General features: G+C 30.0%; 5 protein-coding genes across 6 annotated transcripts; 3 read left to right on the top strand and 2 right to left on the bottom strand.

Moving 5' to 3' along the window:
• Positions 1-22958: 22958 nt before the first annotated feature.
• On the bottom strand, positions 22959-23678 carry LOC119675904. Its single transcript, XM_038087120.1, has one exon. The coding sequence runs from the start codon at positions 23676-23678 to the stop codon at positions 22959-22961; it is 720 nt and encodes a 239-aa protein (XP_037943048.1).
• A 15438-nt stretch (positions 23679-39116) lies between these two features.
• LOC119678235 (probable serine/threonine-protein kinase yakA) lies at positions 39117-103608 on the top strand. 2 transcript variants are annotated; one of them, XM_038089955.1, is made up of 2 exons: positions 39117-39213; positions 100711-103608. In XM_038089955.1, the coding sequence occupies exons 1-2, from the start codon at positions 39196-39198 to the stop codon at positions 103396-103398; spliced, it is 2706 nt and encodes a 901-aa protein (XP_037945883.1). In that variant the 5' UTR covers positions 39117-39195; the 3' UTR covers positions 103399-103608. The 2 variants fall into 2 exon arrangements, with proteins under 2 accessions (XP_037945883.1, XP_037945884.1); XM_038089956.1 differs by lacking the exon at positions 39117-39213 and adding an exon at positions 66933-67174.
• A 5223-nt stretch (positions 103609-108831) lies between these two features.
• On the bottom strand, positions 108832-109767 carry LOC119681005 (metallo-beta-lactamase domain-containing protein 1-like). The gene has a single exon (XM_038094060.1). The coding sequence runs from the start codon at positions 109705-109707 to the stop codon at positions 108970-108972; it is 738 nt and encodes a 245-aa protein (XP_037949988.1). The 5' UTR covers positions 109708-109767; the 3' UTR covers positions 108832-108969.
• A 3339-nt stretch (positions 109768-113106) lies between these two features.
• LOC119675903 (uncharacterized protein K02A2.6-like) lies at positions 113107-115797 on the top strand. Its single transcript, XM_038087119.1, has 2 exons — positions 113107-115392; positions 115447-115797. The coding sequence occupies exons 1-2, from the start codon at positions 113107-113109 to the stop codon at positions 115795-115797; spliced, it is 2637 nt and encodes an 878-aa protein (XP_037943047.1).
• Positions 115798-115865: 68 nt separating this feature from the next.
• Positions 115866-116324, top strand: LOC119675902 (uncharacterized protein K02A2.6-like). Its single transcript, XM_038087118.1, has one exon. The coding sequence runs from the start codon at positions 115866-115868 to the stop codon at positions 116322-116324; it is 459 nt and encodes a 152-aa protein (XP_037943046.1).
• The last annotated feature ends 27855 nt before the right edge of the window (positions 116325-144179 follow it).

Below are 144179 nucleotides of genomic sequence, written 5' to 3'. Positions count from 1 at the left end.
ATAGAAGCGTACAAGCACAACCACATGGACACCGCAAGTACACACAATCACGAACGCACATATCAACTGAGACAAGTGCACGTTAACATGTATGCTTATCGTTCGAAACATATGATTTTGATAATGGCGCACATAGTTTACCAATTGCATGAGGATAATGTTAGCGGCGATGCTGACTATGGCGACGACGACAATACTGCTGTTGCTGTTGCTGATGACGATGACGATGTTGATGACTATGACGATGATGATGGTGATGATGATGATGATGTTGATTATTTTGATGGTCTACATACGCAACGCATGCCGAAATTTTCCTTCAAAAGACTTTTAACGGCGAAAGTTATACGGTTTTATGTCTGAGTTTTTTTTAATCTTATTTGAATTTTTTTCGCTGTGTGCTGTACGTTGTACGTTGTACATTGTTCGTATTTCACAACATAAAAAGGAAAACTTTTCAACCCTTGAGCGCACCGCACCAACTGAGTAAGTTTTCAATTTATGAGTTTTCATTTGGTATATATGTTGACTTGTTGTGTGAGTGTGCGTTTGTGCGTGTATGTAGGTTTTAAGATTGTTTTATTTTTTGATACTTATTTGTTTTTGTTTTTTGTATTTTATGGCAGTGTTGGCTCTCGCAATGAGCATACTTTAAACTAAACAAGCAAGTAGCAGTTGAAATGGCGGCAGCTGCTACCTTGCAGCTATGGTCCCACACACATAGAGCACACTGATAGCACGTCCTGTCCCTTTTCCATTATCCCCATGTGAATTATGACAGTAAGAATATACTCGTACTTTGTTGTGTCGTTTGTTTTGCATTTTTTCTACTTAACTACGATGGCAGCAGCAGACGACCGGCGACCTTGAACAATTTTTCTTCTCATACTTATGTTTTTGGTGTTGTTGCTGTATTTGTTTTTTTTTTTTTGTAATGTATGCAACCATCCATCATTAGTCAATGAGTCGCGGCGTACACACAAGTAAATAAAATGAGAAAGTGTTTTGGTTTTTTAACATTTTAATGTTGTACTCCTTCTTATTCTTCCCGGCCGTCGCTACCAAAAATGCACGATTAACAAGTGGTTTTTGCGGTTAAAGCCAATGCTGTGGTGTGGCCATGTTCCTTTGGTGCCGTTTTTAATTAAGCGTGAAAATATTTCAATGTGGACAATTATTTTATGAATGAGAACAGGTACAAAAGTAAAAAAAAAAAAAATTTATGTGGAAAACCATTTAAATGAAAAAATGTATGACGAATAAAAGACAAAGCAAAAGTAAAAATTAATGTAGGTTAAAGCTTTAAGCTTTTGGTGTGTATTAAAATGTTATTAATAAAATGATAAACTGATTACTTAAAAATGATATAGAATATATAAATATGTATATAAATATATGCTTTCTGTCAATGAAATGTTTTCAATTTTCTATTAAGAAAGAAGTAAATTAAATTTTTTTAAAAATATCGATTTTTTTGTAAATAAATATTGTTAAAATATTATTGGACAAAAGGAAAAATATAACTAATTATGTTTGGTCCCGAAAAGTGAGATTGGTGTAACGAATACGGTCAAAACTGCTTTTTTTTATTGAGAAACTTTGCTCCTTGTGATATTATAAAAAAAACTATGTATTGGCTATTTAAAATTGAAAAATTTAATATTTTTATTTAATTTTAAATTATTATTACCAATTCAATAAGTACAAAAATATCACGATCCAGTATAAAAATGCATTTTACAGAAAGTGTAGTGATAAGAATAAAATAATTAACAATTCTCAAACAATTCTCATGTAAATCAATTTTTATTTTAAAATTTCTGAAATAAATATTTTAAGTGAATTATTTTAATACTTTTATTGAAACACAATCAACTTAATAAACACTACCGCAACTGCTTAGTTTTCAATTATGACAAGGTCACCCAAATAGATGAGTAACTAATTTTATTTGCAAGGAATTATTTCAGACTAGGTCAGATCCCTCCCAACATAGAGAATGTTGTTTGCTTACCGCATTCTTTATGGTTACAAGAATGTTGTAAAATGCCTTGTATTCCTCCAAGTAAACCCCCTGCCAATGCTTAAGACCATACGACAAAAGCCCAATCAATTCATTGATTTCTATCTGGAGAAGGATCTTACCTACCTTCCACACATTCTGCTCTGCAATCTGGATCGCAATCTGGATCGCCGCCGATCCTAACGTAGAGTTTAATCCTAGCTTAGTCTTCATGCAAGTTTGAGCCAACAACACTTTTCCCAATAAATTCTGTAGTTTTAATCTTTCATATATCAATTTCTACGCAGTGATTTTAGTGAGCTAAAGTCTCATACGAACCACTAAATTGTAATTGCACTATTTGTTTTTATATTAATCTTTAACTCTTAAAGTTTGTTTTAAAATACATAAAACATTATTTTAAATGTTAACAAAATAATTTTATTTTCTCACAAAAGAAGTACAGGAGCAATGTGCTCATATAACAGTTATATTGAAATGTAAACTGATCGACTCTTAACACATACCTTTTGCTCAAAAAGTACCCGGATTTTGTTGTTTGTTAACTACTCCTTAAGTAATAGACCTTTTTCAAAAATTTGTATGTTGGTACACCCTTTCTTGACATATGGTACAAATTTGAGCGCCATCTGTCAATTAGTTTGTTTACAGCAGCTGTTAATGTGAAACTACCTCAAGTGAATTTAGCGATTTTTACTATAAAAATTCTTGTTGCTCGCGATTTTTTGACCAAACACGGCATCACTGTCATCGCTCAAGCACCATATTTGCCTGATCTGGATCCGTGCGACTTTTTCCTGTGCCCGAAACTCAAATTGTCAATTCGTGGTAAGCGTATTGAGGCGATTGAATCGGTAAAAGAGAATTCGCTGAAGAAACTAAAAGCCATACCTTCACGGGCCTACGAAAAGTGTATGGAAGATTGGGTTAAGCGTTGGCATATGTGTATCGCTTCAGAAGGAGCATATTTTGAAGGAGATAAAATAAATTTGGAATAAAATTTAAATTTGTGTGTTTTATTTACAAAATCCGAGTAATTTTTGAGCAGAAGGTACATGGTAATACATGATAAAATTTATATTATATCTTCAAATACTTGTTATGGAAGTATGTAAAACAACCAGATTGTATGACAGTTATGTCCAAATATTTGTGTAATTGTAATACCACTAAAGATGATCTACGAAGTAAACCGAAATATCTGTTATTAAAATATATTACATATATTAAAATATATTAAGTTAACAACTGTAATATTTTTATTTAATCTTAAGTTTATTTTTTGTTAATATAAGTTATTATATAAAAAAAATAAATTTAAAAACACGACCCAAAGCCTGGCAAAATTTAAAACACGTAAGTATTGAGGTCGACACTAATACAAATATTCTATATAGAATTGTATATAGAATCATCATCCGTTTTTACTAAAATTTTAATTCAAAACGATTGTATCATTATAATCAATAATCATTTTTTAATTTTCAGTCTAATTATCAATATTATATATTTTTTGATTATCAATTATGTTAATATAAAAATAATTCATTGCGAATTACAGTTTGATTAAATGAAACTTTAATCATGGAATAAGTTGGAAAGTAGCCAACGAAATGTCGGGTTTTAAAATAATGTAAAAATAATCAATAACCAAGACCAATTCAGTACAATATTAAATCAATAAAGTAATACTAATAAATGCATAAAAATTGATCTTTAAGTAATTTATAATATTCAATATTATCGTAACAAATGCTAAGCTCAATCAATTATTTTTGTGAATAAAAAAAAAATACAATTCGACTATTTATATATTACTTCGGCACTACTAATCTACTAATTTTGTTTATACCAACAACTTTTCAACGTTCGTTTTCTGAAATTTAATATATGATTTATGATATGTGTATTTAAAAATCTGTCTGATAAAATAGTTAGGAGATAATGTAGATAGAGAGACGATTATGCCTATATCAAATTACTCTATCGAGTTAATATACTCTATTGTTAAAGCAATGATCTATGCATAAATGATATAAACGACTGAAACTGTTGAGTCTTTTCGTTAATATAAGAACATGTCTTTAGAAGCATATGTCTTTTACAATTTTGCTATAATAAATCTGAGTCGTTTGCAAGAGGTCTCAATCATAAGTAAAGATTTTTATAATTACATGTATATTAACTCTCAATACAAACATTCCAAGTTTTTTAATAGATAGATTTTCAAAATTATACAATTAATTCATCGTGTAATGTGAAGATTTTATAGCCAGAAAATTATTTATAAAATACAAAGCGTCAAAGCTAATCAATATTTATGAAAATTGCTTAAAAATCATCAAGCAATTCTTTTTTAATTTAGTTTTACAATTGTGAGAAAAATAAATACAAAGTTATGGTTTTCACGAATCTCATGCGCTCTATTTTAACAAAATCGATCACTCCTCCTATACAATTCCGTTGTTTAATATAGTAATTCACCCTTCTTAAATACTCATCATTGCCTATAATTATCACATACTACTTTCTCACTCCTACCTTAGATAAATTTGGAAATTCAAATACTATTTTTCCTATGTTTCACCGCTTGATTACTGGAAAGCTATGTCACCTGAAAATTTTTCGCTTGTTGAGATCGTATCTGCTTCTTTCTATGATGTAGTTTTGATTGATTCTGACACAGATTTCTGACACTGTGCCTGTCGATGGTTTTCACCTTTGTTTTAATTAACAACAGTGCTCTTCCACGTTAAAACAATTTTCACTAATAAATTTTGCATCTAACCATTATTATAAATTATACTTCTTTTTAGGGATTTTTCAGATTAAAGAGATCTATAAAATAATAAAATGCTTGTTAATACTAAATACATACAATGTAAAATGTTTTTTGTTAAATAAACAATTTTCACCAGGTTTGATATACAGTAGTCCCTTTCAAGTAGTCCCAAACACATTATAGATGCACAACACCTATCACATAAAATGGTGGGTATTCATATGCAATTGTTCATGAAAAATTCTTTCGTTTCCATCTTATATAAAGTCAGTGGTTTGATTCACTGTTACATACATAGTCGTATATAAGAAAGCACAACGTCAGTGTTATAAAAAAACACTCTTCTGACATAAAGTCTAAGGTAGGTCAAACTTTAATGTCAAACATTCGTACGGAAACATTAGATGAAGCCTGATAACAATCAGTGTTGCCAAGGCAAAAAATATAAATAGTGACCCTCGTATATCAGGGCAGTAGTAATTGTATTACTTTGGAATGGTGCTATTTTTATATTTTGATAAATTTTTATGATTATGGTCTAATATTCTACTAATATACTATTTAAAACCACTATTCTTATGAGCTTCCTATTTTGGATAATAAAACTGAAGGGTAGACGTATATCTATGTAAAATTTGATTATATTACTTTCCAGATTTCTTTTTCAATTGAAAGTGTCTGCGATTTTTTGACAATATCTTCACACTTTCGTCTGTATTACATTCTTAAGACTATATCATATCTTATCTGCTAAACAACTGCTCTAATAGCTTTAAGAATAATTTTTAAAAGTTATCTGAATGCATTATTATACTCCTCGGAATCTGAATCTATTAAATTCAAACGAATTAATACTAGTACAATGCTTAAAGTGCACCTACAGATTGGCGTTTTAATATTGGTCAAATTCAAAACTAAGCAGGAGGAAAAAAACAAAAGTTAACAAAAATTCAGTCAAAACAAAAAGAAATCACATGTTACCATACATTAACGGTGCCGTAAACTTCCAATCTTTACGTGCATGTAGGCGCGTACAATTGACGTTTCACTTGCTATTGCCGCCAAGCACGACCGCCATGTAACAACAGTGCCAACGATAACTGGGTTCATGTCGACGAAGAAACACTAAACTCAAGCGCTTTGCTGTTGTAATTGCCCAAGTGGTAAAACGGCAAAGCTGCAATGTAGCAAAGCGGCGATAGGGCGATGGGGCGATGGGGCGAAGTGGCTAACGTATTGGTGGCATGTGTACTCTCGTCACGTTGAAATAAGCGCCTCTATATTATACATATTATGAATTGTTGTCGCTGCAAATGAGACCCATTTGCATTTTATTGGCGAAATAGAGCGCATGGTGTGCTGTTTTTTTGTGTAAGTGTGTTTGCGCTTGTTTATGTAGCTTTTAAATTAGTTCGAGTTCAAAATGAGCGCGAGTTGCACGCACACCAGCGCCATCTATTGTTTATGTCTAACTGTTACCGGTGCATCAATGCGGTTAATGACTAGTTTCATATATTTTACCTCACAACATAAAATTTATATTTTAAAAAATATTTTTTTAGATTCAATCTTTACAAAAAAAAATTAAATATATATTACCCTTACATAATAACTTCATAGATTATAACCCGAGAAGATTTTGATTTATAGAAATAATAATCATTTATGACCGAGAGCTGCATAATTAACACGTACTAGTATTTAATAATGTCGCATTAAAATAATATATGTAATATTCACTAATAATAACATGTGAATAATAATTTTTGTAATAAGGGCTCTAAACCTTAAACCTAAGCCTTAAACCTTAAAACACTTCTTTTATCAACTGGTTCACTAACACTATTATTAAAAAAACTTCAGTTCCCACTCATTATGTATTGTGTTAAGTATTATGTGCGTCAGATATATAAAGTACTGCGATCAAGAAATTTATTGTACTCCCTAGGATAACCCTATACAATCCTATATTGTCTTTATATAGACATCCACAAGAACTCAAGAGTGTCTGCTGAATTTTTCATTGAAAGTTCATTATCTAGTTTTGAGTGTCTTCCTAGTTACTCTTATCTTTTTTGAATGAGAGCTTCGCATTTTTATATTATTTACTTTAATAACTCAGAATCTTCCTGACAACATCCGCACGTAAGATTGTATGTAATACCTATACTGCTGATGTGATTTTCAGCCTAGTTTGGATAAACTAATAAAAAGTTTAAGTCTTTTGATTTAATACTTCACTAATACCATTTTAGAGTTTCAAAGAATTATTGCATTTTATACTTTTCTTGATCTCTCCAATACTCTATTACATGTGCTAGAATACGGTTGAAGCCATACGACTGGCAAGTTCAATAATAGTTCACTGCTTAGGATCCTTCCGTCTTCAGGAATCCGGTGAACAGAACCGTCCCGTACTATCATGAAGTCAACTTTGTACGAACTTAGTGCTCGAATGGCAGTTTAAAAAATGCTAAACTATTTTCTCATGGGATTTTATCCCAAACTGTGTGCTTATATATGACTGTGCACTCTATATAAGAATAAATATCATTTATACTGATTTATTTCTTTTTTGTACTTCATTTTATTTTATACTTCATATTTCCGTTTGTAAATATCACCTTGGCTCGTGCTACGAGCACTACGAGCAAATTTTATGGTATTCCGACTCGTGAAACTATTAAACAAATAAAGAAATCCTAGGAATGAGTGTTCACTTAACATTGTTACAGAGACACAGTAACGCAACAGTAATTTTTTGTAAAAAATATATTAACAAATTAAAAATATCAATTACATTAAGTGATATTTTGATTTATACGAGGGCTGCTATATATATTTCTGGCCTAGGCAACACTTAGTGTTGCCAGGTGCAATCATTTCCATTGGAAAGGTTCACATTTTTAAGCATAACATCACTCCGAACGTGTTGTCATTTAATTGTGAATTGTTTTATTTACGAAGACTTGAAAAATTCATCTCGGCCAAAAAATGAAATTAACACGTGAACATTTTCGTACGATCATTTTTCACAATTTTCGACGTGGATTATCACGACAAGAGTGCATTAATGAACTGAAATCTTTGTATGACGATGAAACACCATCCTATAGCACTGTACAATTCGTCTATAACGACGAATTCCGTGAAGGTCGTCCAAAAACGGCCGTTGTGCCAGAGAACATTGATACCGTGCATGAACTGATAATGCAAGATCGCAATGTGACACACCGTGAGATAGAGGCATCCTTGGGCATTTGTCCCACCAGCATACATTCGATATTGCATGAACACCTCGCCGTAAAAAAGGTTTGTTCTCGTTGGATCCTGCACAATTTGACAATCGCTCAAAAAAAAAGCCCGTGTCGATTGGTGCAAAGAAATGTTGAAAAAATACGATTTCGGTGCTTCAAAAGACGTTTATAAGATCGTTACAGGTGACGAATCATGGATCTATGCGTATGAGCCCGAAACAAAACAACAATCGACCGTGTGAGTCTTCGAAGACGAGCCAAATCCAACGAAAGTTTTTCATAGAAGAAGCACTTCGAAGCAAATGGTCGCCTGTTTCTTTGGCAAAACTGGTCATGTAGCGACTGTTCCGCTTGAGCAACCAAGGACAGTCACTTTTGAATGGTACATCACAATTTGTTTGCCTGAAGTCTTTGGAGAAATTCTTAAAACGAACAAGAGAAGACGAATCATTGTTCACCATGACAACGCAAGATCTCACTCATCGGATCAAACCAGCGCCTTTTTGACTGGCTAAAACGTCGAATTGATGGGTCATCCGCCATATAGCCCTGACTTGGCACCCAATGACTTCCTTTTATTTCCGCACATCAAGAAGAAAATGCGTGGTCAACGATTTTCGTCGCTAGAAGACGCTGTTGAAGCGTCCAAAAACCATGTTTTGGAGGTGTCTCAATCGGAGTGAAAAAGTGCTTTGGCAATTGATTTGAGCGCAAGCAAAAGTGTATAAATCAAACTGGAGAATACTTTGAAAAACAATAAAACAATTTTTGATGATAAATATTCGCATTTTGATTATTATGCCAGAAATATATATAGCAGCCCTCGTAGCACTTGCATTTATATTTCTATATTTTTGTTATTTGGGTTTATTGTGCCTCCTTCTGGGTTTAGAGTAGGTCCCTAAGCCCTGATGCATCAATGAAATGTAGTGTAGAACCTACTTTACAGAGTCTTATTGCGTCTTCCGTGGCAATGTCCATTCTAACATCACATGTGTGGCTGACTCCTCATTTTCTTCTAAACTAAAATGTTTCAATTTACAGTGCCCTGTTAGGGTTCCTGTGATGATTCTAAGTTTTTTCTTCGATAAGAGTACACACTCCTAGCATCTCTTATTGTTATAGGTACCAATAAGTGATTTTGGTTGTCTTAATCCTGGTATATTATCCCAGTTATTCTTCTTGTTCTGATTCTCTTTTATCTTTATGAGAGAAAGAAGGGAACTATATCCTAATCCACAGAAAGGTTCCAGCCTCATCGTCGGTGTGGCTGCTTCTTTCCTGGCTAGTTTATCTGCACGTTCATTTCCACGTACTCCAGTATGTCCCGGTATCCAGAAAATCTAAACCTGATTCACCTAGCATATTTAGCTTATCAGGGCGTTCTTGTACCAATCTTGAAGTCACATGATGCGAGTTTACTGATGAGAAGTGCCATCCGTCTTTTGGCAAAGCCATCTTGTGTATATAATGACACGAACCAGTGAAAATCTACTTTGATTGATTTTAACAATGAGATTTATATCTGAATATTTATAGTATCGCTCGATATTTTTAACTACGTCCTTTATATACAAAATTTTTCCACTAAGTTAGATTAGATTATTGCAAATATATATTTTGAAAGGTGCGTTCAGCTTATCCTATCAGATATGTTGTTAAGGAACATTTTTATTTTTTTTTTTTACTACAGTAATAGGTATTTGATCTGTGGCTTTATTTTATGCTATTATTATATTGTACGTACACAACAAGTTTGAAAAAACAATATATCTTTCATGCGCGACGATAAGGGCAGCCCTTTATAATATGATATTAATCATCAATCGAAGGATATGATTTGACCATTTTATTAAAGAAATCTTTGCTCAGCTGGACTAAACTGAAGCTTCTAACAGGTTGTTTTTGACATCACTTCAGTTTGTGCCATTACATAAACAAGATGGGTTTGCGAACAGACAGATGGAACTTCTCATCGCTTTCTACATAGTTGTGCAATTTCGATACACCCTGGGGAACAATACATTGATGTTTGTGTACACATAAATGTGAAACAGCTGATAAAAGAATATAGTGCTATTTAGTAAGCCAATAGAAAATATAATAATTATATTTATTCAGTAATATATTTTCAGCACAAAACATTATAGTAATGTTACATCCATTTCTAGTCCTTATTTGTAGATTTTGATTTGATTTTAATTTGATTTTGATTTATAAAATTAAAAACATATCTATCACTTTTTTATGCTGTAATCTTAGTGTAAAAACAGATCACTATTCTGTTTCTTATACAATGGAGATAGTACTAAATACGCAGCTATATATGGTTATTCTTCCACAGACTTTGAATATTTTAATGCAACTGTTTTTAGGAACTAACATATATTACCTTTATGAGTAAGAGGTTATTGCAATGTTCTACTCTACACCCTCGGCAATTAGATAAGTAATGATATGTATGTACCATGAGATTTATATTTTTCACCTTTCTATTCTTCTTCTTCTATTTTCTTATATTTTCTACTCTATTGATCTTGATTTGTTTAAAGTTAAAAAAATTATTAGGGTTTGACTTTGGGTTTAAAATGAAGAACTTATAATCAATACTTAAGAAATGTTATTCTCCATTATAAAACGTATAGTAGGTATTTTAACAAAATTTAACTTAGACCACTTTTAAATGGTGCTAGATGATTGCATCACATTGAATCTTAACATCTTCAAAATTTGTCGATAATCAAGATAAAGAGTTGAAACGGAGTGGATTAAATACTTTTCGAAAAAGAACAGTTATTAGTTATTTTGGCATCTAGTAATACATACAATCTCTATAGAAGTGCTTTATTTCAAGTGCTTCAAATATTATATACTTTAGTTCTTCTCTAATCTAATACATGTCAGACAAAACCAACGAATGTAAAATATATGCAATTTATAACGTTTAATATTTAGGGTTTTTCATTAAAATTATTATTCGAAATAGTACATGGTCTCTTTGTATTTTAAATGTTCAAATATTATATACTTTAGTTCTTCTCTAATCTAATACATGTCAGACAAAACCAACGAATGTAAAATATATGCAATTTATAACGTTTAATATTTAGGGTTTTTCATTAAAATTATTATTCGAAATAGTACATGGTCTCTTTGTATTTTAAATGTATTCTCTGAACCAGAACTCCTGATGTATTTGATATCGATGCATCTGATCTTCAAACATCTTCGTTCTTTTAAATAGTCCCGTCAATTGGGACTGCAATGTTCCGTTGATTTTAAAAGTTGGTAACATCTTCAGTATCAGATTTTTAGGGTTTTGAAGAAAACTACACGACGTCTCCACAATATGTAGAGATGTTCTTCATTTTATTTATATGTATAATTTATGCCAATTGCTTGTCATTTTTATTCAAGTTAGTGAAATTGGTCTATGTATTACGTGTCGTAGTGGTAAGCCAGTACTTTTAGTCAGTATAATGCACGTCTCCCAATTGCTTCAAAATCGTTCACCTCTTCTACAAGCATCAAGAGCTTCCGTTAATATACCATTAAGTACAATCAGAAATAAAATTTTGGGTAACATACAACTATGTCTCACCATTAACGTTGGTCAAAGTTTTTGATTTTCGGTAACTGTGAACCTAATTTAGGTACGATAAACTACAATAATTCAAAGCATTTTAAATATCCGATCAAAATATGCTGTTAGAGATAATCTTACGAATGCTATATGAAAAAGTTTATAGCCCTATATCAAACAGCAGCTTCATGACGAAAATATTATTTCGAACTTTTAAACAATGCTTGATTGTTTAATATAATTGAATGTGATCAAATATTTTTACTGCAAAAATTATTTGTAATAATATTTTTTACCGTCTGATTACATGTTGACACTTTTATGATTTTTATAATTTTCGGATTTAATATCCGAATTACATACGAGGACTTGGAACCATCCCAAAAGGTAGTTAAAACGCAGTCGTATTTGCCGGTGTGGATGGCTGTTAACTGTCACTCAACCTGCTTAACTTGAACCATCTATTCTCTTAGACAAAATTAGAATAAATAAGAAAGACATTTCTCAAAGATTTAAAACTATTAATGAAGCGTGGATCCTTTACTGCAATTGAAGATGAAATAGCTACAAATACAATGCTAGCCGAAAATTTTATTATTTTGGGATTGCCTACTAAATGACATGTGTAGGATCGCTTAAAAAATGCAACATTACTGGATTAATTCGATATTATAAAAAAAATCTTGTCTTTAACTGTCCTAGTTAATAAAATGATGCAGTTGACCATATTATAAATTTATTAATGTGTGTTAAATTCTTAAATTATTACCTTCATTCACCAGATTTTTTTTTTTATTTTTGAGGTTGAATAATTTTTTGTTATATTGAGTGATATAAAAAGTATCCACATTTTTATGGTTTCTTTTATTGGAAATCAAAGTTTTTATCAAGTATATATTAGAGATTATTATTTATTAACTCTTGCAAATTTTAGAGCAGTTTGTAGGCAAAAAAATCAATTGGGTTTCACTGGTTTATTAGTCGATCAGTTTTTATTTTCAAAAAAATTTTGCAGAGACTGAAAAAATGTTAGTCAAAGGGTGTAGCTAAGTTCCGTCAATTTGTTCCGAGTTATCGAAGATGTGCGTGGCCTAGCATTGTCATGATCAAATGCAACTCCTTTTCTGTTCGCCAATTCTGCTTGCTTCATTCAAGCTGTCAGGTTGTGATCAACAGTGGACCGTATTAACCGACGCGCAAGCTCTAACAATTTATAAGAGATCTCATCCCACAAAACACTCAACATAACCTTGTTTTCCGTCAATTCAATATTTCGTATATGGAGGGTCAAAATCTATTTTTCATTGCCTCTACCATCTCCTCTGCCTGCTCCACCAGTTACAAAATTTCATCGACTTTTTTAATAACTGACTGAACAGAGCGAGGTGTATTTTTGACATCGAAATTTCGGGAACGGAACTAAGTAAACCTCTTTTGAGTTCTGTGTTCACTTTCAGCGCCTACCCATAAACTGCATAGCTTTTTCAGCATGTTTTTGCATCAGTTTCACCTTTGTTTTCGTAATAAAGCATCACATATATTATTCTTTTTAGATAGTTCACTTATTTTCAAATTAATATAACTTTTTACACGAATAACGAATTATATAACTGCTTTCACAAAAAATATAGCTTGAAATGTAAATTTTCAAATACATGTTCGTTAAACAAACACCATCTAGAATAGTAAAAAAATAATGGATACATTTTATATAACCTAATATGTTGTTAAATTCTAAAACAAAATTTGCTTCTTATAAAATGTGAATTTTAACACTTTCCTTTTGATAATTTACGTTTTAATTTGTTTTAAAAGATAATTCTAAGATTTTAAATAGAACTTCACATAGCGTAAATTATTAACATCTGGTTTTTTCCTTAATCATTTTTCAAAGATGTTTTAAAAATATATTTTATCTATGAAATGTGTTACACCTTAAATATATTTCGCAAATACTTGAACGTAGTTTAAAAATCATAATAGCCCTTAAAAATTATAATAGCCCTTAACATCTGTTTTGGGTGTGAATTTTTACAATTTCCAGAACAGCTTTCTGATTAATAATAGAGCAGGAGTATTGTATCCGGAACTGCATTTTCTTCAAATTAAATAATTGCTTAATATTTTTATAGTATAATTGATCATGATTGAAAATTTCATTCTTTTGTTCCTTATTCGTCACTGGTAACTCTTATAATCCCTCTTTTACTAACGCTTACTAACGTAAATATTTAAAAAGATATCTACGCATTTTAATAATATTAACCATATGGTTCTTATAAAAATCTTCTGCACACTACTTATCAAATTCACCGAAGAAATTCAAAACTATGCAAATTTAGTGGAACATAATAACAGTTGTATGTACTCGTATGACATAGAGTAATCCATTTGATTTCCTTTCAGCTTTTCATCTTTCCCAACGATATTATAAAATACCTTGAAAACATAAAAAGCTTCTAATACTATTGTTAACTTTAATGAATTCCGCTAACAGAGTGAATGCATGCTGGTCGAGATACATTGATTTCGGGTCCATAGTGTAGGCACTTCAAAGTCAGATAGAGTTTTTTACCAATCTATCTGCTCGCGTCATACTGTTATTATTTATAATTTTATTGCTTGGTTGGTATTTTTTGTTGTAATTGAAGTTGTTGCTACATAGTATTTTAAAGCTACTGATGTTGGAGTCAATATTTTTGTTGTTGTTGTTGTTGTTGTTGTCGGTGCTACGCTTCATTGTCATTGTATCGCACAAAGCAAATAACAATAATACACACACATGGACATACACACAACTTTAGTTCGCATACTAAATGTGAATTTCATATAAATATTCCACAATGTACACTACATATACACATATAGCATATATACTAGTATACAAACATATTACTGACGTTATAAACATACCTTACTTATAGTACAATATAACCACGCAGGTCGTATACGTAACATGCAACTATCAACCTTATATATACAAATAGCATACCCGTATACAATTGTACACCACACTACTGCTACTATTTATATATGCATATATACATAATCATACATATGCTATACAAACATATACACAAAATTACATAGAGCAAAATGTGAAACGAATTTCAGACTGTCAACTACTTCTCAACTCACACTCGCAATGCAAAGTGTTCGAGCTGCCATAGAAACTATTTCTGTTGCACTGCAAGAAAAACATTAAAAAATTTATTCGCAATAAATACATTTAAGCTCAGCTTATGATGATGACGGCTCCAAGTTACTAAAGTCACTACTGAGTAAGTATAGCCAGAAACTGTTTAGAAATTGCACTACACCATTTACTAATACTTTGAATTAAACGAGATAAATTCAACATAGATTTTTCAATAAACAGAGCTAGAGTTTAAAACTGTATTAACGTTAAGAAAACGGCAATATGAAAAAAGTGCTATGAATTCAAATAACCACACAAATCTCGAATAAAATCTCGAAAATATAAAATTTTTATATGTAACAGATCTACAGCAATGTAATCAGTACATTTCTTTAGAACCTGGAATAAATGATTGCATTTTTCAAGTGAAAAAAAAATTATTAGTATTTTATTAGAATGTAAATATAGACTGTAGACTCTGCGAATAGAATGAAAAGTCTGTCACACATATATTGAAATAGAGTCCTGGGAATGTATATCCTTACAGAAGAGGCAAGAGAACTTAGAGACATAGTCTAAGCTCAGAAGGCGAAACAAAGGATCGATGGTCTCAGTGCCACATCTCAATAATACTATTTATATTAGAATATGCGATCCGGTAATAGTTAATTATCAAACTTTGGCGCTGTATATACCGTAATAATTTTTAGAGTCAAAAATTATTACAGTGACATTTGTGATATTTTATTATATATACTCAAACACACTATGATTATCAACAATTCAAAATATAATATCATATGTAAAAAAAAATCTATAATCAAATAAAATAAAATTTTTATGCATACGAAACATACCAGAAACATCATGTAAACAATTTCAGATTTCTCTTATATAGAAAGATCAAATATGAAAAAAACAATGATATGCAGACCTCTATGAGCAAATTTAATCTTTCTAAATTTAAAAATATATAGCGATCGTAGGGATATGAGTCTAATAGTAGTATTGCAGATAGATCATTATCCATTTGGAAAACGTGCTAGAAGACTGGATATTTAGAAGGAACTGCATAAGTTACCCTAACAGAATTGAAATCATGTGGGATCCTGAGCACTCAGAAATCAAAGAAAATAAACTAGCAGACCAAACAGCCTCTGTAACCACTCGATATATCTTGAATAAGAACAAGAGAGGTTTTTATTCAATACGTATTAAAAATGACATGTTCAAGATTATAAACTAATATATAGAAAATAAAATAGCAACAGAATGATCAGCGTAAAGTGATCGCAACAAGTTGAAAAATACCAGTGGATTAAAAGCAATCATGCACCCGTCAAAAATATCAAATTGCACGCAGTCCACCATCTACAGATCATACACTCAACAATTGTTCTACTTTTAATATTATTCAAAATAACTTTTCAACTATTTTACCTACCAAAAACATATTTCTGATATATGATTATATTAAAGTCTGTAATTTAGATAATAAGATTCAATCTGTGATGTTCCAGTTGCAAGTCCTGACAGCTAGAGCACGTTTTCTTATTTAAGTTATATAACTTATTATTTTGTAATTTATTAATAATATAAATTATTTATTATAAAAAGTAAATAAATAATTCCTTTCAATGACAATTACTGCTGCTGTGGTATAGATAAGAAAAAATTCATTGGCACTTTTTAGCAAAATAAGGAGAATCTTAGTCAACTGAGGATTTTTCGATTGAATAGCACTATATGCATCGTTCAAGGATCATAATTAATTTTTGTGCAGCAGATATAAACATAACCATAGAGTGATCGTAGTAACCTAATAAAAACATGAATTTATTTTATAAAAAATAAGTTTCATAAATGTTTTATATCTGTCTACAAAAGCTCAATGAAGAAAAGTTATTGTAACAATTATAATAAACATAAATTCTAAATCCACTAAATTTAAAAGAGCAGAAATACTTTCCTTGAATTTAAGTATTTGTAGTTATTAATTAATATCGACTTATACCAAAATCCCAACCAATAAATATAATATATAGTTTTGATATATATTTTTGCAACAATATATAGCAAAATAATAGTTGGCTGCAAAAAAATTATCAAACATAATTTCATTCATATTTTATTTTCCCAATACAATTTTCATTATTTTCCGTATATTTTTGAATCCACCTCAGAAAACAATACTCAAAATTAAAATTTTTAAGTTCAGCATATTCGAGATTAACTGCACTCGATTAAGGTTATATAAAAATAATAGGGTACTCGGTACGGGGCTTATAACAAACATAATCCTGATGGCAATGCCGAATTCAAATAGTCCAAGAGTTATCGTGATACGGACAATATTGACGTAGTTCTTTTCTTCTCCTGGTTTCGAATTAACGAAAACGCATACTACTTATATGTCTATCAATGTTGCATATATAATAGTAATCTTGTCATTAATGACTACATTAAAAGTAATGACTATATGAGAATTATAATAACGAAAAATCCTGTTAATAACACAAATTAGTACCTTTCTCTACTTTCTGCAATTTGCCAATAACAGATGGAAAGTACTTAGGTCATGTGCAATTTCCAGGTTAACATGGCCCACCTATAATAAAAACAAATCCTCGGAACTCATCAAAAGGGATCGCGTGAACATTGCAAGACTTACTGCAGTTCTTACTGGTCATTGGTGTGTAGGAAATCATGCAGAGAAACTGACTATTCCCTATCACCCTCATTGCAGAAGTTGTGGAAACTCGCAGGAAAAAGAAACAATAATACATTTTCTCTGTGAATGTCCGGCTTTGGCGTCTAGAAGATATAGATTCTTAGGAAAATACTTTTGTGATAGTTTATCAGACTGCTCAACGGTGAAGATGAAAGACCTATTAAATTACCTAAATTCAGCGGGATAGATTTAGTCTCTGCTCTTCTATACTAGGATTCTTGAGAGAAATGTGGTAACAAAACATCGAAAATCGCTAATTGAGGTACATTCGAAGTTACAAAATGGTCTGCCACTGCAACCAACCAACACAATTTATTAACTGATATGGTAGATGTATTAAAACGTTTGAGAAATAAATAACTAAATATTCATAGTTTTATATAGTTTTACTAGCTGACCCGGCGAACGTTGTTTCCCCTTGCAATTAATTTTCCTGGCTCAGCTGAGTTATAATATTTGTTGTTATTCAACTTAACCTTTAGCATTTTAATGCGAAAATTATTTTAAATTGATTTTTTCTTTTGAACTACGAAAAGTCCAAATGCATTACAAATATTTTCATGTTACTTCAAATCCTTATAAGCAGTACATTTTAAATGAAAAAAAAATATCAAAGCCCATCTGGGCCCGCGTGCTACCCAGATGGTACTTTGATGACGATTGTATAGTCGTCGTTTAGCAGTCTGTTTGAAACGGTAGTGAACAACTGGACCAACTGGTTGTGATTTTTTAAAAACGGTTCTAAAATACCCAGAATTTCTTGCTCCTCCATCTGCTCGATATGGTTATAGTGGCAACGTGCGTTTATTTGCTGTTTCTCATCACCCATGAAGTAGATTTGCAGAAATTTGGGATCATTATTGGGCATCAGCATTAAAGAACCAATTTGGTGATACACTTAGCCCCGAATCTTAAGCGTTGATTGAAAATTACGATCATTCTCATTCTGAACGATTTTTGTTGTTCCAAATGATGTCACTTGAAAGCACGAATTGAATTTGCGAATTTTACGAAAAAACAATTTAGATTGAGATGTAGGTCCAGCCAATAGTGCTTTCAATGGTTCTGGCGGCGAATTCAATGGTTGCAATACAACTTTTCCAGATGCGCCGCAGAAATCGGCCGATTCACCTTTGTATTTGAGTGCATGACAGTGTTGGCACTGTTTGTTCATAGCACCGATTACAATTCGTGAATGTGACGAATAGTCGATATTCAACTCATATTTAAACGCAAGGCGATGAAATGATGCACGTGTCAATGCGCGATACACTTGCAAACGCTGTTTTTCACGTGTTCTGAATGTGTCGGTCACTCGTTGACGGGCCAGTCTTTGTCTCAATGCATTAGCTCGAAGGCGTTCGTTGTTTTGCTCTTGACTTTCATTAGCACGTGTGATTGTATCCTGGTTTCTTACATTTTCATTGTTTTCTGCCAATCTATTTAACCGACGGTTCTGGAGTAATTGTGAATTCCGAGTCCGTCGACCAATATTTCCTCCTCGTCCACAAAGACGTGGCATTGTTTTTTGTACGTTATTTATATCTTTATATATATAATTCTTCTTTTTTGTGTGTGTTCAAGTCAATTCAAGGATGGTTTAGATTCACAATTTGGTCCACTGGATAACGTTTTTTTAATTATTATACAGTTTTTTGGTATCCATATACATTTATATTAAACCTTTAAAAGTTATTCATGCTTACTTTGATTTGTTTAAAAAGTTTAAACTCTAAAATGAATCGTTCAGCTACCCTGTTGAATTTTTGAATTCGCTGGAATACCAGGAATACCAACACATAACTTAAGATTAAAAATTGGCTCACCTATAATTATACTGCGGAATTAAAATGCACTTAAGCTATGCAACGGCAATTTTACGGTTCATTTTAGAGATTTTAAACTTTATAAACAAATCAAAGTAAGCATGGATAAATTTTAAATTTCTAATATAAATGTTTAGCAATGATCTGTTCACCTTGCTAATTAATAAAACTCTAAAAATTTTCAATGTTAATAAACTTTTATTCAACTTTTTACAGAGAGAAAAATCGGAACGTTCTCCTCAATCAAAACAAAAAACTTAAAAATATTTGAAATTGAATTTTACTTTTTAAATTCAATAAATGCACAGCCAACTGGGTCGCCACAGTACCCCCTCCTAGCGATGGAGTACTAGCAACAACGCGACACCACAACTAAGTCGACAACACCACTCTTAATCCCGAAATTCCGCTAACCTTGCTGGGAAACGCACTACTCTACCAGCTCGTGTCACTTTCGGAATCGGCAACAGGGATTCACGCCTACAATCACCAGAAGTCACTAACTGATCACCATTCAACAACGCTGAAGGCTGACGCGTTTCTGGAACAACCTGTTCAAGATCATCACACGTTAAGTACGCCGCCTTCAACCTATCATTCGAAACAGTCACCTCTCTCCCACGGCAAACAATAACAGACGTCTTCTCATTACGACTCAGCACCTCAAATGGACCTTCGTAAGGCTGCTCAAGTGGAGCTCGAGCACGATCCACTCGAAGAAAAACGTGCTTACAATTAATAACGTCACGCGGAACATACACAGATGGATGACAATGTCTTGTTGATTCAACGGATTTAACCTTAGCTAAAGCCCTTCGCAACGCCGACACAAAATCAGTCTCGGACGACTTCTGCTTGAAATCCGAAAGCATCTGCCCTGGAACACAAAGAGGATTTCCAAACAACATCTCTGAAGGACTAGCATTTAGGTCTAATTTCGGTGTCGTTCGCAATCCCAACAACACAAGCGGAAGAGACTGCGTCCAATTACTTGAGGAATGACATCGAATGGCTGCCTTCAATGTTCTATGGAAACGTTCAACCATACCATTTGCTTGAGGATGATAAGCCGTGGTATGAAAGTGTTTCACTCCAAGCAATCTCGTCAGTTCCCGAAATACAGCAGACTCAAACTGCCGACCCAAATCAGTGGTAATAGCCTGCGGAGAACCAAAACTTGCCACCCAACCGTCGATAAAAGCCGCTGCAACTTCTTCTGCCGTAATGCCCGACAGAGGCACAGCAACAGGCCACCGAGAAAAACGATCGACGCAAGTCAAACAATAACGCTTCCCCTGAGACAAAGGCAATGGACCCACAATGTCAACATGAACATGCTGGAACCGACTATCAATATCAGCAAACGAACCAATTGGTGTTTTAGTATGCCGCTGAATCTTGGACTTCTGACACGCAATGCAACTACGCACAAACACAGCTACATCCTTAACCAAACCAAGCCAAACATACCTAGCCTGCACCAATTTCCGCGTTGCTCGAATACCAGGATGAGCCAAACCATGGAGTTTTGAGAGTACCAGCTGCCGACAGTTTGCGGGAACAAAAGGACGAACACGACTGCCTGACACATCACAGTACAGTTCAATACTCGAATCCGGCAATCTCAACTTCTTCAACCCAACACCATCTTCAGACTGGCTCTTCAGCTGAGCGAGCAACTCTGCATCAGTCTTCTGCCCCTCAGCAATTAACTCAATAACATTTGCCTCCAACTGAACCGTAGCAACCCGAGACAAAGAGTCAGCCACCGTATTATCTGCACCAGCCAGATGACGAATATCAGTGCAATACTGACTAATAAACTCCAGCTGTCTTGCACGACGAGGAGATGCCTTCTCACTTATTTGCCTGAACGCAAACGTTAAAGGTTTGTGATCCGTAAAAATGACGAAATCACGTCCCTCTAATGCATACTTAAAATGCTGGACAGCTTGATAGATAGCAGTCAACTCACGATCATAAGCACTATACTTAGTCTGCGCTGGACTCAAACCTTTTGAATAAAATGCCAATGGCTGAGTCACACCTTTCACTACTTGTTGGAGAACAGCACCCACCGCAACGTCTGAAGCATCAGTCGTGAGCGTCAATTGTGCATCCAGAGCCATGAAGTTAAGCAACGTAGCTTGGGCAAGATCATTCTTGCAAGCCTCAAAAACCTCTACATCTTCTGGAGTCCAAGAAATCACCGACTTATCATTCTTGCGGTTACCTGGTGTAAGATGAAACAACCGCTGCTGATTCTGCACAGCGTTACGCAGAAACGGCCGATAAAAGTTCACCATGCCTAAGAATTGTCTAAGCTGTTTCACCGTTGCTGGCAGAGGAAAATCACGAACAGCTTGAACTTTACTCTCCGGAGGACGTAAACCCTTTGCACTAATAACGTGCCCAAGGAACTCGATCTCGGAACAGCCGAACTTACACTTGGCAAAATTCACGGTCAAACCAGTTTCTCTAAGTCGATCTAAAACCAGTCGCAAATGCATTCTGTGTTCTGCTTCATCTTTTGACGCAATTAAAATATCGTCGATGTACGCAAAAACGAAATTAAGATCACCTAGAGTCTCATTCATAAAACGCTGAAACGTCTGGGCAGCATTACGGAGACCGAAAGTCATAAAGCGAAACTCGAACAGGCCAAACGGAGTTGTAATAGCTGTCTTCGGAATGTCTGCCAGTGCAAGCGGTATCTGATGATACGCTTTCTGCAAATCTATCTTCGAAAACATAGTTTTACCATAAAGAATACTCGTCACATCATGAATGAACGGAATCGGATACCGATCAGGTTTAGTTTGCGCGTTGAGCATGCGATAATCGCCACACGGTCTCCAACTTCCATCGCCTTTGCGAACCATGTGAAGTGGACTTGCCCAACAGCTTTTCGAAGGTTGACAAATCCCTGTCTGGACTAAAAATTGGAATTCCTTCTTGGCTTCTTCAAGTTTGGCTCCAACTAAACGTCGGGGACGAGCAAATGACGGCGCACCAAATGTCTCGATGCAATGTTCAACCTTAGTAACTAAACCCATCCGATTTGCACTCATAATGCCTAAATCACGGTATTCATTAACCAGCTCAGCATAAGCTGAAACTGAACCACACACACGCACAGTATCTTCTTGAGACACAGCAGCCTTACCCTTCATCATCAAAGTCGTCTTCGAATCAACTAACCGCTTCCTTTTCAAATCCACTAACAAGTCATAGTGATTAAGGAAGTCGGCTCCAACAATAGGACAGCTAACATCCGCAATCACGAACGTCCACGGGAAATCTCTACGCAAACCCAAAGACAAAAGCAGTCGACGCTCGCCAAATGTTTGAATAGGCGTACCATTAGCGGCATATAAATTAACTGATGCAACACTGTTAGCCCTTTGCTTCCAACGACAGAACGACTTCGGTAAAACTGATATGTCCGCACCAGTATCAATGAGAAAAACGGTCGACGTGGCGGGATCTTTAATACTAAGTCGAGCTATACGAACACTAACCCCTTCTCGGCTCGACGACGTAGAAGGAGTGCCTAGTTTTTTGACTGATGAGAGCTTGCCACAAAACTACAGGGCTGCCGACAAGCATTAGCTCTATCACCAAACCTTTCGTGATACCAGCACCAATCTGGATGGACTTCCTGGTCGGGAACGAGTTCGCCTACGTCTCCTCGATGACGATCGACTTTGCACCGACTCACTACGACGTAAATCCAAACGACTCAGACGCTGTTCGATTTGCTCAAGCCTTCGTAAAATCACAGCATTCTCAGAATAGGCTGGACAATCAAAGGCTGACGCTACAGCTATCTGTTGAAAATCACCCGCCTCGCAAATACGATCTGCTAATTTCGCCAGTTCTGCTAGTGCCACGTTCGATGCCTGCAGAATAGCGCGCACTTGTGGTGGCAAACGCTTCAGCCAAAGAGACTTAAGGAACTCATCGCTCACCTTGTCTTTAGCTAACGCTGTCAACTCCGTTAGCAACTGTGTTGGGCGTCTATCACCAAGTTCAACTTCTGACAACAACCGTTGAATCTTCCGCTGCTCGCTCTCACTGTACCGCTCTATGATGCAAGCCTTTAAATTAGCGTGTCTTCCAGTTTCAGGAGGATGAAGCACTGCATCACTTACATCGGCGATAACACTTGACTCAATCGCTGCTACTACCGTGTTGAACTGTGTGATGTCACTCGTAATGGCAGCTACTGCGAATTGCGCCTCGATCTGAGCAAACCAAATCTCCGGTCGCTCGTGCCAAAACGGTGGCACCCTCACTGCTACACGGTTTACGACACTTCCACTATCAGAAGCCATTACTACACCTTCGTCTGCAACTGACATCACAGCTCGATAATTAGATATTTAGCTCAGAAGTTAATATTTCTAAATTTAAACTTTTTCGAAATCACGTCGGGGTCACCAATTTAGCAATGATCTGTTCACCTTGCTAATTAATAAAACTCTAAAAATTTTCAATGTTAATAAACTTTTATTCAACTTTTTACAGAGAGAAAAATCGGAACGTTCTCCTCAATCAAAACAAAAAACTTAAAAATATTTGAAATTGAATTTTACTTTTTAAATTCAATAAATGCACAGCCAACTGGGTCGCCACAAATGTATATGGATACCAAAAAATAAAAAATTAATTAAAAAGACATTATCCAGTGGGCCAAATTGTGAATCTAAACCTTCCTTGAATCCACTTGAACACACACAAAAAATTTCATCAAAATCGGTTTAGCCGTTTAGGAGAAGTTCACTGTCAACACACGTACAGAAGAATTATATATATAAGATATATCAGTTTCGACATTTTTATCTGTATTCTTGTTATTTACCCATTTATTCAGGGTGCCAATAATTTTGGCACTCTTGTATTACATTGTCAAATATTTTCTTCTCCCCTTGCTCTACATTGCATCAACACCACGTTTCATTCCTGTTACATTCATTATATTAGTAGAACACTATCTTAGGCTTTTATGGCTTACCAATTCAATTTCTATTCTAAAAAATATTGAGATTCTTTTTAAATTTTGGTTTAAAATTTTGTTCAATTTCAAAAAATATATTAAATAATTTATTTTCTTCTTTAATTGGTTTCGAAAGTAATTTTCACAACAACCTAGTTTAAACCTATCCCATATCAACACCTGCAGATTTTGTTCACTGGTGTCCGAATAGGTGTCGGAATAGTGCTTAAGTACTTATTATTCTAATGTCCAGACTAATTTAGATACAAATTCATGAATATAAGCACCTAATTTTACACCTCACCTCACAATATCTCCAGTATACCTATACCTCACAATCAGTCAAGTACCTATATTTATCATTGCGTCGGAGTAGTTATGAAAAACCTAATCTTCACCCCAAAATTATAAACAAAATGGAATCAAAAAATTTCTAGCAAATTAAAAAGGCTTGGGCTGCTTTTTCTTCACATACCTAGTTATCAGTTTTTTAGATAACTTATAGTCTTTTATATTCACCCCTTAAATACTTGAAGTAGCTCCTATCTGCAGCTTTTATATGAATACGCATAGTTTGACAGCAGTCTTACTGATGACTAAGTTCCTAAGAATTTTTTGGATCTCAGTAATTTGTTTTATTTAATATAAATAAAAGCTTTTATTTTCAGTTCAGTGCTTCATTTACTGTGAAACAATTGAACAGATAAAAGACGACATGATGCATAGAAATATACTTTGGTCATGCGCCACGAAAAAATGGAATATATAATAAATAACTGTTTAGCACGTTTCTATAAACTGACGTCAGTTATGCTAGTCTTCCTGTGCAAGGAATTTATTGTTCTTCTTAGAGACATAACGCGAAAAACTGTTGATATCCGAATTTTATTGCATACGGGATCTTGAAGAAGATTCTATCTAGATATTAGGAGCTAGTGATAATTTCATTGGTATTTAGAATACAAATGAGATGGTTTTCTAGAGAGCACATGTTGTATTCATTAATAAGAAGTACTTATAACATATATTACCCTTATTTTAGTTCTAACATTTGTGATGTATTTAACCCACTTAAAAAATTGATATCCTTATATATACTCAATATATATGGATCTTTAAAATTTTATTTATTACTCTTATTTTTATACTAATATTTGTAATGAATTTAAACCACTTAAAAAATTAATATCCATATATGTACTCAATATATATGGATCCTGATAAATCTGTGATATTCATGCAATGTAGATAATTGTGCTATATGAATGGTTACATTTAAATAATACAAAGTTACTGTAAACATTGAGTGACGTTGAATCAACTAAAACTATAATTTTTCAATTACCAAAATGTAGTTTTTCAATGCTCAACTGTTCCACTTTTTTTCTAACAAATGTAATACAGACCATCATTTAGCTATATTAAAATTATACATTAAAGCAATATTAATGAAAAATATAGTCATTCATATCAAGTGAAATTTTTTACTACCTAGACAGCGAATCAGGGAAACCTTATGAAAATAAAAGGATAATGAAACAAATAAGTAAATAAGACTACAACCCTATCAGTTACGTTTCTAACTGCTATCTCTAATGATTATTGGGTTTATATGTAAAATATAGATGCCAACCAGTTTTCACATAACCTAACTTGATCTGCATTATCTTATAAACGTACTAGAATAAAGTATTCATCATACTTTTGTTATTTATCGCATAATTGTTAACCTAACAACTGTAAAACCTTACTTTAAATAAGCCCATATAAAAATTTCAACAAATATGTAGTATAGTTTTAAAATTTTTATTTTTAAAATTTAAAAACAATATAAATCACATCCGTGTATTATTTTGCTTAATCTTGACAGTAGTCTTCTTAGCTAGTCTTCTTAAAAGACAAATGTCACACTCAGAAAAATAATTTGGTTGACTTAACCAATTTTTAACTAAATCTTCGGTCAAAATATTCTTACTCGACGCATCACGTTGATTCGATATCTTTTTTACCACATGAACTGAAATTTCTCTAATATGATCAGTCAATTTAACTAGTATGTGATTAGAGCATATTTTTCTGGGTGCACCAACGTTAACAAAAAATTGTAAATAAATTTTTTTTAATGAAACTAAAAAGTGTGCAGGGTTTTTCATCATGTAGTGTCTAAAGAAAACGCACACAAAACCCACTTTTGATGGAAATTTCAATCAAGATTTCAATAATGGGTTTGGACCTAGCCACTAAGAATGAAGGACGGGATTTCCTACAGTATTGAATCCTTTTGAGATAGTAATCGACTACTTGTTGGTATATAGTTAACAGTAACTCGACCATTACATGACTGATATTTCAAATCAGAAGGACAGAGAGTTCTTGATAGGGATCTTGGCGATCTCTGTAATGGGGATCTTGTCAGAGATCGTGATGGCAAATCACGAATACGTAATATTACATGTTCAGATAACTTCTCGCGTAACATATTTCATACAAGATGTGTTATATAACTTGCGACATTGTCCTTTTGAAATTACATATCTTTTACAATATCTTCAAATACCAAAAAAAAAGTGAAATTCTGTGGCTATAATGACCAAATTGACTGCTAGTGTCACATCTACATCTTCTAAAAAATGTATGGGCCTATCACACTTCCAGATTAAAAGCCATATTGTACAGTGACTTTATATTGATGCAATGGTGCAACAACTGCCTTAAATGCAACAATTTAGTTTATTGACTTATAAACCAAGCGAAAAATAAGACTTATTACTCAAAAAAAATTAACCGAAAAATCTCCAGTTTTCATAAATTTTATATATTCAGTCGTTGTTACATGATCCAAATTATAAACTAGCAAACACATAATGCTTCAGATGATAGTTCTATTCAGTATATGTTACTACAAACAGTTCTCCCAAATCAGTACCACTAAACGAATAAATTTTTTTATATATGATATATATTCTTATATATGCCTACTAAATTATTTATTATATATATGTTATATATTGGCTTATCAGATAAAAAAAAGAAGAGGCTTCTTTTTCTTATTTTTATAGTCAACCCAGCTACAAATTATATTTACCTTCTGAGAAAAGTATTCAAACTTCAAATAAATTAATTTTATCAAAGTATAACTGATACTTATAGATACTTATGGCACTTATAGATTGTTTTCTTGTTGTAAAATCTTATTCACATATCCATAATAGTAAGTTTCATGAATGTTTCGCCGATTGATTTTTAGGATATAAAAAATAAGCAGTAGCTGTATTCATTACACACTGAAATGCATACAAACCAATTCCCAAATCCCGTTAAAAGTTGACATATTGTTGTTGGGAAAATTTGTTTTAAGATCTTGTCAGTCATTAAAAAGTATTTCCTAGCTTCTCTTTTACACACCTTAATTAGTAAAAATTTTTAATTTGTATGCAGAATGGCAATAATATTCGTAATTTTAATTAAATTCATTTTTTTTTTAATTTATTAATAATTATATTCTTCATTCTTGTGTTTTTAATTGTTACTAAATTTGTTAACCATATATTAACAATTTTAATTTAACTTTCTTTTATAAATTTAAATTAACTGTGCTATATTAATTAAAAAAGCCGGCCCTAAGAAAGAGATCGAAGAAAATTCGGAAAGTTACATAAATGACATTAAAATGTTATTTTTATTTTTTAATCTGCATTTATATTGTTTATAGTTCACAGAAGCCTTTGCGAATTATATTTAAATAAACAAAAACTGTAAACTTCAAAACAATAAAAATATTTTACTCTAGAACCCCATATCCTATTACATATAATATTTTTTTAATTTAAAATATCTAAAATATTTATAACAAAAAAAAATTAAATTATATTTATATTTGTTTTTAAATTATTTAAAAATAGTTTTAACAGGAAACTCTACATTGATGAATACCCCGTACTAATCTTTATGTCAGGTGAAACCCATTTCTCAATTCTTAAATTGTACAAATAGTTTTATACGGATTTCACCCATTAAAGTTTGTAAAAGTGTTGTAAAACAGCAAATAAAAATTTTGTTAAATTATTTTCGTATTCCAGTAACTCAACGAGCTATATGTATATGTCTTACTAAATTAAACTCTCCAAGTTAGATTCAAAAATAGTTCAAACGATATTTAGTTAAATTTATAATTTATTATTGTAGATCATTAAATTAGCTTCAAATAAATAAAAATCGTTTCTAAAATGCGTTTTTCATGACTGTACTCATATGTTCCTTTCTGTAAAAATTCATTTATTGTTATATCAACACTAATTTCAACAATTTTCAGTCTTCCAATAGTTTTCATTTGTCGGCTCAAACCAACCTTCGAAGAGCAGTAGCAGAATTATTCCAGCAACAAAAAACATACTAGCATAAAAGTATCTTGCAGCAACTATAGTATTTAAACGAACAAGAAATTTACTCGTACTAGTCGCTATAATCAAGGCCACAGTGGCACAAATCGTTATGTTGACTTGTTAAAAAATTAATAATATATTTAAGTGATGATTACAAACCAGTCAGAATGGGCTTAAGAGGGACTTGTGTCCTCTGACACAAGTTTCCTTATATCAGAGAACGAGACTTTTATGATATATCATCAAAACCAATACTGTCATTAACGAAATATAAAAAAATCTGTAAAGTATTTGTATTGTATACACGGTTATGTTAAAATTAAGATCCAAGCATAAAATTAAGATCCGAGCATGAAAATGCATTAAAAAAGTAATTTGTTTTCTTTGTTTTTGACGCGTAAAAAAAAATCTATAATTATTATATTATAAAAATTATAATTTTTACATGTGAAGTAAATTCTCCATAGTTAAAATATTATGGACAATAAATACAATGAATTTTTCTGGTGTCAGAACATATTTCCAGAGTTTTTTTATTTTTAAAAGAGTAATTTAACTATGTTTATTTATTTTATAACGATTTCTAATGGTACAACACATACTATAAAAACATTTTTGAAACTACTCTCTACAATATGTATCGCATATATTATCGAAAATAATCAAAGCTGTTAAAAGTGATTGTCAATTGTGCAGTAATCTCCCAAAAAACACATTTATTCAGACATTAAATATCTCGAAGATAAGAAATTTCTTAATAACCTTTATTACACAATTTAAAACTTGAAAACTATTCATTCAGATGTAGAAAGGATGTTTCCTTCAAATTCTTTCACACGTTTGTTATAATCGGAAACAAAAGTAGCAAAGATTAAAAACCTACGAGTACTAGGCCCAACATCGAACATATTTTATGTAGTAAGAAAAAAAATATAATAAACTAATTTATATTATATACTTATGAAGTATTATTCAAAGTGAATCTGATTAATTTGGCGGAAACGGAAATATAAGTGTAAATGTTATAAATATAAGTGTAATGTTTTATAATTTCTAGAATTTGTTCCCCTCATTAAAAATTATCTACACATAAAAATTTAGTTATGTTTGACATATTTTTCTAAATATTTATTTAATAAATATAAATTTTATAAATTATTATATATAAAATTTATACAAATTCATCCATAGTACATTGCAAACCCATTTTATCGTACCGTTTTGACTCGTTCCATTTTCACTCTTTGTTGATATATTCGTCGGTCGGTTTGTTTGCTTGGTATATTTTAGTCAGATAGATTAAATCGATGAAAATATAGGACTGAATTGCACACACAAACGCATACACATAAAAATAAACCAACACATACACAAACACTACTGGCACATGAACGAGCTAGGGAATGAACGAATGTTAAACCGAAAGCTGTTGTGGCAAAATACAAAAACAAAAGAATTAAAAAAAAAATATATAATAATAACCATCACTGCATAACAGCAACAAAAATACAACAAAAATAATAATGGCAACAACAACAATAACTACAGTAGTAGCAAAATGTACAGGGACAGTAATTAAAAGGGGATAAGAATAATTACCACTTACGTATAGGTAAATGGAAGAATTTTATTATAAAAATAGTTTGGAAGTCTAGCAAAGCTTTTACATAATATACATAATATATTGAACTGAGAAAAATTTTTGTTAGGAAAAATTGCAACTTAAAAGCTCTGTATTGATAAAAAGAATTTGAACCAAATAGAAAAGTTAATTTATAAAATTTCAGAAAAATCCAATTATTTGATTAGAGAACTTAGCTTTTATTACAAAACTTATATATACTAACTTAAGCTTAATAATGTCAAGCTTATCTTAGAAAATATAAATAGAATATAATTATAAAACCGTAATCAAACCGATTACTGTAAACTTACTTTGACGTTTAATAATATAGACTTAACAATAATCATGATATGAATAAAGAAACTTTTTAAACGCTTTTTGTGTGACGGTCTTTAATACATATTGGAACCATTCATGTCATATTTGCATTCAAGCCAGTTTTACTGTAGAAAACTATATAAATTATATATATATGTATATAAATATATAATTTTATTTATATGTACATAATAAATGTATTTAAAATAAAATGAAATGCATTTAGTTTTAAGATTTCATTAAAATATTGTCTAAAAAAGAACGTTATATTAACAAGACATTCTATTTTTATTACCGTCATAGTCTACAAAATAATAGCAATTTACATAACTCATTTATTTTTAGAGCAATGATTTATATTATTTATTAAAATTATTGTAATATATTTAACATAATCAACCATAAAAAGCGACATTTTGATTTGCAATTTTGAGTATCATTGACAAAAATTTTATAATTGCAATAAATAATAATTTATTGTTTTAATCACCAAAGTTTATGCATATATTTTTAAACGGGCTAAATAGTTTTTAAAAATTAATTTTAAAAAATATATTCTATTTAATTAGTGTAAATACAAAAATTTTTGGCTATGATCTATAGTCATCTGAAGAGTACTCTGAAGAGTACCACCTGAATGTGACCACCTGAATTATATAGTGTAGAACAAACATATGGAAACACTTGAAAATTCGTTATTCAACGAATACTAGAAATCGAAATTCTATATTTAGTATATCAAAACATTTTACTAGCAATTTCTATATATTGCATCTGGATTACTTTTGTTTCGATATTTTTTGTTCTATATTCTATACTTTAATCCATTTCAAACTACGAGATTTGGTTTTTTAAAATAATTTTAAAGTGTTAAGATAATTTATTAAATTCTTTTGAAAAAAATTTACAATTTACAAATGATTAAAAAAGAAATCGTTTAATTCAAAGATATTTACTAAAGTAATTGTCATACACTGAAGTATTCAAATTGCATATAAATTATCTATTCATTACACTTACAAACCTTACCTTATCCATATATAATAAAATATGTTAGTCAAAGTGCTAACTATATAAACAAGATTAAAATAACGATTTTACAAAAATAGTAGCAAAAACACTATAAGTAGGAAACTAATTGGCGAAGGAAAATGCTGTTATATTCAAAGATTTCTAAAGATACTCTGTATGTAAATATTTTCAACGTTATAAGAGATGAGATGAAGATTATTATTAAGCTAAATTTAAGCTAACAAAGTGTATATAACATTTTTATTTCATTCTGATAATAAATTTAATATACTTAGTAAAACTTTAATTTGATCAATAAAATAAAAAATTTGTATTGATACATTTAATATCAATACAATTATTTCGATTATATTTTTTTACATATTCACATTTTAGAAAATAATATATTTTTTTTTGAAAAAAAATTTGAAATTTCTCTAATTTTAATAATATTTCCTTCAATATATTAAAATTATGAAATACTTAAAAATACTTTTCAAAAGAATTCGTTAGGAGTTATTTAACTACGGCACTGGTTTACCGCATTTCGAGGTTTTTGCTCACACTCAACTTTTGTTGGAACAATTATACGGACACAGATATACGTGCACTTATATCTATATATAAAAAATTGACATACAAACAAAAACACAAAGTTACACACTGAATCTAAAACACACAGAGATATATAGTTTATTTCTACATACCAAATTACATATTTATTCGGATATATGCACGTAAGTTTATATAAATAAAAGCATACTACACAGTATAACTGTAGCTGCAGAATGTACAGGGTGTAAAAAGTTTTATGCTAAAATTAAAATGAGAGTTAAGATTATACAATTAATTTTAAAATGATAGGCCTTATTTCACTTATTCCTTTTATTTTGGAAAAGTTTATATTAAACTAAAAAATCATAAATATCTTCTTCTTCTTTGTTTGTGAAATGCGAGTTAGTATCTAAAACACTTTTACTTAATATAAAATTATAAATATATTTTATATTAATATTCGTGTTACAATAGTAATACTCGGTGCTTAAATTAATTTAAGCCTCAATAAAATATAGCAATATATCACAGTTATTTAGGAGATACCACACAAGGAAAATCGATTTAAATAGGACAAAGCTAGAAAAAAAATTATTAATTACATTATATTATTTACCTAATTCGTCAAAAGTCATGGAAAGTTTTTTCGAATCTATATTAAAAACATATGTATAGATTAATCTAAGTATATTACACATTTCCCACGAAGTTCGATAATTAGGAAATAGACCTTGCAAAAACTCCAAATCAATCTCAGTATTATATGTAATAACAAACTTGGTTAGTACATAATTAAATTAATTTAGCGAAATTGAATAAAGTTCTTTCTTTAAAAACTGTCAAGCAGAGGAATTTCCTTACCAAATCTATTTTTACTGAAATATACTTTCAGCTAAAATAATGTCGTATTATTAGATACCCGCTCTTAGATCCATATCAGTCAGCTACTTCAACTAAGATGTGACCTACTTAGCACTACAATATCGGTACTAATAATTCACTGCCTACTACGAAGACATTCAAATATTCATTCTTATTTGAATAATCAAAATATTTTTAATATATCCAGAGTATAGCATTAATCGCCGGACTTAAATTACATACCACATGTATTTGTCTGCACTTTTCGTAAGTATTTCTCACTCAACCCGGAGTTGTGATGTACCCAGTAACGGTTATACTCGTACACGTACGGACACATTTTGTTTGTGCAGCTTTTGGCTGGCAAAGCAATCCGCCTGTATGTGCTTGTATATGTGCATAAATATATTTTGGTACTCAAATATGTAAGCTCATGTGTGTGTACGCCTGCAGATGCATCTATAGCGATGTAATATTGTACTCTTTATAACGAGTATAAAACTCTTTACAAACGTACACTATAGTATGCTCGTGTAGTATGAATAATATAATATAATTTTATTTATTTTTGCCCCCTACGCCCTAAGTATGAGGGTATATGAATTCTTTGTAAATAACTAATATTAAATATATTGCACTATATCATATAATATATATATATATATATATATATATATATATATATATATATATATATATATATGTATATCTGTATATACATGTAATACTATATATTTAAATGGGAATATGCTTAGTTGGAGTAATTTGATGTATATTAAAAAACAACAAATATATGCCTCATGATGTTTTGTTGTTATTACTAAATTCCGATAAGAAATTTAAATTGAATTCTAATAAGACAAAATACTTTGTTCTGTTTTTCTATAAAAGCTTAAGAAAATATCTTCAATATTCATCTTATTTGGTTTTGGGCATAAAATTCAAATAATTATTATTTCACATGTGAGCAATTAATAATATATTAAAGAAAATCAAACAATACAAAGAAAGTCTAAAATTTAATATTTATTAAATTCTAAGGTAAATTTTATATATACATTTTATTTAGCATACGCCATGTGGTACCAAAAAATGTAGGGTATACATAGTAGCCAGACTGACAAAGGTTAATGCATATATTTTTTTTCTGGTCGCACACAATTTTTTATCTTTTATTTTTTTTCATTGCACCTCTCTTGCGCTCTGTTTCATTTCTTTACTGGTTATAATGGATAAAAAGCTGTATAAAGCAGAGTTCGTAAAATCCGCATTTACCAGCGCCAGTAGTGCCAGCAACTGGCACCAACAAACAGCACTGGCACCAGCAATAGAAACGGCAACAGCAACAGTAACATCAATAAAATAAAAACAACAAAAGCAACACCAAGACCAACAACAAAAACAGCAGCTATAACGCAAAAACCTGCTTCATACAATAACGTTGCTTGAATGTTGCCGCTGAAACTGCTTTAGCTGTTACTATTGTTGTTGTCATAGTCGTGTTTTTGTTGCTGTTGCTGTTGCTGTTGCTGTTGCTGTTGCCTCTACACAATGTTATAAAAGTTTTGCGCACAACTAACCAATACATACAGTAAATGGTGTCACATATACAATATCAACAATATTTGTTGCTAAGTATTCGTGCTGGCATACCAAAACGAAGTGTGTGAGTCAAGTTGGAAAAAGCAACAACAAAACGATATGAAACAGCAAAAAAATTATAAACAAAAATATAAATTTTCGCTTCTTAAGCTCAAAGGCGAACACAGCGTACGACAGGGAAGTCGGTTTGCTGTTTGTTGGCTTACTTGCCTGCCGCCTGCCAACTGTCGCCTGCCCACCAGTGTTGGCCGTTATGATGCTTTAACTTACATATTTTGAAGTTTTACAAAATTCAGAGCTTCAAAAGCTCTAAACATTTTGAAAAAGAATCGTTGTTGTTAGTTGGTAAACGTTCGCCGTCATCGTCGTTGATATTTGCTGCAGCTCGTAACCAATTTTGTATGCTCCTTCCTTTGTTACGTTGGTTCACTCATTATTTAAAATAAATAAAATACAAAAAGAAAAAATATTTAAAGCAATATAACAGCAACATTTTATTGTACATCGAAATGTACTAACATTTTGTAGCAACAAATATCCAACCAACCCGGTCAGCAGCCCAATCAACCGTATATCGTCTATATATCTGTCAGTCAAAAGAACCAACCAAGTCACCCAAACAACAGACGACAACAGCAGTAACAACAATAATGTTAAATACTCTAAGTTACAAACCGACCCTGAGCTACACCCCACAACTGAATACACATAGTGTATGGCTGTTAGCATTAAGGCTAAGCCCTACTTTCGGCATTTTTGTAAATTAGAAACATAAAATATGTTTAATATACAATCTGTTTATGTATATCAGCAAATTTACATTTAGTTTATTATAAAGAAAAAGTTTAAGTTAAAAATGAATCATTTCCCACAACATCATAAAATTGATCACATAACGAAATTACAAAAAAACACATTACAAAATTGATCAACATTATTTACTAAAGTAATCAAGCCATCTATTGAAAATATCAAAATTCATATAAATTTCTCTACTGTATTAAATTCATATGAATCAGTAAATAAACTTTGGCGCTTCTCTGACTCAAGCGATCAATGCCCAACTTAGCTGACATAAAGAGATTAAAATAAGAAAAAATCAACATATTATCAAAACAGAGAAAACAACATAGTTTATTAGAAAAAAATGCTAAAGTTCTAGTTTTACAATTTCAATTTTGAATAAAAAAATTAAAAAAAAAATGATTTAGAAAACGTCCATATGTAATATAAATGACTTCACCTAGATAGGTAGATATGCAACACCGTCTGTCTTCAGTGGACTGTGCAAACACCTATGGTTTCAAGAGATGTGAGGTGCACTCTTTCATATAAGATATTGAAATAATTATCATACTTCGGAATTTTTGAGTACCTATTAAATATCTGGTACATTAAAACTCCAAAGGACTTAGTCTTCAGTTAAGAACATGCGTGAAGGGCATTAGTATGTAAAGTGTTAGGTAAAAGATTAACAGCATTATCATATTGGAAAAAGCATGTTCATCATTGTTTCATTATGTGACTGTCTAAAAAGTTTTCGTGATATTAATATATAAACATATTCAAAAGAAACACTACTTTAAAATACTATGGAGACAAATTAAATTAAATTAAATTATTAATTAATTAATAATTATATGTTTAATTCTAAAAATATATTCTAAAGCCTTTAATGTCATTAAAATTTTAAACTATTTACATCCCACTATCTTGGTTTAGACAAAGAGTATTTATATAGCTGTTTGAATAATTGAAAACTTTCTCGATCAGTCTTACCTGAAGACCTTTTTCATAAGTTTATAATTAGATTATTATCATAAAAATGATAATGGCCATTTCTCTAACACTTACCAAATTTTTATTGTATGTATCTCTATTCTAAGTATTATTTTGCTATAGTCTATTTATATTTTTCTTTTAAACTAAAAAAAATTTTATTTTATCTTTTTGCCAGTATTGATTAAAATTATCTTAAATGTCCTTCACAATTTATGTCTTAAGTTTTGTTTAATTTCTATATCAGATGGGATTTGATCGAGAAATAGACAAGATTAGAAATAGAAATACATTGAATTACTAATTTAAAAAAAATTATACTATGCAGTTTTCATTTGGAATGAAAAATTAATTTGTTTCTAGAAAACTATTCAAAGATAAATCATATCATGTGTAACTTATTTTAATATGTTAAATTTATTTTATTGATATATTTTCCATGCTTACCTAAAAAGTCAAAAAAACGTTAAAATACAAAGAAAGAATCAGTTCATATTAAAATTGTACTACCTGCTAAACTATAACTTTGTTTACATAAAAATTTTAGATACATATTCTGACTTTTAGATAAACAATTATTTATACTATTGAAACGTACTTAAACCATCTCTAAAAATGTGATATTCAGTAAAGACATTTATTCTAGTGAAAAAACTTCAGAAAATTAGTTAAATGTATAGCTCAAAGTTAATATAATCAGCCAGTCTGAAATATGGCATATTTAATAAAAAAAAATCAATATCATTTGTGTGCATCAATTACTATTCTCAACTTAAACTTTATAAATTATTTTTATATATTTTCTGTATATACTATTCTATAAATATTTAAAAATTTACTAATAGCACAATTTTTTTCATATTCGTTAAAAGATACCATTTCCATCTCTGCTATTTGAATCACATTATCACTATTGATGTTTTCTATTGGCGAATCTGGATTTAACCCAGATTTACTCTTCATCTGTTCAATTTTGTTGTCCAATCGAACATTTTTAGAGTAATATAACAATTTATATCTTTCACAAATAGTTATATTATTCTTTCTTCCATTCTTTCCGTCAGCACAGAGAGAATTTAGTTTTAGGAATTTAATCTAGTCATAGTATCCATCACATTTAATTTGAACGATATTATCTTCATCAATATGGTCTCTATATTAAAATTATATAATCACTATAGATGTAGCTGAATACATTTTTTAATTTTATAAAAATTCTAACAAGAATTTCAATTTTGTAAAGAGTCCAACTAAGAAATTTTTAATACTATAGATTTTATCTTCTCGGCAGTACAGTTTTGGGAGCAACAAAATGTTTATGTCTGGTTCGCAATAGTTCTTGAAGAATATACCTGTGCTACTTTTAAACTTTTCAAATTTATCTATCAGTCGACATTGTCAATATGTAAGTTTTATGTAAGCCGTAAGTTTACTTTTAAATATACACGATTTGTATTTTAGAATATATTTATATTTTATATATATTTTAAAACAATTGAATTTGTAAACTGTACACCGAATACTAATTTTTTAAATAATTTATTTTATTTAAAGGGAAAAAACCAGCCAAAGCACCGGCTAATAGCACTAAAACAACAGAAGCATAACTTTACAAAACTTTTTTTGTTTCGAAACTAGTTTGCATACAAAAAAAACCTTTACATATCTTTTTTATATCAAGCTTAATCCGTACAAAAACTACCATCAGAACCATCATACTAACTTACTTAAATGACCACAATAACCCATTATCAAGTAACGACGTGACACACGTTCTTCAGTAACGACGTGACACACGTTCTTCAGTAACGACAAATTTTACGACGCGTGCACTACCAAAGAACTTAAAGTCAACCCCAATCAGAGCCATCAGGGTGGTCTTTTTACAGACCCAGTCTTTCATAGTGTACTAGAACTACAACACACAATGTCTAAGTTGAAACCCCATATTAGGTCTAGGGTATAAAAAAAGGTAAAAAATTAAAATTGGCTTTATAGCTTAAAGCTTACTTTAGATTCGTAAAAATACTTGCTACAAAAAATCTACATAAAGATTTAACTTTACCAGGTTTCGCTTAGGACCAATAGCACTACGCTTAGCTTATAGTAGGCATTGTCAATGTTAGACGCTTCTAATCAGAATAACATTTATAACACAAACAAATATTTTTATCAGCGTCCACCTGTTCAACGACCAACTGTAGGGCTATTATAGCTGAAATTTGTATGCGCTCGTACACTTTCGTTGGTTTTCGTATTTGCAGCATGAATCGTACGCTAAAAAGTCAGCAAGAAATATTTCAATACAAAATCCAAATCCAGTATGAACTCTGCACTTCAAGCTAAAAGATGAAATGCGGCAATATTTTGAGATTATAACGACATAAATAAATCGTACGTAAATACGAAATTTGCTCGCTTTACTACATTAAATCAGAATATTTCGCGGCATTATTTGAGAACATAAAAGTATTTTTTAAAAAGTATTATCTGAAAATTATAAAATTAAATTGATGCAGCTTACTTGATGTGTTAATTGATTATGAATTATGTATGAAAATTATAAAAATACGTGAATTGAAACATTTAAAAAACTGATTGAACAATTTTTCAAAAATATTTAAAAAAATTCGGTTTTATATAAAAATCTTTAACTATTTTAAAAATGAAGTGCATACAGCAAATTGACATCGCCAACGGAGATCTGTGAAATAAACACAAAAATGTGGACAGACCCAAATGTAAGTGTTTTAGAATATAAAATTTTATGAAAATAAAATTTGCTTAATAATATTAATATAATTTTTTTAATAAGAATTTTTCGAATATATTTTTATTAATCGTAGAATTTGTAAAAAATTTACGCGCCAAAAATTTCAAACTACCAAATTCGCAGCAGCCAAAGATTTGCTTTTGCTTAACACAAGCAAACGCACAAATTTTCTTGCCATCAATGCGAATTTGAATTCCAATTGATTTACGAGATTTTCCATTTTCATGCACACATTTTTCACACATTTTTCAGTTGCGGCATATGCCGTGCAATTTACATTTTTTCCTTCTCTTCATGTTTGTTTTGATTCTCGACATTTAGCAGCGTTTTCATTTTACGCTGCTACTACACAACTGCCCAAAAACAAAAAAAACACAAACCCAAAAGACGATTTAAAAAGTTTTTCATTATCAGCTGTGATAGAGCAGCCACCAGTAATAACAGCTTTAGCAACGACAAATCATAAAAGAATTTTCAAAAAACTGGCAAAAAAACCAAAACAATTAAAAAGCAATAAAAAAACACACACAAACTACATTCACGAAACAGACCAAAACAAAAAGAAACCATAAATTTTAATGAAATTAAGTGGTCGCAAAGACCCAGTGGTGAATGTCAAAGAGACTCACTTACTTGCCAGCTTACAGAGTCGCGCAGCAGCGCTTTTATGTGATGGCTTACCGCTATGTTGTTAGGCACGGCATTGCTGTTAGTCAAAAATCGTTTTATGATGATTAAAGCCAGCCAGGCCTGCATTTCTAAGTCGTTTCTAGTGCAACTTAATCATGCATGCATTTGCAGTTATTCGGTTATTGCCTAAGATTAAAGGCAGCACAAATGAAATGATAATAAAAATTGTGCCCATGTGCCGTTGCCAATAATTAAACTGACTACTTGGGGCGATACAAGAGTGTTGAAATACAACGAAAAGGATTTTATTTCAAAAATATGACTAAATACATTTGAACACTTTAATATATTTTTTAATAAGTTAACCAAGCTAATATTAGCAATAGTAAAACTATAGTTCAGGCAGTAGATATGAGCATGAGTTGTGAAAATGGTTACACATTTCTTAATAAAGCAAAAGCTATATTTATTACAACGAAATAAACTTACTTGTTTATTTTCCCAAAACTGTTACAACACTACCGAAATTTTTACAACGCCACTGCTAAAATGGTTTTACAACACTATTAAAATGGTCTTCAAAAGTCAACATTAGACATTAAAGAGACTTAGAGTACTACTCTATTACTGTACCATAGTACAGTAATCCTACTATAATTCAGACAATTTTTACAGTCCACTGCTACACAACTGCCCAAAAACAAAAAAAAACACAAACGCAAAACAGTCTACATATATATTATAAGCATGCTCTAAATATTAATAAATTACATCACATTATATTATTTACGACTTAAAAAAACTAGATCTTTTGGTACACTAGATGCCAATAGTATTTACTACATACTCTAGTTTAATCAAGTAAATTCGTGGGTTGACCCTGCAGTTGTTTCGGATATAGACAAATATCCTTCATCTATGATCTTTCGAAAATTCTCTTGATTTAATTGTCTGTATATAATTGCTGTACTGGAAATGTCATAAATTGAGGCTTCTCATTTTTAAAACCATGTAGCCCTGTGTTAACTTATAAAACTGAAGTACACTTAAAATTAAAATAAGATTTCCAAATGAATATATGGTATACGTTATTATCGCCAAAAAGTGACTGATTGTTTATCTTAGATATTATTTCAAAATTCTACCTTTACAATTAGAAGTTTAGACCTGAAAAATGCGGTGTGAAGTATTCTCTGTTTCACTACTCTTGTAACCTTTTACCAGAGTATGATCTCTTCTAGTTCCAAAAATGTTTTGAAATTGTTAAAAATAGGCAACCTTATTTTCTTTCAACCAATATTTTACGCTGATGATGGCTAGTAAAAAATGTTGCATCCACATTTATATAACATCATAATTATCATTTTATTTGTATAACACTTCCTCAAACTCACATATTATTGACAGAATATTTATATGGTATATAACATACCCTCCAAAAAAACGTACAACATTCACTATTTGTTTCTGTGAATTAAATTTAGAAACTAAATTATATACATTCCTTAAATCTCCCGCCTTTGGCAGAATACGTGATATTAATTTTGCATTTACTTTAATTAAAACTCGAAAGCCAAACTTAGATAAACTCTAAACTTAATCAGACCTGATCGAATTCATCATGTTTGTGACCAAAGAAATGAATCAGTTATTTCATTGGATTTTAAGCCTATTTATAATGAAGTAGATGTAAATTTGACTTTGATTGCTGTTATATATAACTATATAATGAAATTTAATATAATGAAATATAATAATCAGATAAGATATTTTAATGAAGTAAATATACCAAAAATAAATTTGGTATATACATAATACCATATTATAGTTATAGAAAATAGTCTTTGCTCATAATTAAAAGAAATCCTATCTTTAAAATACCACAAAAAGATTTCCACTTCCTGAAAATCATAACAACATTAAATAATGAGTATATTAGAAATATCTTAACAAAATTTGTCATTTTTGTGACGACTCAAGACATCGTCTTGACATTTTGCAGTTCACACTATATAAAGAAAGATTTATTTATCTCTTCGTAATTATAGTAAGGATTATCCAATGTAGTTATATCAACTAAGTTCTTATTAATTACATTAACATAAAATTGAATTCTAACAAAAATTTAAAGAGCGTTCTTCACTTATTAATTCAAAAGCTTATATTTACTAGTGCAATAATAATCTGTTTTTTTAAATCTTCGATGATATTACTCTTATTGAATTTTATTAATTTTGATGTTATTTCAAAAACTTGTAATTTAATGAGACTTATTCCCACATACCACCACATTCTTTTAACTCCTATAAATTCATTCATATGACTTCATATCATATCACAATTTCTTACATTGTTAACTTTGTCATTCCGTGTCTTTAAATCTATAGAACTCCATTTTAAACAAAAATGTTGCTATAGTGGTAAATGAATTTTTCCAACATTTCTCTACACTTAGCTCCATTAAAGAAAGTATTTCGATTTCGTTATAGGAATTCTCCATATATGTTCTGCTATGTTCGTGTTAAATTTACTTTAACACTATTTTGACAACTTTGCTAAAATTTATTTCATTGTTTTCCTAAATGAATTATTTGATATATATTAAATTTCAGGGTTTTTCGGTTTTTTTTTCGACGTCTTGATTTCAAACTAAAAATAAAAATTAACCAAAATATTTTCCCATATAATTTTTCCTAATTCACGTACTAATAAATAATAAACTATTCAATTCGTAGTATTTCGAATGGGAAAAGCTGGTATATGGTTGTCATATTTTAAATGATTTTGCCAAAATCTTTATAATTCTTAACTACAACATCTCTAAAAGTGCTATCCTTAATAAAAACAACTACTCCATGTAGTATTTTGACCTTATGCAAACATTACAAACTAGATTAATTTAAATGTAAAAAAACTAGGTACACGTATTAGTTTATAGATCAATTCTTAAAATTATAATCTACACATAATAACAACTATACAAATTTTTTTAAAATTCATACTAATTTAAACAAGCAAGTTAAATGAATAAAACTTCAGACTCTGAAAGAACTTATCAACTATGGAAATGATAAAATAAAAGAAAAAAATGATAGATGAGTTAGTTCTACTTTTTGAGCAACGTATGTGTTCAGATAGATTTTAAAAGTAACACCAATAACATAATCTACATATACGTTCGGGCATATACGCAAAATATTATTTTGAACTACTACTTAATATTACTTTAATTTCCCTTCTTGACAATCCTAGCTCATCGCTAATATTTAAAAAATATATATTACGAAATATTCAACAGATTAGTTATAAACATTATATTTCTTATGCAGAATATATTATATATGTTATATGATATATATATATATATATATTATATAGTATATACTATATATGCATGTAAATTATGTTTCAACGGAAAGAATTTTTTTATTTGCATTTACAATCAAATCTACTTTTAAATCTTCTATTTTAAACTATTTACAGATCTATAATATTTAAAATAGTGAATAAAATAAATTCAGAATTCTTTTATATATGGTAGTGCATATTATACACTCTCAGCTCTATTTGAAAACAAATTATCATATATTTTGAAATATATTAGGACGAATATAAAATATATAGGACGAAATAAAAGAGTAATGACAATATATGTATAAATATATATATTTACATATACATGCACTTAAAAAGCAATATAAATACATAATTTTCACTTAAGTTGATAGTCGTACGATTATATATTTCACTCAAGTAATATCAGCTATAAAAATAACCTAACTGATAATTTCAAATTACGCTAAACTCGTAGCTTTTATCTCATACAGTTCTGTTGTACAATTTAAAAAGAAAACAACATTTATATTTGAGATTGGTGAGGTGTGTATTTCCAAGCTGACTAACTCAGTTATATGAATGAGTAATATTTTAAAAAAGAATTTTTATTCTAAGAACATTGCTTTTTGCTGCTATAAATTGTAAAGATACTTGTTTATGCGCATTCACATTAAGTATTCGGCAGTACTAAACCTATGGATGTTATGTGATAGTGATGGATTCAGATACAAATTGTTAAGATTATGGTTTTAGTTTAAGATCATACATAGTTTAATGGGATATATTGTTAATAATAAAATACTAAAAATATTTTGAAATAAAATAAAGATCATGTTGACTGATTATTTAGTGTTATTAAGAAACTTTATTCCATAGGAAATTCTGAATGGAAGATGTATTGGTTTAGATGTTATAATGTGTTATTCCATGACATTTCATATTATATTTGCTAATGTTATCACAGTATACAATGGTCTTTTTTTGGGATCCAATATAATAAATAAAGAATGTTATTTTAAAAATTGTTTATTATGAAGTTTACATTTCACAAGATGTGCACAATATCCAACCATACATTTATTATTTGATTTAGAACTATTCACTGCTATAAGTTTTTAAGATCTCAGATAATTAAAAAGTCATGTGGAACGAAATCCTACTGTAGTTTGTTTATGCTTGCCATCAACAAAACATGATACTTTACTTAAATCATTTAATTAAAATGTTTGAAATAGTATTTAAAATAATTATTATTTATATATTTATTTGCTAGAAGTGAGTTCGTCAAAAAGACACTAATTATGAAACCATTCACTGGTTTAAATCTATTTTTTGATTAAGAAATTATCAACAAAAGATGAAGAGTATTTAGCAATTAACTTCTATTGAACCTGAGTTAATTTCCAGGAAGACCTTAAGAACTTAACCATTGTAAAATAGACCATTCAATATTACAACCACACTTTTACGTTATGTGTATGTATAAAAATTTGAATTGCATTCCAGCAAATCACAATGCACGAGTGTAAACTTACATAATCTGCAATCATTCGCTAAGAAAGGCTTTCTTAGCATATCAACATTGTGATATTTAAAGCCATATTGTAAAATGTTGAGAGAATTTCTATGTGGAGAAATCAGTTGGTCTCAAATTTGTATGTACATTGAATGAAGAAAACAGTTGGGTGACATTATGGGGAATAGAGCTACAATTGGGGCACACGTTGAAAATTGTCACACATTTTCGCTTAAAAAGTGACAGTTCAGCTATTTGAGATTCTATGTTCCACTAGGAAAGAAGAAAAGCAGTAAGTAAGTAAGTTTAGCATATGGTTATATCCTGATCAATTAAGCTAGAGCAGTTTTTGATCCAAATCCAAATTTATATTAGACCTCATTCTTGTTAGCTCCATTGAAATAGATGCCCCCCTCCTTAAAGAGAGAGCTGGATAGGAATTGGTTATGTTTTTTTACGAAAAGCATTTCAGATTTTGCATAAAGATGGTCAACACGCGACTTATGATTGCAGCTGGACACAATCCATGAAACGTAATAGTTGTCAACGGGTTTACCAACTTCATACAATCCTCAGGTAATGATTTTCGTTATATTAATTCATTCCAAAGAAAAGCTTTCTGCACTCAATATTTTTTATAAAAATATTAAGAAATTTTTAAACTTATATAAATAAATCCATCACATTATTTTAAGATGAAAATATTAATATCGTATAAACGTTATGAAATAGTGCGATCACAATCTAAGTTTCTCAGATAAAAATATATATTGCAAATTTTCTAAGTTGTGAGTAAAGCAATTATATATTATTACATAATAAATATTAAGATGGTCATGAAAAATCTTTTTTGTGATCAGATTAGTTATAACATTTTCTAGTATGTTAGTAAAAAGCAAAAAGTTTCGAAAAAAATTGATTTATATATTTATTTTAATTTATATATATTTACATATTTATATATGAATATTTTAAATATAAATATGTAAAAGGGGTTTATATGTATATTTATACAAAATCTTGCACATTTTCTCTAAATTTACATCAGATACTATGCTAGCAGCAAGACGCGTGCCACAATCATTAATTATAAAAATTTCAAGTTCACAATTTCATTCATACATTCTGGCTGACTGAATATTATTAATATAATTTATAACCATTTTTTGTCTTTTCATTAATAAAAAGTACACTCGGATACACACACAAACACACACAATCCAATAAAGAAGAGTAGCTATAAAAACGCCGCCAAACATCAAGCAATTATGGCAATTTAAAATGCAAATATTCATTGCTCTTTTTCTCTTAAAAACAAAATAAATATGTAATAAAAAATTAACGAAAACAAGAAAAAAAATAAAAACAAACCCTTTTTCGTTTTTGTTTTGCTTTGCATTTTCTAATCAAAAAGCATTTTTTATAGCATTTCCATCGCATGCCTTTGCACACATAAATCTATATGCAAACATACATACAAACACACTACAAATAAATAAACAGACGTATCATTTCATTTCCCTAAAGCTAAAACCGTACGAATTTCGACAAGCAACACTTGTGTCACCATAAAATAAAATTATAACAGCCAAGTACAGCAACAGCAGCAGCAATAGCAGCACCACCACCAACAACAACAACAGCAACCAAATAAGCCAAATAATACAATATAACAGCAACGGCAAAACACAGAGTAAGCGCCCCATAATAAATAAATTCATTTGGTATTATAGTGAAGAAATATGTAAGGCAAGCACTGCAGGCGCACACACACAACTATATTCTAAATACTGTAACAAATATGTACCTAGCTAGTTGACTGCCTTATTGGTGCTGCTACTGCTGCGACTGCATCATGTCGATATGTAATTAAACTAACCAAATTCATTCATAATCAAAATAATAATCACTTGATACAATCGTGCTGTCTATTTTGCTTAAGCCGGTAAACAGCACTGTCGCTGCTGCTATATCTGTAGCAGTAATACTCTTAGTTTTATATGTTTTTGTTTTTGTATTTGTTTTGAAACATCTAATAAAAACAAAATCGAACTATTAATACAATTAAAAAGATACAAAAAAAAAAACAAAATTATGAAGAAAAAACCAAAATATGAAGAAAGAAACACGACAGCACCCAATCAAATTAATTGAAATAAAGTTGAGTACACCAAAATTGTACAATATATATGTATATATAAGTAGCAGAGCAAAAAGCACAAAACACAGCACAGCGCACAGGTCGTATAAGTTACTTTCAAACAGGCAGGCAATAAGCCGCAACAACAAAGAAATTGTTGATCTTTTTGAGAGTACGTAGACAAAATGTTTAATAATAAAGATTTGCAGTCTAAATTATGAATGAAAGTACACTAAACGAAGGAAAAAACTATAAAATTTTAACAAACATTCATGCACACTTACATATATACATACACACATTTATATCAAAAAACTAAACAATGTAGTAGGCTATCAAAATATAATAATAATAACAACAACAACAGCCACATTAACTTGCAATAGTACGTATAGGCTGTCGCGTGGTTGTCTAAAGAATTTGCCGACTATTAATGCTAATCCGAAAATGTTTGTATGTACATTTGTACACAAAACAAAAAACAAAAAAGAATAATATACAATCAAAATAAAACAAAAACAAGTCGAAAGGCAATAATAGCAATAACAACAAGTAAAAAGTGTATTTTTTTAAAGAAAATGGGAAGTGAAAAATGAAAATGTAAACAAATTGTAAATCATTGTCTGGCAGCATTAAAATTTATATTATGGGCAAGAGTAATAATGGCAATGAACCTCTAAGTATAAGTTTTTATTTATTTATATATTTGTATGTACGTTTGTTTGTTTGTATGTATGCATTGAAGTGTATTGTGCTTTGTTTTTATGTGCATTGTTATTATTATAAAAATGTTTATTTTAATTTTTATTTTGACATTTTTCACTCTCACTCGCAATGACATAATTTATATATTTATATACATATATACTTTTTTTTATTTGTTTGTCACTTCTCTGTAGAAAGTCAGTTTTCACATAAAAGTCTAAATAGGCGCAAGTGCCATAACAAAAAACCGCAACAACAAACAACAATTAAACTTGTTATAAGTGTGACTGACATTTAGATCTTTCATTCATCCATTCATTCATCATCATCATCATCAACTTCAAATTTTCATCATCATTGTTCATTCATTCATTAAACTTTTAACAAATGTAGTGTGTCAAAAGTGTTTCTTACCTGGCGCCGCTTGTGTGTAAATATTCTTAATGACAACTCATTAAACCAAATTAAGTAAATAGTGATATTTTCATTTAAAAATATTTTATATGTACTGTGCCATTATATTCTTTTTTTTTAATATTCAAAATATTCAAAAATATTACAAATTCTTAAAACAGTAATTTCAATTTTTTGGAGATTGAACACATCTTCAACGACACTAAACTGCAAAAATTTAATTGTTCATTGTTGATACCCTTTTTACTTTTTATATATTTAAGTCCTATATTTTTTTTGTATGGTAAGTGAGAAGTATCGGCGCCACAATGTAAAACTCTAACCCACTAAAACCACCCCTTAGAAACGAATTAAGAAGATTTTCACTACCGACCCGGAGGGCACTTTGGGAAACTTCAATCAATTTATAACGGGAGAGAGCTGAGATAAAGATGATTAATACTTAGAAGTCTAGGTTTATCTTAGGCAAAATGCATGGGTGTAGGAGGTAGAGGGTAGGCTAGTTGTAAACTTTGTGATCAGTGTCACGAAAGCCACGGTTATAGAAGAGGGTGCTGGAGGTCTCTGAATACCTCTCAACGAAATATAAATTGGAGTAATGGGAGAACCTATGGCACATGGTTAGCTAGAAATTAAAGGAAAGTGTGCCAAGAGTTGAAACGTCCGAGTGTGGACGTTTCATGCCAAATAAATTTTATAGATCGTTGCCTGTAATTTCCTTGAGAATTCATCTTACAAGACTTTTCCACCTTTACGAAAAGTGTTCCTTTTATCGGCAAATAAATCTCTAGGAAGTTAAAGTTTTATGAATAGTAGAACTGGTCATAAATGTGGATACATAAGATGGCGCATTATTTGACAACAATTAAAAAAAATGATAAATTGGTAAAAATTATATCAATCCTATTTCTAAATGTGTAGCTTTAATAAGACTTAACTTTAAGTCTTATGTAACACAATTCTTTTAGTTGTTGCTATCTTATTATGTCAATATTATTTCAATATTCAATATTATTATTATGTGGATTTTTTAATATCAACATTGTAATACTTTTCATCTTAATGACAAAACAATGTTAGTTTTGATAGTAGGTTAAGAATTGTTTAAAATCTATTTTTTTTTATTATTAAATTTGGATTTTCAGGCTAGATTTCAGTCCAGTTTTTATATTCATTGAAATGAGCCCCTACAAATGAAAGTATTGCTTAATGTAGAGAAAACTTTTGTATTCAGAATTGCTGAAGTAACAAAAATTGAATGGTTTTAAAATTGCAACTTCAATACTTCTATTTTATTGTATTCAAGTTTTTTTTTTTGTATTCGCATTACAGACGCTAACTATGAGATAGGATCATATGACAACCTATGATCCCTATGTAGACATAGTTTCATCATATTCTTTCTCATATGATTCTACATATTAAGAATGTAAAACGGGAAGAAGATTTCTATCTTTATGATTATTTTAATTGTTTGTATAATATGAAGGTTTTTTCGAAAAAATCTTGCGCCTAACATAAAATAACACAATTCTGAATTTTTTTATATATTTTTGAAACGGGTTAACTGGTCAATGTAATCTTATTACTTAATAAACATTTTTGCAATCCAATCCAAACTTGCAACTTTAAAAACAAAAAATGAGCACTGTTGGCCAGATCTGATAAACAAAGGTTGATAAATAAATAATCAAACAATTGGTAATGCTATTATTGAATATTAGTCATTACGAATATCGAATAATGAATAACAAATCTACACAAAAAATAAACGCCTATTTCCTTCCCACTTACATTTTCAATCTAGCGTAAAAGCGGTAGCGATCTTTAGCCCCAAAAATCTGTCCAATTTTTTCTAAGACGCAAAACGGTTCTTACTAACTAAACTGAGTCAACCATGCTTGAAGTCAGCAACCCATATTATTACTATTACTTATTACAGTGCAAGTCCTTACAAACTTAGCATATTTTTCTTCTTAAATAACTATAACAAGACATTACCGGATTTCGGCCTAAAGGAACATCTCGTACATCAAGTCTGGTCAGTGCTCTCTCAACTTGATCACTTCTGAAATATCGTTTTCTATTCTTACGACATGACTAAGCCAGCGAAGCCGCTAGATGGTAATTTGCTTATATTATTTGCATGTGGTAGTCGTCGCCAACTCGTTTTCTCTCGAAAACCCCTAATGCTGCTCTATCATTCTGAGATAGCATCCATGCTTCAGATACCGCCATACAGAAGCACAGGTAGGATGAGCGACCTATAAACCGTAAGATTTGTTTGTAAACAATATAATATACAACTAGTTGGATTAAGTTTGCAAAGATATATGATTTTTTAAATACAAAAATTCAGTCAGTTCATGTTTCTCCACATTTTCACAAACGCTTGAAACCAATTAAAAAATATATTACAAATAACTTCGAAAGTTCAAACACTGATATTTACTGAATTATATTCTAAAGCAATGTTCATAAAATCAAGAAAACTATTTTTACTATTAAGAATCCGCTTTATCAGGTTCAAAACTTTTCAAATACCCTACGTATTTTTGTTTTTGTTTATTTAATTATTTAAAATATATTAAATTTTACTACATATTTATATACATATATACAGATATGTATTATATTATTTTTTGCTATTTCAAACTTCGAACAATAAGTTAAGTTTTTGTTTTATTAAACAATAAACATTAAATAACAAAAATAACTTATAAGGTTTGATCATAAAATTGATATTAAAATGAAATAAACTCAAACATTAAATTCTCTAATTTTAAAATTTTTATTTAAAAACAGTTATAATAATAATTATTTATGGCAATACAAAATAACATGTCTAATTTGTATTATTACCAATACATATTAAAAGCAACGGATTCCCCATGAGGTGGCAATAATAAATCACAACGATCGCAGTTAATAAAACGTCACAGACGCTCAACTAATTATAATTAACATACTACAACAAAACGAAAAAAAGATGAAAAAATAAAATGTAAACAAACCAAAAACCGAACGACCTTTACGCCCCTTTCGCACCACCATCGTAATATCTTATAAAATACAATAATAATAATAACAACAACAAGGCAGCAAAGCCTGTACTCGTATAACGTAAGCCAACACGTTTTTATTAGATTGTTTTATTACTACTGTTTTACTTTTTTTTCTGTATTAATAACGATAATTATAATGCCGCTTATAATGCTGATGATACTCGTATCGTTTGCATGGATTTATAAGTTTATGTATGTTTTTTTTATTTATTTATTTATTTGTTTTTGTTTTCGTTTAAGCAACATGAATAAACCTACGCAACAACAATGCTTCTTAACACATTTCGGCAAAAAGAAAAAAGTATTCAACCAAATCGTATCAAACATGATCTGTTAACATCTACGTCATCATACATCTTCATTTATGATTGCTGTATAGTGCTTTACAGCCAACTTCCTTATAAGAACTTTTGCTTGCAAATATAAACATATGCGGACGTTGTGTGTTAACACACTATTTCGTATGCATTTGTTTGTTTGTATGCAATTGATTTAAGCAGCATTTAAAAGCAAAAATTGTTTACTTTACTTTTACAACAAAAACAGCCGGCAAATCGCAGCTATTTCCTTTTCTGTTCAACTGCTTTTGTTGTTGGTTTTTTCTTTCCATTTTTGTTGTTATGTCGTCACTACTTCCCTGAACTACATATTAATACAAACATTTCTTATATATGTTTGTATGTGCATGTACTTACACTTATATGTATGAGTTAGTTGGTGTGCTTCTTTTTTTCCGATTAATTTCCTTTACTTTGCTTTACACAGTGAACCCATCGCTTTAGTTGTACCTTTTATGAGTAGCAATGGATGTGCAGTGCTTCATCGTTTCCGCATGCGAATATACTCATTTGTTTACGTTTGCTTGCGTCTTAATTGTTTAAAATGTTGTAACGCAAGAAGACTGATGCTGGGACCAAAGGAAAGCTCCAGCCGAATATCCACATGTTCGAGTGCTTATGTTCGAATGCTAAATAATTTGATAAGACAGTTTAGTGCTCGTAAAATGGTAAAAATTTTTGTTTGGTTCGATACTTGTATAGGAATATTTTTGTGTTGGATTTCATTAATTTGTTTAATTTACTAAGGAATTTGCTTTGCTAGTATCAGTTAACCTCAATATAAATTGATATATGTATTTGTAATTATAGTAATTGCAAGAATAATAATTTAACTAATATCAGTTTTAAATGCATAGATAAAATCATATAAAAAATTTTAGCGAAATTAACTAAATTTTGCCAAAACTGTTATGATAAATTATTAAAAAAAAATTATTATTATTTCATATTGAACGTAAAACAACCGAACATGTTAATTAAGATGTACAATCTTGTGATATGAAAAATTTTTATATTGTTTTATATTGCGTAAGGACACTATTATAAAACTATACAGCTATTAAAAAACTATAGCTGTTATAGTTTAAAACTTGATAGAGGAACTCCACATAACTCGATGATAACCTAATTGTACATCAACTCTTCAAAGCGTTATATATTTTATATATTTAAAAATTCAAGTTCGAATTTTCCATACTACTTGCATCACTGTTAACCTGCGGAATCTTTTTTTCAGCATTTGTCCTAAACCACCTGCTAACCAATTTTGGTACAAGCAACAATGCAATCCTAATAAACGGTTGGGGTTTTAACTATTAATATCTCGATTATGTTGAAACGATCATCAAAACTTTTAGCTTTTAGCATAACAAGTTTAGAGCACCTAAAAACTTAGAATCACAATTCCAAAACACCAAAGCGAAACGATCATCTACTATCACAGCTGCCAAGATATCATAAACGTTAGTACTTGAGTAGCTATTCAAATGTCTAAATTTCCATATGCCCTCTATATAATTAAATTCGATCATTTTTCATCATCAGAAAGACAATTAGCTATTCTAATGTTTTGCTGCAGTTTTTTTTAACTTTAAATTTTTTCCCTTCTCTATGTAAGGCTTTCAGTTCATTAATTTTCATTTTAAAAATCCTATTCACATAGCACATGTGATCATAATTTAGATTGTAACTTTGCTCGTTTCATGGTTGTATTTGTTGCATAGTTGTCAAGAAAACATTTGGTTTTCGCTACAACACGGATTATGTTAAATTGAAACCTTAACTTTTCGAATTACTTCAGGTACAGATGCAGTTTTTTTTCAAATCCTACTAAATGATGTGCAGCAATATCAGCTTTATTAATATTGTTCGGAACTGAATTCAGGCTGTTACAATAGCCATTTGTACTTTACAGCTCAAATTTAGTCCTATCACACTCAGGCCCGTAGCCAGAAATTTGCTGGGGTGAGGTAGGTCAAGATAATTTCAATAATTTATGAAAAATATTGATATTATCAAACAGCTAAGATCCATGAATATAGATAGCACATATATATAATTTCAGTCCTGTGGTTCACTTTGGAGGACCTTCCTGGCCCTAGGAGTTGATCAAATCCCTCCTCTGGCTTCGTATCTAATTACTCTACACTATATACTTGAATTCCATCGTAGAAAAGTTTTTCAAAAAAATTGAGACGTTAATATTTCTGCATACTTGTAAGTAATAAAATTAACTACTTTTAGGCAACATCCAACAGTTACCACTATTGCAATGGCTATAGCAATATTATATATAATTTATATATAATATTTAAATACATACAAAACCTTTCAAGCATGAAATATGACTGTGTCCATGTGCTTATTGAAAGCATTTTTCTTTAGCTATAGGTATTTCTAATGATATTACTTAACTATTACGACTAGCTTTTTAAGATAAGTTTATGTAATAGGACTAAATAAGATACTTAACTGCTCAAAGTATGTGAAGGTTGCGAAAAATGTAAACTACAATTTTACAAGAAGTAAAAGTTTCAAGATGGACTTAGCAGAAACCATAGCAGCTATCGGCCACCTGTGCCTAAAAAGTATACATTCCTTTCGAACAGAAATAGAAGCGCTTTAGAAAACAAGAGAAAAATCGGAAACACACAATTTATTGAAGGGGCCCCCTTTTAGTCAGAGCGAATATTAAACGCTAGCTATTGCGCACCTGTGTTAAAAAATTGAGTATCCCTCTCGCTAAATATACGGGGAGTAAGATCTCTTATGAAATAACTTAACTTTTCTTTGTTTATGCCCAGGTGTAGCAAGATTAATATACCCCACTAAGGAACTAATGGGTTTAGTTGACATCCCAAACATATGTTTTATTAACCATAAAAGTAAAACAATATCTGTTTAAATATTGACATTTTTATTTTCACGCGTTTATGGTGTGAAAACGTAACCTATGCGTTACTTCGACAGAGAAGTATGCTCTGCCGCCACTAAAACCAACCAACCCAAAATATGAAGAGAATACCTCTAGTCAAATTCTTTATAATATCTGTCCAATGACCTTGCAATACCACTATAAAAAACTTTTTATGAAATTTTTAATATCACCATAAAAACTAAATTCTGGTTTTGTTCGTATTTTATTTGCATTAAATAATTTCGTTTGCATTCATTGCCATCGAAAGGTTCCATCATAACTGTGACAATTTCCTATTACAATTTCTTAAACGCTCTATATTTCTATAATTGTTTATATTTTAATTATGAAACGCGTTTAAATGTGAACATAAACACTTGCTAAATAAAAGTACTTATTGAAATTACGAAAAATCTGCAAAATATTTTCTCTACTATGGCATTTAATTCTAAAAAATTTATATCCATGAAGAACAAATAGTTTTGGTTTGATGAAGTTATAAAGCACAATGCACTACACAGCACTAAATTTACGTCGCAGCAACAGCTTTTTGATATGATTTTTTTTTGCAAACTAATCAAACTTGCATATTTGCTGTGTTGTTTACTGCCAGAGAGGAAGTAACACACTACGAATGAGTATCATCACATCATCAAACGTAGTCGTTGTCAAACGTACAAAATCCTAAATGAATTACAATTTACAAAAACAAAAATAAAATAAATAAATAAATATTTAGAAGCAACAAAAATGAAAATAAAACTTTTATGTAAAAGATAGATAGGTATGAACTCAACTAGCCAAATACTAACGAAGCTAACAGCAACAGCAACAGCAGCAACAACAACTTCAATTACAGCGGCGGCAACTATGGGAGTAGCAACAGCAAAAAGAAAGCCAACATGCAACTACAGCACTAACCAAAGTAATAAAATTTACAAATAAAATTATTAACAACAAGAAAAGAGAGCAGAAGTAATAGACGTTGAGCGACGTCGTCAAACGTTGAGTACTCAACGCAACCAAACCAACCAACGTATAACGACGACGACGAATTGCAACAAAACAGGAAGAACTGTCAAAGTCCATTATAGCCAACCTCAATCGCATTTTTGCCTTTGAGTGGTGCACAACACATAAAAAGTCGGGTCGGAGCTTTAAAATTTGCGTTTCACTAGATGCGTTTTTAGCGCAAAAACTTTATGCCAACACAACACTAAGTACCACATAGCCCCCATCTAACCTAACTGCCCCAAACACAAACAAAGCAGCAGTACATCGTACATAGATTGTGCACTATTGACAGTCAAGAACTTTTGTGCACCAAACTACACACTTCAAAAAAAAATACTATTTGCTATTGCAATAGCAATTTATGTTTAAACCTTTTCTCTAAAAAAATAATAAAATATAATAAAAAAATTAACTTATTTAATTGCTATATTTAATTTTTATTTTATAAAATATATTTTATTTTTTATCATAAACAAATACAGTGCATACATAAACCCACTTCATATATCAAAAAAAAAGAAATATATAGCAAAAAATTTACAAAAAAATTGACTTAATTTTTTGCTGTGTATTTGGTAGAAAATTTTTTGTTGTTACGTTTCTTTCAACGTTCAGTTTCTATAATTTTTATGCTAGTTTATTTTATTTTTCAATTTTTTCGTTTTTCTATACATAAAAAAACCAATTTTTTTTTAAAGACGAAATATGTCAGAGATACAACGTAGCGATAATAATGCTGGTATGGCACGTTGGTTGCTTCATACGCTCGCTGCCTCATTTCTGTTTGCCAGTCAACTTGCACACAACTACAAATACCACAATGTGAATGTGTGTGTTTATATATATATATGCATGTATTATTCAGTATTTGCTGTGGCGTTCGTTGGAAATAGTGAGTGAAGGGGATTTTGCTTTTTACTTTATTTTTCATTTTCCTTTTTTTTTGTATTCCATTTAATTTTATTATTTTTTGTACGGCTATGACATTCGTGTCGGACCGTTTTATACTCTGTGAGCTCTCTACATTTGATCACTCATTCCACTGTACCCCATGTTCGTTGCGCTGTACTCTGCTGTGTTGCGTTGTTGCTATTCTGCACAAATAAGCGCACGTGAAGCAAATAACAACTGAGTTTTGAACAGGGTAAAATATTTCATTTCTAACATTTTTCTTCTTCTTGCCTTGCTAGCTTGCTTAATATGAGCTCGCAATACAGGGCCGTAGTTATACGAAAGTAAAATATTTATTGGTCAGGAAAAGAAGTTAGATTTTGTTGTTTTTAAAATGAAAGCAATGATGTTTATTTTATTATTTGATTTAATAATAATATTTGATATTAATATTATTTATTTTAAATAAATAGTATATATTTATACATATGTATGTATATTTTATATAATTAATAAGAAATATTTTCGTTTATTAGTATTTTATTCTGTTGCAAATCTTTAAGATCTTTCTATTCAAATTTATTTGATTATTTTTAATTGAAGAACAAAACAGTTTATACTGTTAGGAATACAGTATACGTAGAAATGTCAATAACTTGTTACATTTTTAAATATCATTAAAAACAATTACAAAACATACGTATGTGCAGGTATTGTTTTTATATACAACTTTGTTTGAATTGATATTAAAAAAGGGCAAAATTAAATCAAAATTTTTGTAGTTACTCTCACCAAAAACATCTTCAGTACAGAATAAAACTATGAACTTTTAATTATATACATAGTTTAAATGAAAAATATTGTTATATGTCACAAAAATATTTTTTGATTTTATAGAAACTAAACGTGCTATAGAGTTAATCTTACTGTACATTAACAAAAAAATTTTTAATTGTAAGTATGCATTTTTAAATGCTATCATACAATATGCATACATATATTTTTGCTTTAAATCTATATCTTCAATATGACCTATTTTGAAGATATACTCAGTACAACTATTTTAACTACTATGAAGTAACTTGGCTGGCCCCATGGCCTTGCTTAATAGCATTACCCCCATGAATACGTGCACGTACACTTCAACCAATGACTTGAACAGTCAGTCGTATTCAAGTAGATATGCATGCGGCAAATATACCACTCATCTAAGTTGCTGTTATATTGTTGTTGCTGACGTTGTTGCCGTTGCCTTGTTTTAAAATCATTGTATCTAAATACAAAAATTTGGTGGAAAATCTGCTATTGCCCAAATATCTTTTCTGCTTTTATATTCGTTCATTTTTCTGTTAGCTTTATTTTTAAAAATCAACATTTCTTATAAGTATTTTGCCTGCCACTTCTTATAAAACTCTGCATACCCCATCAAATTACATTTCTCTACCGAAAATCTTAAGATACACTTCGTATCTATGCTATGCTTTAGCCATGCTGCCAAGCACGTAAAATGTAATTCTCTTTTTTCAAAGTGTTTTTTTCTGTTTATTTCATTTTTTTTTATTTTATCAATTTAGTTTTTAGCTGCTACACAACCCACAAGTCTTTCTCTTTTTAAAAATAAAAAAATAAATGAAAAAACAGACATCGAAAAATATACAAATAAAGTATATATATTTATAAATGTGTGTATATACTTTACACCCTGCATATATATTTTCTTTTTGTTTAATTTTGTTGAATTTCATTCCCACATTTCCAACCATTTACAACAAAAGTCTGATGCTGATGTATAATAACAGCAACAATGCTCAATGTACACTCAATGTATATAAACATTTTTGTAGGTTATGTGTATATAAGAAAATAATGTGTACGCATATACATATACATATAAAAGCAGTGTTATATATTCGCAATGTAGAGAATGAGTCAGTTGGTGAGTAAGCAGCATGAGCATACGAGAGCAAGAGAAAGAGATTGTAGTTGTGCGGTTATTTGAAATTTTATTCCAATGATAAGACAAAGAAAACAGAGTTGCCATACTTGCACGTTTCTGTTAGTATTACATATAATAAAATCAATTAATATTATTAGTGGATTTTCGTAAAGTACACTATTTATAATTATTTAATACATATAAAATCGTTTAAATATTTAAACATTAAACATACAATATTAAGGAAAACTCCGGTAATGAAGTTATTGTTTTTTGAAACTAGATTTACTTAACATTCAATGTATTCTTTACGAATCTTTGTTCAAGATTCGTACTATAAGTAACTTTGCTTTCGGTGTTTCACTTGTAATTGTGTATGTAGGCTAATGTTTAGAAATCTTACTTCCCGGAGCACTTACAGCTTTAGACTTTTGTGAAGGGGATGATAATGTTTGAATCACTGTAAATATTGGTGATGATATTGCAGTTGATGTTGTATTGCTATTTTCAAACATTTGTATTGGAACTTTAGCGTTATGCTGTTGCATATTATCGGCTGTACGAGTTCCGCATCCTATAGAGTTTAAAATTTTAATTTGCGCTTCAAGCATTTTATTTTGAGGAACCAATTTTATTTTCGGAACTAAAGATAAAAAAATTGATGTCTTCATCTATACTATTTTTTTCATTTTCTTTGCTTGGGTCTACAACACAATTTTTGGCAAACTTGAAGAATGTGTAAGTTGAAGTTCATCAAAAAACGTATTCTTTCTACGTTTTCCTGTAGATTATAACCCAGATTTTAATATATACTTTTGCAGTCAAAGTTCTCTAGCGGCACAGCTTCGTATAAGGAAACAAACCGACTAAAGTAATTAAAATATATTTATTAAATATTATAATTAAATTATTATTTAATGAAGTTCGAAACTGTCATCATCAGAGGTAAGATAACTTGAATTGGAACTTCCGAGATATTTTAACATTATTACAATTACGTTTTTATTTCCAAATTATTTTCAAGACAATTGCTGCTACGTCTTTCCACAAACCGATCTTTTAATTCTGGTCGAAATAGCTTTTTTATAAAGTGGTGGTCTTAATTTGACTTCTTTAAATAGCAATTCAGTCGAAAAATCCTTTTCTGTTAAACCCATTTATGTTCGTCAAAAATATCTAATGTATCTATTTGATAGAGTAAAACTATATACACTGTTTTGTAGCTTTGTTGCACTAAATTCGCTAAAATTACGCATGCAACTAAACAGTTTCGCACTGTCGCCAAGTAGCTTATTAGTCGCATACTTGTGCTGACTCTACTTCTAACAAAAGAAAACCTACTTGCATAGAATGATAAAATGCATAAGGATGGCAACTCTATGCGCATTAAAATAGAAATTGAGTTGACACCACACAGTGCTGCCTTGTTGTTTTGTGCTCGTTTTTGCTAGTGTGTTGGTAAAAATAATGTGTTCGCTTGTATGTACATTTGTTGTGTGTTTATGTATATTTTGTGTTGCTATGTACGGATATGTGTAAAAGTTTTTATTTCTCCGTTTTACTTCAGTGTAGCATAAAAACTTTTTAAACCTTTTGTTGTAATGAGAAAAATATCATAAAATACGAAAAAAAAACGGCAATTTTACTGAAACTAAAGTTTCAAATGGAAATTTTGAATTAATGAACGAAACGAAACTCAACAAAATGAACTGGTTTTTGTGTGTTGGCAACTTTTGTTGTTGCTATTGCTGTTGGTTGCTGTTACTCATTTGAAAGGTCTGTGAAATTTTTCTCCTTCGAAAGAGGCTAATTAAAGTCAATGGAGGAATTTTTGTTGGTTGTTTGTTACAGCAACAATTTCGCTATGAAATCTTATAAACTTGAGATTAAATTTTGAAAATATTCTTTTATATGTGTTTAATTTTGGTAAAAGAGAATTTTTGTTTGATATTTTAGGGGAACATAAATTGAATTGCTAACGAACTAAGTTGCGACTGTGAACAGCCAACACAACGCAACATAGCCAGCCGCCAGCCAGCATTCAAGGCGATCGACATTTTCAAACAATAATAAACAATGATTTTGTTTTCGATCGAACAGTGAATACAAGCCAAAAGCGGAAATGAGCATTCAAACATGTTGCACAATGTGCGAAATAAAAAAATTGAGTTCCTCTGAAAATTGCCGATAAGCAATTTTTAATAGGAAAATTTTCGCAGTCTTGTGAGTTTAATTGTAAACAACGATCTCTTGTCAAATGATCGTTCATTTGTACTGATAAGAAAATTATGATTGAAATCGGTGAGATATTCAAACATGTGAGTATACTCAGAAGTTCCCATTGGAATATTATTTCTTTATGGAAGCACCTTGAATTTTAATTATAAACAACGACAAATGCATGTAGATTAGTAATTCATGAGTAACTTTATCGACTTCCCTATAAATTAAAATTGCTCCCAGCTTGAATAGTAAGCTCTTCCATATCTAAATTTAAGCATGAAAGTTATTACAAAAATGTTAAGGGTGCAGATTAGAGTATTATATAAAATATGGTTTTAATCTCTTAGGAGACCAAAATAATGGAACAATAGTAGATTTTTTGTACTTATAACTGACACTTGATCTTATACTACTACATACTACATAAATGACAAAATCATTTGTTCTAAAACTCAAAATGGAAGTTTAGTGACTACGGTCACGGACCATTCCAATTGCACTCCAAAAAATATTGCCTACATCTCTCTTTTCAATTTTGACAGGAAATTTATTCTAGCAGAGATCGTACTATTTTCTATTACGACGCAAAAATAGGTAGTAGTGTTGGAATAATTCTATTTATTGTGGACTTTCTAGAAAAGTAAACTATAGTTTGATGGGAAATAAAAAATATATTTAATAATAATATATATATACATACTATCAAATAATCAAGCTGCTTTTAAATTCCTTTAGTTCAAGGAAATTTACATCCAGAATCTAGGTATATCGTTGACATTATGCGAACATTTGTTGAATTTTTTTGCGAGGATAATTTAGTCAAAATGGAAAGACTTATGCAGGTATGTGTATGCAAAAAAACGTGGTCAGTTCTTTTAAGAAAAAATGCAATTTCATTAAGATGTCTTGTGAAGTTATCAGTCTTGTCCTTTATTAATGTGTCACAGCTGATTAGGGAACCATACTAGGAGATTGAATCACTCGTTTAATTAGACGATAAAGGGACTTTCATCTGCATTGTTAAGTAATTTAGACTTTAACAAATGTTTAAGTTTTTAAGTAGTTTTCAAGCCTCTAGCTTTTTTTTAAGGTAACACAATAGGCTAATAGGCCTAAGCGGATATTTAGGATCGCCGACTTAAACTAATGCAATTGACTCTAACCAAGCAGAAAACATTTAGTCTTTCGAACTAAGACTAGAATAACTCGCACAGATGATTTTTTTATCAGATGGAGGCTACCAGAACATAATTATCCATATGACTTAGATCTAAACCAGGCAGTGACAATCCATGACTTGTCTTGCTAAAATTTCACAAGTCTGCCTGTCGATTGAATTGCTTAGCTAAACCAATTCTTTAGATTATTTGCGTGTTCATTGCCTTCGATTGTAACATACAATCCATAGAAACGATCAGTAAAAAAAATAAAACTCGCAAATATATTTTACACAAATATCCTTTAAATATATGATATTGAGCAAAACATCTATATGTTTTAGGTCGCAGTGCACAATCCCTTCTTTTAATAATAATATTATATTGATACTTTGACAGATATGATATTGTGCTTGTTTGATAAATGTTATTGTTTGATCCTTGAATTCAATTCCTAAGTGCTACGATCTCTGTTACGATCTCTGGATATATAAATATACAAATTTAAAACTTAACAATTATTTTCATTGCTGTAATGTAAGAAAGTAAATGGCAGGTAGTGGATTTCAGACTAGCTGACATCTCAAAGGAGAGGCTACTAGTAATCTTAACACGAAAACCCATTGTGCAACAACTCTTGAAAGCACCATAAGAAACTTTAGGCAATGATAGCTCTATTATGTATAGATGATATACAGATATATACAGTATCTGTATGTATAGTACAGATACGATACATTTCATTACTTAATTACTTACTTAATGTAATATAATATAATCTTTCAGACCTCGGTTTCTGTTTGGGGGGAGAAGTGCAATCTTCAGACTTTTTACAATTGTCTACAATATCAGTAACTAAAAAGTTGTCAGTCGGGACGGGGGCTCTTATCCAATAATAATTGTATATTGCGGTATAATTTTTTTCTTCCTCTTTACTTTCAATTTCCAATATTTTAGAGATGTTCACATTTCTAAAACAAAATTATATAATACATCGTCACATCATGTGCTTTATATTTAACTTTCGTATAATAATATTTATTTTTAACCAGAAATTAAAATCAAAATTTTATTTGCTAACCAATGTTTAACCTTCTATGGATAAAACTTTTCAGTTTTTTTAACTGCACGCACAATCATTTTTGTGGCCATTCTACAAACTATGGTTAACAGTCATCTCCTTTCTGTAACTGGTAGAATCGATAAACCTGGTGCAACGAAAATCCAAAAATGCTAAAAATAATTAAAAAACTATAAATTATAAAGTATCAACCAATAATCATTGCACAAAATCTAAGACTTTCAATGATAAACCTTGTTTTATTACTTGTGAAAATATATAATGTCAATACAGCCTACGTATAAAACTGGATACAAAATAATATAATTCAATACATAAAATTGACGTATTTCATACTTTTTTTTTTGAATATATTTTAACATATAAAAATACAATTTCAGTAGGAAATTGGGTGTAAAGTACCTAATAAAAAATACTAACTTTTCTTACATGTTTTCCAGAATTATCTTATAAACATATAATATTAATTTTCTAATATTAATTAAATTTAAATCTAACATATATGAAAATATTATTTGTACAATTATCAACTATGAAAAAAAAAATTAGAATATTAAATATTGAAAATAAAAGCCCTGCAATAAAACACTGAACGCAGGTTTAAAAACATTTTTAAAACACTTATGCTTTATACAGATATATAGTATTCGATTGATTCAACACACTTAATATTTTAAGTTTTACTAACGTCATCAAAGGTTCAAGCATATTATCACTTCAACGCTTTATCATTCATTCAATTACTAATCTCATTAGAAAAGCGCTGCAATAAAGCAATTAATCGCAACCTTATAGCACTTTTAAAATATAATGTTCACTATGGTATATTTTATTGCTTGTTTATTCTTACTTTTGACTACGATTGTCTGCTGCTTTAATTCCTCATGCATTTTATTGCACTTTATCACCTTAATTCTTTACTCTGCATTTTTTTACAATTTATTTGCATAAATTTTTTTATGGTGAACTCAGTCAAACATTTGAATAAACTCCGTCACCACAGTGAACAGTGCACATGCTCGCAATTATCAATTCTTATCAGAGATAAAAGCTGCATGCATACATTTCACAACTCAAGTTGAAATGTGAAGAAATTGAACTGAACTGAACTGAATCAACAGTTTAATGTTGTCTACCTTGCTTTTGTTAAGACTTCCTTCGCCTCCTGCTGTTGCTGTTGTTGCTGTTATTGCCACTTACGACGTCGCTTCATACGCAAATTTAAATATTTCACAAAATTTCTGCGCTACTCCGCGACGCAGTACAGTTTAGTGCAGTGCAGCGAATTACAGTGTATGTCGGCAGCATACACTTGCACTTGTGCACGCAGAACTCTCACCAGCTATGAAATACACAATGCAAGGAAAGCCGCAAAGGCACAAAATTACAAGAATGAAAAAAGGAAAACATTTAATGGGGAATACCGTTTCAAACTGCAACAAAAACAAAAACAACAAGAACAAGAAGAAAAAAGGTAAAAACAAAAACACCCTCTTATCAATGCGATTTGCAATAAATATTCGTACAACAGCGACGACGGCGACGACGACAACAGACTCGCGCGCTCTCGCCAATAATTTTCTCAAATTCTTAGCATCTTTTATGCTTTTTGGTTGGGTTTTTGCTTTTGACTGTTACTTTATAGCTTAGCCGCACACATTACTAAAACGGCAAACTAAAACCCCTTTTTTTGTACTGTACTATGCTGTGCTGTGCTGTGCTGTGTTTAAATAATGACATCATGAGCCAGCTAACAACAGAAACAACGCGTCATCCCAATTCAGTCGTTTTATGCCCATAGCCTACGTAAGACCAAAGCATGGAGCCGACAGACCGAGCATATAAAATACCAATTCGGCACATTTTCACATAGTCCAAACCAAATTTGTGCATTTACTCAATATGCAGCAATGTAATCACAACGAATAATGTATTCATGCATGAATCTATGTGTGTATGTGTGTGTGTGTGGGTATGCAAACAAAATATTGGTGCCAACATTTTGGTTGCATGCAAGCAACATTTACGGTCAAAAATCTATTCTTATAAGGGACGACATACATACATATGTATGTATGTACTATGTACTCTTGTTCTAATAGCAAATCGCAAACGAATTTAATAACAGCAACGAATTAGTTATTTTACAAAAATAAAAATTTCTCTTCATATCATAAACAGTATTAGTAAATTCAAACAACTAAAATGTTAACATAAAAAAATTGTATTTGTTGTTGTAGTTCGACTGCGTAAATAAATTGAAAATGTTTCAAGGCAAAATATACATATGTTGAACGTACACTGGCCAACGTCTATCGAGCAGTGTTTGCCATCATCAATACCCAAAGCAACAACAATAGCAAGTCAGTTTAGCGAAAATATCATAGCCTAAACAACAGAGTCATCATACAAAATAGTACACAACATTTCTGATATTTAAAATATCTGCCAGGTACTTTATACTTTATACACCGTACACAAAAGCAAATTTCAAAAAAAAAAAAAATTGGAAAAAATTCAATTTTTTCTCTGAAATATACAGAAATAATATTTTAGATATAGTACTAGTACAAACAGCAGTCAGTAGCAACGGTAGAGGTAAGCGTTGTAGTCGTTGTTGCCGTCCAGTCGTCAGGGTAAAAGCAACGTACACAATAAAAAATGTGCACAACGAACGAATGTTGAACAAATCAACAAACGGACGTACAATGACGACAACAGCGTACCAACGAACCGAACCAATTCCTATATTCCAATACGAGTAGTATTAAATTTATTTGTTGTTTTTACTCTGTCCATATAAAATGATGTACCCTACACTACACTTACTAGTACCGTATACAACCTACATGATATGAACAAAAAATTCCCAATTGACAATGCATAGTATAAATTTATATTTGAGTGTGTTTGTGTGAAAGTGTGTTGTGCCATATAACAGATAAATACTAGTATAAGTATGTACAAACATATAAACTTAAATGTAGTGTAAAGCCAAGTCTATATTGTCGACATATAGCCAAAGCAAAAATAATATAATCATACAGCAAGCAGTATATGCTATAGTATATCCCCTAACCACCACCAACCAACTAACTCAAAGTATACATATAAACTATTTACAGCTTGCTTGCAACTACATAGCAAAAAATACAAAATACACTACTGACTATACGAAACCAATCCAAAAAAAAGGTCTGGTAACACTACAAACTGTGCATGCAGTGTGGCAACCCAACATATAATAAATACACCATGCTCTTTGAGCTCTCAAAATACTCTGGCTTATATAAGGCATATTCATTTTTGTTGCTATTTTCAATATAAATATTCAAGCAGATACGCAAGCAGCACTTACACATATAACAAAAACCATGTACTTCTATATTCCTCAACTCTTCACACAAGTTGCTGCTTATGCATGCTCTCACTCAATAAGAAAACACATATTCATACATTTGAAACTATATTTTTTTTGTGTTCTGCTCTTATTATGAACGCTGCTGCTCTGTGCACATAACATAACAGCGTAATGGTAAGTGAAACAAACAAACAGCCAAGCAAGCAACCAGGCAGGCAGGCAAGTAATGCTGTCAAAGTTGCCTCGTATCATTTCGTTTCGTTTCGTTTGAATTTTGCGGTGCGACAGGGTGTTTCTTTTCATATTTTTCTGCTATACAACTGCTTTCGTAGCATTTTTCGGTTTTCGAGACTGCTGTGCCAGTATCTTGCACTTTGTTAACTTATTTGTGATTTTAGCATGGTAGACAAAGTACATGCTGGTCTGTGTTACTGTCCGCCGCGCATTATATTTTTTCGTAATTTCGTATTTTGATAATAGCTAACAGGCGTAGTCATCGCATGACAAAATGTATAAGATTATATTCTTTAAAATATATATGCGTTAAAATAATTAATGACGATTTTTTTCAAAAAAATAACTGTTTTAATAATAATAAAAAATTTAAAATAAAAAATTATTTCACATTTTTGAAATACGCGCCTAAACACGTTAAACACTACGGCAGCATCAATCTACAATATCAGCAGCTATAATAATAAGAGCAGAGCCAAGCACTATAAATCTTAATACAATTCAATACAATTAAAGTGCGTGAGAGAAAATACAATGCTTATAATTATCATTACCTGAAAGTTTGTTGACAGTTCATATTTTGTTTTGATATTGTTTTTGCCTTGTGTATGAATTTTTGAACGTGCATAAAGAGTTTGATAATTACTATGCAATATAATAACAATAATCATGATGATTAAGTTGTTAATAATGATGATGATGTTGAACGTAAATAAAGATCAAAACTGATTTAAATATAAACAAAAACAAAACATAAATCTTCTGCGAATTATTCGAAAAAAATATTAGAATGCAAAATATGTGCTTCATTTGTGTGAAGGAAAAATTACACTAAACTAACTTAAAGGAAGAAGATTTGTGGAGAAAGAAAGTTTTGTTTCTAAAAGGAGACAAGGATATAAAAAATTAAAATAAAATATTATTTTAGTTTTTGGATAAATATTTACTGTTGAAAAATAATGTGCACAGAGGTAAGTTTAAATAAAATATTAAGAATTTAAAAAAAATAAAATTATTCTAAGACATCTATTAAAAAAAAAAACAATAAATTAATTATAATAGCAGTGATATGTAATAATAGTTAAATGACATAAAATAATATCATAGTAAAATTAAAATTGGCAAACATTTCATTAGTGTAATTTGACAGTGTCCAGTTTTGGATACTATTAACTCTCCATCATCATCCATTCAAAGCCACAAGCTAAATCCTATCTACTAAATTAGACTCTAAACTAACATTGAATAATCTAGCACTAGGTTTTTGTAGAAGTTTTATTATGTTTATAAGATTGATGATACTAACTAGTGAATAATTACAACTGAAAGATATGCACTTCAATAAGTCTAAAGAAATTATGAATTCCCGGAAAGATAGTTTCACGCTTAATCTTTACAATTTAAACAATAATTATAACAACAACTAGTAACTTCCTATTATGAAATAATAAATACATATTTAATATATACTAATATATTAATCCTTTAAAAATATATAGAATAATACTATATTTGCAGCAATAATAAAAACATTTTTTTAAAATAATCTACAAAATAATACTATTACTATTATTACTAGAATTTTAAATATTTTAAAATAATTATTTTTATGTAATAATATTTCATATATGGAAAAGTACTATAACACATTTTTATCCAATACATACATAATAAATAAACTTGAAAAATTGAATTTTTAAATAAATTATCTATATACTTAAAAAATTATACTTAAAAAATGACTAAATAAAACCAATTTTCTCAATTCGTACACTAATATAATCAAGTCGTACACTATCGCACCGCTTTGAATCGCTCTACTAATTTAAAATTATAATAATTACTTAGTAAACTTTTTCACTTTACTTAGTCAAACAGTCATTCATATACATATATGTATGTGTATACCAAATGTAGAAAAATGAGCAAGAAATGCTACTTGACAGCACTAAAATCATTAAAAAAAGAATTAAATATAGAGTATTTGTTTTGAGCGAAACCCCCAAATTTAAAATAGGTGATGCTGAATTTGGAGATCCTTATATACAAACTTTTTTATTGAACATATACTATTGTTTATTTAGTTTAAATCTACCTCTAATTAAAAAAAATAATTCGCATCTATTTTTGTATTACATATCACTTCACGCAAAATACAATTTCTTGCAAATAAATATTTAAAATAAGTTAAAAAAACTAAAACATATTGTTTTCCTTAAAAATTAAAATTGTTATGAACAAAAAATTCCTTTTGATTTGCAAATATTTTCTTGACACGCTCTACAATATACCAACAATATAAAAAATTAATCTCTTAGCCAGAAAACATCGAAATATTATGGACAAAACTCTCACGCTTAAAAAGATTTGATCACTCGGCTATAATGTTAATTAAATCTAGTAAAAAAAAATTACTAAGATTCTTATTTAAATATATTATATATAATTAATATAATATAATAATTAATATAATATATAAATATAATAATTATTATTATATTATAGATAACTTAATGTTGTATACTTATGCTGTTATATATAACACTAATCTTTATCTCTGTGATAAACAGTTTTAAAATAAAAATCAAAACTGATTAACTTCAATGATTATGATAACGTATTTTATAATATAGTGAGGAACTAATAACTGAGTTTAATGTATCTAGAACTAATGACCCATTTGGTTATATGTTGTATGATTGTGCAACGTACTTGTCTCTACTTTAGTTATTGTTTTGTTTATTACAAAAAAACTATACTTAACAAGTCTTAGTTCATGTTCCAAAACCTCATGCCCCAACGCATACACTTCTTCCACTTAAAGTTAGAATTGTATTGACCATCAATATTATATATTATATTAATTTTTATATTAATTTTTATATTAATTTGTGTTTAATAGTTTTCAAACAAGTCTATTGAGAGAGGTATTATTTCATAAAAACTTATACTAGTTTTTCTTTTTAGACTTTTTAAAATGCTATGATATTCATTACCCAATCTTTCTTCCGTTATGACATTGTGGTACTGTTTATGATCAGTCACATTGTACACTTAATGCTTTCATTGTCATCTATGGTTCATATCTCTACTATGGTCACACCTTATTTTATACACTTATCCAGACTCTTTGATTTCCCATGAAACTTTTTTTTAAATACTGGAGTAAAGAAGTAGTGAAAGTAAAGAAGTTACGATAAATTGACAGTACATTAATTTATATTCTAAATTGAGATTTTAAGGTTTATATATATTAAACTTATGGTGTATCCCTAAAATAACTATATATATAATATTAATAAAAAATTTTAATACTGTTGGGGCATAATTATAATTATTATAAAATATCAACAAAGTCATATAAAGTTGAAAATGAGATGATCTTATTCTATGGACATAAGTTTTCTTTTTATAAAAAATTCTATAACAGATAGAGAGATATTTTTGGTAAACCTTTTGTAACAAAAGAAAGGTAAATCTGTTATATATTATTCATGAAATATTATCTATATTAGTATTATATGCGCTATAATTTTATTATATTTCGAAAAAAATCTATTTTTCTCATTTTAATTATGCCATTATTTTTGTTAATTTATTGTTGAATTTTTTTTGTTGAATTTTTATTAATTATTTAAATCTAACAAAATTTAAATTTAGAATAAAATAATTAAAAAATTTTGTATTAAATTCAATAATTTAATTATTTATATTACACTGACTAGAAGTATTTTTTTTTGTTCTTTCACTTAAATTTAACCAATGCGGACACTCCAACATGTGGTTTTTCCGATTTGAGTCCTTATCAAAAGTTTTCTATGTCAGATGTGCACATGTAAGCATGTGAGATTTTATTTATTTATTTTTTTCCCGTACATTCCGTGTTCTAACAACTTTATAGGCTAAGAATACGCACATACAAACTCACATCAATATAAAAAAAATAAATGCTTAGTTTACATATATGCAAAAAGTAGCATAACAAATATCGTAGTCATCATCATCATCATCATCAAGAACAACAACATCAACAACAACAACATTATTATAAGTAGCAGTAGCAGCATCAACCAGTCAACGCAGCAGAGTTTTTCGCTAATACATGTACGACAATGTTAAAAAGCGTCTCTTTATATCACGCAGTAAGTTTACTCCTTGTCCTACAACAAAACATAAAACTGCTGCTAAAATGCATGCAAATAAAAAAATATATGAAGTACTTTTCCTACATATGAATGTGGTATAAATAACGACAACAACGTAGCACGTGGTGTATTTGCGAATATGATGCTGTTGTTGTTGCTTTGTATTTGCTATACTCACGAAAATAAAACACTCTAAAATTTGCAAAAAAAAAAAAACAAAAAACAAAAACAATGCAACCAAGTTGTCAACAAATATAATTTTTGGATGTCTATAACTTTATATGCTTTTTAAACTTTAAAACTAACGACGAAGCAACACCATTCACTAGCATAACAACAATAACATAATAATAAACCAACTAAACAGTAGCAAGTAGCGCACTTGCTATGTAGCATGTGTATGAAGTGTCTTTTCGCAACCCTAAAGCAAAAAAAATAAACACAAACGGTTGCATATGTGCACAATGACAAAAAAAAAATACAATATTATTTGTTAGACAACTGTCTCTTAATACACAACGTGAATGTTTTTTACTAGCATTTGTTTTGCATTTACTGAAAAAGCTTTTTATTTTCTTTGTTGTTGTGTTCGTAGGCATAGCAAATTTTAATGGTGTCTAAACTTTGGTTGTTAGTGTTCTTGTTGTTGATATTGCGATTGCTATTGTGACCATTTAGCACGCAATTTTTGGTTTGCATCGTCTTCTTAGCCGTACTTCATAAAAGTAACGTGTGAGCGTGTGTGTATTTAAATATTGAAATGCAACAGTTTACAGTTTAGTTGATTTAACTTTTTCAACAACTGTCGAACTGTATGATTGACTGCATCATATTGAAATTATTTGACATTCGAACTTATGTCTACGCTCTTTGGTTTGTTGTGTGTGCTCTTTTTGTTTTTTTTTTTGTTTGATTTGTAAGATTCTACAATTTTGCTTGCAATGCAAAGAACATTTTTGTTTTTTATATTATTTTTTTGTTTTTTTTTTTATATACAATTGCCGAAATTTAATTGATTACGCATACGGCATGTTGAAAGTGAAGTTGTGTGTCTATTTTGTTTGTTGTGAAAAAAGTAATACAGTTGGCAATTGATTTTCATGCAACATGTTCCAAGGAAAAGCATAAAATAAATTGTTTTTATATTTATCTTGTTTTTTAATTTTTTTTATTCAATTTTTTTTAAGAATATTTAAACAATTTAGTTATTTTAAAATTATTTAAAAAATTTAAATAAATTTCTTTTGTAATGTCTTCGGTTGTTAAATTTTTCATTTTCATGAACACAACAAATGCTATAATGAATAGTTATATTAATATTGTTATTCCTTTACCAATACAAAATATTTTATTATGAAACCAAAAATAAACTAAAAACCATAAAATTATTTTTAATCTCAGTGTTTATATATTTGCCTTAGAACCTGAGTCCCTGATATGTGTAAATACATATAATTATTACAAGTAAACTATGAACACTACTACCAAAATTATGAGTTTTTCACAATGGTATTTTATACTGTAATTAATTAGTTTATTTAAATTAATACATTTTTATAAATGTTTTTATATTATTGTCAATATATTTAATTTCCTTACTTCTTTCTTTCTTTCTTAATAACTTTCTATTATTTATTAATTTTATAATAAATGAATTCTTTACGTTTGAAAAAAATCAACAGTAATTGCTAATTTTCCCATCGCATTTTGTTTAATTTTCATTCATAAAATTTTAAACACTATTTTATGCACATTCATTAAACGCATTGTTGTTGTTTTTGTTGTTGCAATCACTTATCGAACTAATAATGAGTTCATTAAGTTGCACGCGCCTTTTTGGCAAATTGTGCGTCTTATCAGCCAACATCCAATTTTCATATTCCTTTTGTTTTTACTTTCTGTCTTAACTGTGCACTGTGCTCATTTATAACAATTAAACGAGTCTGATCAAGTCTTTTTTTACACAACCAACAAGTAGTTAACAAATTGTTTGAACGACTATACAGCACCCTCAATTACAACAAAACTGACTAAATGAAAGCAAAAACAAAAAAGCCACAATAACAGCAACAAGCAGAATAGCATCAAACAAATTAACTGACCAAGGGTACTGTTGTGCCGTACTTGCGACGTTTGCAACTCTTTTGCAACGTTGATTTGTGAGATAATAACACACGTAAATAAATTGGTTATACTTCAAGTTGTTGAAGTTTGCTATTAATAACATAGGCAGAGCAGTTATATTGGCGAAACGACTTCTGTTATTAAAAACCAAAACATTGCTCTCTTTTTTTCTCCAAATGCTGCAACATTATTATGTTTGTGTCAAAGTCGTCGGCATTTAACCAACTTCGCTATTACCAGTCAATATTGTCTGCGCTATATACGACGTTAGCGTCTTCGAATATGCGTTGCTATCCGACATTCTTATTTATTCCTACGATTTTGCACATTATTCATAAAAACCGTTTAATGGCACCGTATTGGTTTTAGTTCAATACGAGACAGGCTAGCGCATGGTTTAAATTTCCTCTTACTTTCGTTACACTTCATGCTTTGGCTGACTCTGTGTTCTGCTATACATATATACATACATATATAAGTTTGTTCATATGTTTTTTGGGTAGATTTATGTACATAGCTTTGTACTCTTTGGTTTGCTTACTGACTAAAGAGGAACACACAGAAGGGTATTTCATCGTTGTCGTTTCGTTGTTGTCGAGTAACTCTTCTGCTATGCTATACATTGCTGCTGAATTTTATGAATGGAATTGAACGTATCCGTATTTGCCAACGGCTTTCAAAACAAAAAACAGAAAAACCAACAACAAACTGAAACTAAATAATATAAGAGGAAAACCCTTTTCATTGCGCTTGTTCCTTGCATGTTTTCTCTGTTAAAATAAGTTTGTATGTATATATGCCTGCCTGCTTAAATTAACGTTCTTTCAACTTCCTTCCTCCTTTAATATTTCTTTTCACTACGACTATTTTTTTTTTGTTGCTCTTCATTGCTAACAACCAACATGCTTTACTAGCACCACGAGCATGTCTTTACTATGGATTCGTTCGTTGGTAACTTGCTGCTTCGTTGATTTTATTACTCCACACAACTTTGTTTCCTTATCATTATCGTTTTCAACGTGCTGTTGTTGTAATCGCTTTTATTTCATTTAGTACATATTATTTTATTATTATGTCGCTCTCGTTGTGCGTCTATATTTTGGTTAAAGATGCAGGCACTTGTTTTATTGTGTATAGTAAATCCTTGCATCAGCTGATTTCGAATTGTAAATTATGTTTTGTACTCCTCTTTTATGTTTTTAGCACATTTTACATTTTACGACAAAAAAAAAATAAAATAAATGAAAACAAATTTTAACTTGTTGATTTTATTAGTGTCTTAATACATTCTTTAGTGTTTAAGATGGTCAGAAAGTAGTTGATTATTTATGTTACTGGGTATGGTATAGAATAAAATCTTGGATTTCATTTGCTTAAGATTTTAAATATTTAATTTGATTTGCTATTTGCTGATTTTTTGTTTAAAATGAGTGTGTATATTTATGGTATTAAATAATAAATTTTACAAATTATAGTAAATGAAAGAATAAAAGCTTCGAAAAATCTATCGAAGAGAACAAAATCAAAATTTTCAAGTCATTTCGTCCTCACCGTATCAAATTGAAATAGTACTAGTATAATTATTAATTACTACGGTTCGGGATATTAAAGATGTATTCACATTGAAATGTTCGCCAGCCTATGTCTATTTAATAATAGACAGTAGACAGTAGTAGTTTTACGCACTAATATAGCGGTATGACATTACTAAGTTTGTTGTAATGCGTAAAGTTTTTAAAAAACATGCAAATGTCTCCACTAGTTTTAAATCAAGATATCATCAAAATATGGCCAAAGTGTTGCCACCAGTTCGAAACTTATAACAGTTGGTAACAGTTCAATAGGATCGATCTTTATCATACGTGTTGAATTTTCGAAAAAAAGCCAATATCTTCACAATTTTTATTAATTGATATTGAAATATGGGCAAAGTCCTGCCAAAAATGCAAAAGTTATAATAGTCAGTTGCAGTTCGATTAAATCATCATACTAAGCTATCTCTATCATTTATGTTAATGTTTATTTTATTTTTTTGACTAATTATTTGTATCAGTCATTCTGACGTATACAAATTTGAATTGACCTTCAATACCACTTTCGATATAAATTTTCAACAGTTACCATTGTTTTTATTCCTTCGATTGTTAATAAAAATAACAAAGTAATATTATAAAAATTTTATGTAAAAAAAAATTGAAAAATTGACTTGCATTCATTTGTTTCACACATGAGTAATTGTCTTGAGTCACGTAAAATTTTTCGTAAATTTTTGCAGTCATTGTGCCTTTGTCTGTCAGCAAAATTTTTATTTTTAAACGGTTCGACATTCACCAGATTTGAGAGAAGACACTCATAAGTTGCAAGCATTCACTCACAACACAGACAGACAGCAAGTGTGCAAGACTCTGTGCAATTATTACTTTCAGTTAAATTTAGCAGATGAAAATTAACTTACTGGATGCAGTATTGGCATGAGTTGTTCAGTACAAAGTCATCAAATGATGTTAATACGAACAGCCAGACAGACGAATTGATGACACATAAACACTTATTGAAAATAATATAACAATTGTTAGAATGCTAATAACAATAAGTCCAAAAGGTTGGTTTGTAAGGCAGCCCAAAAAAAAAACAGTTGCTAAAACACAAACTATAAATTGTCTGATGCCAGTGTAAGATTGTTCTTTTACTCCAACTTTTTTTATAAAATATTTTTCAAATCCAACATGAATGAATTCAGTAATGCTCATGTGTTATGTATGTATGTGTGTATAGTAAAGCGAAACAATAGAATAGCAACAAGCAACAACAAACGTTTTATTATCAATGGCCACGTATCACTTGCACTTGCACTTGTCGACTTAACCACGTAAGGAACTGAAGTTGCACGATATAGCAATGTACAGCACTCGCACATTGAATAACAACAACAATAGGAACAGCAATAGCTAATATACAATAAGGAATAGAATATTTATGTTGTTAATGGTGATGCTCTTGTTGCGCTATACGATGAATGCGCAGGCCAAAAATGCAGTTATTATGCGTTTGTGTGTTTACAATAAATTTGCAGTTTAATTGTTTTAAAAGGTACACACGAGACACAAATATTATTTGTATGTAATTTTTGATGTACTTTATCTTTAAATTGCTGGTTTATTGCAAATACAATAGAATGAGGATGCCGTGGGCATTAAAAGAATTAATAATTAGCGAACATTTATTAATAATATTACAATATAATTTAATATTTTATTTAATATTTGTAGTATATATTACTACATCACTGTAAAGTAACTTAGAATCAACAACATGCAGTGCTGTATAATATGAAAGAATTTAAAAAAAATTATTTTAATCATGCAACCTGCATGCAACCCTGTGAATCGCCTACTTACTAACTATGACAGCTTGGCATTTACTATGCTCTATACGCGAACATATACTTATAATCTTAAATTCCACCCACGTACAATATTATACATCGAGCATTGCTTTTTCTTTTTTTTGAGTTGTTGGTTTTTGTTATAAATAACCCCCCTACAAATTTCATCCCTTGGCCGGCATTATTATGTCAGGCAGCCAAAATAATATTCCAAACGTTTATTTCACCCAATTTCATTATATTTGCGTACATTTTTAGTTTTTCTACGTCATACTACATACACTATGCAGCAAACTCACCACAATAAAGTTGAAATGTTTGTATGAATGTATACGTAGAGTAAAATATAAGCAAATAAAAGCAACAAAAACAACAGTTATCAAAATACAACGTATCCTGCAAAAACAAGTAGCAAACTTACACAACCAACCCACCCATTTCCCATTGCCCAATACCTTACGAACGAACTCAAGTCATTGCAAATGCTGTGCTTGCCTGACATCCCTGACTTTTTGTGAAATCAACAAACAGTGAGTACGTACGACAGTCGTACATACAGTATAAAATATAATAACAACAACACTACGTATATATGTATGTATGTATACATCAAACTGTATTTATAATACATACTCGTATAATGATTTTATACTACACTTTTCACTCCTCTTCAGCACTGAGTACGCACACTTACATTTCTACTAGTGGGCGCTACTGTAACAAAATGCGTTGTAAATTCCACCCAAAAACACATCCAGCCATTCAGTCATTGCTTCAAACACTTCAAATGTATGTATGTATACATTACACAATTACACAACTACACAGCTAAAGCACATCATACTCTCACACAAGTATACAAGCGCTGACATTTACTAGTAATGAAAAACGTCAAATTATATCCTTGCATTTACCATAACGTTGAGGTTCTATTTTATATCAAAAAACTCAAACCGTAGCAGTACCAAGCCATGCCAACAAAGTCAAGCCAAACCGAACCAAGCCAAACCAAAGCGAACTCAACCGAACCAAGGCAAGGAAATGTAAGCAGCACAAACTGTGTTAAATGTGTTTATATGTATAAGAAAAATTTATACAGTTATATGTGTACATTTATACATGCTTCATACTCAAGTGAAGCTTTTTTTAAAGCTACGCAAAGCTATATACTGTAGCCAACCCATTATTATAACAGATATAATTTTATTACAAAAAAAATACTTTTATGTATAAAAAAAATAAATATATATAAAATATTATAATAATATAATAATGCCACACAACGACATAAAATATCAAAGTGGGAGCCTTTAAGAGGAGCTATACATTCGGAGGAGCATAGTTACCAACCAACCAACCGCTTGCCACTGTGTTTTGTGCATAAAGATTCAAACAAACAGTTACTAGGCTGACTGACAGACGTAGTGTAGGGTTGGGGACGCAACACACAACACAGCAACTAACTGTTATTTTATACGAGTATATGCACATAAGGCGACAGCGTAGTTGAGAACCCTACAGTAGGTGTTCGTGTTGTGTAATACTAGTTAGCAGCAATTTTGTAGGAGGGAATGTCAAGTATTATAACAAAGATTTAAAGCATTGCTTGGTGCGGCAAGTTTGTATGATGTGGTGCGTTGAGGTATGGTATGGTGTAATTTGGTATGGGTTACTCTATGGTGGGTGTTAAGGGTAAAAGGTTCAGACTTGAGTTAATGTATAGTATAGTTGTAAGCAACATTAAATTGGTAAGCGTATCATTAAAACATTTGAGTGTGATATGTTAGTAAGTTGGGTATTGAACTCTCACTACATACTTATGCATATTTGTGCAAAATACATATTTACACACATAAATATATATTATGCAGTTGCATATATGTACATGCACCTACAAGTATCACTAGGTATGGTAAATAAATATGTATGTATGTATGTATCTCATATGAGCCATCAATTGATGGTTCATATATGCTTACATATATATGTATGTGTAAATGTAGTTGTATATAAATTTACATACATATATGTATATAAAATCAACCGAATTTTTACTATAAGTACACTGAAAAATGTTGTGGCTTAAAAGTTTTAATCTTTTGCTTTCTCATATTAAATAAGCTTTAATGATAGCAATTTGAAACAATTTTGTTTAGTGTACACTTTTTGGGGGGACAAAATCCTAACTCAGGGGTCTGTCTCTGACTATGAATCTACTACTTCAATTTGTTCACATTATATATGCATACATATTTATGCATATATATTTATACACGCATTCTAGGCATATATAAAGCATCATGCATATGTCGAGTATTGTTTGCTCTACATATTTGTATGCACACAACGCAACAAAAAGAAAAACGAATATGCAATAACAATAGGAAAGAATGTAATGACATTTGCATGTATGAGTGATCGACACTTGGACTAAGCACTCTCAACAACGTTGGTCAAACGATTGGTCAGTCGGTTGTTGGTTTTGTGCAAATTAAAGTTATTAAATTACATGTATATTTTAATTTTACAGTAAATTTAATAAATCCTTGTATGTAAAACTTTCGTTCGAAGCTTAAAAGCTTCAAATAAAAAATTTTTATGTACTTAAAAATTAGGGTATAAAATATTCGATATGCATTTGTTAAAAATACAAATTATATATCACAAATTCTATATATTTATAATATAAATTTTTTTAATTTATGAAGTTCTTAATTATATTAAAGACACGCTAATTATAGTTCCCATATTCATATTTAGCTTAAAACATATAAAATATTAAATTAATTTTTAATAATTTCATTTAATTTGTGTATACAATCTAAAATCAAAATTTTAAATTTATTTTATCGCATAGGATTTCAATTTTATTTAATTAAAAATTAAATATATAAAAACTCAACTCAAAGTAAAAACAATCTTATACCCCACGAAGTGTGGTGAGAATATACATATGTATTTCAGACAGTGCATCAACTGGTGAGCTTAGTTATACTCTTGGTAAACTCAAACTTATACACTAAATTACTATTTTTTTAAATATCATATCTGTTTTAGAAAGACATGTGTAAAATGAAAGCAGTGCGCAAATTTAACTAAAATGCGCAACAAACTCGACCTGCTCCCGCGGTAATGACTGCCTGCTTCATGTGAATTCAGTGATAACAAATATGAATGAGTGAAAATTTTCTCAAGCTATGTATTTTTGCTACAAGTTAGTGTACAGTGGAAAATGTTAAATATGTTAATTTGTTATTTAGTCGAATTTTTCAAATTACCTATTGTGTTCCCAAGAAAAATACACATTTTTTTAGTGAGAAATTAAAAAATTTAAATGATCTTTTTTACATTTAACCAAATTATGATAGCATAATGCTATATTATTATTAATATTATTATTATAAAATTTAGTTTTTTGCATTAGGTTTTTACAAACAGCATTCATTGTTCATTTATTGATCATTTTCGAACTCTTGACTGTTTATTCGTCAAAAACAGGTACTAATCTCTAACTATTTGTTAGAGGTACATTTCCATATGAATTATTTAATTTTTTTATTTTGTGATCAAGGAACTGACTCTCAAAATTATAATGACTGATCTTGTAATCTTTCAGTAACTTTCAAAAAATAAAAAAAAGAACAGCAGCATAAATGCATTAATAATTATATTTTAAAATATATTATGCATTATATATTAATTAATTAATTAAATTCTTGGCTGTTTTTTTTTATTTTTAATTATTTTGTTATATTTTGTGTTGTTTAGAAAAATATATTTATTATACATAATTCAAATTATTACATTAGATATTTTTAAAAGCAATTATTTTTTTTTTGTTTTAAAAATTATTTTCTACTATTTATAATTATTTTAAATAAATAAAAAAATAAAATAAAAATTTGTAACTTGTTTATAACTTTTGTATACATATGCATATAATTTATTATTATTATTAGTATGAAATATTCTAATCAAATTATTAATATATATATGTTTTTATATATATTATATCTTTTCTCTTTATAATTCCATTTTTCTTAGTTCCTTCTAGATTTTTCGTAAACGACTTTTACCCACAAAGGAACATTCTAACAAAAATAACTTTAATGACAGCGGTAATTTTTCTTATAACGGCCCCTTAAATTCAAATAATATTTTTGCTTTTATTTGAAATCTTAAATGGGAACGACGACTGTGCTTGTATCAGTACCAGTGCCAGTGCCAGTGCAAGCGCTAAAGTCAGAGCACACCAAACAAACAACCAACATAAACGTCGTCCCCATCATTATTTTTTCTTATTTTTATAATTCTGCTTTAGCTACAAAATTAAAAACTTGGATCGTTACGATACCAAAACTATAGAGCGTTCAGCTGAAATATTGAAATATACTATACACACACAGTCAGTGTATAGTCAGCAGTCAGTCCAATGCCTGCCTGTTTCTTTGCATTTCGTACAATTCGTTGGTTGTATGATATGTTCTCGTTCGCCTTTCATATGAATTTTATACACAAAATCCTACTAAAGTATACTTTGCATTGCTCTGTTGTTCGTATTTTAGCTGTAGCTGCTGCTGCTGCTGTTATATTGAATATTTTCACAATATTCACAACATACGGTTCCCTCGTTCCCTTCTTATTATTATTATTATTTTTATACTGTATGTCGGCTCATATTGTTGTTGTTATTATTATTTTTGTATATCAACTTTTGTTCAGTTCAGTTCAGTTGTTCAGTTTTTAGTAGAGAGTCACAAGTCTGCTTTGAGTTATGCTGTATGTGTTGAATTCGTTCGTTCGTTCGTTCGTTCGTTCGTTCACTGCTTGACTCTGCTGTGCTGTATTTTGTGCACCCTCTTTGCACCAATTCATGTCTCTGAAACCCATACTTTATTTTTATCTATGGAACTTGACTGTACTTCGTCGTGTGCATTTCGTCGTTCGTTGTGCTCGTTAATGGCATTCCATACTGGCGGCAACAGCAGTCAGCAGAGTGCTTACTTGCTTGTTGTGTTGCTTTTGCTTACTCGTTTTGCTTTGGCTATTGTGTATGAATATTGTATTCAGGCACATGATGAACAAAATGCGAGTCAGCAACATTCGTTGTGATGTGGAAATACAACTACGTAAGAGTTTTATAAATTTTTGTTGTTGTTGGTGTTTTTGTTTTTGTATTTATTTATTTGCTTATTTTTGTAGCTGTACGTTTTTAGCATTTTTGTTGTTGTTATTGTTGCTGCTTTTGTTACTGTTGGATTTTCTTTTTAATAATATTGCTTGTGTGCTGCTTGTGCTTGTTTATTTGAAACGGGAAGGGAAGTGGGTATATTTCAAAATGAATGCCTTGATAGCTGACATGGCGGCAGCAATGGCGACGGCGAATATAACAAAAATAATAACAACACTGTCGGCAACTACACACACTATACGTATTCAGTACTTGCATATGGGTTCTTTTTGTACTATGAGTATAATGTTGTCGCCGTATTACACTGCCAGAAATTTCTTACATGTATGTTTTTAGAAAATAAAATGCATTGATATATTAAATTTAATAAAATTTAATAAAAATTTGGTTAATATAAATTAATAAATGTAATATGTAGAAATTTATCCGTTTTCCAAATATATGAATTGTGAACCCGTCCATAAACGGATGAAATGTTAAAATTCCATTTCTTAGACTTCGTAAGGTGGCACTAGGAAGAGCTATCTAATCAAAGAGCCAATGGAATTAGTTTAATTTCAGTTTTAATTCGTTCTATTAGTTTCCAACTGATGAAATAGTTTTCTGTGAGAAAATTATTAAATTTACCACAATGTTTTCAGATTAAGTTACAGTTTTTAAAAAATTGTGGTTCAAAACTCCACTTTAAACAAATTAATTTATATACACATAAACTAAAAAACAAAAATCTCCATGAAAATCAAAAAAAATATCTATGATTAAATTTAATAATCAGTTAGGTTAGAGTGACAGTCTTGTGCTCAGAGCCCGCTTGAACTCAAATAATATCCTGTTGTGATAATGATCAGTTAAAATAAAAAACTTCTACATTGTTGTAGAATTTTAAAAAATTTGAAAGAACATCTATAATACAAAAGATAGTTTAATATACATACATATTTAAATCGTAAGTGATGTCGGAAACAACTGTATTAATTGACAGAAATACTGTACTTCTCAACAGTAATAAACGATTTATATATTAAACATTACGAATAAAAGAAGAAAGATCAGCTAGATTATGTTGAATTGATATCCTTAAACAAACCCTATGAATATTAATATAAACAATTTCTGATCAATATTACTTTCATGCATTTATGTACTTTGTTGAAATTATCTGTACAAATTTCTTCTTTTCAGTGTAGTAGCACTGGGATGACTGCTGTGTATTGTAAAGTTTTAAGTTTTTACTGTTTCAGTGCCTTTTCGTTTTAATGCTTTGGGAATGAGATATACAAACTAAAAAAGCAAAAACAAAAATTGTTGAAAAAATGTGAAAATGCTTTCCAGCAATAGTACAACGCAGCCAGTACACAGCAAAGCTGTATCGAATGTTTAAAGTTGACTGCTGCTTGGTTGAGGTACTGACTAAGTGACGGGCGTACTGACTAAATAACTCAATGGCAACGTTCGTTCGTTTGTTCGTTAGTTGCTGTTGGTAGATAGATAGTAGAAAATGTTGCTACTTATGCATTTGTACAATTTTATTTCAGTCAAATTGTTTTTGATTTAGCTTGCTCGTGCGCTCGTTGGGAAAATACTTGGGAAGATATTTCTGTGCAGATTGTTTGAAGTTTGTTACACTGCTTTAATGCATGAAGCACAGTTACTTTGATAGTAACTCATTTGTATATTAGAAGAAAAGAAGAAAAAAAATGTATCTAGTCAGTTTAGTTGCTGCTATAGATATGCAGCTTAATGTTGCTAGTTTTTAACTGCTTGAGATCACTTCGTTTATATATGTATGTATACATAACATATATGTATGTATAGATAAAGATATAACTAGGTATGTAAATAGGTACAAAAAGTAAATTTCAAAAAGGATGTTTTAGAAATAATATTTATAAAAAAGATTGTCTTTATTATCATTTTATATGATACATTTTGCAAACAATATCTTGACAAACAGCATATTAGAAAAATATGCAGTTAAATAAAACTTGTAACCATGACTAGTTTTGCTAACTCTGTATAACTAATACTTAAGGTATTGACGTCATACGTATACTAGCATTTCTCAGTAGCACCATGTTATCTGTATTGATTGATAACAATTTGTTCGAAATTCAACGCAAAACAATATGTGATGGTCTACCTACCACCTTCCTTATCACTAACGAAACATTACGACACTTGCCTGTTCCTAACAAGAACTAGCAAAAATATTATTAAATTTTATACTTTCTTATAAGTACAATCTTACTGACTATATAAACCATTTATTCAATAAGATCCTATAGATACGTAATTGTTTAATCGATCACTTAAATAATTTAAAATCCTTTAAAAACAATTGCCAAATTTAGTGTCAGTTTTTATGATCGATTATAACTAAATGTTCAAATCATTCAGCTAACAGGTAATATATTTTTAAAAATACCTAAGATCCTTAATGCAACGTTCGTTTTTCATTATTAATACAATCGAGTCCTTTTTCAGGATTAAAAACAAGACAAAACCAAATATCTATGAAAAAAAGGTGACCGATTTTCTTCAAACAATTTTTGAAAATAGTTTTTAATGAGAATTTTCCTTGTGCATGCCATTTCTGCACTCCGTGTGCTGTAGGTTTTGATATTTTTTGAAATTTCTATCTGACTTATAAGTAGGTAGCAGTAACAACAGTACCAAACTCAAAGATACTTTACGATGTACATTCAGTTACACAAAAAAAAAACAAAAATTAAAATTGAAATATTGAATGCATGAAAATTTTCTACCTAAGATTTAATTTCGATTATCCAAACATGCAAAGGCATGAAAATGGTAATTTTTAAAGGAAATGCAATGCTTTGTATATGTTGTGTTTAAGAAAAATACTGAAATACTGCACAAGAAGTTTATTTAAGGAAAAATGAAAATCTTTAAAATACAAAAAGGTTAAATATTCCTGTAACCGAATTTTAAGGTTTAAGCAATAAGTTTCAAAATTAGATGTTCATACTATATTTGCACAATATACATATGCACATATATGAACGTAATATATATGTTTGTTTGAAACAATTAATATTAGATAGAGAGATAGATAGATCTTTAAGTTTCAGTAGTTGGACGTTAAAAGAATGATGACTGCACCAGCATTAATTTTTTTTTCTTTATGTAGAGTACAACTTGTTTGCATGAGCCCATGGCAATAACTTTATTAAATGTTATTATTTATTAAATGTTATTAAACATAATGCGTTATTCTTGATAAATGTTAAAATATATTTCATTTGAAAGTCTATGGTTTGCGTGGAAATTAAAAGGTACTGTTTGCGTATATGGAAGAATATATATATTTATTTGCATTAAACAAGATCAAGAACATTTACTGAAATTATCTTCAGTGAAAAAAAATGTTCAAAAACTTTAGAAATAAAATCTGTCGAAGACAGGATTACATAAAATTAAAAATTAATTTTCTATTAATTTTAATAAAACTCATCACAGTTATTTATATTTAAATCCTTTTAAATCTTTAAAATAATAGATTAGATTAATAATTAATAATAAATAGAAAATAGATTATTTGGAAAACATTTGCTTAATCTGTATGAGAGGTTGTTATTAGTTCAGCAAGTTTGGTGAGTTTGGTGGATAACTGATTGTTATGATATCTAAGAGTCACACTTAGATTATAATAAAGTATTCTATTGCTAATAAACCGTAACGTGTTTCTTCACAATCGCATTGTTTTAACAATAAGCTCTGTCAGATTTGTAAGTCGGTTCTGATATTTTAATTCCCTATTACCTCATTGATTACAATTTACATAGCTTTTTGGATGACAATTTTACTGATAGTGCTGATTTATGCTATATATATATTTATGCTATAGTAGATTTAAGAAAGTTACTCCTGCTTTAAAAATATATTAGAGACATTTACATCTATGTAGTTATTATTTTATGTTTGTTAGAAATATTTCAAAAAATCTTTAATGAAAAAACACAACTTCATGTTTTAAACAAATCATAAAGTTCACCAACGAAATGCAGAATTTTGCAAGTATTATTTTTTGACTAATTGTAATTTCATTTAAAAAAAACGAATAAATACACTTTACCACCGCACGTGTGATCAATTATTTAGACTAAATGCAATACTATCACCGTCAACTTGTCTAATTCTTACCTTATATTAAACACTAAAAATGCAAAAACAAAAAAAAAACAATACACGAATTATGATAAATGCCTGCGAAAACAAATCAAAAAGTTCACTGACATTGACCAGATTTTTTTTTCTTATAATTAAATTTTTTTAAATTGAGATTTGGTTTTACAAACGTCAACAAACTTGTTCCGCATAACTTATTCCTGTACATGTGCTGTGCTACAACAAAAACAACTAAAACATAAAGGGTCACGATTTGTTCCTTTTTTAATTTGTATTATTCGTTTAGAATTCGACGTTGTTGACGTTCGTTGTTTCTTTTTTAATTTTCTCGTTTTTTTTGCGCAAATTTTCAATGTCACCACCATCAATTTTAATTCCTACACCACCATGACTACCACCATAACGCCATAACGGCACAACGAGTGGCGACAACAACAAAAACACAGCCAAAATAGCAATAAAACAGTTCAAAGCGAATCTAATGCTACCAAACAAAGTTAATATGTAAGTACACACGCTAATGCATGAGCATAAGCATAGTCATTGACAGTGGCAAGCAAGCAAACAAGCATGTAACAACATAAGGTGACGCATATACATACATATATACTCGTATTATACGACATATACATTGCTTAATGCATGGCACTGCGCACTTATAAATCTTCCAAAAAACCACCATTAAAATTGCTCTAATTTAAGTCAGCTGTTCGCTGTGGTAGATACTGAAGTTTAATGTAAGTGTTGTTGCTTTGTTTTTGTTACAATGTGTGCTATGCTTGCATATTTATGCTTTTGTAAACAAACTAAGTATACTAGCATAACCTAGTAGTGCAATAAACTAAGTGTCGATAATAACAACAACAAAAAAGACGCCATTAGACAAATTTTGAATATTTCGTCGTCATTTACCAATGCAGACTATCCACAATATTTTCATTTAGTGTTGTTGTTACTGTGCTTGTACATAAATTTCTACATATCAAAACGTTATCAAAGCACTACTATAAATAAACCATAACTGCAATATTAAAATAAATATGAATGAAGAAAAAAAACATTTAAAATTGTATTTTCACATACCGTAGATGAAAGGCATTCAATCTGCACAATCAGACAGACGATGTCTGTGGGTGTACTTAAGCTATTTCCATCCATCTAATAATGCAACAGAACGGTGTCTGCTGCATTTAAGCACAGACTTAACTACGCGCATTTTATTATCTACACGTGTAGCAGAAATTGAGTTTCGGTGACCAAAACGACTGCACGCTAAAGTCACTATCCAATTGCACTCAACACCAAGGGCACATTGTAAGCAAATAAGGAAGCAGACAAACGCTGCTGTCAGCAAAATGAAGCAACAGTTTTATTCGCATTTTTTGTGTTTTTTTTCCTTCTAGTTTTTTTTCACCACCAACAAAAGCATCAGAATATTGCAAGAATGTTAATGCCTTAAAATCTCATGAATGTGTGACGTATGGAATACAGTACATTCCGTACACTTGAAGAAAAGAGTTATTTACTTACTAGTAAAAAAATATTTTTGTTACTAGAAGCATCAAATATAAAATATGTACCTAATTGCTTAATATCAAGTTGAGATGATGGTCACTAAGGTGTAAGTTAGGAGCTCACAGAAAAAAAATTATAGATCGAAAAAAATGGAATTGTTTTAAAATTGTTTTAAAGAATTCAAATCAGTCAAAAGTTTGGTAAGTTTAAGAGTTACCAAACTAAGTAAGTAGAGTTATACTAGAAATATATCGAAATACATGGGTGGGTGAATTATGCCTTATAGTAAAAACCTCAATGATGTACTTTAATAAGATAAAGTTCTTTTATTTAAAAGATATAAGAACAAAAAATTAAAAGAAATAAGAAAAAAAAAATTTAATAATTTTTTAAAATTATTTAAAAAATATAAAATAAATTATTTAAAAGAAATAAGAAAATAATATTAAAAAGAAATAAAAAAAAATTTATATTTAAATGAAACAAGAGAAAAATTTTAAATTAAATGAAAAAAAATAAAGGGAAGTGAAAATAAATAAAGTAAAGGTTAAGAAAGGAAAAAATAAATGAAAACGAAAGAAAGGAAATAATATATCAAATATAAATAAATGAAGAATAACTATAAACACCATGATTATAGAAATTTTGATTCTGTAATTCTGAATAGTATGACTATACTTTTGTGAAGATTTATTGTAGAACTACGCATATAGGTAAAGATTCGATATTTAATAATACCTAAATTTCACATTTATAGAACAGAACTAAGTGAATAATAATTCAGTTTACTTGCCATATTAATATTACCGGATTCCAAGAGTTTCAATAAGTTTGAGGTAAACCACATGTTTGCCAAAAAAAATCATTTCCAGATACCTAAATTGTAGTACTCTTTCAAAATTATATTGTCTTACTTGAGAGTAACTCCAACAGTGTCCTACTCTTGATTTGATCATAAAATTAAACTTAGTCTTCTTCTCCTTATTATAAGATCCAACCACTAGATTAATTTATGTACATAGTTCTAGGATTGTTAAGCTGCAGTTGTGTTTCGCTACTATAGCTGTAGTATATCATCCATATAAGCATAGATTTGTGTTGGTTAGCAAAATATGTTTTTGATCATCTACTTGTTTTACGCCTATTATTGTTTCAAATTCTAATGTTTTTTTTTTGTTATACTAACAGCTTAACCATTGTAATATAGATGCATAGTTTCTTAGGAACAATGAAAACACGGAAAACTTTAACTATTATGTTAACAGAGTTAAAAGTTTACTAAAATTGTTGGAATTATTCGACATATGTACATATGTCATTTGCATGTAAAAAAAATGAGATCTGCAAAATGCAAGGATTTAAAAACTATAGAAAGTCGGGATATTAAAACAATAAATCAACAAATAATTGGGCAAAAGTTAATTTAAACGTTATAATGTAATGAAAAATGCTATAATTTTCAATTACCAATTTTTACAAATATATTAGAACTTCTTAGATCCGTAGTTTTTAAAGAAAAGACTCTTTTCAAAAGAAATTTTTAAATAATACTTTAAAAGTATTTCAGTTCTTAGAATAGTATCACCCTATAAGTTAATGATAGTATAACATCTTTTTTTATCATAACATCATAAGATAATACAAATGCATCAGTGCTTACTTTTGAACCCTAGTCTAACCTTAATGCCTTGACTTTTGCTTTTGAGGCGCACCCACATTATGGAACAAACTTCAACGTTGAGCTGCTTATAAGTATCATAAAATAAATACATTATTTTTTTGTTGCTGTACAGATCTGACAAAACTGCAACTTCAAACTTTATTATGCATATGAAATGATTTCGTATGCTTGGTATTTATTGTAGTTGCAATTGTTGCTGTTTAAGCGGCAGATACGCATGCGTGCAGCGCATGTATATTCTTGAAGTTGTTGTTGGTTACTTGACTGCTTAGCAGTTGCTGGTTCGTTCGTTGGTCATCATGTGAGCAATAGCAATAAGTGCAACATTTTAAATTTAAAAAAATGTTTTTTTCTTTTTTTATCTCTTCAATGGCATATGTTTGTTGCCCGCATTCATTGTGTGCTACTTGGCCGGCTGTAAAATAAATTGCTCATATACGAGTACATTGCCAGGCAAGGCTCTGCTGTCGGAATGCTTATAGTTAAGAGTTGAATTGCTGGTTGTACAGCACATATTGTATTTATACATCCAACTTTTGAAATATAATTTTTATTTCTTTGATATATCTCATATGAGCTGCTTTATTTGAGATGGAGTTGTGCGCACAACCTCACAAAAGACTTGAAAGGCTTATGAGACGAACTGTAGTTGTGCTGTTGTGGTGCCTTCAGATACGAAATGTTGGCAGATTGGTAAATCGTTTCTTGGTTGTTGCCTGTGCTTTTAAGACCGTTTTAAAGTTACGCCGTTTGTTGCTTATAAAATACAAAAAGAGCAGGTTTTTATTTATTTTTTTTTTTTAAATTGCTGCTGCTCGCAGAAGTTGACGATTGAGTTTTGTTGTTGGTTTGAATTGATTTTAACTTGCCTGTGAAAGATATTTTTGTTGCTGCTGTTGCTGCTCATGCGAGTTGGAACGGTAAGCAAAATACATTTGTAAAGCAGTAAAGCCGCACTTTAAAGTTAACCAAGCAACCAAGTTAACCAGCGGCATTATCAAGTCGTCGCCGACAAGCCATATACGCAAAATCAACGCAATTCACAGACCGACCAACGGACTAACGAAATATACATATATTGTTATTGAGTTGAGCTCTCGATATGAATTCAAGTGGTGCGGGCCGTGCGCATTTTACCTTATACGAACGAGTGTCTTAGCTTTAAGCTGTGTTGTTATTATTTTTACTGCCTGCTGTTGTTATTGTTATTGGCTGTTTATTATTTTTTGTTGTTGTTTTCTTTATTGTATTTTATGAAACTCGTATTGTGGTATTTGAAGGTAGAGTCAGTCTCCGTTGCGATTTGATGCGGCTTGAGTCGACTCTGAAGCCAAGCCAAATCAAGCTAAAGCTAAACCAAGCCAAGTCGAGTCGCGTCGCATCACATCGTCGCATGGAGCCCAGTCATTCAGTCACATATACTGTATTTTCAAGCTGCTTGCAAGCCAAGCGTAAAATACTGACTAACATTTTTTATTTTTTGTTATTTTTGTTGTTTTCATTATATTTTTTTCTTTCGTTGTATGTAAAATGTACACTACAGTGCGTTCATATTTTTGTTTTCTCATACATTTTTGTAGATCGTACATTATTTTTTTGTTGAATTTATTTTTTTAATGCCGATATTATGAGACCCGATCTCATAGAGGAAGCCGACTTTCGCATACGTATGAGTTGCCTTAAGTTTGTTATTTTTCTGCTGCAAATAAAATACAAAAAAAAACAAATTGTTAAAGAAAAATTTTAAAATGTTGAGTTAAGGCTGATGCTGAGTTTGCGGCTCGTTAAGCTCCAACCATAGTTTAGTGTTGAGGACTGGTAGTAGAAACGCAATGTCCAAGCACAATAACATCAATAGTAATACCAATGAACAGTAACAGCAAGTTTTCAGACCGCTGTAATTTAGCTGTAGCTGGTTTCACCGTGTCGCCGTCGCCGTCGTCAATGCTGTTGGTTGAATTTATCATTTTTTAGTCTATTTACAGTGTATATATGCGACTATATGTTGCTGAGACTGACTGACTTGTCTTGGCTCGGTGTCTAAGCTATTGTCGTTGCTATTTGTTACTGCAGCTTATAATAAATTTTTGTCTATTAAATATTTTTTCCTTTTTTTTTTTAATTCAATTATTTCTATGACTTGCTGTTGTCTTGCTATCGCTGTTGTTGACTTTTAAACATATACTCAACGCATAAGAAAAGTATCTTAGATACAAAAGTTTATATTAAAAACAGTGCTAAAACAGCACAAAATATATGATATTTGAAAATATCAGAAAATAACAGTTGATCTTTAAAACTATACAAACTCAAAGTTGTTTTGAGCTGCTTTAAGATTTTTTAAACACAAATTTTTTATTTTTCTTTTTTTGTCTTTTTGAAGTAATCAATGACTCGAGCACAACTTAGCAGTGCTCTGTAATGCGTAGTTTTTATAGCAATTTTCTTTAAGAGAACAACTGAGTTTTGTTTTTCAGTTTTGCAAGGTTATTTTATTGCTTTAAAGACAATTTGTTTTCAAGTAGACGGAAATATGTATTTGTTGTTGTTATTGTTGTTAATAAAGTTGGTCATATTGTTGTTAAGCTTGAAATGCTGTTGCTTCCTTTAACCTTGCTTATCGTCGATTCTTTTTAAATAACCAAATAAAAACTGTTGTTTCCTTTAATGCTTTTAACAGGTTTTTCTCTAAATGTTAGCTGCTCATGTTAAACTGCTGATTTAAATATGTTTTATAAAATGTTAATATGCATGATAAAATATTTTTGCTATGTAACTGTTAAGTAAAATTAGTTAACCTGTTAAAATATAAAAATAAATATACATATGTATGTAAGGAGTTTGGATGGATGATTATTACAATAAAAATTTATTTAAATGTTTTTAAAATGTGTAAGGAACTTAAGATATTTTGGAACTAATTTCATAATAATGTGTTTTATGCTCCTTTAGGAACCTTTGTCATTGTTGTTCATAACAACTCGGCTGCTAAGTCGGTAGGATAACCAATAAAACAACAACTTTTTGGCTAAATTCGACTTTATCAAAATATATGTATTTTTCATAAGTTGTTCTCAGTGTGTTATTCTACAAATTTATTAGCCATTGTATTATGTTCGAAAAATTTTGCTTCTGAACCTGTATAACTGTTAAAATAGTTTTTCGATTTCGTGAAAAATATTTAGAATGCGATAACAAGAAATATCAGCGTTTTTTATTGTCAAAATTATTTAAAATAATTTTTTTCGTTGATCAACTTTTGGTGTTTTTGAAAATAAATTATTTCGCCAATTTAATTCAAATTCAATTTCTGGAACTAGTTGCTATATTTCGAAACAATAAAATTGTAGGTGGCTAAATTCCAACATGTTCATATCAGCTTATTTACTGGAAAACTAAGTTAAAACTAACTTAAAATTTTGCAAACACTTACAAAAATGTCGAAAAAGTACAAAAATTGATATTATTGATTGATGGTCAAAAAAAATTTAGGGATGAAGAAGTCTTTAGCACTTTTGGTGCCGTGTTTGCCAAACTCGGTATAAACATGCTATCCATTAAACATACTTAAGAATCTGTTAGGATTTAAAAATGCTTAAAGATTTGTAGACACGAATCAGTTGATGAAATATGAATCTTGTACATGCTCCGAGAATCAAAGAACAAACAAAATCATAGACTGAAGAGAAAGAAAACAGTGATACATTAAGACTGAAAAGTTTTCGGAAATTCTCATTTAAAATTCGCGCGCTGTATATTTTTCGATATTTTAAGTTTATGTAGTTTGGCAGCACTGTCCTTAATTACTATGCCAAAAATGAGCGCGATCTGTCAGACAGTTCGTTTACGGCAGCTGTTGAAACCAGTTCCCCTCAGTAGTGCGTTGCGAAATGTCTTCGACGGTCGTACGACCGTCCTGAAAGGCTTTGTACCACTCATAAACTTGAGTTTTCGATAAAACTGATTCCCCATAAGCCTTTTGTAGCATTCGCAACGATTCTGCACACGAAATTTCGTTCGAAACACAAAATTTGATGCAAACTCTTTGTCCAATATTTTTTTCCATTGTTTTTTTCGCAACGCACTACTGAGGTGAACTGGTTTCAACAGCTGCCGTAAACGAACTGTCTGACAGATCGCGCTCATTTTTGGCATAGTAATTTTCCTTAATTGCTGCCAAACTACATAAACTTAAAATATCGAAAAATATACAGCGCGCGAATTTTAAATGAGAATTTCCGAAAACTTTTCGGTCTTAATGTATTAACCGGAATTGGCACGGTTATTTGTTTTGAGATGGTTTGATGCATGTTGTTGATTGACTGTTGATGATTTTTATAATACCTGTAGCATATATTAAGCAGCATTACTGCTTAAACTTATGAGTATCATTAAAAATACTAAAATTCTTGAATTATGTTTCGAATTAGACTCATATTAGGTCTCGATCTTAGTGTCTATACTTTAGATCTTAAAAGTTACAGATTTGTACAATAGGATAACAATGTTTATCGAGTGAAGAGCTTATATCCGCCATAAATGCGTATTTCAAGTATCTTTATGCAATATATTATTTAGAGGAGTTAAAGAAGTGGGAGCATTAACAATAACAAAAATTGAAAAATGTTTTTTTTATGCTAGACCCAAAAAATTTTCAACATTTCTTGTATATTAAATATTATTAATAAATTTAGAAATATCATTCTTTACCTACTATTAGTGGGAGAGTAGTATCTATTGAAGAGGTTTGAAGACAAATAATTTAATTTAATTTACATATTTAAATTTTATTTTGGAGTATCACTTCAGATATGTCAAATTCCCACACTTTTCAATTAAGTCCATTTAACTATTCAACGCATTTAAATAAGATAGTAATGACTATAATAATGATAATTATTCATTATATAAATACTTGTTGATAGTTCGTTGACAGCTTTGGCATATTTAGCTGCATACATTTTGTTGCTATGCTGTTAACTGCAACAAATACTTGAACGTGTCATGTTTGTTTTCATTTTCCGCACAAAGTAGTTTTTGCTATTGCTGTTGTTGTTGTTGTTTTCATTTTTATGGTGTCTTTGTTGTTGCTATTATATTTTCTTTTTGTTTTAATTAATGCAACGACCTTCAGAAACATTGAAAATTGTCTGGCAATTCATAAAATTTTTCTTATTGTTTTGGTCTTACAATAAAAGCAATTCTTTTTTATATGCGTTTGGTCTGGTTTTTGCCACTTAAATTGCTTTTTCTTTAATTACACTCTATGTTTTACTCATACATATTGTTTTTTTTTTCTTTTTGATTTTTCTTTTTCATTAAAATTTGTTTTTCGTTTTGGTACGGTTATTGACTCAGCATCCATGCTAACCACCCACAACATCTTCAGAGGGGGTCGAGCAGCAAGCAAGGAATGTATTACCAATAAGCAGCATAGCATAGCGCACAATGCTGACATTATAATTCATTCATATTTCTTATGCTTGCATTTTTTTTTTGTTATCAAGGAAATTCATTCACCCTTTCTTGCGACATCCAAAATACTTTGATTATACACACAATGTTACATACACACCATTGCTGTTGGTATTATAACCATGTACAAAAATACAAGACAATAACAACAATACTGCCATAGCGTACACACCAGTAACATTGTTGCAAAAACAAAAAAAATATCAAAAAAGTTAAGTCCAAAGAAATGAAATAAATATAAATAAGCATCGTTCGTTGTGCAAAGAAAAGTAAGTAAGAAACACGTGCATTTTGCGCACAGCGCAGATTTCCATTATTGTGTTTTGTGTTGTCTTCTGCACCGGCCAAGTAAATATAAAATTCACCACTACACCACTACATTCGCTCTTTTGGTCAATGAAATCATTGACAATTTTTCGTAAATAAATGAGATCTTGTGCCCCACAATGCGTATGAGTAAATTTTAATTTCATTTACGTTATCCTTAGCCTTAGCAATAAGCACTTGATGATTTGTCAGTTAATTTCTAAAACAAAGCTTAAAAAAAAACTAATTGGAATAAATAATAAAAAACAAACGAATAAACAATTAAAATGACTCAGAGACTTACTGACGCATACCTTAGCTGAGAAAAAGGAAAAGCATGCGCAAGCATATTACCAACAAATTTATTAATAAAACGACAGCAAAGTTGCGTGGCAGGCAAGCAGGCGTATAACTCCTAAGCATCGCAATGCTATTTTTTTTTTGTATAATACAATGAAATAGAAACCTCGACCTAAAAGCCAAACACCGTAGTGACATGTTCTGCTCTCGGCTACAACAGAAGAAAGTTTAGCGAAACGCTACATTCTTCTTATCTTGCTGTTGCTAAAAACAACAACAACAACAATCACAATAAAACTAAGAATAACATTGAGTTAAGAACAAATGAAAATAAGAAATGCGGACACAAAAAATAAAAACAAAATAGAGCATTGTAGATTTAAATTAAAATAAGTAAAGATTTGCAGTAACATGGAGCAGCACAGAATGAAATAAAGTAGAATCAAGAAAACAAGTCCAGACAAGAAAAAATAAAATAGATGAAATAAAAGAAATAAAATAAAAAGAATATAGCAGATATCGCATCAAAAATAATTTTTGAGTAAATAACGGTAGAAAGCTACAAAACCAAATTAAGTTTGAAATAAGAATAAAGTGAGTCTGCATAGTTTGTCAAGTATATGTTTGCAATGTTGATGTAATATATTTTTGTACGAAAAAATAATTAATTAAAATAAATATGTTTTTTTTTTATTATTAATATATGAATAATATACATACAAATTAAAAAATTTGAAAATTAACAAATATTTAAAATTGATATGTTTATTTATTAAATTCCAACACATTATTGTAAGGAAATAAAATCATATGATTGATCTTGATCTTATAACTAATAGACAAAAATCGATAGCGATGAATATTAAATCGGCATTCACACGACATTTTTACTGATAACAAACGCTAATCTGCATAGAATAGAAACGTGGATGATGGAATCTTTTAATTTTAAAGGATAAAGCGGTATTAAAGATCTAGCCCAATTAAGCATTACTAATTTAAAATTAATAGCTTACAATTCTGGTTAATAGTCTATCAAAGTATTTTAATGCATGATAAAATAAAAAGCACAGAAGGTTATTTTTTATTTATAAATGTATAGTTTTGGGAATTGATCTCAAGGAAAATGAATAAATAAAATGTATTTTATATTCCGCCTTGCGAGTGTTAAGCGTCGTTTGGTATTCGTACTTTAGAAGTGACCCTTGGATAAACTCCAATAATTTCATTTCAATAAATGAATTATTCTTATTCATATCTTGCTATGTATTTTTTAAGTATATTGTAGAAAATATGTAAAGATGTTAATTTAATACAGTTAACACATACAGGAGATAGAGAATAGTATTAATATAAACTTATTTTTTAAGATCATCATTTTTTAAGCTAATAATCAAAAATAGAACTTACAGTCAATACATTAAATATACAAGGTGAGATGAAAAAACTGCAACAAAGTAAAACGCCATAATTTTTTCATTTTTTTTAAATTTTATTGAATGAAAGCAAAAAATGTCGGAAATAACATCAAATTTGAGAATCGGTTTAGAATTGTTCGAATTGGCCACCTTTGGCACGAACTATGGCCTTCAAACGGCCAATGAAACCATCACACGCTGCCCGAAAGTGGCTCTGTGGTATTTTGTCCCATTCTCGGCGAAGCGCTTGCTTGAGATGATCGACACTTTGGTATTTTTTAGTGCCAACCTTGCTTTCCAAAATACCCCAGGCACAATAGTCCAACGGATTGGCATCCGGAGATTTTGGTGGCCATTGTGCGGTGGAAATGAAGCGAGGAACCTCATTTCTTAACCATTCTTGGGTGGCGCGTGCTGAGTGCGATAGTGCTGAGTCCTGTTGGAATGTTCAAGGTCTGCGGCCGAAATGTTTGCGTGCCCAGGGCTTCAGAACTCCCTCCAAAATATTTTCGCGATAGATTTGCGCATTGATTTTGACCCCACGGTCGATGAATACGAGCGGCGAGCGACCATCGGCTGTTATGGCGGCCCACACCATCACCATGGCCGGCTTTTGAGTTGTGGTGGCCAACAGAAGTTGCAAATTTTCAGCTGACCTCTCTGGCAAGTAAACACGATCATTTTGTTTGTTTACAAACTGCTGGATAACGAATGGTTTCTCATCGGAGAAAACCAAATTCGGCAGTTCACCACTTTCGGCCAAGCGAAGCAACTCTTTAGCTTTTTCGAGTCTAACTTTTTTTTGCGCATCAGTAAGAACTTGCACTTTTTGGAACTTCAATGGCTTTAGTCCAAGCTCATTTTTCAATATTTGCCGAATGGCATATTGCGATATGTACAGCTCACGAGCCATTTTTCGTCCACTGCGACGCGGATTTCGTTCGATTCGCTTCTTCACTTTTCGAACCATTTCTGCCGATGTTGCTGTTTTTTTTCGTCCACTTCCTTGACGTCGGGCTACGCTACCAGTACCATGGTAACGAGCGATGATACGAGACACAAAAGATTTATTCACTTTTAAATGCTGGAGGGCTCTAACGATAGCCACTTGTGGTTTTCCAGCCAAATGCAAAGCAATCACACTATCACGCTTGAATTCCATCACAAATAACTTTTTTTCTGAAAAATTCCCACCAAAATGCTTTTGTGCGCTTGTAAACAATATAATGAGCTGTCACTAGAATAAATCTGACAGCTGTGGGACGAGCGGTTTAGAAATGACAGCAGTCTGAAGTTGGTTGCAGTTTTTTCATCTCACCTTGTACATTTCTTTCATAACAGACAAAGCGTGTCATTGACACTAGCCGCATCAAGGTTTATTCCAATCACACTTTGTTATGCCATATCTTCATATGCTTTTTTTCTATTTCTATATATCCAGAAAGTAGATCCCTTAATATATTCAATACTTTACTAAATTCACTTTCAATAAATCTTTAAAATAAAGGTTTTTTAATAACAAATTATTGAGTTAGAATTTTATTTTCAATAATTTTTAGTCACCCAAATTAACCCTTAAACTAGCTACTTTTCAAAAACTTTTCCTAATTTTACATTTCAACTTTAAAGCAAAACCTTCAGTAAAAAAAGGGCATGTAATATGACACATCACATGTCAGCTAAACAGACGAATGTCGTACGGACTACCAACGCCATCATCGGTGTCGGCATAAATTTCTAAAAATATACGGATGGAGTCTTCCTGCATGCAAACGTACCTAAACCGTACGCATCGGCATATGCAGCAGGGTTTGTTGATTGAGAAAACTTCTACTGCTTGCACATTGCAAGCGTTTGTGTTTTTTGTTGTTGTTTTAATACATTATTTTGTAAAGCAGCAGCTTTACTTGGTTTAATTTGGAACCGGCATTCGCTTGCATGACACACCAAACAATTTAGCTGCATTATTTTTTGGTATTTACATAAAATATACAAGGGGATGAAATACGTTCCGAAGATTGGCAGTACTACGTTATGTCTGTTTTTGTTCATCAGCTGAAAAACACATGCAATGTGTACGAAAACTGAAGTAAAATGTGCAACCGCCCTTGTTAGTTTCCGACTCACCCCAAGAGAACAGCAACTGCTCTTACTTATAACCCATACACACATACTATATAGCCTGATACCTAACAAATACTACACATTTTTTGGTACGTTTGCTTCGGTAAGTCTATGTGGCCTACGAGTAGACGGCACACTACTCAAACATATGGCAACCCTCTTTTGTGTTTTCGTTCAGTATTTGAAAATTACTCATGGTAAATGGAAAAAGGAAATAATAAAGAAAAAAAATTATATTAAATTTTCATTGTTCTCACACACTGGTAACGTCGTTACTTTCTTACGACCCAAAACCAAGTTACGAGCTACGAGCTACGAGGTACGAGCTGCGAGCAAATGTCTATTTGACATTTGAGTTTCGTATTTTTCGTTTCGTATATTTCTTCGTATACAACAGTCAAGTTGAAAATTTATAATGAAATTTTCTACGTTCTACATAAAATGTTAGCAGTAGTAGATGTGAACAATTTTAGCTCAAAGCTGAAGGAACAAAAGCAACGTTGTGAAGCTGTTGTACGTCAAAGACGGCATTATGGGCGAGCAAGGAAGATGTTGTCTCTTGAGCTGTAAATGTTGGTTGGTCGTGGCTGTTGTTTTGCCAGTACCATAGCACATAATATTACAACGACGTTGTCTTTAATAAATATTTAAGCAATAAAGTTATAAGCCAGCGCTACCCAAACAACTACGAACTGGTTTTGCTGCACTAGAAACAACTAGTGAAACGTTTGCAACTCGCTATTTATTGCTCGTTAGTTGGTGCTTGTCGAGGGCATTAGTTTGCTTCAACAATTTTCCTACACTGTTGTGCTGATATCACAAAAAGTTGTAAATTCTTTTGATTTTGTAGCAAACGTTTTCTACTTCTACTACTGCTTCAGTTTCTGCTTCATATTGTTGCAAGTGGCATTAATGCTGTTGGTGTTGCTGTTGTTGCTATTCAAAGCTTTGGCAATATCTTGGCTAGATTTAGAACGAGTTTACATTTTGTAAAGGAAACTTTATTGCTTAACTGTTAGTGCTTCCCATGCCGCTGCTGCTGCCTGCCATGTTGTTGCTTCCAAGTGCTGTGGTAAAATACGGGTACATCAATTCTTTCCAGCAACAACAACGACGCACAACAACAAAAACAGCAACACACAAGCTCTCATTTGATATTAGTTGAATGTAATTTTTTTTCTTCTTTCATTTTGTTTGTGTATTTTAACGTGGAAGGAAAATTAAATATGAAAAAAGAAAAAATCAAAAAAATTGTTCAAAGAAAATGTAAATGTTCCCTCATAGCATTTCATTTGAGGAAGACACCAAACCTACTCAAATTCTACAACGTCTTCATGGTCTACATCGCCTTCACCATCGTCAACGCCGTCATCATTTCTTTAGTGTTACACTGCTATTACGCGGCGGCATTGACTAAGTTGCTACTATGCGGCTCTTGTCTACAAATGCTCCACATCAGTGAAATATGCACGGGTGCGTGGTAAGGCTACAATGAGGGTTAGGATAGATAGCAGCAGAAACACTAGTATTTTCGTTTCATTTTCATTCAGGGTGAACTTTATGTCGGTCTCGACATTAAGGCAGCTTCACTTGGTTGCTTTTGTGCACATCAGAAAATTGGTTTGGTTTTATTTTTTCGGTGTATTCCATATACCAACACACTTACAACTAAGATACATTTCCCTGATTACGTTTAGAGAGGGGTAGGGGGAATGAAATACAATTTCTTGATAAAAATATTTTGCTTTGTGAGTTTAAGGAACGTTGAATGTGGAGGTTTACACAATAAGTCTGTCTGTGGTAACTACACACAACTGTTTTGTGTGGGTGTAAACCGTTTGAACTTTACACATAGCAACTTATTTCGTATGGTAGTCTTTGAGGTATGTGGCACATTAATTTTTATATGACGTCCTCTTATATCCTACGTCTTACAGTTAAAGCTGTAAATGCTAGTAAGTTTGCATGGCAATTTTCTCTTTTATAAAACAACGGTAGAACGTTGAATGTCTACTTTGATTTTGGCGCCAAAAATGTTAGAGACATACGGTGCGACTAAACTTTTTCACAAGGTACATTATAAGGTTCTCTTGATATGTCATTTGTGTTAAAAGTAATATAAATTCGTATTTATGTGTAATAATAAATTTTTAATTCCAAAAATTTATCGATATACAAATTAAAGCAGTATACAAATTAAATCTTTACCATTATGTTATGACACTATCTCAAAGAATCATATTATATAACATGTCGTCTTTCATATACTATTACTATAACATGATACATTAAAAAGTAGAAACATATTAGTTCAAATTATATTATACTTCTTAAGTTAGGATCTCTAGTTGTAAATAATGAAAGGTAATAAAAATATTTAATGAAGATTAATGTAACATAACTATTTAAAAAAAGAAATTAATTACAGTTTAAGCCATATAAGAAATCTTAAGTCAGGATCTTTAGTTAAAATAATAAAAGATAAACTAACATGCACAAAAGTTTTGAAATATCTTAGAAAAAACCACTCTTTCAAACTGTCATATCTCTAAGTATAATGTGCTTTAAATAATAATAATAATATGTGTTAGGATATGAGTTATTAATAATAAACCATAAATATTAAAACATTAATAAAAATATATTTATCATATTTTGATAATCTTAACTTATAATTATTTTTCTTATTTTCAGGTTAATTCTGCAATGGGTCTTCAAGCTACTGCCGCTAATAAGCGGAAGCATGATATTACGTTTGAAGGCAAGGATGCAAATACATATACAAACTGTCCGCCACCAAACAAGACCAGCAAATGGTCACTTAACAACAATAATTACATTGAAGCAATTGAAGAACAATTAACAGGCCATAAGCTTACCATTAACGATAGTAAACCAACAGCAACACTTGTAGAGTGCACAAAAGACACTATAAATTTAAACAACAACAATAATGAAAGTAAAAGTTGCAGCAATGACTGCAGCAATAATACCACATTAACGAGTATTAACGGTAAAGAAGTTACTAAAGTTACTGAACATATAACAACAACATCACCTTTAGTCAGCACATTGGTAACAAGTTTAATTCCTACAGCAGCCGAAGTTTCAGCAACAACGCCGCTGCCTCCCACATCAACTACACCCGTCCCTGAAGACAGTATTGCTAAATTAGAAGTTGTGGCAGCTGTACCCTGTGAACCATGGGCGACAAGCACCGAACCAGTTGATTGTATATCAAAACTGCAAGCAGTTGCAGTACCTAGCGATCCATGGGGTAGCATATCAACTCGTTCAACACTCGCTACAACGCTACTCAGCGCTGATGAGTTAGACGATGACGACGATGATTTTGAAGATGATTATGAGGAAGAAGAGAGCATCATACCAACCTATTGTCCATTACGGTATCATTCATTTCCACCAACTTCAACGCCGCCACATCAGTCACCTCAACGTTTAGGTGGCTATTCTCCCGCACATGGTTATGTTTCAAGGCCTAATTTCTATTCAGAACCTTTTCCACAACAAAATTGCTCACGCACTGGCAGTCCACAACATGTTCGTATAGTGAATGGTTTTACACAATGGCAAGCTAGCAATAATGGTGCACAACAGTTTTATGTACCACCTGAAGCGGCTTATCCGCCGCCGCAGCAACAGCAGACAATACGTTGTGCTGAAAATGGCAAATCTTATCTGGAACTTGGTTGTAGTAGTCCAACACCAAATGTGAATAATAATACACCTGTTCCTCCACCGCCATTCAACAGTTTACACGTAGCTGCAGCTAACTTAGATGCTAGACATCCATTGAAACGTTGCTGTGATGGGCGCAGTACTTGGTGCAATACGAACAAAAACTGCTACAAAGATATACGATTAAAAATACGAAACATCTCCATGTTTAAGTTATCGCGTTTCCGTCAAGTTTCAGAACAATCCTTATACCGATCAGTACTAATATGTAATACGTTAAAGCGCATAGATCGTGAAATTGAAGCCGAAGCAAAAGAATTACATCAGGTGGCAGCGCATATAGCACAACAACATCACCATCAACATGCACAATATCATCAACACCATCATCCGCACCATTTGCAGCATCATTCGCATCATAATCACCATCATAGTCAGCAGCAGCAAATTAGTCAGCCACAACAGCAACCGCCACAAGCACTGTTGCATCAACAACAACAGCATTTAGAATATGCACCAGTAATGAATTGTGCAAGACTAGCCAACATGGAGTATCAAGTGCAGCAGCAGCATCAAACGCAACAACATCAACTGCATCAACAACAACAGCAGCAGCAGCAGCAACAACAGCAACATTTTCAACAACAGCAGCACACGCAAATGTATCACAATCAACACGACCGTTTAGATACGCCACCGCCATATTTAACAACGCCACAACCGCAACTACAAAAACCTTTAACCAATTTCAACCTGAACAATACCAACTGTGATTCAAATGTAACAACTTCGGCGACACTACATCCATACGATCATTATCCTTTCCGGGACGCACAATCAGGCCGAGCAACACCTTTTCCATGCCAAACTGTGATCTCAACACCATTGGCCTCAGTGCCACAAACACAAGCACCCACGGCAGTGAGTCCAACAGCTACTGTAGTTGCACCACCAACAGCACCCTTAGCAACACAGGTAGCCAACACAGCAATGCCAGTAGCAACCAACCTAACGAGTGCCACCAGCTGTTTGAATGATAGTGATAGCGGGTATGCGGACGATGATTCAACGAGATCAATTAATTGGAGTTCTGTGCTGAGTCTTTCCTCACAATCAGCACTAGATCCATTAAATAATAATGATTTATTTTCAATATTACCACCAGTTACATCAGTAACAAATCCTGCCACAGCTGTGCCTGTACCAATAGCAACAGCCAACTCAACATTAACTGCACAAAGTGAATCCTCACAACAAAGTACAGCAGTATCGATTAGCGGTTCCTTTACAACGGTGCAAAGTTCAACCACAACAGCAACGGCTTGTTCAAGTGCCAGTACAAGTACAACAGCCAACAGTAGTGCAGCAATATCACCAACATCGCCCAGCTCATCTACAACGGCCACATTCACTACACTCTCCACTATTTCTTCTGCAACACACTCGCTCACCTCATCGTTTGTAAGCACGAATATAACATCAAGTTCTGCCTCAACATGGGAATATGGTTTTCTAGATATGGAATTTGGATTGGGTACCGAATTTACAGAACTAGTACCCAGCTGTAAACTTTCCTCCGATGAACTCTTTAAAAATGGTTTGACACCTGTATCGACCTCACGTTATTCCACCGTGCATGATAACGATCTAGAACAACCGGCACATATCATGGTCGGAAGTTAGTATCAATTGTAAGCACTATAGGCCAGTGCGATAGGCCAGTGATATTTTATTATGGCATATAGCCAAGCTTGTGATGTACGCACTAAGAAGAAGCAGGTTCCTTCTACTTCAACTACAATTTTACGAGTATAATCTTCAGTTTTATATTTGATATTTATTTTTTGTACACAAAAGTATTTGTCTTCACTCTCGTTTAAGCCTCGTTTTGCAATTGCAAAGATTATTATTATTATTATTTTAATTATAATTATAATTATTAATATTTTTACGTTTTGTTTTTGGTAATTGTAAATATTATATAGAATTTTTGGTTGGGTAATTGTCAGTTTTTTGCAATTATAAACGATTTTATATATTAAGTTCAATAGTGCTCAGGTTGTGAACTTTTCAAAACTTTGTGTGTGAATTGTTAAGATAATTTTCAGAACTAAAGAAAATTTGTGAAAAATTGTAATAACTAGTTAGATTGGAATTCGGAGAGAATATTTAGACTCACATTTTTAAGATACATTCGTTTAAAGTTCGTTATAATTATCATAAATTCTAATATTCTATACTATATACTATGTTTCTAGTACATATATATTATGTTCAATTCGAAAATTTAAAAATGTTAATTTTAATTATTTTAAATTGTCATTGAAACAATTAATTTTTTTAATCAACAATAGAATAATAATTAAACTTAAATTTAAATTTAAATTAAAATTAAAATTATTCTTAATTGCACACATTTTATTTTTCTGGACGAGTGAATATAGTACTACAGAAAGAAAAATGTTTGTAGTTGAATGATTTAAATAAAAAAAAAAAGTTTTTCTAAATATATTCTTTAGAATTCCGATTCATTATATATATAAAAAATCATTAATGTGCTTAGTAAAAAGGAATGAAAGTTATAAACTAAAATAAGAATTGCAATTTTCTGTGTAAATAACGAAAATTTCTTTGAGATATTTGAATGTATTACTAATGTTTAAATGAAATAAACTTTAGCTAAAATTTAAAAAATGTAAATATATAAGCGAAAATTAGAAATTATTAAAATATGAGTAAATGATTTTAACTATAAGGAAATTCAACAAAATTGAAAAAAAAATTATTAATTGTAAAAAATAAAATTTAATTTAATATTTAATGTTAAATATTTAAAGACAAAATTATATATTATTGAGTAAACTGAAAATTAGTTGCGTTATTTGTAAATCGAGTGATTAGCAAAAAGAAGTCTATAATATATATAAGATCTATATATATTATATTCAATTGTATTTTAGCTATAAGTATTAGTATTTTATTTATAAAACAAAATTTAGAACAACTTAAAACAAAGTTTTATAATTTAATTGTAAGTAAAAATATTAAAAACAAAAAAAAAAACAAGAAAAAGAGAATATATAAAAAATTTAAGCAAATAAAAGAAAGATTTGTTTTTAAAATTTAAATCAAACATTTTTTCATTTTTATGATCACATTAAGTCAATGAGTGCAGGAGCGTAAACAGAGACTCAAATCAGGGAGCCCTTTTGAAAACTAATTCAAAGTTCATACCGAAACATTAAATTTAAATAAATCAGTTATATGTGGTTCGACATATTATAAGAGGTTATTAAAGGTTCTGGATGGTTTTAGCCCATGGGTTCTAAATAATACGGTATCACAATGGGCCTATAGGCCTAAGTGGATCCCCCTGGGATCGCCGGTATAATCTAACCTAACCTAACCTAACCTATTATAAGAGGTTTGAACCTTACAACTCCGTTTTTTAAGCCAATTTACAGAGTAATACAAAATTAGTTAACTGCACCGAATAAAATTATTCCTTAAACTTAGGTTTCGTTTAATTAATATATATTTTTCGTCTTTCATAATACTTTACTATATATAATTCTTTATTAATAAGAATGGTTTTTGTAGTACTCTGGAGAAATCAACCTTAGATCTTCATTTTTGCTATATCAGTATGTTCTGTTCCTAATTACAAATTTTCTATTTACGAAGAATGAATGATTAGTTTTTGGATCAACCTAGATTGCTTCACAAAATTTGGAGAATAAAAAATTTTTCTCCTTTTATTCTAAACTATTAAAAATATATATTTCGTAGGTTAAACCTCTTAATGGGATACTTATACTATTCATAGAACACATCAAATGTAAGAAAAGGAGTAGATAAAATTAATTTGTTTATATGGTACTATATATGTGGTATATTTACAATATATAAAACAGCGTTTAAACATATTACTGCACATTTTAATTCTTGTTAGCATTTTTTTCTTTAACTTGAGTCGAAGCACCTATAATATCTCTTTAGCAAAAATGGTTTTTAGATAGTTCATCAAAGTTTGATGAACGTTATTGTGATTTCCTTGGCATATCGAATTGACAATAATATTCAGTATTTTTTAATATTTTGAGCAACTTTTTCTATCACGGTATTATTCGGATATAGCTTACTTTTCCAGTTTTCGAAGCTTAATATTATAAACTTTACACTTAGAATAAACTGCATATACCATCTATCGCCAACTAGTGTAAGTAATTTTTATATTGTTTACAAAAGCGACATAGAAAAAAAATTGTCTACTATAGCTGATTCTTCTAAAATCGGTAGTCAAACAAGCATGCCTAGGATATCAAAATCGTGCTTCTAGATATTTTAAAGCACTTCCGTTTTACAAATAATTGAGTTTAGATACCGCCCAGCGTTTTTACGATGATAGAAATGTGTGTGTGTGTGTGGGATTCGTATTGCTTCTACTATATGTATAGCGCTACGTTTTTATAATGTTTGGCAATAATTGGTTCGATATATACATTGCTATATCAGGCATTGATTGCTATATCAAATATTAAATTTGATATCTTAAAATCTTGCTTATTTATTTAACTACCAGTTCTATGTGTTCATTGTCCGTTTAGAAAGAATTTTGACTACATAGTAAAACTTTCGGGGATTTTGACGTTTTTAGTCTGACTTTATTGTTTTAGAGTAGATGGGTTATTCATTTACTTTCTGTAAGCTTTAAAACTAAAAGGTGATTTATAATCTGCTGATGTCATGGTCTATAGTAAATCAACAGATCTGCTTTTACTTTTAATAACTACCATTAAATCTATTTAGTTTTTTTCTGCACTTTTTCTTCACGGCAAGTCCTTTTAATTACTTCATTTGTTATTAAATATTATATATCACAAGTAGACTAGATGAGAATATATTATATTAAATGCGGTTATTTTTGTTTTTTAAAAATATACTAACTTTTATTTCGAAAGTTTTTTTGTGTATCTCTACACGTGTTTCGGCATTCTCCTAATATATTAGGAATTCTCCTGATGAAGGCAAAAGCGAATTTGCCGAAACACGTGTAGAGATACACAAAAAAACTTTCGAAATAAAAGTTAGTATATTTTTAAAAAACAAAAATAACCGCATTTAAACATTTTCGAAGTAACGACTCAAAAATTAAAACAAAAATAAATATATTATATTGTTAGAGGGACTTTATTGTTAAGCATCGACAGCAATCTTTGTAGAAAATCAACTGTCGTATTGGATCAATTTATATTCGTCTTGAAATGATTTAAACTAAAACAATATACAATAAATTACTTTCAATTTACTGCATTTTTAATAATAACAGACTTAGTGATTCATTAAATGCCGCGTGTTCTGATAGTTAATAAATAATACTTAAACTAAAAGGTACTTTTCAACGGAAGTTTAAAAAAGTTCCTTCTTTTTTAATTTTAACATTCAAATATTTCCGATTTGAAGAGGATCTTATAATTTGTTCTAACTGTTTTTTTTGGTAAGTAACGGGTATGTGCTTTTAACAAAAGATGGGAAGACTCATCGATAAGTAGACATCTGTATGCAATCTGGACACTTTTCAATAAAATGAAATCGAAAACTCTAATTGAGATGTCCCGCAAAGACATTGGTCTTCTGGGAGGGTTGACTACAGCACACTGTAAACTAGGGAGCCATGCTAGAAGACTAGGTCTTCTTTTCAATCAAATCTGTCGAAGCTGTGGGGAGGACGATGAGAGTGCGCTCTCATCTTTTGTGTTTTTGCCCAGCTCATGTACGTCGGCGACTTAGCACTTTAGGAGCCCCCTTCCTTGAGAACCTGGACCAGTTACAGGATCTGACTTTAAATAGCATTCTATGCTTCGCAAAAGATTCTAGGTGGTTTTAAACCCTGAGGTTACATTATTTATATACGGCATCACAATGGGCCAATAGGCCTAAGTGGATCCACTGGGGATCACCGGTATAACCTAACGGGTATGTAACTCAATGTTCTCTGTTAAATTGAATATATTTAATTAGAATAGAGTAATTTCGAATGTAGTCGAATGTCAACATCACGGAAGCCAGAGATTGTTGAAAAGTGGGTAAAATATTAAATAGAAATCAATTAGGTGGTCAAGTTGCTAGTTTGAATCCTAAAAAAGTTCCGTTAGGGTATTTTTTACCTTTCCATGAAGACTATGTTATTAAAATTTTTATTTCAACTCTCAGATTTAATTTTGTGTTATATATTTCTACGCTTTAGGAAAAACTTGACTTAAGAAAAATCATTCCTCCAATCATTCCAATCATTCATACCATAATCTTAGAACAATTCTAATATAGATTATTTATAATTCCGTAAATTTGTAGACAAAAATTTTCTGGATAGAAAGGCTGTCAAAGAAATGCTATAATTTCAATTTAATTATATTTTGATCAAAGGTCAGTTTTTTTGTTTAAACAAATTTTCCAAGAAACGAATAATTTAAAAGTCTAATTAAGTTTTAATTATTATATGATAGTAGTACTAACTTTGTCTAACATTATCTTAAACTCAAAAGAGATGCTGATCAAACTCAAGATGCATAAACTCATTAGTCCAGACAATAGTCAAGTATTCCAAGTTCCACTGTTTATGTTGGAACATATAACATATAACAAAAATTTAGTAATTCTAGTTCGTCTCCTGATTGTCGCAGACGAAGCTGCCCTTAGTACTTTAATTATATACTTATAGTTTTTGAATGTTTGTGTTCTTCATCTGATCCTTAGTTAGAAATAATGTTTGCTGTAACGTAATGTAATCGTACTTATATTATTAAAAATAGATAACTTGAATTTTTATAAACGGGCTAATGAGAAAAAAATGAATGTATATTGAAATTAATTACTTATCATTAATTACTTATTTGCTAATACTTTTAAATGAATGGAATATTATATTTCAGAGAGCATACATATGTGAGAGAAGATGAAACGTACTGGCACATAAACCTAAATATTTCTTGAGATATTGTATAAGAGCAGAATTTTCCCTAGTGTCTAAGTATATAATATATTGATTTAGTATAATAATTAGTTTAAGATTATTTATTAGTTAACAATATTAAATAAATAACAAATGGTTAGCACCAAAAAAAGTAAATAAATTAAACATTAACAATGGAATATGTAAAATATCAATTAGGCAGTAATACGACATCAAGTTTTAGTTTTGTACAATAAAGTATTTGAGATTGACATAGTTTAGTGTTAAAATTGCAAGCAACTTCAGTTTTTACTCTCCAAAGCCACTGCTTCATTTTCGGTATTATCAAGTGCCTTCAGTTTTTCTGCAATGTTTTCAGTAAGTGAAATACTCTGCAGTCCAGCGTCACTACGTAATTTTTCCAACATTTTATCAGTTACTTTAAATCCCGGACCATGTCCAGGTATTATATATGCACACAGTTCAGCCATACGTAAACGTTGTTGTCTTTGTTTTGTAGCATCTTCACTGCCAGCTTCAAGCCAAAGTGTTTCATCAAAAATATCCTCTGCACGCTCAAATAAATCACCACAAACTCCAACTGTGCCGAAAGGTGTATTTCCCGCGATAACAGACACACAACTAAGTGTATGTCCAGGAGTCTGCTGTACCGCAACATCAATGCCATCAATCGCGAAAGAAGCACTATCATCTGTGGACCACTCAATGTACTTATCTCTGTGTGATATTGAATTACCAACGAAATGCCATTTTGCATTTTGAAATAGATAATTACAACCAATATGATCGGAATGTCCATGCGTACAGACAACTATATGTATATCCAGTGGCTGCAGATTATGTTCTCTGAGTGCTGTTACAATTTTGTCACCATCCCAGGCTGTCATTGTGTCCACAATAATATTCTTTCCACTACTTGTGCGTATTAAAGTGCAAGTGCAATTCGCACGCATTGCACTCGGCTCGTCAACGTCGATATGTGAATAACCCGTAAATAATATAAATACTTGATTACACATTTTTGTAAAATTCTTAAAAAATGACTAAATAAACAATCTTTCTTTGGTATCACAATCGAAGCTTTTTTGACAATCGAAGCTGTCAAAAGTCAATTAGGTATATCAACTGGTGGTGGGAGAAAAATGTGAAAAATAGCGACTGGAGTTAAGCTTAGCAAGCAAAGGTTTGTTAAATTACCCAAAAGATGGCGTTGTTACATTAAGAACAGTTTTATCATCACTATTGTAAAGGTTGTGAAAATAGATTTTTAACGAATACACGGTAACAGCAAAGATTAGATACACATTTCAAAATATTTCGTATATATTTTATTCAACCAATGTATATCTCCCTCCTGATATCCTGTACACCAAATAACTTCTCACTGAGCTCTTTCAAGCTATTTATCATAACTGTTCCCAATTCCATGTCTTTTGTGGTGGAAATCACAAGTAATAACGAGCAAAGATGGTAACAGTGAAAGAAAATAATAATAAAAAAATGAAGTTATTGTTTAGACATCAAACAAGTAAGCAGAAAAAAGAGCAACGATAACATAGCAGAATAGTTATTAAGGTCGTGTGCGAGTTAGGCTAAGTTGCGTTCTAAATGAGGGAAATTCTAAGTTGTGTCGATAATATAGTAATGTGTCGATACTTAGCATATTTTCGAGGTGGCTAAGTCGAGACTAAATCGCCAGGGTTGCCATTTTAGTATTTTCATAAGATAATATTTTCATAATTGAATTCAAATATATATAAGAATATAGAATATGACAATAAAAAATAATTTTATTAAAATGTTTTGTGTTATTTGTATTGAAAAAATTAATAATCGCTATTAGGAAACTTTTAACCGAAAAATGATCACTTTTAGCATATATTTTTCATTATTTAATGAACATTTGCAATAAATTCTGTAAATATTTGTATTTTCTAAAATTTTAATTACTTTTATTTAGTATTATAAACATTTCTTTGATAAAATTTTATTATAGTGGCTGATTCCAAAAAACAAAGTCAATTTCTTTTCAATGACTTGGCAATCTTGTTTTGCTAATTTTTGACATTTGAATAATTTGTTTGTGTTCAACATTGTTTGTAAACAATTTGTATATTGAAAAGGTAAAACATCTTGATCCGCTTTGGCAGCCAAAGTTAAAAAGTGCACAGAAATGTGAACCTGCCTAACTCGCACACGACCTAAATATTATAATAACTTCCGTTTCTAAAAACTTAAAAAAAAATCATGATAATAAACAACACATGTAATTCGTTTCGATTAAACAAAAAAAAAATTAACATATAATTATTATAACAAAACTATCGTTTTTAATACAGTGTATCATTGAAGAACACAATTCCGTCGCTCAACCGCCGAAATAGCAACCCATTTTATGGAGTATATTCTTAAAGAGCCTGAATATGTTTTATTATTTATTATTTATTATTGCCCGTAATAATCATTGCCTACGTTCTCCCTCTTAGCCTAGATATATTTAAAAAATTATATACAAACCTTCCTACGTTTCAGCGCCTGATTATTGGTATAGGCTGGTATTTTAGCCAGAAGTCTTTTATAATCTGATGGCTGGGTTCTTCTCAACTTGTTATTAAAAGATCAACAAAGAGCAGTACCAATGTAAATTCATACAACATAACATATGCGAAGTCTCTCCTCCCACCTATTAAAAGCATTGAGATGCTTTAGTAAAGTAAAACTGTATTAAACTTCAGAAAAGTTCTCGTTATACTTAGGTCGTGTGCGAGTTAGGCTAAGTTGATGCTAAACCAAATGGAAAATGTTTTGGGATTTTTTGCACTGCACACATTTAGCCATTTATCAACACGTACCGGCACGTCACTATATTATCGGCACAACTTAGAATTTCCCTCATTTAGAACGCAACTTAGCCTAACTCGCACACGACCTTACTACTTAGGATCATGTCTTTTGTGTTTTATTTTTGCAACATGATTTGCAATACCATATATAAATACTTCTTCTTGTTCTGCCATTATTATAATTGTTTCTTTGTATTTGGTATTGAAAGATGCTATGTTTCAGAATGCTAATTCTGTCTATTTTGTTATTCTGTAATATGCTAATTACATATTTCATGACAGCATTAAACAAAGTGATATTACGAATCATCATCATTACTTTTTGAATGTGCAATTTCTCTGTCATAATATATTAACAACATTTTAGTTAATAATTATTTATAATTCTCAATGAGTTAAGTTTTAAATTTCGTTAAAATAAATTTAATTCAATATTTATATCAATGCCATGTGCCAGCTTTCTGTTAATGCGAATTAAGTGATTAGGATAACGTTTTCTTTTTGTTTTTGTTCAGTACTAATTGGTAACTGTTGTTGTTATTTTCAATAGATCATTCTATTAATAAATTTATTTTCAAGAAAGTAAGGAATTAATAAAGTAAGGAAAATATATAAATAAAAATATATAAAAAAAAATTAAAATTAAAAGCAAAAATAGGAAACAAAAAATAAAAAACTAAACAGAATTAAAACTACAAAATAAATTTGTAATATATAATAACAACAAAATAGAACAAACAGGATTTAACATTTTATAATTCGTTTGGTTATATGTAAAACGTAACATATATGAACAACATTTTGGCCGATCATTTTTATAATTATCATTGAGTTAACTTTCGATTTTGTTAATACAAAATAATTCAATAACAGTTTTAATGGCAGTTATTTCTGTTTAATGTATTTATTTCTGTTTGATTTTGTATTTCTTCTGCGTTTAGTGATGCAAGATTCCAAATTTATTTTAGAGAAATTGTAGTATATTCGATCATGGGAACCCTGTATAAAGAAATAGATAAAAAAGGAAAAAATACAAAATGTGTGTTTCGTCGTTGTGCTCAAAGGAGTAAACGTGCCGTGCCGTAATTATTATTATTAGTAATATTAAATTGTAAATCTATATAACTTTAATCAATAAAATATATTGTATTATATATAAAGAATTAAATAAAATTTGGCGACGAGGATAAAACATTAAAGGATGGCGAAGAATTTTGGTGAATTAAATTAATATAACGTGGCGTCGGGGAAATGGAAAACATACATGGAACAAATGGAATTTTTCTTTGTTGCAAATGACATCACAGACGCAAAAAAGAAAAAAGCGAGGCTAAAAAAGCCTCATGTGGGACGGAAACCTAATCGGTTGCCACACCGATTAATATTTTAGAGGAAAAATTTACATTTGAGGCGGCAACTAAATTATTGACTAGTTATTTTTGTCCGGCAGAGAATATAATAATACAAAGGTTTAAATTTTATCGGAGAAACCAAAAAGAGGACGAATCAATTACCGAATATTTGGCAGCGCTAAGGAAATTGAGCCAAGACTGCAATTTCAATGATTTGGAGGAAATGTTACGGGACAGACTAGTCTGTGGCATGCGCAATGAAAATTTACAAAAGCGGCTTCTGGCGAATGACCAGTTAACACTAAAAATAGCGCAGGAGGAAGCTATAGCATCAGAAACAGCACAAAAAAATGCGACGGAACTTAAAACGTCAGCCAGCCTGCCAGGGTTGAATAAAATTTCAAGCAACAAGGTAAAACCAAATCGTGCTCCAGTGGACTATATTCAGAATTGTTATCGTTGTCGAGGAAATCATCATTCAGATCAGTGCAAATTTAAAGACGCGGAATGTTATTATTGCAAAAAGCGTGGACACATTGAGAGAGCTTGCATAAAAAAAGCAAAAACCAAAAAGCCAGCAACAAATAATGGGAGAAGACCAAACAGAGTAAATCTTTTAGATACAAACCAGAAAACTCAAACGACGGAGTATTTATGGTCAATGTTCGTTAAAGGTAGTCTATCGGTCAAGAGAGTGATTACGATAGGTAAGTCACCGGTACAAATGGAAATAGACTCTGGGGCAAGTTACTCAATAGTAAGTGAAAAGTTATTTAGAGAAAAAATGCCGTATATTCCGCTAAAACCAAGTCCAATACAATTAAGAACTTGGGGAACAGAGAAAAATCTTAAACTGAGTGGAGAAGCAGAAGTACCAGTCTCGGTTGGGAACGTCACAAAGAAACTAAAGTTGTTAGTAGCAGCGGGTGATGGTCCGGCTCTAATTGGTCGAAATTGGTTTAACGATTTGGGAATTACTATAACTAGCAATTTATGTAATATAGAATCAACTATTCCAGTAGAAGTGATGAACTTCAGTTCAGTTTTTGATGGAAAACTTGGAGATTACAAGGGAAATCCTGTGAAGTTACAAATGTCAGTTTCAAGTAAACCGAAATTTCTTCGATATCGACAAGTACCTTTTGCACTAAAACTCAAGGTTGAAGCAACATTAAAGAAGTTGGAAGATGAAGGCGCACTGCGTTCAATATCCTTTAGTGAGTGGGCAACACCGGTTGTACCTATTATTAAACCAGATGGTAGCATACGCATTTGTGGAGATTATAAGTGCAGAGTGAATCAAATGCTTTGCAAGGAAACGTATCCATTACCTACTAATACAGAAGTGCTAGCAGAATTAGCAAATTGTAAGGGGTTTACAAAGCTTGATTTAGATCGATCGTATACACAGGTGAAGGCTGACCAAGAATCAGCAAGGATACTTACATTAAACACACATCGCGGACTTTTTGAAGTTACAAGATTACCGTTTGGAATTTCAACGGCACCAGGTATATTTCAACGGGTGATGGAAGGAGTTCTTAAGAACATAGATGGTGTGATTATTTATTTAGACGACATTCTAATTGGCGAAATAACTTTGGAAGAGTTGTGGGATAGAACACGAACTGCTCTGAAATGTGTACAGGATGCAGGATTGAAGCTTAAAAAATCAAAATGTGTTTTCGCAGTACAAGAGATAACATTTTTGGGGTTTAAGATAAGCCGAGAAGGAGTGCGTCTAACTGACGAAAAGGTGAAGGCAATAGGTCAAGCACCAGAACCAATAAATAAACAACAGCTACAAGCTTTTCTTGGGTTAATTACATTTTATGATAGATTTTTACAGAATAAGGGCGATCTATTGGAACTGCTGTATCAACTATTAAGAAAAGAGATACCTTTTAAAAGGAGTAGAGAACAGAAATTAAGTTTTGAACGAGCAAAGAAACTACTACAATCAAAAAATTTGTTGGTGCATTATTCGACTGACTTATCACTGATATTATGCGGAGACGCATCACCGTATGGAGTTGGCGTGGTTTTGGCACACAAGATGCCGGATGAAAGTGAAGCACCGATTGCTTTTGGCTCCAGAACATTACAGGGCGCGGAACGAAATTATTCACAGTTGGATAAAGAAGCGCTAGCGATTATGTTTGGTGTGCAAAAGTTTCTTCAATTTTTAAGTGGTAGACAATTTACAATAATGACTGATCATAAACCACTAGTGGGATTATTCAACCCAGAAAAACCAATATCACAGCATATATCACCCAGAATGTTAAGGTGGTCGTTAAAGTTAGGCGCTTCCCAGTACGAGATTAAATTCCGAGAAGGGAAACATCACCAGAATGGAGATGCATTGAGCCGGTTACCTTTAAATGATGTAAAGCTACAAATACCGGAAATACCTGAAATATTATATTGCAATGAGGTTGAGGAACAGTTTTTAATCACTGCGAAAGACATTGCACAAGCAACCAGAAGAGATCCAGTACTATCAAAAGTAATGTGGCATATCTAAAGGAAAGATACAGTTTTGCCATATAAATCAATTCAGTTTAAACCGTTTGTGAATAAAATCCAGGAACTATCAGTGAATGCACAATGCTTGTTAGGGGGAGGCAGGGTAATAATACCAGCAATACAACGTCCCAGAATACTTGAGATGTTGCACGAAGTTCATCAAGGCATGTCGGCAATGAAAGCAGTGGCGCGAAGCTATTTTTGGTGGCCTGGTTTAGATGAAGATATAGAAATGTTAGCCAGACGTTGTGAAAAGTGTGCATGTAATAAAAAGAATCCTCCAGTAGCAGCAGGTAAACCATGGCCAGCAACACTAAGGCCATGGTCCCGGTTACATATTGATTATGCGGGACCCTTTATGGGTACAAATTTTTTATCGTCGTAGATGCTCATAGCAAGTAGGTAGAGGTAAAAATAACCAGTACAATAAATGCGATTAGAACAATCGAGTTAATGAGAGAAATATTTGCAACACACGGAATACCAGATACCATTGTGTCCGATAATAGGCGAACGTTTGTGTCAGAAGAATTTGAGAAATATTTAAAACTTAGCGGTATAAAGCACATACGTACGGCACCGTATCATCCATCGTCAAACGGGCAAGCAGAAAGGTTTGTACAAACCATTAAGAATCACCTTAAGAAAATGCAGTCGTCAGACATCAATAAGAATTTGGCAAATATACTTTTGCATCTGCGTACAACTCCTAATGCAAATTCAAATTCGAGTCCAGCAGAAATCTTGATGGGAAGGAAGTTGAAAACATTGTTAGATCATTTGCACCCCAGTGATGACAACACTCAGAAGCAGCTAAATTCTGATGAGTATTCCAAACAAATAAAACCAGTTCGCAGTTTCCAGTGTAGTGAAAGTGTTTGGTACCGAAATTTTGGAAGAGGTGAAAAGTAGATGCCAGGGATTATACAATCAACAGGAGATCGCAACTACAAAATTCAATCAAATAGTAACATATTGTCGAGACATATTGACCAGTTGCATAAGCGAGTTTCGGAGACACCGACAAGTTTAGAATCCAATATAACTCCAGTAGCAGTAACTTCAGTGGCACAACCGGAAGAGCAAGACGACCAAGTAAGTGCAGGTCATTCATCAAATGAATATATCCTACCAGATAGTCAAGTAGAGGGGTCATTAGAAGAAAAAGATAAAAGAGATGAAACATTAAAATCGCGACCGTACCGGCAGAGGCAACCGCCAAAAAAAGGTTACGGGACTATTTGATGGGGGAGGAACTGTAGTATATTCGATCATGGCAACCCTGTATAAAGAAATAGATAAAAAAGGAAAAAATACAAAATGTGTGTTTCGTCGTTGTGCTTAAAGGAGTAAGCGTGCCGTGCCGTAATTATTATTAATATTAAATTGTAAATCTATATAACTTTAATCAATAAAGTATATTATATTATATATAAAGAATATAATAGAAATTAAGGTTTACTTATAAGGTAAAGTTTCATATAAGTAAAGATAAATTAATATATTGAATTAATTTATTATTTTCTAAATTTTTAAATTTTATAATGCACAAAACACAATGAAAATTAGATAAAAAGTGATAATTGCAGTCCATAGTACCAGTAAATATAATATAGAATTACAAACGACTGCTTGCCGTTCTTTGGGCAGGTAACCCCTCTAAACCATGATTGTAACAATACTAACAAATAAGCAATTATCGCCTCTTTAATGTAATCAAACTCAATAAATAAATGCAGTTCAACATTAGAACAACTATAGTTATTATATTATTTATAAAATAAATATATATCAATAATATGTCAATAAGGAAATAATGATAATTTTTTTATTTCCAATTCATTTAAATTTAATAAAAAAATATAACTATAAGTTCTTTAATTTAAAAAATAATAGCATTTTGTATTGATTTAATGAGCTATACACGCTGTAGTATATTCGATTATGGCAACCCTGTATAAAGAAATAGGTAAAAAAGGTAAAATACGAAGTGCGTTGTTGTTCGTCGTTGTAATCAAAAGAGTAAGCGTGCCATGCCGTTTAAACTATTATTATTATTATTAAATTGTAAAATCTATATAAATTTAAATCAATAAAGTATATAACACACGCCAATCCCTATATCATTAATTAAAATTCTGACGGATACTACAGTTTTGTGAAACAATTATATTAAATTTATGAAATTTTCTTCGGAGTCACATAATTGTTTATTATTGTGGTAAAAATGTATTGCGATTGTGATAGTAATATATAATTAATAAATACATCAATTTTGAATTGAATGTTCTAATCTGTAATACGAGGGTGATTTGATAAGTCAGTGGTTTTCTGAATTTCCTGCGCAGTTACTCCAAATGCAACAGTGCTGACGTCAGCTGTAATCTATCAGTGGGCAATTTTGTGAAGCAGACAACCTCGTGAATTTTTACTAAAATGGAAAAAAGTGAATTTCGCCATTTCTTTAGGTTTGGAAACAGAAAATAGTCGCAGGGGGCTAAATCTGGAGTATATGCCAGATGGGGTAGCACTTCGTATCCCAATTCGTGGGTTTTGGCCACAATGCTTAATCAGCACACGAAATTCACTTTTTTCCATTTTCGTAAAAATTCGCGAGATTGTCTTCTTTGAAAGACTACCAGACACCAATTGAACGACGTAGCTTCCACAAAATTAAAAAGTTGCCCACTGGTAGATTACAGCTGATGGCACCACTGTTGCATTTAGAGCAACTACGCGGGAAATTCAAAAAGTCACAGACATATCAAACCGCCCTCGTATAATGAATATTGTATTAGTTTAATATTTTATAAACCAGAGAATATTAGTGATATTAGTAATAAGCAGTATGTCAGTTACTTACCGTTACCTAAGCCCCAATTTGTTGTTGTTGCTTTTCTCTTTTGATATTGTCGGCAATCAAATAATGAAACTAGCGCCTTATGTAAGTGAAGGAAATTTATTTACCCAGCAACACACACACACACACATTGAATAATTTCATCAATTTTTATTACGTTTTATATTCACACATATTTAAATAATTGTTAATTTTATATTGAAAATTAAAATAAATTTAACATATTTTAAATATTTTGAATACTTTTAAATCACACTTGGGCATTGTACAGCTTTTACTTAGAATTTTATATGCGTTGAAAGCACATCAGTTGTTAATTAAAATTGAATCCATTATTTACAAAGTATATTTAATTCAAAATAATTTCACTTTAATATAATGAAATTAAGATTTATTTAAAAACAATTAATATACGATTAATTTTTAATATGCGCGAAAACCTTATCGTTCTTTACATACTAACCGCAATTTCACATCGTTATGACGTTGTTATTATGCCGTTTGTAACAGAGTTGTTAAAAGATATAAGTAAAATTTATGAGAATTTTGTTTGTAGTCATAAAGAATCTAACATATTATCTGATATTTATAATATTTGAGATATTTTCAAAAGTTTATGTTAAAGGTTTCTCCGACATTGAATAATATTCGTTTAATAATAAAATTCATATAAATCAGATAGTACTCAGTGATGTATTAATATGATTTTAAATAAATTACATTATTACATTGTCTTACAATATGTGTATTCTTTTGACACGAATGTTCTAATAGAATATCTTCTGCTTGCTTAAGAATAATTTGGCATCACTTGGCGATTGTAAAAAAAATGTTACCAAAGCGATAAGCGATCCATTGTGAATCTTCATTGGAAATTTCAACTTTCAATTTTCAAACAAAATTCAAAGAAAATTTAAAAAATTTTTTAAATTTGAAAATTGTGGAAATGAAACATTTTAAAAATATATAAAATTGTGGAAATTATTAATTTTTATACAAAGTGTAGTTTGCTTTGCATTATGTGCACATATGTAAGATTCGCTTTTTGCGAAAACATAACATTTGACAGATTGCAACCGTAGTGCCAATATGTTTCTTATACACTTAAAACAAGCGACTTATTGTTTTTTGCCCTGCTTAGAAGCGGTCGATTATACCGCTACTATTAATAAATATCTATAGAAGTTTATATAATTATATTACATTGTAATAATCAATATTTAGTTCTCATATCATTAATTATTAATAATTAATTATGTATTGATATATTGCACAATGAAACAAAACTAATTTTGTTATTACCTACTTTCTGTCATACTAATTACTTATGTTACAGTTACTATGTGTATCCGAAAATAATATAAACAAACGGCCGCAACAGGTGATGTAATGAAAAATATTTTCTCTTTGTGGGTTTCTCTTAATTCTTAGAATTTGAAAACGTAGTACAAGCAGTGTTGCTGTGAATCAATTTTTCTTCCATAAGTTTAAATTTAAAATTGATGTGTGTATTATTTGATGTAATGAAAAGTTGATCATATTTTCAGTAAAATAAAACTCTATTTCATTTTAAAAGATGTTTACATACGTTTTACTTTATAATAAATAATTAATTAATGTTATAATTGATTTTTAATTCGAAATAAATAATTCTTATGTTGAAAATGACTAAATTTATTATTATTCTTCCTTTTGAATAGTAATAACCGTTTTTAATTATATAAATAGAATTGTATTATATTTTTATGTTCATAAAACGTATAAATTTAAATTATTACCATTATTAGTAATTTTATTTGAAATTTTAAAAAGTATTGCAGTTGGTTTATATAAAGCAACATAACAATTTACTAATTATTAATTTGGTAATATTTGAATAGTTAATAGTAGTTTATTATTGTTAATTTAAAATGTAAGTATATTTTTTAAAAAATATGTATGTACTTATACACATGTAAAATAAATAATAGATTGAAAATAATAATACTATGCTTGTAGTTTATTACTGTTCAAAAACCTTTCTGTTATGGCTGGGTGCGAGTTCGAATAAATTGAGGTAAAGCAAATTAAAAGTTTCTAGGGATTTTTAGCACTGTACTTATATAAATATTTATTTATTTATTTACTTATTTATAATTTTTGGTTAAAAGTTTAAAAATTTATTTATTTATTTATTAAACATCTTATAAAATTTTCACAATAGTAATACTTAATTTTTATCTAATTTACCCTACTCGAAGTTCTGGTAAATACCAACATTCGCTGCCATACAGAGATAATTTATTAGTGTCCTCAATTTACCATCAATTTATTCAAACTCGTACACGGCCTAAAAAATAGTTTTATTAAAAATAAGAGTGTATATTTTAATAATATACTATTATAATTTTTCTAATAATGTCTAATAAAAATATAGTATACTATATTATTTAAAAAATTAAATTTAAAAATTAATGATATATAAACATTATGCCATTTATTTGCATTTACAGCATTACATACACATATTTTCTTCACTGCCCACACAATAAAAACCAATTTACACGGCAACCCTGTTTGGTACATTGCATGAAATAAACAATAACGCCAGAAGGGAGTTGTTGCTGTCGCCAGTTTGTCGGTGAATTCTGCTGGGTGAAGTCGCATTGCGGTGTTGTATCATTTGAGTCGTGTGTTATGTTGTATAGAAATAACATAAATAAAGTAATTAAATTAAAATAAATATGAGTATAAAGCTACGAAATCTATTATTAAATTATTTATTATTGAAATAATTTTATAAATAAATAAATTGTGTTTTAGTTGAAGTAAACACAAGTTGTTTTCTCAAAAACAAAGAATATCTCTTTAAGCCAAACTTAAGTCATGGTACGCGATCGTCGTGACTTGTTTAGCTTAAAAAATATAAGTGCTATAAAAGTTATAAAAAAAAATAAAAAATATAAATAACTCAAAGATGTTAAACATCTTTAACAGTTTAATACGAAACCTTGATTTATAGTTTAATGATTAATTATGGTTTTCTCGTTTGGTTTAATAAATTAATTTAATAAATTTATATGCAAAAAATAAAAAATCTGTTTTTATAATTTGGTAATTATGTAGACATACTCTCATAAATTCCTATGTTTTTATATTGTTTATTTATTTTTTTGTTGGTGTTTTTGTGTTTTTGTGATGCATTTCATGTTCTGTACTATTTATGCATATCACCTGATTAAAATGCTGTAAATTTCAACTGGAAAATTACATGTTTTTATGCACCTACGCTGTGTGCGCCGTGTTCTGAAAGTTGGAGGCTGCACACATGTGCGGTTTTAGCGAAAAAGTGCCCAACAAAGCGAATCCTCAGTGCATGATTTTTTAATGATCATAAAAATTAACAGTGAAATAGAAGGTTTCAGTATCAAAGAATAATAAAAATGAATTATTAAAGCTTATTATTACTGATATTTCCAATAACTACGAAAATCAATATGATGTAAAGTGAAATAAGTGGATAAGTTTAAGAGTTGTGAGATTAGTTATAAGGAATCCAAAACTTATGATACGTAGATAAAACACATTGTAAGATTCGCGATGTGTGATTTAAAGTGGGATTTATTATCACAAGCCATTCGCATATTCAATTAACCTCCAATAGGTCATTTACTCGAAAAGACGTTCGAATTTCTGACGCTCATCGTAAAAAATTTACTTCGACATCTTTACGCTACAGTAGTGAAAATCGTCATCTATTGTTTTATGTCACATTAGCCGTTTTCTGTTCTTTCAGAGTAGCAAAATGTAAAATGCATATGTTTGTTATTGTGTTGTTTATATGAAATATAAATATTTTAATACAAAAAATTAATTAATTTAAATAAAAGAAAACAAAATGAATATTAGAGGGCAATAGTTAATATTTTTATCTTACATATTTAAATTAATTTATTTATATATATGTATTTGAATTTATATATTAGGTAATGAAATGCTCATATGCTTTTAACGGCTGACTGGAATTTTGCAACATATTTGCAGTGAACATTCACAATAGACTGATACTTAAATTCGGCTGCATACAAACTTAAGGCATAAAATTTTTTGCGAGTACAACCTAACTCTGAAGATTTTAAGAGCATTGTTGTCGCTTTACATGTTTTCTTTCGTAAGTGCGAGTATTTTTTTGCTACTCTGAAAGAAAAAATTACTGCAATTATTAGTTTATTCTCTTTGTATGACTAATTCAAAATTGCGCATGATTTACTGTGACAGTACCAGGACCATAAAAACTATTCAGATTATTAGCCGCTTGGCTTGCTTTTTCGTCTCTATAAAAAAAAACTGTAAAATATGCTAGTGTCCTAGCTATCTAATGCAAGTGTTTTTCTTCGCTAGTGTCCATCTTTGACGCGCGCTCAAACAAAACTCACGGTCAACGAATTACGAAACCGTGAAAAGTTTTTTAGTACGATATCTGATCTTTCTAACGTATAACCCGATTAGACTTATATAGAGCGGGATAAAGATAACTAAATAATAAATATAAAATATCAGAATTACGATAATATGTAGATGTTTATTTATATGTATACTATGAAGAATTTTATGAAGAAAGAATTACTTTTAAAAAGAACCTTTTAGAAAGAACTTTTAACGAATATAATGAAAAGACGACAGTATTAACTCATCCTTGTTAATTTAATTAGAATTGCATATTAATTTGTTTATTTTTCAGTTCGTACATATTTATGCATAGGTTAAAATTTTATAATAGAGTTAATATTTAATCATTTAGTAGATTTATTATTTTGTCTAATATATGAAGATGTATTTTCTCATAGGTTAAGTAATTTTTTCAGCAAGATATTCTTCTTAGAGTGCGAAACCAAACTTTTTATTTGTTGAACTTAGTGAAATTTTTATTACGGCTCACATACATATGTATTTGTCTTAAGCTGAATTTTAATTTTTAACTAATGTAGATAATTATTTGGTTGGTGGCGTTAACGATTTCTCAACAATTTATGTGTGGCAGATCTTAACCGACCATTTACTTCAATGCAAGTTAAATTCGTTTAATTTACTTACAAGTTTTCTGGGACTTTAATTAGTCATTAAGTTTAATTTTATATTCCATAGTCTCCCTCCAAGCTGTATTCCTAATAACTTTAACAGTTATTTTAATTTGAGTTTAAAAACTTAAAATATATGTTTTGGAAATACTTGTTTTATTACATGAACATTTTTTATGTTCACAGTGATTTAAATATCCATCTAGTCACGGAAGTTGGTCGTGAGTACTTAAAAGAAAATTTATAAAACTTCAGAAGCATCTTAACACCACGACCGGGAAGTTGTAAAACACTTTGAACTTTATTTTTAAAATTTTTAAGGTGTGTTAAGTTATTGTAAACTAATTCTATAAATTAAAGTTAAATTAATAAAACAAAAAAAATTTCAAATAAATAAAATAAGTTCTTAGTACGTTGATGTTCCTTGTCAATGTGGCATGAACATTAGAGATGAGTCCTTAAGGGATCTTTCCATATTAATCAAAATATATATCGGGTTTCACAGAAAGTACATTTGACAAATCTGCAACAAAAAAATACTCAATTCTCTCAAATAACTTATTTAAATATGTCTTAAATTAAAATCTATCTAAATCCATTGAATATCCTATTTAATTAAAAGTTTAAAAAATTTGGGTAACAATTTTTTAAAAAAATTGTTTGTCATTCTTTAAGAAAACTTTATCTTAAAATTTTTATTATATATATTTTCATTTGTTCCTCATATACCACTACCTTATTGTTTGAGATAAATTTTTGATTAAGTAACTTTAGAATAGTCTTTTACTTTTCCTTTCAAACATATATTCATCCATTTAGTTAAAATCAATCTAGTTATCATATTCATTATTAAATTAAAGTCTTAAAGTGGATTTATGTGCACGTTTTATGACATATATGTGTACTAATATATTTAATAAGTAATAATCTTAATTTTTTGCTATTAACTTACAAATAACTTAAAAACCTTAACTCAATTGTCTACACACATATTTTATATTATAAGAATGGGAAAAGCAAATAGCTTCTGTTTTGATGAAAAATAAGCAATAGTAAATTTCCAAATTACAAATTAGTTACTTTTTGGCCAGATAACAATTTAATTGCTTCCCAACTGATTATTATTTACATATAAATTCAATAACTAGTTACATTTATCTTATCGAATAGTATAATTTTTTAGGAATGAACTATTCATTATTTTTACTAAGAAACTAGTTATTTATTATTACTCGTTAGTAGTTACTTTTTTAAATTTTGACTAGCTAATTTTTAATTATTGACTAAATAATAGTGCTAGTTAATGGTAATAATAGTTAATTATTTGGTCACTAAGTGACTCTGTTTTATTTATTTTATATACATATTCTTTTTTACTTCCAAATTAGTTACTTTTTGGTTACCTAATAAGTCAGTTTTTAACATTTACTCAATAACTACTTACACTTTCTTTATCGAGTAGTTTATTTTTTTTTACTGATAAAAAATATTAATTTTTTTCACTCAGTAACTAGTTACTTTTTTACCCAGTTAGTAATGATTCCTTTTACACATTGATTTATTTAGTAATTAATTAAAAGTAATTAATAATTACTTGCTATATGTATATTATTCCCCAAATTGGGTACTTAATTAAATATTTGTTTATTGATATCTATAATTTATTTATTTACAAATTTACAATATATCTAGTTACTAATTAATAAGTTATTGGTTTCTAACTTGTTACTTTTAACATACTAACTAGTTTTTGTTTTCAATAGCTAGTTACATTTTTTTTATCATTATATTTTTACATTATATTTTTTATTTATTTATGAATCAATTTATATTTTATAAGTGTACTTTATATCAAATATGCTAGAGGCTTACTTTCTGTCTCTGTGAATTTCCATTTGAAGGGCAACTTCGTAATTAATACAACAGTAGCAGTAGTAGAATGGATCTCTATCATCATTATAACAGCATACTCTAAGTAATTGTTAATATTTATATAACTAAATATCCTATACTTTCATAGTTCTACATTTATATATTATAATTATATAATAGATTATATATTTAAATAGATTATATCTATACGATATATTATATATATAGATAAATTATAGATATAATAGATTAACACATTAATTTACTACATTAATAAAGTAGAATATTTCTACTTCTAAACAGTTTATTTTTTTTATTCAGTAAACACGCTCTAGTCTTAATGTTTATCTTAATCTGTCTTCATTTGAAGAGCTTAGACAGATTCGTTTGATAAGTATAATAACGTAACCTTATTAATTATATATAAAACACGCTATGATCTTTAATATTTAAGGTAATCTGTTTTCATTTGAAGAGCTTAAATGGATCCGTTTGATCAGCATAATAACGTAACCTTACCAATACTTATATGTGTGTAATTATCTAGTTCTATACTATATCTATATTGTTATCAAATTATAAATTTTTAACTGCAGCACTGAGTTTTATTCGCCCTTTTACTTCTATCTAGCATTGCCCCTGGTGTTTTTACTACATGAATTTTTCACCGATTGTCGGTTTCAATTATATATTGTTTTTAATGCCGAATACCGTGTGAATTTTGACTTTTACATGTACATACATATGTATGTTTACTTAACTGTGGTGCTGGCTGTGAATTGGGCGACTGCGGGTGGCAAATTTCAATTACATATTGCAGCAATTATAACAGAGATGTTGCACAATTATTCTGATTTGATTGCTCACTCATAAGCACGTTAGTTAGCACTGAAATTGTCTTGTTAGTTCAAATGCATAACAGCACTGGACAGCTCCCCTACGCAGTTCCATCAATTCCATGAAAAATATGCATTAATTAAATACTACAGAGCACAACTAAAATTTAATTTAATTCACAACAAATTTAAATAAAATCAAATAATAAATGCAGTGTTAAAAAAAAAAGTGAAATAAAAAAAAAATAATCCAAAAATGAAATAATTAAAAAACCTATTTGCATAAAAATGAAATAACGTTAAGTCAAATTAAATTAAAAATAATCATTATAATTAAATCAAGTTAATAGCGTATAAACATTTTTTTAATATTATTGTAAAAAAAGATAAAAAATATATTTTTTATTTTGCGTGCTTAATTTAAAATTTTTTAGGCTTTTGTTTATGTTTTGATTTCGCGTTGATCATGAAAAAAAACTAAAAGTACTCGTAAACGTGTGCAAACGTAAAATAATCTTAATTAAAAAATAATAAAATTTCTGTTAGTAGAGAAAAAATTTGAAAAAAAAATACAAAATCCATTGAGGAAAAATGCACTAAAATGTTCTGAAAAATATTTTTAAAAAATGTGCTAAAAAATGTTAATTTAATTCAAATTATTAGCGAGTGTTGCTGTTGCAACGTTGCCCACACCAGAACAACAGCTACACCAGCAGCCAACAACAATTGCCACAACTACATTGATATTGCAGCTGTTTTATATTTGCAAGACTGGAACAAAATACTTTATATAAACAACTAGACTAACAACAATATTAACAACAACAACAACAACTATAGACTACAATTTTTACTGGATTTGCTGTAATAAAAAACACAACGAAACACAAACAAAACAAAAGCAACGAAACATTTCCTAACAACAAAGAAGTCAACTTAAAGCCCTGCTTAAGATATACAAATAACTCAGTAAAAAAAAAATACTACACACAAAAACAACAACTACAACAAAAGGTAAGCTTTGAACTCGTTCTCAGACTTAAAATGGAATGTGGATAAAAGTTTGACTTAGAAGTGAAACTATTGTATGCGCTATGTTTTTATCTTAACAGTATATTTTACTGTGGCTTTAAGGTTTTATTGTTGTGTCAAGAAAGACACTTTTTTCAGGCTGAATCTCGATTAAGTAAAAATGTTTGCAGAAAAAACACTTTTCATCGGAAAAGTAAAAAAGTATGTGGAAGAAGTGCTTTTCCAAGAAACGTCAAACGTCAAAACGGTCTCAAGACAATTAAACTCTTTTTCTTTATTTACTTTATTAAGATGTAATGTTAAGTATTATAGTTGTCTAATGTATTATTTATAGACCAAACTTTTTTGTGCTTTCAGTTTAGTAAAAATGATTAATTAGTCTTAAATATCCCGTTCTTTTATATACTAATAAAATGCCTTTTATTTTATTATTTAAAGCCAATGAAAACTATTAGTTCTTTAGTCAATTGCATAACCAAGAATATAGAAATATAATTATTGAGGAATTTATATTAATAATAATGTTAATAATATGCAACATTTTTTGTATGCCAGTCTGACAAATAACAAATATGTTATTGTCAATTTAGTACTGTACGAATCCACCTATAATAAAAATAGATCCTTGAAACTCATCAAAAGACAGCGCGTGAACTGGTCATTGGCGTATAGGAACTCACGCAGAGAAACTGCGCATTCTCCGTAATCCTCACTGCAGAAGTTGTGGAAAGCCGCAGAAAAAAAAAACTGTAATACATTTTCTCTGTGAATGTCCAGCTTTGGCGTCTAGAAGATATATGTTCTTAGGTTATTAGGATATTTTTTTATTATTGTATATAAAACGGTTCATCGTTGAAGACGAAAGATCTATTAAATTATCTAAATTCGGCGGTATGGATTTAGTCTTTACTCTTCTATACTAGGGTTATTGAGCAGAATGTGGCAGCAAAAATCGCTAATTGAGGTAATTGAGGAAGTTATCTAATGGCCTGCCACTATAACCAATTAACCAACAGCACGAATTTCTTGATATCAATAATAAGTACATAATAAATACATAATTATAAAGACATAATATAATGAATATGCAACCATATCACCATAAGTAAAAAAGTAAAATAATTACATTTAACCCAGAGTTATTAAGGTCCTGTAAAGTAATTGGGTGCGATTCTGCGGCTGCTGTTCACTCAGTTGACTGCGCTTCGACTCTGTAGTAACAAGCAGAGTCGACGTAAAAAGTCCTTCTTATTTGGCCGCAAAAGCTTTTAAAATCATCGACACGTTGTTATTTTTTTGATGAACTGTCAGCAAACACTGCAGTCATTATAAGTAGTTTTCTATGACGAAAGAGGGTTTCTCATAGACAAATGTTCATGTAGAATTAAGGCGTTTCTTTAAAATCGGTCACACCGATTTTGTGAAATTTTTAATGTTGTCGTTTGTCATTATTTATTTTGGGCATTCAGCTCGTTCGGCATCACCAATATTTGTATGGCCGCGTCTAGAGTCAGCGCATCACCTCACTACGATTTATCTTGATGGAGTACAGTCTAGGTAGCATTTATTAAGTCAAGCTTTTCCTGTAACGGTATTTTTTTCCATCAAAAAAGAATGACACATCAAGAATTACTTCTTATTGATATCCTCCATTGTTCTGAAAATATAAAAACGATTATCACTAAAATAGCTGTCAATAAATGAATAATCGTTTAAATGTTATGAAACTTTGATCGGTATTGTACGAGTATATAGATTTATCATTAGTGGCGGTACCATTATATCTTTCTACAAATTTATCAATAGAACAGCGTAATGAATGAATTAAAGTTGGACAAGATTCACAAGTAAGACGTGTTGAAAATGAACATTTCAAATATCGTGCGAATTTATTAGATCTGTTGCCATTAAGCAATTGGTTTATAAAACAAATGAAAAACCAGAAATAAATTTAAACATAAAACAAATACATTTTGTATGAAATTACAAAAACAACTACCTTACACCCAAAATGCGTTTTACATTCCCGTTTTTAAAAATATCAGGTACGCCGTGTTAGTTATATTTTGTTTTCAAAAATAAAAGTTATTTTTGATTTTTATATTTTTAAAGCAAAAGTAACAGTTATTTGTGCTTTTTAAAATTAAAAGCAGAGTGTGTGTGAAAAAATTAAAGGCACATAATAATAATTATTATTGAAAAATTTAAAATAAAGCAAATTTAATTGTTATTTTTTGAGTTTTATTTCAAAAAGCGAATAATAAGAGTTATTAGTTGATTTTTATTTTTTTAATGATAACTTTTATGGTCCCTGGGTAAAATAGTTCATTAAAACTTAAGTCTGCCAATAACTTTGTTCTGCAGAATTTAGTACTTTTTTGTTATTTAATTTAAAAGAATTAATTATAAGAGATAATATAATTAAATAAGATGAATAACGAGGAAAAATAGAGTTGAAGTTCAATATGCTTGCTGTGCCAATAATTATATTAGTCACTCTATGTGTGGTCGTTGCACTATATCAACTTAAACTCTCTTGGAATAATATATTATACGGTTAAATATGAAATTGTAACTTTATCTTTATAACACAGAGCTAGTCAAAAGGAGAAATTTATGTGGCAATACATATAAAAACCAAAGCATTGCATTATATATATTAAATGTATAAAAGTATATTGTGTTGAGTAAAGTTACTAGAATACATTTATTATTTGACATAGATGAGTACTTACAAAGTTCTTAATTGAATTAAAATATAATAATAAATTTTTTAAAAAAAAAAAGAATTTCTATTTTGGTAAAATATCGATCGAATGTTTGTCAAAGGATGTTAAATATCTTAACATTTAGAGTTAACTTTTTTAACAAAAATAGAATTTCTAATTTGATCAGCCTAATTTTGTATAGTTTTACCATGTCTAGCCTTAAAGCATATATATATGTACATATAATTTTTTTTTACACTCTACTTTAATAGAATGTTGAATATAAAATTCAGCAAATAATTGTGGTTTGCTTTGTGCAGATGCTGTGTAATGTTTACTTTTTGTGTCTTCGGTTTTTTTATTTAAAAAAAAATTTTTTTGTTTTTTAAATTTTCATTTGTTACAATACCATTAAAAAGTTTTCAGCAGCTATTTACCTTAATTAAATATTTGGGGGGTGAAGAGGGCAGAAGAGAGGAGAAGAGAAACAAAAAAAAAATTAGAAAAACCTTGAACCAATTTAGAGATGCTGTTTTGTTCAACCGAAATTATAATAATTGATGTCACAATAAAAACAAATCAGTGTCACTGACATGAACATGGACATGAACATGAACGTGAACATCAACATTGTAGACAGACAGATAGACACAGACAACAGGAACAATCACAACAACAACAACAACAATAACAACAACAACAACAACGACAATTACAATACAACCACAACGACAAACAGTCATAGATAATGTAATGCTAATAACAGTAGCAACGTTGGCATGAGCAATAGTTGAAGCAACAGCGGCAACAGCAGCAACGTTTCTATTGACACATCATCAACAATTGAACCAGAAATTATGTCATACCAAAAAATATAAACAATTGAAGATGAAATGAACAAAAAAAATTTATTTTTCTTAAATTGAATTAGCAGTGCAAGCTTAAAGTGCAATGACAATTTAATTTGCTTGAATTAATTTTTGTGTTTTTGAGTTTTTGAGTTTTGTTTTGCGTTCAGTTAAGAAATAGGAAGTTACTTTCTGACCAGTTATGCTTGATTGTCTGCTTGCCACATAAAGCGCAGATAAAACTCGTTTCGTGTGAAGTAGTCGATCGGGTATTTGTTGTAAATGCAGTTGTAACAACAGTAAACAGATTCACTACCGAATTCCATACAAAGACTAGTTTTGACCAAGTTTTTATCCTAAGTTACTCTCTTCTTCGATGTAGCCTGCCTGTGGCAAGCATAACAAATAGTTTGCTGTTGCACGCGCTTAGAGAAAAATAGAGAAAAATTCCGTTTAAAGCCACAACATACGAGACTTCCAACAGTAGTAGCAAAAATTTGCTACGTACAAACTTCTTTTGTGGCAACTTTTAAAAGTAAGATTCTTAGATATTTTTCATGCAACTCTTGTCAGTGCTTGTTGTTGCTGTTGGCTGCTGTTCTTAGTGGTTTTTAGTAGCACAAACAAATAAAGTTAAGTTAAATTGTTCTTATTGGTGTATGTGTGATGGTGGGTGTGTGGGTGTGTGGGTGTGTTTGTGTGCCAGTCTACCTTGCGTTGTCTGCAGCATTTTTGACTTATTTATTTTCACAATTTTCCTTGGCTATAGTACAGCGAAATAAAGTTCGACTTTGACGTACCGCAACCAACTACTGCAACTAAATATCGAAAAATTGATACTTCTGCTAAAAATTGTAGCGGTATTATTTACAACATTTCTACGAATATACTAAAGTTATTTTATATCGTCTTAAGCTGATTGGCAGCACTTTTGTTGTACGGCGGAATTTTACATATTCCGTGCAACAGCACTCAGTTTAAAAAACTACTTAAGGTTTCCGCACAACTAAAACAGCAAATGTATAATAATATTGTATTACATACATATATATATATATAACATATTGTTAACAAACACTATGCTCCCGCTTGTTTCTTTTAAGTTGGCTTTGGCTTTTTCCACCAAACTCCAACTCCAACTCCAACTTCAATTTTCAACTAAGTCCATCACACTAGGAATCGTTTGTTTCAGGAAGTTCATTCTATATAACTTTAAGGGTATTTTTCTTTTTCTCAACTTGTTCATTGCAGTTCATCTACTTGCAACTTTCTCTACATTTGTTTACTCCTTTTATTTTACTACTCCGTCCGACTGCAGCTTGCGGTTTGCTTATTTTTGGCTTTGCGCTTGAAAACCGATTATGTTAACATTTTGTCGGCAAGTATTCTATAAAAAAAACTAACTAATTGAGAATTTATGTACCGAAAGTTTAGAAATTGTTTTTAAAGATTTTGGCTGTCAAGTTGCAAAAGCAACATTGCCGAAAATGTAAAAAAGGGGAAAAACCAACTCTCTAGTAGTGAGAAATAATGGTTATATACGTTGAAGTTGCACGAAAGTAATTCGTACGAGCAAAACATTGAATCAACCATACAAAAACATTAAATTTTCCACTAAAACCAAAAAAGTTTATGCGGTAATTAATTAAACGCTACTACTCTCTGGACGCTTCTTTTGCTTAGAACGTATGGGCGGGTGCGCACAATCTGCGGTACCTACATTACACCATTAACAAACAAACTAAGTAAAAACTTTTGCAAATGGTAAATGAATGCTAGAATCTATTAAAATTCGAAAAATTCGCAGGAAGAAGGAAATTAAACGTCATCTGTTGAACTTAGCAAATTTCCAAAGGAACATGAAAAATCATTAATTTTCAGTTGAAAAATAACAACTTTATTTGAAATTAATTGTTGCAAATTTGAATTGTTGCAAAACTTTTTACCTCACTGACAGTTTTATTGCCTTAATTAGATACTCGTACTTTAAGAGTTTTATGTGCGCGCCTTTGACGTTAGTTAAATAAGCAGCTTTTGTTTTCGGCTCCATAAGAGTTTGCCCGTATAACTCTGTGAAAGGCTTAAAGAAATTCATTCAATCGGCAACTGTTTACAAACGGAAAGAAGATAGCAAGATGGTATGAATGAGAGTACGGAATAATCGGGAATATATAAAAGGACCTCCCATTCCTTGCAAGTGTCAAAGGAATGGAGGAGCTGGAAAAATATTATAGGAAGAGTAAGATGGTCGAAAATGTAGAATAGTAAAATAAAAGCATAGTGTTACTACCACAACTATACATAATAAAACAAAAGAATAAAATTATTTTAATTAAAATTTTATAAACTATAGAAAATGAATGTTCTTGAAGCAGCTTAAGTCTTAAAAAAGCTTTGTTACCCAAGTGCAAACGAATTAGAACCTATAAAGAAATTGTCTTTAATTTTATCACATCTCTGACGCAGTTGCTAATATAGAGTATATTAGTCTGGTACTTGCTATCCAAACAAATTATATATGGACTATAAACTAATTAAAAAATTCAAATATTTCCTAAGACCAGTGATGATAAGTGCTTGGCAATACACCAAACAGCGTTGTATTAACTTAAATTTTTGTTGTTTTGACTTTTCCAGTGTAACATTTTCGATGTATGTCTTAATTACTTTAGTAAAGATGTTCAAAATTATTTGTTTATTTGCAGGAAAATTTAGATATCTCTAAATTTCAGGAGAAATTATAATTTCTCTTAATGTCCTTACTTACACATTTTGTTCACTGTTTGAACAACGTGATGTAATTAGACTTTGTGTGACTACCCTCACCCTTTTCTACCACATTACTGTTAGTCTAAGTAGTACCCATGAATTAAGTTAATCTTCTTTATAGATTTCTAAGTAATTTTACTATTCCAAAATTGTGTCAAATGTAAGAATTACTTTATTAATAAATTTCCTTTCTTTCTAAAATCCATCTTGATAAATAATTCTCGGTTTTGCGCTCTTTGTATGTAATTGGTTTTCGCTCTATAGTTTGAGGTATAAAGTATTTTACATTATCCATTATAGTAGATATAAAGGACATTATGTAGTAGGTACCTATATAATATAGGTCTATATAGTAGATATAGTCTTTATAGTAGATATGTATATAACATTATTTCTTTTATTCTGTGAAAATTGTATTGTGGTAGGATTTTTGCAGCAAATATTCGTTATTTTTATAAAATTTTAATGACACTTTTATTTTTATTCTTTTTTTTCTTTCACTGCCGGTACGTTTTCCTTTTGGTTTGTTACTGTCGGTTTTGTTTTTATTATTGTGTGTAATGTATGCATACATTCATGTATGACTGAATGTCAAGCTCACTGAGAGGAAAAGTTATTATTTTTAATTTAATTTTAATTCTTTGCTTTAATTTTATATTAAATTAATTCAATTTCTTTTTTTCATCAAATATTTGAGTTAATGGTGTTTAAGATTATTTTTTAATTTTTTAAACAGAATATCAATTGTTAACCATCGTTTGGTTTTTGACAAGATTTTTACCCATACTACTATGTTTTTACTTTTTTCGCCTAGAAATTTTTGTTTTCGGACAAAATTCGAATTCCTTCGAACATAAAAATCTTTTCTGAGTAACTTGCTTTGCTTTTTGAGCACTCTTGAGTACTCTTCTTTTCGAATGAACTAACCAAAGTTCAACCCTATTATAATTATAATTATGTTATTTTTATTATTTTGTTATTATTTTATTAATTTTTTATTATTATAAATTTTTTTAACTTAATTTCAATTAATTTTATTAATATTTAATTATTATTATTATTATTATATTATTATATTATTATATTATTATTATTATATTATGTTATTATTATATTATTATATTATATTATATTATATATTATTATTATTGTTTTGTTATTATCATGTTGTTTTTGTTCTTGTTTTTTCATGTAATTATTATTATTTTTTTCATTATTATTATTAATATTGCTTTATTATTATTATTTTTTTTATCATTTGGTGTGTTATAATTTTTTTATTATTATTTTACTATAATTATTATTTTATTTTATTACTATTTTATATTATTATTATTTTATCATTATTATTATTTTTATTACAATTATAATTATTTAATTTTTTTTTATTTTTTGTTACCATTATTATTACAACATGACGGCAGTCTATGTCTATAAGTGGATAACCTCACTTCATCTTAATAGATGGAGAGAGTTAAGCACTTGTAGACAGACCAAACTCATGTTGCCGAAAGCGTGGGCCAGGGAAGCGATAAAAGTGTTTAGCTATTCGCGGAGCATTCTAAGCTAGCTGACCTCACTAATTACTGGACATGGCAACTTCAAGTATCACCTCAAAAAGATAACTCTTGCTGAGAAAGACACTAGCAGACTATGTCTAGAAGAAAAGGAGACAGCGGTGCATATATTATGCCAATGTCCAGCACTGGCAAGTAGGAGGAAGATTGTCTTGGGACACCATTGGGTTGGTGATGACTTGGCAGGAAACCTCAAGCTAAATGAGTTGCTTGTATTTACAAAAGATGTAGTTATGCGAACGGAAGCCACTCCAGCTTTAACTCAATAACAACATCCGAGAATCGAAGGATGAAAAAGGATCCAAGTAGTTTCGTGGTCTACTTCGACTGATCCTTCAACTCAGTGGGGCCACTTGTTGGACAGTGCGCTGTCTCAACGTCCCACCATATATATACTATTATTATTTTTTTTATTATATTTTTACAATTATTTTCTTATTATTATATTATTATTTTTTATTATTATTATATTATTGTTATGATTTTATTATAGTTATGATTATTTTTTTTATTATTATTATTATTATTTTTTTAATATTATTAATTTTCAATTATTATTTTTTATTATTATATTATTATATTTATTGTTTTATTTTACAAATATATTATAATATATTATTATTATTTTGTCATTATTACTAATTTTATTACAATTATAATTATTGTATTATATTTTTATGTTTTGTTATTATTTTTTTTTTTGTTATTATTTTTTTTTTGTTATATTTTTATTACAATTATTTTTTTATTGTTATATTATTATTTTTTATTATTATTATTTTATTATAGTTATTATTATAATATTTTTTATTATTTTGTTATTGTTATTATTATTTTGTTATTGTTATTATTATTTTTAAGTGTTATATTATTTCTTTCTTAATATTATTTTTATTATTATTATTTTTATTATTATTATTTATTATTATTCGAAAAATAGCCAACTACAATAACGAAAATTTTTTTGTCATATAATTAATTGAATTTTTGGGTGATCATAAATTATTATTTAATTGTTACTTTTATATATTATTATTATTATTATTACACATGGGCATCTAAATATAAGAAATACTTCCAAGACCACAAACGATAGGCATTTGGAAATACTGGAAATAGCTGTATGGTCAGCCAAAAATGCAATTAATTAAATAATATAAAAAAGAATTTTTGTTGCTGTACTTTACTACTTTTCCAAACCTCTCTAATAAAATACACTAGTTGCTATTAAGTTAAATAGTCATGACCGTCATAATTGACGTTAAATTACAATTTATAATTATTATTATTTTTTTAATATTATAACTTTTATTATTATTGTTTTTATTATTATTATTTTTATTATCATTATTTTTATTATTATTTTTATTATTATTATTTTTACTTATTTATTTTATATATTCTTATTAAATACTTATAGACAACTAGGTACAAAGATGGGTGAAAAAATTTTGGTTGTGATTGCACCATCGTGGGACCACTTTTCTTAATATTTCATAATTTCTTTTTCATGGCAAACAAATAAAATTTAAATTTAAATATTTTAGGGAATTGTAAAACGACAATATTTTTGGTACTTTGACTTTTGTAAATGTTAGCATTTTATGTATTTTGTAATTCCCTTAAATGCCACAAGAACAAGGGAATGAAAACAATCGCTGATTGTTATTCATTTGTACATACATAATTATACATTATAGTCGCAACTTTTGGTCGAAGTTTTAATAAAACATTTTAGCGTAAAATGCGAAAACTTCTTGTGAAAACCATCATTAAGAACCTCTAATTTCACTTAGTGGCTTACCAGCATGTTGCTGACAACATTTACAATATTTTGTACTATACTGTTGCTGTTAGTATTTTAGCGGTGGTGAGCTAGGCATGGCCATTTGGTGCTCATTGCCGCGTTCTACAACTTTGCCCATTTTGCACAAAATGATTATTATTATTAAAAAGAGCAGCAACAACTTATGTTTATACTAACGAAAGAAGAAGAACAACGCTACGATATTGTCAAAACCGAAGCCGAAGCCGAAGTCGAAACCTAAACCAAAGCCAACCAAAGTCAAGAGCTTTTAACCAACAACGCAATGAGGCTATAATAAAAATTTGCTATTTCAGCGTTAATACAGTGAAATTGTTGTAATTTTTGTTAGAGCTTATTTGTTTTTATTTCTTGCTTATATTATTAATTTTTTTTTGTATTTGAAGTATATACGACATTTTCCCCTCCACTCAAAATACGTAATATACTGAAGCTGAGACAGCCAGACGAGCTGTATTTTCATATTGCTATGAAGCAGGCAGCATGAAATATAAAGAAATAAAAATAATATATAAAACTATTCATTATGGTCCCAAAACTCTGCGTTATCATCTTCTCACTGATTATGGACATTCATTCACAGATTGTTGGTAACTTTGCCAAGTTTTTGTCATGTTGTGCTTGTTGGCTTGAATGGCTTGGATGCTTTGGTTTGGTTTGGTTTAGTTTGGCTTGGCTTGGCTTGGCTCATTCGTTATTAAAGCACGTTGGCTCATTTGTACGCGCCGACTGCAGAAAGGAATAAAAACATTTATGTCTGATGTGCGTTCGTAAAAAAAAGTTTTTCATTTTCAGTTTTATTTTCCTTTTTCCATTTCCCGTGGTGTGCTTAATGAAAATAGTTGGTAAAGTGAGCGGCAACTTTGTTGGCATTAGTAGAAGGGGTGCCGAGCCAACGTTGATGTCACCACGCATCCAGGATTAGAACGGCTTGAATATAGTCATAGAAACACAGCTGGCATGCTGAAATTGTCAACAAAATGCTTCCATATACAGCATCTTAGATTGGCTGCATTGCTGCGCTTTTAATATTTCAATGAAGCAGCAGTAGTTTCGATGAAGCACTGATTTCAAAGCAATAATTAAAGGAACTACAGACAGGCAAGCAGTAAGGAAGCAGGCAGGCAGCATGCAAGGCGTAATTAAAAAAGCAAACATTAAAATTGTTTGATCTTCACTTCAGCGTCAGTATCAGCGTTAGCATCAGCATCACCACCAACATCATCGTCACCATCACTGACGTTGACGTCGACGTCGTCACCCTTGGTGTGCGCTTATTAGAAGCAACTTTTATGTTTTGTAACGTTAAGCTCACTTTTATTTAGAGCAACGCTTGTTGCAACAGCTATCCGCAAAGTCAGCTTGCACTGTCTGTACTCATCGTCATAGTCATCCTCATCGTCATTGTCATTGTCATCTTTAGAAAAACATTTGACCAATTTTTTTGTTTTCCTTCACTGCTGTTACTTAGTACTGCAGTTGTTAGTGTTCCTGATTTCATGCTGACATGGTTTAGAGTTAAGGTTTTGTTTTTTTTTTTCAGTTTGGAATTCATGCAGCATATCGAAAGAGTTGATTATACGCTATGGCACAAATACAAAGTTGAGTTTTATTTTAGATCTGGCTAAAGCCAACAACAACACGTTGTTACACTGCAAATTCTAACATTTTTGACAGGTCACAAAATATCTTTTTAATCAACTTGATAATATTTTCTCCTTTTTTGTTGTGTCTCCTACTCTGAGTTCAGTTTTTCTTACAGCTTGTTTTTCTAGTAAAATGTTTTTCTTGGCGCAAAATTGTCTACTCTGCTGTATTAATTTTTCTCATGTTTTCTGTCCATGAAAGCAAAACTTAATTTGTTGTCGAATTTTATGACAAAATAATTTAATTAGTAAGTTGCGCTTGTCTGATTAATGAAATGAGGCCATTAAAATTTTTTGTTTTGTTCTCATTAGTTACTCTGATGGTATCAGTCTGCTTAAGATACTTGCTTTCGTCTTTTATTATATTGAAAATTTAACAATATTAATTACTTAATTGACAATTAATTAAAAACAGCAATTAATTATTTATTGAAAGTGTAATCTATATTTTCGCAGTCTTATTTGGTTTTTATTTAGAGGGGATGAAACTAGGCGTTGAACATTATCGATAACTTGAGTAATTTGTTCGATAAGACATTTGTTAAGTGTCATCTGAAGGATGTGTCAGTCAGTTAAATTGGTTATTTTGTTAATACCAATAAAAGTCTTTAAGAATTTTTTATATAAATTAAACTGATAATTCAGAAAAAATCTTGGAAATGCAAATCAGTAAAGGCATTTAGATATTATCCGAAAAGCTTATTGTATAATATATTAATATACTGTTTTTATTTTAAGGTCTTCGGAATTTCTGTATACTTACTCGTATTAATGCCACAAATTAACAAAACTATTTTTTGGGGATTCCAATTTTCTGGGAACATCAATTTGACAACATTTTGATTTTAGTATATAATAGTTTACTATTTTGAGTAATATTATTAACAAAGTTGAAGTTTTCAAGAAAATATTGTGCGTTAGTAGTTAATAGTTATACTTTTTTAAGTTATGTATTAAGATTGTATAATTTTATGCTTTACCATACATCAATATAATAAAGATGTAATGCTTTATGATGATAATGATTTGTACTTCACATCGATTTGTATTAGCTTAAGTTTTCATGAATACTTTTTTATAATATTCAATTTGTAACTAGACTATGTCGTGTGTTGGTTTTGTTTTAATTTTATTAAGACAGAGAAGTTTTGAACAGTATTAAATTGCAACAAAATTTTTATTTATTTTTAAAATTAAGAGGGTTACAAATAGCAAAGAAAGAAAGGAGGAACACAAAAATTTAGTTAATTTATTGAAATTTGCTTGATCACGCTGTTTCGAGTATTGCCAAGTACTCATCATCAGTGGTCTTAGGAAATATTCGGATTTCTTAATTACTTTATAGTCCGTATATAATTTGTCTGAACTGCAATTCTTTTATATTATTTTAATTAATAGAATTTATATATGACCATATAGCTGTTTCAAGTATTGCCAAATACCTATCATTATTCATAAATAATTTTTTGAGACTGTAAGCTCAGAGGTACGAGGTAGAGGTTTGAAGCTCAGAATCAGTGTTAATTTGCCAACTGACCCAAAGCAATACTTGAATTTTTTATGGATTAAAAATTGGAAGCAATAGCTACTTCACTTCGAAGTAGTGATATCTATATATATATATATATGTATTCACATACATATCTATAATTTGTATTATGTATTCACATAATACATATCTATATATGTTAAATAATTAGTATATATAATATAAATAATTAGTATATATATATTATAAATTAATAGACATTACTATTACATGATTAATATTTATATATATATACGTATAATTTGAACTTTATCAGTAGATGACCCTACAAATCTCTAAGGTTATTTTCCAGTATAAGAGAGAACAGAAATTTCGTCACTTTTTTGTTAGGTTCTTTTGTGTATCCTTTTGACAGCTTCAAAATTCTTATGTTGCGTCACCTCCTTCTGTGCATAAATCTCAGAAAGTTTGTGACCCGGAAAAAGAAATCCTGATTTTAAGCTACTAGCTAAATGAATGAATTAGTAGGTATCAACTAAATAATTCTCTATTACATCACAGTTTCTTAAAACCAATATGAGATGTATAATAGTTCATTTTATGTTTCTAACATTTGCACACCGCAATCCATGCTGGCTTTAGTATTTGCTTATGCGGAAATATTTTATATGGACAGATTTGATCTACATAATGAATTCATTTTATTTGAACAACTGAAGTTTCAATTCTTATATTTTTAATTTTGTTGTGGTCGTACCAGCGCAATTCAGTACTTAAGGTAATATCATGGTAATATCATTAGTTGTCTGAGCAAATGGAGTTCAATCGTCTGATAGCATTATTAGTTAGGAATAAATTTTTTTCTTTATGTAGTTAACATATACGAATTTGTTACTTTTTTACAGAAATTCCAAACATTATTTAATAGTAATTATGTAATTTTTATATAAAAAGCTTTAACACCTATTATCAAATGCTAAAGTATAATAGAAATAAAGAGTATCTGTAAAACTATTGAATAAAAATACTTCGTTTTTGTTATATAAAACAAAATAATTTTTATAAATGATATAAATTTGAGGTGATTTGTAATTCTTTGTTCCTAAAAATGAAAAATAAAGAAACTTTTTTCTAACACAAGTCGAAATATGAAAACTCTCCGAAAACGTTTTATCATAAGAGGTTTGTTATCTCAAAATAAGCATTTCCGAAAATCTTATAAGCAGATAAAAATGATTCTTATTAAATCTCGTTTTATTTGTATGGTTAATAATATAGGCCAGTTTGTTAAAAACACCAACTATTTTTAATTTTTTTATATAAATAACTTCCTGTGAAAGAATTTTATGTGTATTATATACCATTTTACTACACGTAGTTCTAAATGGCATTTCTTTGTGCTTTTTCTAAGGTTCAAATATATTTTAAACAAGTGTATAAGGAAATACACTTGTGTACTGTGCATCTATTGAAAGCTGCTGTTTCGTTATAATAATACATTTATTATTACATCGAAACTTCTTCTAACTCTTTGCCATTGTTCTTGTTTACATTACTTGCTTAGATTTTATTGACAATTCTCCTGTAATTTATCTTATACTTTGTTAATTGTAAAAAATGTTTTCACTTGAGGAACATATGTTAGGGATTGTCCCCATTTCTAAAGTTAACTCTGACTGTATTCATATAAAATGAATAATAAATAAATAATCAAGTTTTTTTTCTTCACACCATTTATAGCTGCACTTTATTATGTCGTAATATAAAAAGTATGTAAGTTGTGTGTACGTATATAGATATATAATCTTTTGATTGCTGTTCACTTTAATTGTATTGTATAAATGAATTTTCTTGAAACCATTCATTTGTTTATTACCATTACTTCTTAATTATTTTATAACTTTAAATACGATAACCCTATGTAAGACCTCGTTTCTGTCAAAATTTTGTTAACTAAACAGATTTTTATTCAGTTCATTCTTTATAGTATGTAGATTGCATTAAGAAATAATATTAAATTTCATTTCAAATTTATTATATTATTTTTATTATTTTGGTTTTATTTAGCCTTAAAACCTTTTTCTGCTTATTTCATTATATTTTGTTGTTTATTATGCAGAATTCCAGCAAAAACTAAGAGAAATTTTTTCAACTTTTAATTTATGCCAAGTAAAAATCTCTGCAGACAAATCTCGTCGGACGTCAGGTACTTTACTGTTGTCAGCATACAAAAATTTTAAACTGAGTCTTTTTGAACTTTTCTTACTTAATTAGTTTTAATGATTCATCATTAGCATATACAATATCTCTGTTTTTTGTCTCGGCGGCATGAAACAGATACTAACCTGTTTTACTGGCTTGAAGCATTGGACGTATTTTCATTTTTACTTTAATGAATTGTATTCGATTATTTTTTTAATTTTTATTCACTATTTATTTTTTTCGATATTATCATATTTTCTTTTTAATTCAATTTGTTTTATGTTTAAATTTATTATAATTTTACTAATATATTAACAAAAATGATTTGCTTATGTACCCATAATAAATTTCTTTTATGCATTTTTTGTGAATACAATTGTAGCATATAAAATTTAATTAAAATTTAGAAACATTTTAAATATAAAGCAATAATATATAATTCTAATAATAAACAGAAACTAATTTTTTTTACATCTTTAACATCAGACAACCATATGCATGCACTGCTAAACGTACACCTCCTCCAGATTTTTCAAAAGTTCCCCATTCTAGTCACTTGTTTTATTTCTGAATTTTTTTTTTATCTTTAGTGTGTATTTATTTGTTTTCCTACAAGTGAGATTTTAACTTTTGTGTTAGAATCCCCATTCCAATTAACTTTTGCTCACTGAATATACGACACGCAGGCGGGATAATTAACTTAGCGTCAGTTTGTATTCAATTTTATTTTGATTATATCAGTTTGTCTTTATCTGAAATCTGTTTGTTCTTCAGTTTCTTATCACTTTTTCTAATATTGATTTCTTATTTGTAATAGATCCATTTTAGAGTTTCTGAATTATGCACTTAATAAGATTAGTAGCTAACTGTGCGTAGTGTCTAAATTGTCTAAATTGGTTCTAAATTTTCTTTTTGGTAAATAAATTTAATTCAATCAAACAGATAGTTTATATGCCCAGTAATCAAACATAATAATTATTTATAGTTTAAAATTTAAATATATATATATTCCAGCTCTTTATTACTTTTTAGCTCTTTGTTTTTAGTATTAAAATTTATGAAGAGATGGAAGAGTGAATATGAAGACGTCGCACAATATGTATACATTTAGTTCTAAAGAGAAATCGTTCATATTCTGCAGGATAACAATAAATCGATTTTGAGATGGCCATTTGAAAAACTATATGCCTCAGATATTCATATGAAATTTTTCACGGAAATTTAGGGAGCTGAAGAAATAAAAAAATAAAATTAATTTATTGTATTATGTACTGCACATATTAATCAACTGTCAAAGTATTATTTATTTATGTATTACATATATGTATAATCAATATTATCTTTTAAAATGCATTTGACGATAATTCTATAAACATTTTTCATTTCATCTTTTTTCATAAAATTTTATTCAAAAAGTTTTTATAATCTTTTAGAACATTTTAAAATTGAAATAATCTATATAATCTAATTTGTTAGATCTAATTGTAGATTTAGTAATCTAAATCTTTAGAAGCTGCAACATTTTACAATTGAAAGAACACATAGACAATTCGATCATATAAGTTTATTATTTTTGATACCAATTATTAAAAATAAATAAAATCCCATTTCCAATAACATTTTAACACAATTAGGGAGTTCTATCCTCTGCGAGCTGCGCTCGCTCGCCAACCCACATTATATTTATACGTACTCTGTTCTTTTAACATTCTCCAGAGAGATATCAAATTTTGTTCTAGTTTTGAAGTCTTTAAAAAAATGGGATGTCTTTTCTAGAGAATGTTAAAAGCACATACATTTTGTTGAATATTAAAGATTACAAACGAATATGGCGTGGTGAGTGAAGCTCGTAGGGGTTAGATCCTGTATTCGAATTTAAAGAAAAATTAAAGTAAGTAAGAAAGCATTAAAAGTTTTTTATTAGCCAAAAAAAAAATGACAACAATGCTTCTTCAAATACAAAAAGTATTTATATACACAAATTACCTGTATAATGTAAACGAAATATAAATGTATTAAGGCACGGAAACACTGCAGTGTGAGCAT

This window comes from Teleopsis dalmanni, chromosome 2 (genome assembly GCF_002237135.1).
Source record: "Teleopsis dalmanni isolate 2A chromosome 2, ASM223713v2, whole genome shotgun sequence".
NCBI classification, from domain to species: domain Eukaryota; kingdom Metazoa; phylum Arthropoda; class Insecta; order Diptera; family Diopsidae; genus Teleopsis; species Teleopsis dalmanni.
This window is presented reverse-complemented; position numbering and strand designations above follow the sequence as displayed.

Bases quoted from the DNA above. Each gene is read 5' to 3' on its own strand.
- LOC119675904 (XM_038087120.1), bottom strand. From the start codon at position 23,678: ATGGCTTCTGATAGTGGAAGTGTCGTAAACCGTGTAGCAGTGAGGGTG.
- LOC119681005 (XM_038094060.1), bottom strand. From the start codon at position 109,707: ATGTGTAATCAAGTATTTATATTATTTACGGGTTATTCACATATCGAC.
- LOC119675903 (XM_038087119.1), top strand. From the start codon at position 113,107: ATGTTACGGGACAGACTAGTCTGTGGCATGCGCAATGAAAATTTACAA. The intron at 115,393-115,446 runs GTAATGTGGCAT...AAATCAATTCAG, and splicing joins GAGATCCAGTACTATCAAAA to TTTAAACCGTTTGTGAATAA.
- LOC119675902 (XM_038087118.1), top strand. From the start codon at position 115,866: ATGAGAGAAATATTTGCAACACACGGAATACCAGATACCATTGTGTCC.